Source organism: Lytechinus variegatus, chromosome 2 (assembly GCF_018143015.1).
Source record: "Lytechinus variegatus isolate NC3 chromosome 2, Lvar_3.0, whole genome shotgun sequence".
In the NCBI taxonomy this organism is placed as follows: domain Eukaryota; kingdom Metazoa; phylum Echinodermata; class Echinoidea; order Temnopleuroida; family Toxopneustidae; genus Lytechinus; species Lytechinus variegatus.
Window position 1 is genome coordinate 49,113,244 of NC_054741.1, and position 130,092 is coordinate 49,243,335.

The 130,092-nt window shown below is 36.5% G+C and overlaps 5 protein-coding genes across 6 annotated transcripts; 2 read left to right on the forward strand and 3 right to left on the reverse strand.

The window, feature by feature from the left end:
* Nucleotides 1-6,868: 6,868 nt before the first annotated feature.
* LOC121406843 lies at nucleotides 6,869-17,728 on the reverse strand. The gene is made up of 3 exons (XM_041597714.1): nucleotides 17,440-17,728; nucleotides 14,199-14,513; nucleotides 6,869-7,026 (listed from the first exon to the last, which is right to left on the reverse strand). The coding sequence occupies exons 1-3, from the start codon at nucleotides 17,609-17,611 to the stop codon at nucleotides 6,869-6,871; spliced, it is 645 nt and encodes a 214-aa protein (XP_041453648.1). The 5' UTR covers nucleotides 17,612-17,728.
* Nucleotides 17,620-41,502, reverse strand: LOC121408243 (lactadherin-like). The gene is made up of 6 exons (XM_041599640.1): nucleotides 40,551-41,502; nucleotides 28,595-28,782; nucleotides 28,195-28,347; nucleotides 27,739-27,886; nucleotides 26,270-26,362; nucleotides 17,620-17,783 (listed from the first exon to the last, which is right to left on the reverse strand). The coding sequence occupies exons 1-6, from the start codon at nucleotides 40,639-40,641 to the stop codon at nucleotides 17,731-17,733; spliced, it is 726 nt and encodes a 241-aa protein (XP_041455574.1). The 5' UTR covers nucleotides 40,642-41,502; the 3' UTR covers nucleotides 17,620-17,730.
* Nucleotides 41,503-48,101: 6,599 nt separating this feature from the next.
* LOC121409493 (lactadherin-like) lies at nucleotides 48,102-74,195 on the reverse strand. Its single transcript, XM_041601412.1, has 12 exons — nucleotides 73,975-74,195; nucleotides 65,223-65,401; nucleotides 64,796-64,948; nucleotides 64,362-64,509; nucleotides 63,853-63,930; nucleotides 63,290-63,468; nucleotides 62,860-63,012; nucleotides 62,401-62,548; nucleotides 60,776-60,865; nucleotides 56,730-57,023; nucleotides 52,548-52,687; nucleotides 48,102-48,593 (listed from the first exon to the last, which is right to left on the reverse strand). Exons 1-12 carry the CDS (start codon nucleotides 74,039-74,041, stop codon nucleotides 48,540-48,542), a joined length of 1,683 nt encoding a protein of 560 aa, XP_041457346.1. The 5' UTR covers nucleotides 74,042-74,195; the 3' UTR covers nucleotides 48,102-48,539.
* A 4,116-nt stretch (nucleotides 74,196-78,311) lies between these two features.
* On the forward strand, nucleotides 78,312-85,037 carry LOC121409494. Its single transcript, XM_041601413.1, has 4 exons — nucleotides 78,312-78,602; nucleotides 81,579-81,711; nucleotides 82,396-82,695; nucleotides 83,270-85,037. The coding sequence occupies exons 1-4, from the start codon at nucleotides 78,545-78,547 to the stop codon at nucleotides 83,730-83,732; spliced, it is 954 nt and encodes a 317-aa protein (XP_041457347.1). The 5' UTR covers nucleotides 78,312-78,544; the 3' UTR covers nucleotides 83,733-85,037.
* Nucleotides 85,038-89,728: 4,691 nt separating this feature from the next.
* LOC121408245 (TLC domain-containing protein 2-like) lies at nucleotides 89,729-104,324 on the forward strand. Of its 2 annotated transcripts, none has more exons than XM_041599642.1 (5): nucleotides 89,729-89,828; nucleotides 97,984-98,263; nucleotides 100,308-100,390; nucleotides 102,150-102,232; nucleotides 103,206-104,324. In XM_041599642.1, the coding sequence occupies exons 2-5, from the start codon at nucleotides 98,073-98,075 to the stop codon at nucleotides 103,578-103,580; spliced, it is 732 nt and encodes a 243-aa protein (XP_041455576.1). In that variant the 5' UTR covers nucleotides 89,729-89,828; nucleotides 97,984-98,072; the 3' UTR covers nucleotides 103,581-104,324. The 2 variants fall into 2 exon arrangements, with proteins under 2 accessions (XP_041455576.1, XP_041455575.1); XM_041599641.1 differs by having other exon boundaries at nucleotides 89,735-89,973.
* Nucleotides 104,325-130,092: the final 25,768 nt, after the last annotated feature.

Here is a 130,092-nt window from a genome sequence, read left to right on the forward strand (position 1 = left end):
GTCTGATAATTCACCACTATGCCTTCCCCGTTGGGTTCTTTGGGTTAGGAAACTCGACAGCCATGGGATTAGTTCAGGTGTAAATCCAAGAGAAAAGGGTTTGCAAATACCAATGGTGTGATCTACAAGATCGAATGCTTTTGAATAGTCAGTCAGTACCACTGTTGAGGTACAACCCATCCTCCCATAATTTTCATGGATATGTCACTGGTCTTACCATAACTCCATTTCGAATTGATAAATGCAGAGCACACTCTCTTAATTTCAAGTTTATTTAATGTGCTCGCTTAACCGTGAAAAATGTAAAACGTAAAGCGATTGTTTGTATGGTGATGAATAATGGTAAATAACAGAATTATCATATAATTGAAACGGAATTTGCTTCAAATTTAAATTTTGTAACCCCACGAAAAGAGTCTAGAGAATTTGAAAATGATAATTTCCAGGAGTGTGCTGCTAATTCACCCATGCTTCTTCTATATATTTTGTATTCTGTTACACTACATGAAATATCTTGTCTCTTTAATTTTCCATGTGAAAAAAGGTTAACAACCCCCTGAAACCAGTGGTGGATCGGGGGGGGGGGGGGCGAGGGGTGCACATCAGGCCCGTGCCCCCCTTTTGGGAGCCATATTGTAGTCAATATTTTTAAGGTACATAATATTCCGTTCTAACTTAAGTGTGCACCCCATTTTAAAGTTACATTTGTTTTTAATTGGAATATAACGTCGATACACATTTGAGGACCCTTTCTTTCTTTCTTTCTTTTTTGGCTTGTCAAATTTCCATTTATTTCTCTCATTTCCATTTATGGTAAATTTAATACTGTTTTTTTAAAGAGGTAAGAATGTTCTTCTGTAAAATTGTATCCGATTTGTATGTTTTTTTATATCATGTTTCAGTGGAAATAAAATTAAGAATAGAATTGAATTCCTAGGGAAAATGTGCCCACCTCCCACTTTTTGGAAAATGCTGGATTCGCCCCTGCCCTGAACATTGTGCAATTTCCTTTTCTGTAACCTGTTGGGATTTGACGGAGAATTTTCATATTACATCAGTTATACAAAATCAAAATTCTAAGATTGATGTTATAAAACTTAAAAAAGTGTCTGACATCAACAACCCTCCCATTTACAAATCGCCTGTGTGATGCTATGCTTACGTTGTTTTGTGAACATAAAGCGTAAATGTTTAAACTGTATTATCTATATCTTATTTTGATGAAACTATAAGCGTTATAGTTCACGTTGCTTGATTTTCTCGCGTAACTCGAACAAATTTTTATTGGCGTTGATTTGACTTTTAAATGGCGAAATATTGAGAATGATTTCCCGAACACGAATATGAAAACGAAATCATGCAAGGAAGTTATTTTTGCATTCTAACTTGGAGAAATTGACTAACTCAGTGTCATATTGGCCTGATTGGCTTCATGTGAAAGTGATTCATTTATTTTGTTTTACTACAAGATTGAACAGGGGCCCGTTGCAGAAAGAGTTGTAATCAATCGCAACTCGGAAAATAATGCGCAACTTGATTTTCAACCAATAAAGAGCGAGCATTTTAGACTTGCGATTGATTTTTTGACTTGCGTATAAACGCTACTTTTTCTGTAACGGACCCCTGTTCAGTTTCTAGAAAGTTCTTTCAAAGGCGTCCTGCAGTTCAATAACCATTACTCGATATGAAGATACAAAATACACAAAAATAAGTTTAAATCATGGTAAACAACAAACCATGGGATAGGATGGGTGGTACAATATTTCATTCTTTTTTGTCATTTCATTTCGTTTACTTCCATTCCAACATTTAAATTTGTTTGGTACATTTTGATATACAAATTAATGCAGGAAAACATACTAGCAAATTTCTATGTACAATAATTATGATAGCAGTATCAACGATTGAATTGGGTGTAAAGTCGTTGTATAACACTTGAAATTATCCATATAAATACTTGCACATCTTCCCCAAAGTTTGCAACATTGATTAATAGAATGTAGAATTATAAAGCAAAGTGCAGCTTCTATATGACATCAAATGTTTATTCCTCGGTATTCAACCCCCTTTACAAACATTATCTTAGGAACATTCACACCAAGTCAAACCTGAGTCGAGCATGAAACCGAAATACTTTTCTGAAGTTAAGTTTATATCAATTTATTAATAAACAAAATATCATCCCCATCATATTCTTCAGACAAAAATGGTATGACCTTCGCTTCCAATGTACACGCAGATTATTCAAGTCTAACCTTTGCATATTTATACTGTACACTCTTAAAACAAATCAGTCAAATTGACTACACCAGTAGTCAGCTGGGAGCAACTGATATGGCAATCACTGATGTTCACATTTCTGACATATATTCTAGTCAGAAATAACTCTTTTCTAGTAAAATATGACTAGAAAATAGTCAAATATGACTAAAATAACAGTTGCTCCCAGCTGACCCTATTAACCAGTCATTTTTGACTGATTTGTTTTTAGAGTGTAGCCAAATCTACTTGTCTGGTTTCTTATTGTCCTTCGTTATATACAAATGGCTATACAAACAACACAAAGGTTGATTAATATAAATTTAAATTTCATATGCCATTAGTGAATATAGTAAATACCAAAGGACCTAATATATACCACCGAGGGACGCTTGAATTAATCTTCTTACATTCCCTGAGCCATAGGAGGCGATTTCGTGAGATTTTCTTGCTCATTCTTAAAGAGGGTGTCAACCCTTTCACAAAGGCTCCTATACGAAATTAAAAATCGATGGAGGGGGGGGGGAGATCCTCAAGACTTTGCAAATTTTAAATCGCTAACTGAATAAGTAAATAATGACAAGGGACAAGGAAAACTTTCCCAGATCCATAGGTCATGTACTTATCAGGGATTTTATTAGTGGTTTTCTCCTATCATACCTTTCTCCCCTGGGAGAGTAATCAAAGCCCATAGTATATTGTTTTATGTCCTCATGAAACAATAAAATTTGAAGAAAAACTTTTCAAAACATATATTTTAGCCATTTTATGTATAGGAGTACATGGAAGATTTATAGTCCTTGCCTTACATCACTACAACATATTACATACAACTGATAGCAAATGTAATTGAATATATAATGAACAATAAGGTGTGAAATTATCAATAAATTTTGATAAAGTCAATAGTTCACTGCGTGTACTTTGAGCAAAATTATTTTTCCCACCGCAGGTGTTGACATCAATATGAATATTCATGACTTCCGTCTTCGGAATAAGACTTCGCATGAGCGTGGACTATACAAAATTGTGGCTGTTTGCGTTGCATGTTTTGAATGAATCAGCACCCTCAAATTGCCGGTACCCTATATCCTAAACCTAGACCTTAGATCTATATCTAGATCCAATTCTTAAACACTTATCAAATTGCCATTAATGGCAAGACAAAATGTAAAGCTAGGCTATGGCTATAGCCTAGGCTAGAGCATTAATATTATCTCAAATATGCCTGAAGCCGACTAATGCCATGGTTAGCTTAGAACGGGTTAATTCCGAACTTAACGTTTACTTACGTTATCCAATGAACTTGGTAGCCTTAGTTTAATATGTCTAGTCCGTATAGAGAACTAGTAAAACCATTGCCTATTTCGAGCACGGGAAATTAAAAACTTAGTAGACCTAATTTATGCTTATCGATCAATTACATTTTGTTGATCAAGAGAGTTTACTTGATCGGTGATTGAAATAGCTATGCAGAGCTGCGCGTTAAACATTCACATGCTTGTTTTGCACATTTAAGTTAATTTGTGCTTGACGTTATAGGCCTATAGGCCTACGTGATCAAGAGTGTACATCTGAGTGGTCTAGATCCAGAGTAGAGACTAAACTAGATTTAAACTTTTTTAAAAGATCTAGGACTAAGTTTATATACGGAATAAATTAGACCTATCAAACCAAGACTACCAAGCTAATTGGTCTAACGGAAGTAAATCTAGGCCCAAAATTCAGAATCAACCAGTACGCGGCTGCAGGCATTAGACAGGTCCAGATTTGAGATACAGACAAAGTTAATGCCCTAGCCTATGCTAGCCTAACATTTTGTCTTGTCATTAATGGCAATTCGATAAATGTATAAGAATCAATTGGAGATATAGATCTAAGCCTATATAGGCTATAACAGTGAGGGTATATACCGGCAACTTCAAGATGCTGTTTCATTCATGGCATGCAACGAAACGGCCACGATTTTGTCAAATCCACGCGAATGCGTAGTCTTATTCCGAAGATGAAAGTCCTGAATATTCACATTGATGTCCACAACTGCGGTGAAAAAATAACTTCGCGGACGGACATTCATCTCCTTGTAGTTGACCTAATATATATATATATATATATATACATTAAGTATATACGACTCGGGGTCCTATTTCCGGATAATGGCGTCATGATGTCTGGATGGCATTTTTGCCAATTTAGTGACATTGTTTGGGGCTATCTTTGATCACATGACCGGGTTGATGCTCATCACTTGTTAAGGTTATTATTATGAGGGATATAACTTGCAGATAAATTGGTGATCTATAATAAAGTAATCAGAGATATATAAGTGAATTCTATGTCATACGGTCAGTGTTCTCGTTGTTACTAGATCAGATATTGACCAGTTTATACATCCGCTGTGGCCGCTCCATCACCAGTGGTTCCTAACATAAGACACGGTAGTCAAAGTATGACAGGTTCAGATAAAGAGAGAGAGAAAGGGGGTGGGGGGGAGAGAAAGAGATGAGAATAAAAAATCCAGCAATTTAATATTAAAAGAAAGCTGTCTCTACATTGCTTTCGATCTTTTGCAACCTTGATCACCCCTTTGTTAGACGTTATCTACATAGTAATTCATAATAATTGTAAATTGTAAACTTAAAAATACTACTTTGTGGGGAGGGGCAATTGGCATTAAAACAAGTATTGTAATGATTCTACTGGCTTCCATGTATCCTTGAAAGAATCAACATCTTGCAATGGGCTTGCGACATGATTCGATGTCACCAATGTTTATATATTCACATATAAATCACCAGCGTATATACATGTATATGTGCTCCCCCACACATATATATATATGTGTGTGAGTGCGTGTGTGTGTGTTTGTAAAATAGAAATAGCTAACTTCGGCACTTACAAATGGATTAGTAATTTTTAAAAGGAGCGTAGCTCTCAAAAATGAAAGGTAAAGCCACCCTTTTCGTCAGTGCCCTTGATGTGACAACAAAGGGGGAATTCAAAATCCGTTCCTGAAACAGTCATGAAAAACACGTCTGTTCATGGGCATATGGATTATCAAATTCACCTTTAATGTATGTATATGATTCAATGGCATTGCTCCTGCGTAAATTGCTTCGATGAAAATTTGCACGTTAAGGAACCCTTTACACTAGATGAAAGAGCGTGCTACGCGCGGGCGCGAAATTATTTTTCCCACCGCAGTTCCAGACAAGAAATATAAATACTAGCACGCACACACACACAAATATCATAGAGATGTATATTATTGACACTAGAGGGCGGACTTCATCAAATTGCTGCGAATTCATGTTCGGGGCGGCCGCCATCTTAAAGAGGGCAAAAAATAGGTTGCTGTACGTGCATTACATATAGATCAGGGCTTGGTCTGAAGTTTCCCCTCCTTTCAGATAATTTTGAGGAAATCATGCCGGGATCGTGTGCTGCTTTCGGCTGTACATCCAGAAGGAAAAAAAAGCATGAATAACAAACTAGAATTCATTGTCCATCAAGTAGAAATCATACGGTGAATCACTGATAATCCCATTAAATATAATATTGGAGACTATGCGACGTTAACTTAACTATATTTAACACCACGGGTGTTAAATCTAACATCAGTCCTAGCAATAAAGGACCACACCATCTGGTGTTGGAGTTACACTGCCACTGGTGTTAAGATTACCAACATTTAGGATGTTAAAATATATCAACACCAGTCTTGGTGTTCGATTTGAACACGAGTCGGAGAATGTTATGAAGTTGACACCATTTGGTGTTCATTTGACACCCTCGAACACCTGCAGAAACGAAAATTTAAACGAAAGTTTAAATCACCCATTGGTGTAAAAAAAATACCAACACCAGCTTTGGTGTTGTTTCACGGTTCGGATTCACACCATTTGGTGTCCGATTTCAAGTTCTTCAACACCTGCAGCCTGACGGTGTAACTTAACACTAGGGTATTTTTTTAAATATATAACCCCAACAACAGACAGTGTTGAGTTACTCCAGTGAAGTGTAACTTCAACAATAATTTTTGTTAAAATATTTCTATCCAACACCTGTCACGGTGTTGTTTCAACACTTCTGAGTATTTGGTGTTTATTTTACACTCTAAGTGTTGTTTCAACACAGTATATTGCTTGAACACTGAGTGTCAAATGAGCACCAAATAATGAGAACATATGAACACTCTAAAGTGTTAAGTTGACCTTATCTGACACCCTTGTCACGGTATATGCTATATGATGGCTTATATATTGAATAACTACTACTCAGTCGACCTCGTCGTTTTCCCCCGTTTTCTGGATGTTCAGTCCATCTCCTTTATAAAATATGCATGGTTATCATATATTTTAACATAAAAATGTTTTGCCTTGTGATTTTAACGTTGCTTACAGCATTAAATTGAAAATATAATGTAAAAAAGTAAAATATGTGATATTCTCCCATAGAGCCATCTGTTATAAATCCGCGCTCTTGCCCTCTTTAAGATGGCGGCTGCGCAATACATGAAATCACAGCCGCATTACGCGCGCGTCAATGCGAGCGATTACTCTAGTGTCAATAATATACATCTCTATGACAAATATACGAACACATCATATCAATCGGAAATGCCAGTGTATGCGCGTACCTTTTTAGTCCGCCCAGTACGAAGAAGAGCCGCCATACACAAACAGATGACATACACAACTATGGGGATACCGAATGATAGAAATATAGTATCTTTGTTTTTCAACTCCAGAAGCCATAACCGAAAACCTGCAAAGTAATAAAAAAAAAGGATTTTCAAGCTGACAATACCAACATTCATTTCAAAATTTTACTCTATATGACTTTTTTAGCACAATATATTTTATTTTGAAAAATATCATCTGTCATTATTATCATCATCATCTTCTTTCTACCATATCTTATCTTTTATCAGAGATATGACTAATCGGCATTCTGGTGGATGTCACAAATTTTGTCGCAAAAATCAACATAAATTTTGTCTCTTCTCATTAGCGCGTACCAAAAATACGCGGCTTTAAATGCGCACAATCCTTTTTATACAGGCAATAGAGATGACAAAATTTATCAGGGGATATCAGTCATAAATTTAGTACCAATTATCCCGATACCCTGCCGAATAAATGTCAAGCATATAGGCTAATGATAGTATTTAGATGACATTGTGGTATTAGTTAAACTCATCAGCCATGACAATTTCAAAAATATTTTTTTCATGCTACAATCAGTTAGGCCCTACATATAAATTCCTCCTTTCCCCCTCTGTTTTCCCTCTTCTTCTATTTCTCTTCTAAAATTCTCCACAGCTCCCTGTCTCTTTTGTAATTACGGCGCATCAGGTATCACAGGCCTAATTCATTTTCTTTAGACTCCTGTTTTAAAGTGGCAATTTGAAAAAAAAATCATAAAAATGAGGAAATTCGGGGATTGAATGTTTACTACCAGTGGACAGGATATATGTCTGACATTCCATATCTAACCAGAAAAGGGAACTTGCTCATTTTAAAAATAAATCGGCATTCATCAGTTTATGAAGACTACAACTGACAGAATCAAATTCATCACTAGAGAGAATAAAATGGCCCTAATTTTTCCGCCAGTAAAAACAAATTGTTCAAAGTAGTGATATCTTTCCAATTTGGAAAAAGGAAGTTCAGTAGGTATCCTCCCTAGAATCAGTAATAGATTGTCAATCATATTCATTCATTTTTGTAAATCAGCAATAACAAATTAAAAAAAATTGCTATGGGGTTGGCTCGAATGAATATGTTTGGCCTGCCATCAATAACCATCAATATACGCGTAGTTGCGCGAGGCCAGCAACTATACACTCTTAAAAATATTGGGTAAAAATGCTCCATGGTGGTAATTATGTATCCAACCAACATTGGGCATTTCTTTTGGGCATTATTATTTATCCAGTGTGATGAAAATTTTGCTCATTCTTAAGTAATTTCTGCTTATTTTTCAACCTTACTGGACAATATGCTTCCCGCATTGGGTAAAATACCGCCCAAAATTGGTTGGATACATAACTACCCTCGTGCTGGTTAAAATTTTGCCCAATATTTTTTACAGTGTATGACCGTGTTTACATGTGATCGGCTTTTGGTTCAGAACAGAAAGCCGATGCAGAATCAGCTTTTGGTTTATCTTGCACCGCGTTTACACGCTGTTAGAATCGGCTCGCGTGTCAAAAACCTGAAATGATACGCACACCAAAAATATACGTCATAAAGACAACGCTGGCTCTGTGCGCTCACAAGTACGTGTAAGCACACAGAGCCAGCATTGTCTTTATTTAGGCCCCCATTCCACAGAACGGAGACCATTGAAAGACCACTGAAAGACTTAAAATTGGTGAGGTCTTACAGCGGTCTTCAAGATCAATGAAATTTGTCATCTCTGTGGAATGGCTCAGAAAAACCCCTCAAAGAACTCTGAAAGACTAATGGATATTTCGTATCGTACTGGGGGGGGGGGGCGTTTCATGAAAGGTCTTGTCGGACGTTTTATCCGACAAGTCCCATTTTATCCGACAGTTACCATAGAAACAGCGCCTCCCAGCCAATCAAAATCAAGGAAAGATGTCAGATCTGACATCTTGTCGAATGAAAATATTGATGCAACGCTCCCCTGGTCTTAGACTAGTCCTCTCGAGATCTTTCAATGGTCTTTCAGAGATCTTTTATGCAATAAGTGATCTTTCAGAATTCTTTCCATGGACTTTGCCTGGTCTTTCAATGGTCTTTCAATGATCTTTCAATGATCTCTCATGAGTCTTACAGTGAGCTCCGCAAATTTATTGAGAGACTGCCGAAAGATCAATGAAAGACTTGAAGACATTTGAAAAATCATCGAAAGACCGCTGAAAGACCACTGAAAGACAATTTTCCTGTAAGACCGTTGTAAGACTGTTTAGAACCGTTTCAAAAAGTTTTGGAACCCATGAAGACCACGAAGACCGCTAAAAGATTGGTCAGGACTCATGTAAGACCTCAAAGTCCATTCATTGCAGGTTCATTGAGAGACCCCTGAAAGATCAACCAAAATTCATGGTCTTGAAAGGTCTTTCAGCGGTCTTGTTCTCTGTGGAATGGGGGTTTTACCGTGTTCACACTTAATCGGCTTTTGAATCGGCTTTTTCATAGCGTGTAAACGCGATTAACTTGCATCGGCTCGCGGTTCAGAACCGGCAATTTACACCACCAAAGTAATAGGTTCTGAACCGCGAGCCGATGCAGAATCGACTTTTTTACTACGTGTAAACAGAAAGCCGATTCTGCATTGGCAATTTGTGCGCATTTTATTTACTTAACCATTGTGACGTAACTATAAGCGCACTAATCCAGCGTTGTCTTTATTATGACGTATATTGGTGTGCGTATCATTTCAGGTTTTTGCATCAGCTCACGGTTCTGAACCGCGAGCTGTAACAAGGTGTAAACGCAAACCAAAAGCCGATTCTGCATCGGCTTTTGGTTCTAAACCAAATGCCGATTAAGTGTAAACACGGTAATTATGACCTATATTGTTGGTGTGCGTATCATTTCAGGTTACTAAGCACGTAAACGCAATTAACTTACATCGGCTCGCGGTTCAGAACCGACAATTTTGCACCACCAAAGTAGTAGGTTCATAACCGTACCGCGAGCCGAATCAGAATCGTTTTTTTTTACTACGCGTAAACAGAAAGCCGATTCTGCATCTGCAATTGGTGCGCATTTCATTTATTTTGATTTTACCATTGTGACGTAATTGTAAGTGCACGGATCCAGCGTTGTCTTCATTGTGACGTATATTGTTGGTGTGCGTATCATTTCAGGTTTTAGCATCGGCCTGCGGTTCTGAAGTTTACGCGAGCTGTAACAGCGTGCAAGATAAACCAAAAGCCGATTCTGCATCGGCTTTTGGTTCTGGGGACCGTTTCATCAACATTTTTGTCTGACAAGTTGTCAGATCTGACATCTTTCCTTGATTCTGATTGGCTGAGAGGCACTGGTACTATAGTAACTATCGGATAAAATGGGACTTAAACGTCCGACAAGTCCTTTCATGAAACGCTTCCCTGGACCGGCAATTTTGCACCACCAAAGAAGAAAAAGATAATAGCAATGGTTTCAGGGCTGATGTTTATCAATGATGATCGTTCAAGGTCAGATTTCACATTTTAAATTTCATTTCACGTTTAAAAATCTGAAATAAAGGCGCTGTATCCCCGAAATCCGGATTGAAATTTAAACTCCGAGTCCGAGACCATGGCATGGACAGCGAAAAGAAAAGCCATGCATCTTGCATCTCATGCACTGCACTGGCTGCGCGCTGCAAAGCCAGGCTGCGTCGAAGGTCGATCGAGCAAGTAATCTCCCAACCAAAGACGTTATAATTTATGAACGGCCACCTACCCACATTTTCCCTGGTTCTCCTAAATACTTTTCTGAGAAAAATCAGCCATTGAGGCAAACTGATTGCAATGTTACATCGTTTGGCAGAAAGTGCCCATCACAGTTTGGCGTAAGACCAACTCAGTAGGGTCTAGTAATATTACTAGGGTTGGGGTCGATCAGACCAAGGAGATATCATCTCTAAAAGAAATTGAACTTTGAATTGATTTTTAATACGGCATCCATTTCTTAATTCGACCATTGATTCTCTGCAATAAATATTTTAAAGAGTTTTATATTTCTTTATTATATTGCAAATTGTAAATTTTCCTGGGAATTTTGCTTGGCAGACCAGAACGTGTACAATTTTTCGAGAAATTCGAAAGCGAAAGAGCAAAATGACCGAGTTTTTCGTGATTTTATGCATTTTCTAAATCTAAAGTAAAATTTAAGGATTTCATTCTAGGCCTAACGGTCACTTGTCAACCATTGAAACTTCTAGATCTAGACTCAAGAAATTTACCCTGTATGGACTAAAAAAAATCCTACTTTAGCCTAAGCTTGCCTTAATTCACCAAGCCGAGCCTCGCGGCTTGCATGGGCCAATCCTCAATTATGGTCTAGGTCTATCGGCGTCCAAGTATATAGATTCTCGACAGCTGAAATCCGTCTGTTTTTAGTTTATTATAATTGCTAATTTGCTTTTTGCATATCTCCTACCAAGTAAAACAAGTCGCAGTAGATGCTACTAGGAAGTACTAGATCTAGATTTAGATCTATTTTACTATCCCGTGTGGAACATCGATAAACTGATCGAGACTGTTCGAAGCTTTTTTGTCTAGTTAAACTAATAACATTGGATTTAAGACTGTAGTCTATCGATCTAGATCTAATTTAGATGTAGACTGCACTTATTAATGATTGGATGTATTCTAGATTTAGAAGTTTTGGAAATATGCTGAAAAAATAACATATTTAGACGTGAATATTTTTGTTATACACATTGGCAATGCCGCCGGTTCTTTATATTAAAAAAAATATATATATCTAAAAAATAAATGAGTACAGCCTGCATGGGCTGCGGATAAATGCTGGTCGACGGGTTGGCAGCCACGTCGTGGTCCGCCTAGCACAACAAGTACCGGTGCTTGACTAGAGGTTGAGAGCTAAGCAGACGATGTAACATATAGCTTACGCATGGGTTCAGCGAAAAGCTCAGAGAAAAATAAGGTGGTCGTATTCAATCCCGAAATGCTTTGCGAGTGGTCACAAAATCGTCTCGGCACAAATCATCTAATACAGCCGTCTGGTGAAATCGATGATAACAACAATCACCGATTTAGTAATGATTTTAGTTTCTAAAACTGATTTTTGTATTGTCTGTAATATTTATATACTGTATGTTTTATAAAGTATGTGTAATCCCCTTATGATTTTTTGAATGTTTTATTTGATATCGTTGTAGTCATATCCTTTCATATTGTCTTTTAAATCGCTACTAATTTGTTGTTGTATTTGATCGGCGTTTGATTTCGTTGGCATGAATAATAAATTGTGCGCGCAGCTCAGCTGCATGCGGGTATTGAGTTGACCTTCCTTAGAACAACGCGCTTGTGTTTTGCTGCCCTCTACGTTCGTTGGACAAAGTTCAGAATACCGATTTGTGACCATGATAGCGGAGTCACATCTCGGTAAGAAATGACAAAATTTATGACAAAAGTTATGACAGTATTCCAGTATGCCACCCCAGGTTCATAAAGGTAAGGATTCAAAAAAGGGAAACAGATAATCATAATAATATTATGTGTAATTCTGTAGCACATTAAATTTTTTTTGCCAAGTTGTATAACTCTAATTTATTGAAAGTATCATACATATCTACAATTCAACCATGCTATGATTATGCCTGTTGTGTATGGATATATCTTTCAGATGTGTATAAACAGAAATTGTTGAGAAAATAAAAAAGAATAGCAGTGCGAATAATCACGGAAAATTTCGATGGCGACAATTATATTGGTACTAAGTTATGACTGACCCACCCTGGCTAAGAACAAAACAAATGTGCAATTACATACTTTTTTGCACACATGCAACACAAGTAAAATACATTTTGCCACGCTCCAGGACGATTATACAGTGCGTATGAAAAAAAGTTTACACTTAGAAAAATTCCTGTAAAATTATACATTTGTAATATCCTAAAGGTTTTTTCACATTTTAGCATTAGTACAGATCCATTTAAGCAAATAACGATACAACTGTCGAAAATATTTCCGCTTAAGTGAGTGCCACTTACATGTACTTTTGAAAAGTTAGTGAAAAGTGATTTGCGCAGAACTTTGAAATAGTCATGCGAATGAACATAGACCTTAATCATGAAGAACACGTAGAATTAAGTTTGTAAAATTGATTTGAACATATCCTTAGCCCCTTTTTAGCTTGTTTACTTGCCCAAAACACTTTGAAGAGTGCATTGCGCCTCATCCCACTCCCCCACACACCGAGGCCATCATGACGATATTTGTTTTACACTTAGCTGTGATTTACATAAATGACTTAGGCTTGATTTTCATTTTGTTAATTATTATTATTGTGAAATGTGTGGAGAAACGAGCATTAAATGAAAAATGTAATGTAAACCCACTTTGAATGATAAAAACTTAGTGAAAAAATAAGATTTACAAATATGTACAGTGCTCACCCAAGTGTAACATTCTTTCAAAACTTTTACTTTCATTGGATAAATAAGACCTAATTCCAAGATTATATGTGAAAAAAATTGCCCACATGTTGCATATTTTTTTATTTCCTAGGGCTTTATCGAAGTGTATTTTTTTTGATACGCACTGTACAGGGAAATTGTGATGTAGTATGACCACAGTGGATTAATAAAAAAACACACAAAATGCAAAAATATTAGAATTATTCTAACAAGTATCATCTGGGAGGGAGCTTAAAAAACCTTAAACATATTCACATATTAAAGTAAAAATCGCCATCTTATACCTATTTGTTTGGTATGATTACCCTTTACATTTTTAAACCGATCTGCGGTCCCTGATGACCAATTAATGCACTAAATTGTAGAAATTGTCACCCAGTTATTTATCTATTTTTTCGACATGAGCCAATGGGAGCGTATCATATGAAATCATGGCTGACCTGAATTACACGGTTCTAGGTATACACGATTATTAGACTACCTATAATAATAAAAACAAACAAACACATTCCTACCCGGAGAGGGATGGGTGCAACCGAAAATTATGATGGCGCTTTTTGATCTGACAGAGAAGTGGTTTCAAAAATCAATATGACCTTTCATCGTTTATTCATTTATTATCATTTTTTTAGAGGGGGGGGGGCATGTCAGAAAATATTTGCCCTGATGTCGAGACAAAAATGTCAATGTTTAGAATCCATTTTTATTTCCTTGATCCTTTCAAATAGTTTTGTTATAGGGTTGTTTTGACAAGACTTGTTGGGAAAAAAGCGTTTGCTCATAGAATTAGAATGTATAGTCCGTTAACTTACTTGATACCGTGGATTTACCAGTTGGCGATGATACTGCTTCTGTTTGTGAAAATTGAAGAGGTGTTACCAATTCATCAGGAATCGTCAATTCATCGGGTGTCGACAATCCATCGGGTGTCATCGATCCATCGGGTGTCGCCAATCCACTGGGTGTCGTCAATTCATCACGGGTTGCAAATTCATAAGGTGTCGTCAATTCAACTGAGGTGCTCAAGCTTGCAGTAGTCCTTAGTTCAGGTATCAAGGCTGGGCCCCAGGCAGGGCCCCAGGCCGGGGCCGCAGCGGGTAGAAAGACGTTTACCATGTCTGTCACGTCTGTGAGCAAGTAAAAAATCCTTCATATTACTACTAACAAAATAATGCAATATTTTGTTTTGAAAAAAATATCCGTTTAGTTGGATACGCAGTCTGTTCTTGATTACAAAGTGCTTAGATTGTCCCTTTTTAAAAGTAATTAAAAAACACAAAATGCAAAACTATTTGAGTTAGAATCATTCTAACAAGAATCATCTGGGAGCCTTAAATATATGCACAAATTAAAGTAAAATCGCCATATTTTATTTATTTGTTTTGTATGACCATCTTTACATTTTTCAAACCAATCTGCCAAGTCTGCGTTCCCTGATAACCAATTAATGCAGTAAATTGTAGAAATCTGTCCCATGACAATTAAAAATACCCGAATAATACTTTTTTTCGACATGAGCCAATGAGAGCGTATCATGGCTGATCTGAATTGCACGGTTCTAGGTATACACGATAAGTTATTAGACCACTTATGATACAAAGAAAAAAAAAACAAACGCACATTTATTCGGAAGGGGATGGATGCATCCGAAAATTATGATGGGCCCTTTGATCTCTTGACAGAGAAGACGATTTACCTAGTATTTAGTAACACCTTGGCTTCATGCATTACCGACTCAAATTATGTTTGACAATACCCCCACTTAAAGCAGGTTTCTCATACAAAATTTTCAGGCGTTTTGGTTGATACCAAGCTCTTCTGGAAATTACATATCAAAAATATTTGCAAAACAATCTCTGGAAATATTGGTATCATTAACAGACTAAAATCACATCTTCCACAACGATCTTTGCTTATTCTTTATTATTCTCTTGTTTTACCCTACTTAAATTATGGGCTTTTGCTTGGGGAAACACCCATCAAACTCCGTTAGAAAAAATATGTTGTTACAAAAAAAGTAATTCGTATAATCTGCAATGCTCCGTTTCGTGCCCACTTAGATCCACTTTTCCTTGAACATAATATTCTCAAAGTAAACGACCTCTACTTGTTTCATCTTGGAGAATTTATGTATAAATTCAATTCTGGTGCCCTTCCCTTAGTTTTTCATGAAATGTTTATAAAGATTCAAACTATTCATAAATATCCCACTAGACAGTCTGAAGATTTTTGAGGTCCTAACTTTTGGAATAGATTTGAAAAACTTTCCTTCACTCGCAGTCTTCAAAAGAAAACTTAAGACATTTTTATTGGCTACGTATAAAACCTAGCTCTCCCTGTTGTACTTAGTTTGTCCCTTATTTTATTGTCAATATTATCACTATTATCACTATTATCATGATTATTTTTGTCATGATTGCTATTATTATTGTGAATATCAATATCATCAATATTATCTCTACTATTACTGTCATTGTTATTATTGTGGGTATCCGAAGAACTCGTCACCACTTCTCAACCAGGAATACACCTTGATCCGTTTCCTTTGCACGTTTACTTCATATCACCTGTGAAACATTTTCTTATTTTATTCCACATGCAGATATGTTCTCCTCATCGTCTCTCCTCGTTATTCTTCGTAAATTACTAATTTCATGCATCATGTTATTGTTTATTTCACATTTTTCTTCCCTTTTTTGGCCACTATCATTATTTAATTATGTATATCAATGAATAATTAGTTTTGAGGGGTCCACGATTTACAAGCACAGCTTCACAGTGGACCTCTCCAGGATGTTATTTTCAGCCGCAAATATTTCATGATCCATATTAAGCTTCAAATGTATAATTTACAAAATGATTTAGATGAATATATATATATATCTTTATATATATGTATTGATGGATTTTGTCTACTGTTTTCAGGGCCGTCGCCAGGGGGGGGGTGCGGAGGGTGCGAACGCACCCCCCTTAGAACAAAAAAAAAAAAAAAAAAAAAAAAAAACGGAGGGGGGGGGTAGGGATACTTGAGGGCTATATCCATTCTGGCCGGCGGGCTATATAACTGCATGAAATTGAGTTAATACGTTGTTTTTTGTTTTTTTTTTTCATAAAAAGCACCCCCCCTAGAAAAAAGCTGGTGACGGCCCTGGTTTTGTTGGAAATGAGAAAAAAATAAAACTGAAAACTGTAACTGAAGTGGTTCCAAAGATCATTATGACCTTTCATCGCTTATTTATTTATTTATTGTTGGGGGGGACATGTCAGAAAATATTTGTCCTCCTGTCGAGAAAGAAATTCAAATTCAAATTTATTTATTTCACTTTCATCAAACAGAAACAAATTGTATACCATATATAAACATAAGTATTGTATCCGTTGCAAAGAAACAAAAATAATAATACATATGCTGTGAAAAAAAAAACACTTAGACAATTTGGGCAACACATTGGAGGTTTCAAATAAGTATAATATTTTTCAATAAAAATTAAATTAAGATGGAAATGGAGGGACCCACTAAAAAGCAATGCTTGTACAATGTGGGCCCCTCAAAAAAATAGATAACACAACAAATCACAAAGTACCAATACAGATATATGTAATCAAATGAGAAAAAAAAATAATGAGAGAAATAATACCCACAAAATAAATACGAAGTTATCAAAAATTATAAATTGTATAGGACAAAACAACCTGTCCTAAAATATATCCACCCTTCCCCATCCCCCCCGAAAAAGAAAAGAAAAAGGTGAGAATGCCCTGAGAAGATGGATGGGTGCTGCTGAACGTCGGTAGAACACCTGCAATCGTGGACTCAAGCAAACTGGATTCAATGATGTGTTTAAAAGGAGAAAAAAATATATAAAATGACCTGGAAAGAATATAATGCACGAAAAATGTGATTGAAATGTCATTCTTTGGAATCAATTTATTTACTTCATCAATTTGAATGTTCTTGTTATAGGGTTTATAGAGACTGTTGTTGAAAAAAAATAATTTGCTCATTAAATGTGTAGTCCGTTAGTTTATTTGATAAAGTAATCATGGAATTACCAGTTGGAGATGACACTGCTTCCATTTCTGTAAATTGAAGAGGTGCCACCAATTCATCAGGTGACGTTAATTCAGGTGTCGCAAATTCATCGGGTGTCGTCAATCCATCAGGTGTCGACAATCCATCAGGTGTCGCCAATCTATCGGGTGACGGCAATCCATCGGGTGTCATCAATTCATCGGGTGTCGCCAATCCATCGGGTGCCGTCAATTCATCAGGTGTCCTAAATCCATCAGGTGTTGTCAATTCAACTGACGTGCTCAAGCTTGCAGCAGTCTTTAGTTCAGGTGTCAAGGCACGGCCCCAGGCCGGGTCGCAGCGGGTGTAAAGACGAGTCCCATGTCTGTGATCAAGTATAAAATCTTTCATATTACTATTATCAAATGCAATATTTTGTTTTGAAAGAAATTTAATGTCTGTTTAGTTGGATATGCAAACTGTTCTTGATTACAAAGTGCTTAGAGTGTCCTTTTTAAAAAGTGATTAAGTACTTTCAAAATTCAGCTCGTGCTCCACAACACAAAATTAATTTGATAAGATGCATAAATTGATAATGATTAATTCTTACCAAAAATATCCTAACTTTTCCTTTTGACGTAACTGGGCATATGTCACTAATTTCAGCTGGTGCTTTGCTTCTTGATATGCACACTGGTTCATTTATCAATTCTGTGGCTACATTTTCAATCTGCTAGAAGGCCGAGCCGTCGTCCCCTCCGTGAGGGAATGGTTTTTGTAAGTTCACTAGAAGCTGTATTTAATCTGAAATGGCCCTACTCTCCAGCCCTAACGGATTCACAGCTAGACATAGATAGTTCAGGGGAAAAATGAAGCCGTACAAGTCATCTGGCAGCAACATAAGTGTTAATCAGCGAACGTATAGGTCAGCAACACACAGCACTGTTGCTATTAGGAAGATCTCATCGAGATAATTTATATCATTAGTTTAAATTTCCTTACTAAAATTTTTTTGCTCTTTGATTGGTCGAGAGCCTTTCATGTGACCAATCATGATTTCACTAGAAAAATGAAATTCATTGGGTTCCAAATAGTTCGTGACGTCAGACGTCCGTCTGAAAACCACGCAATCACTCGGCACAGCGCACAACAGACAGTGGTCCAGTCATTTTGCCCAAATTTTGACCAAACTTGGAACAAATTGCAAGAGAATTGTGTTCACCACAATGCATTTCTGTGAGGTCCCTATACAACATCCTAAAAGTCCTAAACTATCCGGACAAGGGAAAGGTATCTAATTTGCATAAATCCAAGATTGCTGGTAAAATTAATTGAAATGGCTTATCCTTAATATTTTTATATAGATAATGGGAAAAACTTGAAATGAATACGCAATTCACTGTGATTAAGGTATTATAAATCGATTGCAGTCGTTTTCGGGACTGTCTGATTAATATTTTTCGAAATCCACGTTTTCAATGAAAAATTTGCATTAGCGTTGATATCTTTCTGTTTTATCATCAGGATCAACAACTGATGCAAAATATCAGCTTTCGACAAGAAAGGGGATATGACAACGAGAAAATCGATATGCTTCATAACATTATCAATGTCTTAACTTGCTCAGATTAAGGGCAAATACATCCGAATGTATTAAGCGATATTGAAAAAAGTGACACCAAAAACCAACCTCCGTGTCTTAATCACTTTGATATCGACTACAACGCGATCGCTGACATGCCTTTAAAGAGATACAATAGATTAAATCGGTCTTGCCTCGCCTTTGTTGGTGTGACTAACACGCAAATACAAGTGTGCGCTTTGTGATAGGAAGGTGCATATTACTTAAATTGATATGTGTGCGAAGGGCATTTTCTACATATTAAAGCAACTTTTATGATAATAAAATCTCTTGGAAAAGTTAGAAGAATCATTGCTCTGCATGCTCCATGCAATTACGCTCAAGAACATTGAAGCATATTCCTGCAATAGCCTGTCGAAGTTACACCCCTTATCCGTATCTGAACTATTAGAATATCGTACTTTTTGGAGCCCTAATGTGACAGAGTGGTGTTTGCTACGGAGAAAAACGACTTTTATTGTTTTGAAATCAATTGGAGGCAAGAGAGTAGGTTTTTCTCTATCAGTAAGAAGTGATGGCACAACAGATCCTATACCCTCAGGGGTCTACCGAAATGACCCAACCCCTTTAACGTATTTTGCCAATTTCTTGGAAAATTCGTCATTTTGGAGCCCCACTGAGGTAAAAGGCGTTTCTTCCTTTGCAGTATACCACTTTTATTGTTTTGTAACCACTTGGGGTAACAAAATTAGTTTTTCCTCTATCAGCTACATACAAAGAAGTGCTGGCACAGCAAACCCTACTTCTCAGGGGTTTGCCAGAGTCCCCCACCCCTTTCCATATTTTGCCTATTCATGGAAAAATCTACCAATTCGGAACCCTCATACATGCAAAAATGTTTTTCTGATATATAGCAAACCACTTTAATTGTTTCGTGACCACTTGGATATAAAAAAGTATATTTTCATCTACCATTTAAAGAAGAACTGGCTCAGAGAAGAGCCTATAACCCCAGGGGTTCCCGAAGTCTCCCCACCTTTTTTGACTATTTCCCTCTTTATTAAAACAAAATCGCAGTTTCTACCGCCCCCCCCCCTTTTCAGGCAAATGGCATTTCTGCTATATTGTAAAGTCACTTATTATTTGAAACCACTTAAAGATGAATGAGTTTCGTCTATCAACTCATCGATCTGGAAACAAATGCAAATCGGCTTAGCTCTAATTTTACTTTAACAAATATACCACGCGTTCCTAGGTTGGTCCGGCTATTGTACTATCCTCGGCTAAAATATTTCCATTACACTTTCTCAAACCGTGTATATTAGTATAACATATCTCTATGGAACATCCGCTCGATACGCGCATACAATATGAAGTGCGCGAATAATTTGGTCGTCATTATAAGGAAACCATGATCCGGTACAATACACTCACTGAGTAATTGCAAAATAAAGGTAAAACTAATATGATAACACTAGATTCAAATAATACAACAAATATATACAAACAATGGAATAATAATGTACGGCTTATTTCGAAAGGGTGGATGCTGTCGCGTTAGGGTGCGTCAACGCGAACGCGAAGATTCGTCCAAAGCCCCCCCCCCCCCGGTTTGGCCGGAAGGGTGCGTTGGGAGCGCCACGTCGCGTCGCGTTCACTGGAACGCGCCCTTTCGTCCAAAGCCCCCCCCCCCCCGGTTTGGACGAAAGGGTGTGTTTAATAATAATGAATAAATAAATACAAATATTTATAAGAAAGCTGAACAAACAAAAAAGACGAGTGATATGTGAAATTTGCATAGGAACATAAATCATCATATGGCACAAACATTCTTTTTAAGGTAAAAAAAAAAAACAATGACGGCATGCTGCATGAGGATTTTTCGGTGGAAATGTTTTATGGTGTAATATTGATACATGTAAAAATTATGACTGATTTCAAGGTTCTTTCAAATAAAAAAAAGTAACTTACCTTCAATTTTATACTTTGCAGGTGTGTATTTATTACAAAGGAAAACATTCGTATACCTGGAGATATTTGGTGTCCCCCAAATTATAAAACTTACGGCAGATGTGTCCTGGAAGGGCAAGGCCAAAATTGATGTCGGGTCAGCATTCACAACGTTTAACTCTTCAGACCCTACCTTACTATATTTTACACTTGAGACCCTGCCTCAGTATATTTTGTGAGATGTATCTGTTGTGTATGTGTGCGTGTTGTGTGTATAATAATAATAATAATATGTGCGTGTTGTTTGTATAATAATCATAATACTTATAATAATAAAAATAATAACAATAATAATATTTTATGTACAGTTTATGTACAATTATAACAATAACAACCCCCCAAATGTATTTCATTCAATGTTTCCAAAAAATCATTCCATTCATAACTATCCAACAAGGCGATTGGGTGAATTCCATTTACCACTTCTAAGAACTTTGCTGCTCAGAACACATTTATATATGAGGGACCGAAGTTATGGAACTCACTTCATAATGATATAAGAACTGCAAAATCTTTGAACTCTTTTAAGACTAAATTCAAATTATCTCTATTAAAATCTTATAATGTATCCTCAAATTAAATCTTATTCATCATCTCTGTCAAGAGGTTAGTCATCATTTTTACTATAAAGACTATAATTAAAACATAAATCATCCCTTTTTTTAATTGAAAAAAAAAATCACACAAGTCCTTCCCAATTGTGCTCGGTTTTTAACCTCATATATTATTTGTGTCTATCCTCTCATCTTTTTTCTCTTTCCTGTCCGCTTATCCGCCTTCCTACCGCTTATTTATTTACGGCATCAATCACATTTTTCGCGCATTTTATTCTTTCCAGGTCATTTTATATATTTTTTTCTCCTTTTATACACATTGAATCCAGTTTGCTTGAGTCCACGATGGCATGTGTTCTACCTACGTTTAGCAGCACCCATCCATCTTCTCAGGGCATTCTCCCCTTTCTCTTTTCTTTTTTTTTGGGGGGGGGGGTGGGAAGGGTGGATATATTTTTGGATATATTTTAGGACGGTTTGTTTTGTCCTATACAAACTATATTTTTTGATATCTTCGTATTTTATATTTTGTGAGTATTATTTCTCTCTCATTTATTTTTTTTCTCATTTGATTACATATGTCTGCATTTGTACTCTGTTAATGGTTTTGTTATCTATTTTTGAGGGCCCACATTGTACAACCATTGCTTTTTAGTGGGTCCCTCCATTTCCATCTTAATTTAATTTCTATTGAAAAATAGTATACTTATTTAAAACCTCCAATGTGTTGCCCAAATCGTGTACGTTTTTTTTTCACAACATATGTATTATTATTTTTGTTTCTTTGCAATGGATACAAATACTTATTTTTATATATATGGTATACAATTTGTTTTTGTTTGATGGAAGTGAAATAAATAAAATTGAATTGAATTGAATAATAATACTTACAATAATGATAATAATAATAATTTTCACCCCAAAGAGTGAATTTATTGAAATGAATTTGGAGTGAAAAATTGGCGCCAAGTGGCTTATTGCAAGGGTGGGTATCTGATTTTATTATCATTATTATTATTATTATTATCATTTTTATTCTTAGTTGAACTTTTCTTTCTTTTCCTCAAATTGTCAATGCTTTAAATGATTGAAAATCCACTATTTTACTTGCAAATTGGCAATGTTTGACAAAATATCTTATATTCAGCTTTCTTATAAATATTTGGATTTATTTATTCATTATTATTAAACGCACCCTTTCGGCCAAACCGGGGGCTTTGGACGAATCTTCGCGTTCGCGTTGACGCACCCTAACGCGACAGCATCCACCCTTTCGACATAAGCCATAATGTACTACATTTAAAGAATATAACTATCACTAAATTATTGACTTACTTTTTTGTAAATCTTCAGTAAGACAGTATTAAATTCTGTCCAATAAATTGGTCTTCTAATTTCACCCGGATTTAGCAAAGTTCATTTTGTGACCACTAAGATCCTTTCTAGAACACTTTTTGAGTAGTTTGTACAGTTGATTTATTTTTCATTATTTTTGCTTAAAAAGTTTTTTCATTATTTTTGCTTAAAAAGTAAATGGATACATTAGAAATCTGATGAATATAAAATGTGTGCCTTTTATTTTTTGTGACCAGAAATATTCAAATAATATTTATAATTATGAAGACCAGGGAAGGGTGAATGGAAAGACTTGTATGTTTCTGACTAAAGGGCGGGACCAGAACATCATTTAATGAAAGAAAAATATCATTATGTTTAATTGTTAGGAAAAATGAATCTTCCATTCAACTTAGCCTACCAAAATTATTATGCATTTACATTTATCTTTCCCTCTTTCTTAGTCTCACTCTATTTTCACTGTACCATCTCTTATTACCCCTCCCCCTCTCTCTCTTTATGTACACACAGAAACACAAACTTTCGATACGCAGGGCCAGAAAAAAAATCCATTCATAAAAGAATGGAATCTACATCTCGTCACTTTGGAAAAGGAATTGCTATCATTTCTTAAAATTAGTCCAAGGCGATATTTTATGCTAACATACCCGAATTATAATAAAGTCTACATGGTCTTTTTCAAGGGTTTTGCGTTTGTTGTGAATAAAACTGTTTATATTAACACGTATTATCATCATAATCCAGACCAGCAGCGCAGCGCATTACGAACAATGTGTTATACAGGTAAATTGGCAACACAATTTTGCTGCCTGTATAGTCAGTGTCAGTCTGACATGCGAGTCTACAATATTTTTTTAACCCAGGGGGCTCCGGCCCGCTTCGAGTCGACCGTGCAAAACAAGGGAGACGATGGGGGTAGATTGTGGTCTCAGTTACCACTAATCACGATTTTATGGATGAAAGTCTATCGTGACACACAAGTCCTGACATCGAGACACAGACCTGAACCTAAAAAAAAACACGAAAAGTTCTGGCGCGATACCTCTCCTTCTTTCAAATTTCAAAACAAAATGGCCGACCGAGACCGAGGCTGTGTGTATATATATATATATATATATATATATATATATATATATATATATATATATACATACATACGTATATATATATATATATATATATATATATATATATATATATATATATATATATATATATATATATATATATATACATATATATATATATATATATTGAGGTTCCGGTCTGTGCCTCGATGTCAGGATTTGTGTGTCACGACAGGCCTTCATCCATATAATCGTGGTAAGTCCATAATTTCTGTTTCAACATTTTATTAAGATTACTATTGAGACCCCAATCTACCCCAACGCCCCCCCCCCCCCCTTTGCACGGTCGACTCCTGGGCTCCGGCCCGCGGGCCGAGCTCCCTGGGTTACCAATTTTCTTGACTGTTCCGGTAAATTTGTGGATATTAGTATGGAATATTAATATATTGCGATGATTTACAACTAAAGGTATGTGACTGACATCCACAGATATCTCCAGTGATACCTTATAGTGGGTGTAAAAATAATAATAATGTTTAATACTGACCAAACTTGGTTCGTGGTTCGACTGTACACTCACATTTTCCCCACTGTGCTATTGCAGAGCGTTTGGCTAAAGCCCCTTTCACAATGACGTACGACCATTTGCAACCTTTTGGTCGTGCGACAGGCTGCAACAGGCATCAATCGCTAGTCATCTCATAAGATCGCACAGAGGCTTTCACAGTTGCAACAGCTGTCGTACAACAAAAACGACCAGTAAACCCCGTTGCACGAGTAAGTCGCATATGCTCTTATTGTGCTCGTGCGATCACACGCGAGTGTTGCACGAGGGATTGCGAGTGGAACGGTCGCATACATGCGAATGAAACGGTAGTGCAATGTTGTAAGCCGTTGCGATCGGTCTTGCAACAGTCTTTTTGGCCCACTTATTATCGCACCCAGTCGCAAGACAGGTCTCTGTACATGTAGGTCGCTAGCACATGTGCAAGTGTTGTACGACATCCAGTCGAGTAAGTGCCACTTCTCGCACCAAGTCGTACAGCGTTGAACAACACTCGCACGATGATCGCCCGACCGATGGTACGACCCTGGTACGGCCTGATGCGAGTGAATCGATCGTATTTGATCGCGTTTGGATTTTGAACATGTTCAAAGTTCAGATGTGACCAGTCACGACCACCTCGAGTTTGTGCGACCGTCTACAACGACTGCGAGTGCTCGCAAGACACCGAGAGATCGATCGTGCAACAACAAGAAAAAAACTGTTGCAGGCGGTCGTAAACTGGTCGGACGTCACTTGCGAAAGGGGCTGAACGGTCGCATACATGCGAATGCAACGGTAGTGGAATGTTGTAAGCCGTAATTTCGTCGGTCTTCCAACAATCTTATATTATCACACCCAGTGGTCTCTGTAGGTCTCTAGCACATGTGCAAGTGTTGTACGACCTCCATTCGATCAAATGCGACTAAACTTAGTGTGCCACCTCTCGCACCAAGTCGTACAACGTTGAGCAACACTCACACGATGATCTCCCGACCGATGGTACGATCTGATGCGAGTGAATCAGTCGTATTTGATCGCGTTTGGATGTTGAACATGTTCAAAGTTCAGATGCGACCAGTCAGGACCACCTCCGACCACCTCGAATTCGTACGGTCGTCTACAACGACTGCGAGTGCTCGCAAGACACCAAGGGATCGATCGTGCAACAACAAGAAAAAACTGTTGCAGGCGGTCGTAAACAGGTCGTACGTCAATTGTGAAAGGGGCTTAAATGTGCGGCTCGTACAATAATTCGACAGCATGATAAGACCGGAGTTCTAGATTACATATTTTGCTCACTGCAGCGAGTTGACTGCGGGGGCAAACCATTTCCAATCAATGTATTTTTCTGACTTTTTTCAATATATCAAAATACGTCAGGTCAACTGAAACAAAAGTTGAAAATCAAAGCACTTATGAACGTTCGGCCCATGGCATAAATGGAAACCAAGTAGGATATGGTTTTGAAGTGGGGAGCTGAGTCAGCTTACCCATGCAATTAATCAAAATCATATATTTACGTTTCTGTACACGGATATGAAAAAGAACGTGGGGCGGGGGCTCAAGTCATCTTGGATTTGGAAGTTTTCGCAACATTTTTCTTTCTCGTAGACCTACAGAATGTTGTTCGCTATACTCTAAATTTGAAAGAAAAAAAAACATGATCTTATTTTGTTTGTGAGGATGGTGGAACAAACTCATTAAATAATTTGTAGATATTGGAATTGCCCCCCCCCCCCGATTAATACGATTTACCTGTGCGTGTTGTCATTGCTTCAGGTTGCAAAGTTGTCGTCGTGGGCTTGGTCGTAATTGTCACTTCCTCCGTTGTTGGATTTGTTGCTGTGACTTTTAAAAACAGGAACGATAAAATTATCTATTTCATGTACTAATAATTGAAAGAGGTCGGATTTACACTATTTTTAACAAGAATCTAGAGAAATATGGCTCCCTTCTTGAATTTCCGACGTATACCTTGCCAATGGTGAACAACCGGTTCTTTATTAGGACGCATGAATCTTCCCAATTTAGTCGACGCAAGATCAAATTAAGTTTATAATTTGACACTCTGGTTATATCTAAATTCTATAGGGCTTGATATTATAACGTGATGAATTAAAAATAGGCGCGATCGAAAGAACCTTTTATTATATAAAACAAATTCAGTTCTTTTACTAAACTATATAATCCAATGAGCCAAATAATGGTAATAACTCTCTGAAATATTCGTCTGGTAAAACATAGTCAGGTGTTATATATAAGTAGTATTGTAAAAGAAATTACATTTATTTTTTAGTTATTTTCTCTTTAAGGATATTCATAGCATATAACAATTACATTTATTTATTAAGTTATTTTCTCTTTAAGGATATTTATAGCACATAATGAATAAGAATATTCCAGAATGTAAAGCTTTGTTAGGCATGACTATTTAATGAGTATTTTTTTTGTTATTTCTGGAATATACAAAGATAAACAATAGAAGTCTGCTACACAATAGAGACTCCTAGTGGTAGGGGAAATAAAGGACAATAGGATTAACCATGTTTATATTGTAAATTTTACTGAAGTCTTTCAAGAGTCTTCTAGAATTGAACTATTCTGGAAAGAAGGAGAATGTTCTTTTTAAAGACAATACTAGAAGCTTCCAGAATAGTGGAAACTTACTACAGTGTATATAAGCTGACAGTTTCTTCATCACATCAGATAAGAACTATGAGTTTAACACCAGACTTTACGGCAGAGCATAGTTTATTTCCAACTGGAATACAACATTTATTTCAGTTGAATTATTTACACGCAATCAATGAACTGCTTGCAGTTACTTTGAGAAACGAATTCTCAGTTCTCAACCCTATATATCATCAGCCTGTTTTTATGAACGCTTTTCAACCCATGGATTGCTGAAATTGACTACCAATCATCATCAACATCGTCTTTACAGACATTTCAACTCGTTACAGTGACTCTTGTTATTCATCGTACTTCAGCATCAATTTCATTATCGCCAGCATTGTGGACATTAATTTAAGGAACCTTTGCCAGCCAACCTTGATATATGTATCATTTGGAATATAATCAGAACTGACACTTCAAAGAAAGATCATAATTATTTTAGTTTTGTTACATGTATGATTGATCTATTTCCTGTAATAAAAGAAAGGGAAATCAAATTTAAAACTAAATTTTCTTTATTTGTTGCAGTATCGTAACAAAAGCAATACCTTCTATCGGTCCTTTTCCATAAAGCTCAATTCGTAAGGCACTTTTACTATACCATGTAACAGGTTGTAGGCGAACGTAACGGCAAATCCTATCTTCAGGTAACAGGTTAAACACTTCAGTGTTTTGGTCATTGTTGGCAGGGAATTTCTGAAAAAAAGAAGATATGGATTAGATAAGACGTTTTCTTCAAAAGCAAAATATAGCATAACGTTAACCAGAATATTATCAAGAACATAATTTCACCCCAATAATGTGCAAAGCAAAACGTAATTCACATTAGATTTTCTTTTTACAAATGTCATGAACTTTAAAATTCTAAGTCAGCCATTACTGTCAATTGCAAATTTACATGTATATCGAAGTGTATAAAAGTAAAAATGCGTATATTCTATATATTTCATTTAATACAGGTAATCATTTGAATTCACCATAAATTTCATCATACTTGTACGTACTTTGTCAGAGTTAGGTTTGACAGGGTCTTTCACTGTATTGAATACGAGACCATCCATGCTACAGGAAACGATGTAGCTAGTTGTCCACTGAGGGTAATCTTGACGACCTTGTGTTGCCACTCCGGTGATGCGGTACGTAGCCAACAGATCAACCTGAGAATTGAAGGTCGTTTATGAAAATAAATTTCAAAATGGTTAATCTTTTAATTTTTAAATATGTTGAATTGGTTGCATGATCTCATAATCTCTTAACAAAACTTGTATCAATATAAACATGAGAAGCCTGCACTCTACGGGCACGATTGACCGATAATCTTTTTTATCATCATACCGACCAAATATGGTAGCTTCATTCGGAACTGAAAATCATAAAGTGATAAAGCTGTATTATCAATCAAACCTGAATCCACTGGCCATGCTGGTCGGCATAACTTGATCTAGGAACCCAGGCTCCGGCCCCATTTGAATCCGCTATTAGGTTTAGCCGCCCCCTCCAAGGGGCCTGGTTTGCCTTATAATTCCCAGAAGCTGTAAAACTTGAATCTGGAATAACCCCACTCTCCAGCCCTAACGGATTGCTGGCGAGACCTGTTGAGACAGAAAAAAAAGAAGTTGTACAACAACTTGTATGGATTTTTCATTTCCTACAGTTATTGGTAGGATTTTGCGAGAGGGCGTCATATTATACTGGCAGCGGTGTATGGGTGTTAAATCCCCACCATCAACATGTTCAATCCAGCTATATACTGAATGGTTACCCGGAAAGGATATGAAAGTCAGGGTCCGCGAAATGGTTTTGAAAGTGGGAAGCTGACAATAGTAATAATTATAATATTCCGCATTTATATAGCGCTTAATACGTCGGAAGACGTCTTTAAGCGCTTTAGAGATATATTATTACCCTGGTCATCGGATCCTTGCATGCCCGCATACTATGTATGCACCTTCTCCACTCCCTGGAGAGCATTCCAACAAGCGTTCCAAGACTCATTTGCTATAGGCATACTACATATAGGCTTTCACCTCCTACCGGGTACCAATTTAACACCTGGGTGGAGAGTGGCAAAGTGTGGATTGACGCCTTGCCAAAGGACGCTAGGCCATGGTGGGATTCGAACACACGACACCACCCTCTGATTACAAGGCGAGAGTCAGAACCGCTACACCACGACGCTTCCAAAAAATGAAAATCAGATGGTAATTTTAACATTTTTGTTACGGAACAGAACGCAAGGGAGGGGCTGAAACCATTTATGATTTGGAAATTTTCAAGCTTCATAAAATAAGTCAAATATTGTGATTTGGCCCTCTTAATGTGATTTACCTGTGCTTGTTGTCATTATTTCAGGTTGTAACATTGTCGTGGTGGGCCTGGTCGGCGTTGTCACTTCCTCTGTTATTTAAGTTATTTCAGGTATTGATAATATAAAGAGGTGGAATTTACAGTGTTTTGTTCTAGGACTGGGAGAAATATAGTTCCCCCTTTGAATTTTCAACGTATACCTTGCCGATGGTGAAACAACCGACTCTTTACTATGACGCATTGAATTAAGGTTCTCCCTGATTTAGTCGACGCAAGATAATTTTTTTTTAATTTGATACACAGATGAGGTTTTTTTTTTTTAATTCTAGGGCTTGCTCGCTTATATCATAATGTGGCGAATATTTCGTTATTAATCCGAATCCGGGCTATCGAAAGACCCTTTCAATTTATAAAACAAACAAATCTCATAAGCCAAATATTTTTTTTTAAAGTTCACACCTAGTTACCAATAATGCACACAGCATTTCCATTTATTTGAAAGCAGGATGAAAGAGCAATGTTGAAGTGCCTTGCTTGCTTGCGGCCGAGGATCGAACCCCGGACTTTGTATGTACAGCCAGGCGCCTTAGACCACTCGTTTTTAGGTTTTAGACCTGTTTCAACGCCAGTCAGGTTGCTTTGTCTTTTTGCTTGCATGTTTTTTGGACACCTATTTTAGTTCTTTCCCCAGACAAAGAATTGGCGGAGGAGCTGTGCTGCACTCAACCCAGGTGAGATGAATGGGTACCCGGTAGGAAGAAATTCCTTGAATGCTTTGAGCGCCTAGGCAGCTCAGCTAAAGCCGGGGTAATAATAATAGTAGGGCCCGCTGGGAGAACAGTTTTCGGAACTGAAGCGGCTTCCCTGGGTAATATTTTGTCTTTTCGCTGAATCATGTAATAAGGATGTTTATTTTTCTTGATATGGGAATATTTTATTTCCAATAAAACCCATTTCGATTAACATTGCTATGACTGCAAAAGTATATCAACTATAAACTTTTGGACCAATATTATAGAATCTTCATCAGACATTAGCTGATTCAAACACGAAAAATTGAACTGCATACAGGAAAGCTGTTGAAAATTGATTTGATATGAAAAATCAGGTTTAATTTCATTGGTCCTGTGAGGTTTAATGACAATTTGCGAACTCACCATCAGTTTATGGTTCTTATTCTTAGAGCACCGATCGATATCGGGTAAACTTATACCACACGCTTTAACCCATAAAGTACTGGGCTATTTAAGAGTTATTGATGACGGGGGAGGGGCATGATGGCCCCCTCCCCTCTGATCTCGGCCGCTGTTCGCACGATCGTGCCGAAATTTGGCGCGCACATTCTTTACTTTTTCTTTACAAGGCCGTATAAAAATCCGAAAATAGTATTTTATTTTTATTCATTATGAATCAAATATGCAAATTTATTCGTGAAAATAAATACACCATAACTTCAAAAATAGCCAATATTTCAACATGCTTTCAATAAGTAATAAGTAGTGTAATATTTTACTATGATACTTAAATTTAATGAAAATTGTGAGTTTTAACCAAAAGTGAAGTCAGGTATATATATATATATTATATATATATATATATATATATATTTTTTTTTTTTTTTTGGGGGGGGGGGAAACAATGGACTTTTCAATTTTCAATAAATTTGCTGATCAAATATTCAAGAACAAAAACTCTGTTTTAAACCGCAATTAGCAAAGTACGAGAAGACTGAAAATATTGCAGGTCATATAGTGGAATAATGTATCACCGATGGTTTCAATTATATATCTTCTTATTTGGCAATGTCCCGTACGACACATGAAGATTCACAAGTTTTTCCTACACTTTTATTGTCGATGATGCAATCTTACAATATCAGTTTCTCTATCTTTCACCAATGGGTTATCGATTTGACCTATGAGGATCTAATTACTGCCCTTCATTTTCAATAATTGTCCTAATAAAAGTTGTTCCGTACGACACAGTGTGTGTCGTACGGACATATCCCGTATGACACAGAATACTGCATTTCATTGCACGATTTGGATTCCTTTTGCATTTTCATGTGTCGTACGGGACATTGCCAGAAATAGGTTCGGAGAAATCAGGGCTGTCCCTATTATGGATCATGAAACAAAAACACTGCTTGAAACCATTATTGGCAAAGCACGAGAAGATTGAAAATATTACAATGAGGTCAATGGAATAATGTATCATCCATGGTTCCAAATAACATCTACATTTTCATGATCCATTATAGAGGCACCCCTGATTTTTCTGAACCTATTTGGCAATGTCGCGTACGACACATGAAAATGCAAAAGCTTTTCCTAACTTTTATTTTTGATGATGCAATCTTAACAGTATCAGTTTCTCTCTGTTTGACCCATGGGTTATAGATTTAACCTTAAGGATCTAATTACTGCCCTCTATTTTTCAATATTTTCCTATTAAAAGTTGACCTCTAAAACACATAATACTGCATTTCATTGCACGATTCGGATTCAGAAACTATAAACAGTAGGCCTATTTTAATTCAAAGGAGAATGAAACCTTTGGAACCAGTTAGCTTGTGTGAAAACAAAAACAAAATTAAAGAAAAAGATCAACGAAAGTTTGAGAAAAATCGGACAAATAATGAAAAAGTTATGAGCATTTGAATATTGCTATCACTAATGCCATGCAGATCCTCAAATTGGCAATGCCACAAAGATGTGTGATGCCACTTGTGAACAACTCTCCCCATTACTTTAGTATATATTTCACTTATCTGTCAGTAGAACATATATTCTTTCTATAGAAGAGCATGTAATACAGATTTCTAAAGAACACATCATGGATAAAGAGTTTGTATCACCATAACAAAAAGCAAAAAGAGACATTTTGGGAGTATTTTTATAGTCCAACAAAGGGAAAGTTGTTGACATGTGACATCACACATCCTTGTCGCATTGCAAATGGGAGGATCTCCATAGCATTAGTGATTGCTATAATTATTCAAATGCTCATAACTTTTCAATCCGATTTTTCTCAAACTTTCTTTGTTCTTATTCTTTGATTTTCCTGTTTCGACACAAGCCCACTTTTTCCAAGGGTTTCATTCCCCTTTAAGTAATTGATTAGACATTCAGTGAACTGAATATGTACTATTTTTAAATCTCCATAGAACATGAAATATGCGATTCTAACCATTTTGATTGACTTCTGGTAGACCTATTCTTTTGTGAATCCCTTCTGCTAAACTGGTGATTTTCACTGGTCAGAGCTGGTTAATTTCTTTGTCCTCGAGCATGAAAAGAAAACCTTTTTAAGTAATTAACCCTAGCATGGAAAGATGATTTTCTCTAGCATGCTTTTGTGAAATTATTATAAGATGTACAAAAAATACATATTAATCATCTGTTAAGACCTCCCTTGATGATCACTATCTTTTTATTTACAGTATTGAAACTCCTCAATTTTCTCAAGCTGTAAAAAAATCTGGAAAAATAAGACAAACCATATGGTTTAATGAAATGCAGAAAAGTAAAAAAAAGTAAGATCGCATTTCTTTAGAAAAAAAAACATTTTGTGGAATTACAATTGACGGTTTTGACATGTATCATGTATATACATTTTGTATAAATAAATAAATAATAATAACGTTTTATTTACCCAGGGTAGCCACTTCAGTTAGAAAACTGCTCTCCCAGCGGGCCCTGCATAACATTATATGTTATTATTACCCTTCTCCATTCTAAATGCTGAGCGCCTAGCAAGCAGGCAGAAGGTCCCATTTTTATAAGTCTTCGGTATGACTTGGCCGAGGATCGAACCCACGACCTCCCGTTCATGAGGCGGACGCTCTACCACTGAGCCACCATGTCCGGTTTTTGTATGAAAAATCATAACAATTTACCCCATTAATTTACACAAATACAGTTTTATTCATTCATTTTTTTAATAGTGTATTAGAAATTATAACTATATTTACTTGAATTAACTTCACACAAAACCTCAAGTTTTTTAGCTCTTAAAAATGCTGTAAACCATTGTGAATATCCCATCATGACAGAATGATGATATATTGATCCCAATTGTAAATATAAAGGATAGAATGATGTTACTTAATCGTATTGCCCTGAATGGCTACTTAAGGCTTTTCTTTAAAACATGAAGAATTTAGGGACAATGCTCCCTTTCCAATGGATAAAAAGTACATTGTTTTATAAAGGCTGTCCAGTACAACACGCATATGCCTGTACAACACACAAGTGTGCCTTACGACACATTATAATGTTTCTGATATATTGACAAATATTCAGCCAATAGCGGTTTTTAACATAATAAATGTCTTTATATTTATATGGCTATCATTATCATCAGCCAAATAAAGTGATTAAAGAAGTCAAAGAGACACAAAGTACGAAAATTTGGCTTCAATTTATAGATGTCTGTACGACACATTTTGAGTGTCCCGTACGCCACAATGTTCTCGAAAATTTAAATTTGCTTTATTTATTCATGAATGTTTATTTTACTTTCTTTCATATATGTGTCTGTTCTTGGGTAATTGAATATCAATTTGAGTTCAGTTTTCATGAAAATTTTCTGTCAAACTCACTGTCAAGCCACCTTTCCTGCGTCTCGTACGACACATTATTATTTTAAATCTGTATTATACAGGATGTGAATTCAAGTTATTTTAAGTCGTGGTTTTCCTAACACTCTGCTAGTACTTGATGATCACCTTTATTTACTAGAATATTTTGGTTTTTCTTGTCCAAAAACTGTAAAATGTTCTCTAAATGTCCCATACGACACTATGGAATCACCATTTGCATATTATGCAAGACCCAATGTCACTTTGATTTTCTCCAGATGTCATCTTTGCAATCCCATTTAAAGGTTTCCACAAAGAAAAAATCGAAAGCCAAATATTTCTTTGTGTATTTCTTGTGTTTAGAGTTTTGTTTTTCATTGTTTTTTTTTTCAAAAGGAAATTATTGCAGACCATTAACCAAATAAATTAAGTCCTAAATTAATTAACCAGACCAATTGAAACGAGAAAAAGTAACACCTTAGTTATGGATTTCATCTTCCATAGAATTTGTTCATAAAAAAAGCTTCCCTCGTGTCCTTTTAGGGTAAAAAAAAATCAAAACAGAGTGACAGGAGAAATATTTACAAGTTATCATTTGGATCATTAGTTACTACAATAGTTATGCAATGAAATGAAGGAAATAGATAAGGTAGATGATACCTTATTAAACAAAAGCGTGACTCGTTGTTTTAAATCAAAATCCGGGAGAACTTACGTTAGTAAAAGGTTATGAAACCAATCATGGGTGGTATTCTGAGATACATTTCATCTCAGATAAAATAAAATATTAGATAGCCAAGACAGATAGCCAAGCGCGATTGGTCCATAAAGGCGGTTTTCCACTAGGGCGCGGACAAGACCAGGAAGGGTTGCGGAAGCTACTTTTGTCATTTCGGCACCCTGTCCGCAACCAAATTGCATACATTGGTGGACATCCCAGGGGGACAGGGGCGACGCGTCCCCTCACTTTTTGGAAGGGGGCATTTGATATCAAATGCCCCCCTCCCCAATATTTGGAACGAGAAAAAAAATAAAAAAATGGAAAGAGAGGGAAAAGAACCAGAAGGGAAAAGAGAAGAGAAAACGAAGAGGAAAAATAAGAGGAGAAAGACGAGTGAATTATATAAGATGGGGGGGGGGGGGGATTTCATGTCACTATGTTAACTTTTCGCTCAGGCTTTGTGCCCGCATTGCCTAATCTATGAGATGTATAACTTGCTCAATAGACTTATATTGAGCTTAAAAGATCAAGTTTTGAAGTAAATATACAAAACATTTCTCGGAAATTAAGTTTTCAATTTGTTTGATTTACAAATAGATTTTATAGTTTTCTATAAGATGACTATATTTTATGGTCTAAATATGAACATTTTCCGCTCGCGCTGCGCGCTAGCGTTATTTGATTTGTCAAAAAACTATTCTCTTCGTGTATTCCATATTTTTTTTTAAATATCCCTTTTTAGGATGGTCTGATTGTGAATAGTCAGCTAAAGCTGCTCGCTTGCATTTTGATTGGGGAGTTATTTATACCTGTATCAATTGTAACAAATTATTTTAAATTCCTCTTTTATGACAGTTTATTAAAATTTTCGGCTCACAGTTTGCGCTCGCATTATTTTTGTTAAAAATATATCAACCCATGTATCCTATTCATGATTACAAAATGTCCAGTTATCTGACCTTAATATAAATTTCGAGCCCTCATTTGATTAATAAGTCATGTAACAATATTTTCATGATTTCCTAATAATCATTGTCCGTTTTTTTTTTCAGAATGGAATATCGACAAGTTTCATATCTCGCTTAGGAAGATAGTCATCATAGTCATTTGAAGACAAAAAATGACCTTAAAATGTCCCGTTTGCTACTCAAAATATATGTAATGATAAAAATATAAACTTGAGCTTCGCACTCGCATCATTTATTAAGCGAGATCAATATCCAATTCGTAACTGCGCTTAAATTCTTTTTTCTTAGATCTGAAAATCAAATATATTTAGCTCGATCATCGCGCTCTTATTATTGATATTATAATAAAGAATGTAATTGGAAGTTCCTGATTCTAGGTCCGGATCTAAACACACGCACGCATGTTTATTTAGATACGAATCTTGTGCCAGTTTCAGATCAAATTACCAAATATTATTATTAATGTAGGAATATTATCCATCTATCCAATTATCCATCCTTTTTCTGATTTACAAAACGTGATATGTCGAATTTCGTTTCGGCTCGCGCTTCGCGCTCACATCAAGTGTATAGTCATACTCCTTTCCTGTTCATGCTTTTAAAAGGTGCTTAGAATGCCCAGTATTTAGGTAGGAATGTAAAAAATGTTCAGCTCGCGCTTCGCGCTCGCATTATTTGATTGAAATGTGGAGGATAAAGGAAAGTGTGTTAGCGGTGTAATGTAGTATTCACTTTTTGAAAGCAGATTTTTTGCATTTTTATACATAACAATAAATTATCTCGGATCTTGATTTTTTTCAACTAAGGTAACTTTAAAAAGACTGCATATGTTCATAGCAAAGTCGGGGCTCTCTTTATAACATTACTTTCTTATAATTTTTTTACAATTTAATACATGATTATATATTACAACAGAGGAAGAAAGCAGGAAGTTAGGATGCAAATTGCATTCGACAGGCACATGCAGATCAAGGGGTGAGGTGGTCTTGCTCCCCCTTTAAAAAATACAAACAGAAGAAAAATAAGTGAAATGGAAATGGAAACTTAAAAAAAAATGATATGATGGAAAAGAAAAAGGGGGTGCCGTGCTGATGCGGCCCTCCTCTCCCTGCTGCTGGCTTACCCCTCCCAGTATTAAATAGATATACAAACAGCACAAAAGTAATAGGAATAAACGAAGGAGATGAATGAAATAAGGTGAAATAGAATCGAGGAAAAAAATCGCGATACTGAACAGAAAATAATTGGTCGAGATTATGAAAGTGTAAGATTAGAAATATCAGTTTTAATTTATAGACGAAAATGTGAATCCAGTGTCTAATCGCCTTTGCCTCCTCTTGTACCAATTGAAATAGACTAAGTAAGAAAATGTAAATGGGCAATTCCAGGAGGCCGAATGCGAACGCTACTATTGACTGCGTAAAAATAGGAAAAATGGAGTAACCAAAGAAGAGGGGGAAAAAGGAAGAAGAGTGAAGAAATTGACAGACCTGCAGACGGGGAGAATATCTGTGTTTCAGCTAGTTCAATTTGTAGAAAATAATGGTCCATTTCACGCTTCATACTTTCAATAGTTTAATCATAAGAAGATTGTGCACGCTGTTCATTTTTTTACGAAAAATACTTAGGTCTTTTCTTTTTCGTCCTTGATGTTTGAAAGAAGTGAGTTCGCGCTTCGCGCTCATATTTCATGTTTATGAGAAAAATGCTCTGTGCACGACTTTTTTTCAGGAAGGCCTATTTTTTGTAAAGAGTCGTGGTGTAGTGGTTCTGACTCCCGCCTTGTAAACGGAGAGTCGTGTGTTCGATTCTCACCGCGGTCTAAACCGTCCTTTGACAAGACGTATTGCATACCTTGCCACTCTCCACCCAGGCGCTAAATGGGTACCCGATTGGAAGCGAAAGTTATTGTATGCTTGAATTTGCCAGAGCAATTTTTAGATCGGGATAAATGCAAGGAATGCTTCCCAGGGTGTGGAAATTGTGCACTTTTCATGCGGGATTGAAATGAATCCTGGGGTAAATCGTTTTGCCCCTGCTGTAAATCGTTTTGAGCCGTTCTGATAAAAGCGATATTTATAAACTTGCTACCATTTATTATTATTTCTTATTAATGACACCTCATTCATGATCAAACAAAGTGCTTAAAATGTAATAGGAATATACACTTGAATTTCAGTTTTGAATCTACACCTGTATTATTAATTTTGTTATGATATTTGTCCTATTTGTAAAGTCAAGCGCTGCCTATAAGGTCCCTTTTTTCAGTCGAGTACATTAAAATAATCTAGTTCATAATCAAACGTTGCATGAAACATCTTTTTATGTTCAGTACAGAATAAAATAATCTGCTCACATCATTGCCAGTTTAACTATTGCAAGAAATATTTTAAAAGTCCACTTTTCAGATCAGTAGAAAATGCTTGAAATATCCTTCTTCAAGTCTGTAACCCCCCCCCAAAAAAAAAAATCAACTCGTGCTTTGCGCTCGCGTAATTATGTTTAAAACACTGCTTGAAATACTAGGTTCTCAGGTTTGTTTAGTATATACTAATTAGGCCCCTTGACCCCGTATTTCTTTACTTTTTGTAATTTTCTTGTCTTGTATTATCCCATTGCCCCATCTAGTGCTTTTGCAAACGGTTTTTGCTACTTGTGTACTCGTTCCATACATATTAGCATTGGATCCACACATTCCTGAATCACTCCGCTTGCCTTCCTATTCCAGTCCGAACGTTCCTGAAACAGTCCGCTTGCCTTCTTATTCCTGTCCGCACGTTCCTGAAACTGTCCGCTTGCCTTCCTATTCCAATCCGCATGTTCCTGATAAAATCCGCATGGCTTCTTCTTTCCTTCTTGAAGCTGACCTGATTGCGGATGGTTTCCGGAAGACGCGGAAGGGTTTAGGAAGGGCAGGACATCATCAGGACATCGTCAGGACAGGGTCCCGAAGGTGTCAGGAATTTATTATCCGCGTCCAAATTTTGGTCTCGACCAAAATTTGGTTGCGGACAAATTTTGATTTCCCGAACACCAGGAAGGGTTTAGGACAGCGTGTGGACACTCCTAGGAATGTCCGGACAGGTTGCGGAAGGGTCGCGGATTGTAATTATTACATTCCGCGCCTTGTCCTGACGCTGTCCTGGCCCTAGTGGAAAAGGGGTTTAACGCGTCACGTACGATCGAAATCAATGTATTTTCCCAGCCGGTCCACCTTCCATGAATAATTATATTGACCAACCGGTCCATGAATATATTTTTCTACGTGTATGGCGCCCTCTTGTGGATGAGATGTTACCATGCATTATCGGCGGGCCTGCCTTGGGTCCTGGACCTGGACAGGGCTCGAACTTAGATTTAAATCTAGGGCTAGGCCTAAACAAAGTTGATTTGAATAGAAAAGGGTCATTCACTGCGCTAGACTAACGTTACTTAGATATTTATAGATCAAGATCCAACGTTATATCTATACCAGTTATACCAATCAATCACTGTGAATATAATAAACATGCTGCACGCATCGTTAGGCCTTACTTTATCTTCATCATTTGGGGCTATCCAATACAACAGATATTGACTGATGGGATGTGTTAAAAAAACATTCTTTGGACCACCTAAAGGATTAACATTTTCCCATCGTGAAAATACAAATCCGGCTGTCCAACTGTCCAAAGAATGTTTATATTACACACCCCGTTAGTCAATATCTGTATAATATTTTATCTCCGTTAAAATTTGTGAGATAAAATACCTTTAAAATATCTCCGAATTGGTATTCTGAAAACAATTTTTTCTTCATTTTATCTCTGTAAGACACACCTACTTTTTAGTCAATATCGAATTAGAAACGCGCTTTTATAGCTCTCTCGTGTCACTCAACCAATTGGAATCCATTCTGCCTGGAGGTGTGGCAAAGGGGAGAGATTGCGTTAATTAAGTGACTTCAAATACGTATGCACTGTACGCTTGCGCGTTTTTTTAACAAACAGGACAATACATTCATCTTTTTTCGAAGTCTATATCGCATCTTTTCAAGCATCATTTGGAGGTGCCATGGCCGGGTGGTCTAAGGCGCCTGGCTATACATGAAAAAGTCCGGGGTTCGATTCCCGGCCGCGGCAGCTATGCCCCTGAGCAAGGCATCGAAAATGCTCTTTTATCCTGCTTTCAAATAAATGGAAATGCTAAATGCATTAATGCTAACTAGGTGTGAACTTGTTTGAATAAAAAAAAATCATTTCAAAGACAATATTAGTCAAGATAAGTCTTATGAAATACTTTCTGATTGTACAGGAATGGCGTTAAGGTGTTATTCTCAATAAATATATAATTTATTTTCATTGTCATTTCAACATTTGGGGTTAATTCACTTAGAAATATTGGTGAAATCAACGTCGCGGAGGTAAAATAGCCGCTACCCTCTTTTAAGTTTATTTTATTTATTTTTTCTTCAAAGTAACTTGGGCGCAAGCACATCATCCGCTTTGCAATACCCAGATACGCGATGGGTATGTCTACGCAGGCACTGCTCTATTGCGCATCATCTATATTTACGCAAGATAAAATTCATAAGCAAGATAAAATTGTAAATTTTATCTGAGAGATTAAATGTAATCTCAGAATACCAATTTCATTTTAATAGATGAAATGAAATATTTTAAAGATAAAATGACCTCAGAATACCACCCCATATCTTCAACCTTAGAGTGCAAGGTGCTAAAGCGAATAGTTATCGAGATGAAGAAAATTAAATTCTAATATATTTTACTATGATATCATTACCTTCATCACCATTACTTTCCGTACAGCATTGCTTCTTCGTCCGGCAAGCAACGAACGCGAAGAAAAAAAGATACATTCCCGCTTTTGCCATTGCAGAGCAAGATATTGATTCGTTTTCAGAATAAAAGGCGAATAATCGTGTCTCGAGCGAGAGGTAGTATTCTAAACTAGTAGCATGAAGCACCACTTGATTTAGTTAATTTCGGAAGTACGAGACAGAGGACATTAAGCCTATTGTGATAATATTTTTTTTCTAAGCAGAATCCTGGAATCATTTGGATCAACCAAGAGTATGTCTGTATGTTGCAAAAGTTGGGTCTCGTTAACTCAAGAGAAAAAAGAACAAACAAATCCATCATATTCGAATATGAGAGTATTTTCTCCTTTCCTTTCTTAATTTGTTTGCTGAAACTAGCTCCTGCTGTCAGAGGGAATCGGTCTTTGTTCAAAGTTCTATCACACATGCATGAATAGCCAGTGAAGGGTCCTATCAAATTGTCAACGATATCTCCACAATGTCTTGAAAGTAAGCAACCCGACGAATGCAAGAAATTTTGAGAAAAGGTTGGTTGATATTCTCCGCTGTGATGATGGTAAGGCATTAATCCCCAGTACCAGGTCTTTCGGAGAGGACCTTAAGCCGTCGGTCCTCTGGTTGCTCGCTTACAAGCATTCATGCTTTCTTAGCAATCAGTTAAAAAAAAATCAGACCAAATGACCATCAATCACGGTGATACCATTTCCTTACTATGTATATCATTGTGGCTAATGGTGAAAACAAATTTATAACCGGTGATCATTTCTTATTCAAGAGCTCAAGATAACTATCCTTCAATAGAAATCCCTATAAATGCCCGCATTGGGCCCGCATCTTGCATCACGGATTATTATGATGAACATTGTAATCGTAAATGTCTTGTAGTGTCATGAAATTTAATGACAGGATATAGAGGGTATTATAAAAGCAAAGTGAGAAGAAATGGGACATAACCCCATCCCAATAAAAGAGAGCGAGGAAACGATACTAAGCCTTTGAAATATATTTTTTATTAATTAATTATTTCACATCTTTATACAGGGTAACCAATTCAGCTACACACGATAAAAAACATAAAAAAATAAAAAGCTGGTTTGCAATTGGGCCCTGTTGATCAAAATACATACAAATTATAAAGTACATAATATGCAAAATATACAAGAAATAAACCTTTAAAAATCCCAACCCTCATCAGAAACACACAAACACACAGAAGCACCCCCCCTCACACACACACCCCATTACACTCTGCAGACTCGTTACTTTACTTGTAACATATATCAAATTGAACATTCTGATTACACATTGACATAAGCGAAAACAAATAAGATACAATTAAGATACAAATGGTGTGGGAATATTATTAAGAATTCAGAAGACGTTTGAATATTGCTAATGATTGAGCAGATTGAGTGTCTTGAGATAAATAGTTCCATTAACTTATGCCTACCGGTATAAATGTGTTCTTGTAATACTGCGTTTTGAATTTCGGGGCTCGTAGCATTAATTTATTTGTTCTTCGTGTTATACATGTTATACGCACTGATACATCATCATTAAAATAAATTTGGTACTTAATAGATGGGGAGCTAATCCATTTACACACTTGTATGCCATACATAATGTAGATTTCCTGTACAATTCTTTTAAAGACCAGAAGCCTTTTGCATAAAACTTTTTACCTGAGAAAACTCTGGTAAAAACTGAAAACTAAGGTTAGTCTGATTTCCGCCATTGACTTTAGCACAGGGCAAAAACTCCGGTAAATACAACCTGAGTTTTCTCAGGTAAAAAGTTTTATGCAACGGGCCGCAGGAGAGAATTTGAAAAATACGCTCTGATGGGGTTTCCCATGTATAAGCGCTCACGATGTAAGCTGCACGTTTATGGAGTTTTTGCACCGTATTATACGGATTCAGATCTATTTTCAATTTCAATTTTCAAATAAACATTTATTTTCCTCCATTTTACAAAATTACTTCATTATTGTTCACAAGAATACACTTCAAATCAATTTCTATAAAGAATATAAATATAAACAACTTATGTGTAAAGAGGAAGGCGTATGTCCCTAGAAGCACATGCTTGTGGCGGGATACGCCTGTGGACAAATAAATACAATACACAAAATACAATACAAATATAAGAAGGGCTAGGAAAGGAGAAGAGAAGTAGAAAAGAAAACGGGAAGAAAACGAGAGAGGGAGAAGTGAGCAGGAAGGCGGGCATGAGTTACCGAGTACCTAGCAAATAGAGCGTACAACAATGTATGATGGAGAGAGAGAGAGATAAAAAAATAATAATGCCGCAACATTTGAACATTATTCATGTTAACTTAAGATCAAAAGGAATATAAGGTATTAGGATATTCAAGCATAGGATGATAAAATCGATTTTTTTAATCTTAAATTTTAAGCTAGTTGCTGACAAGGATTTTTTTATGTAGTCTGGAAGATCATTCCAAATTTTCGGGCCAGAATAACGGATGTTGTGTTGAAAGATAATCTTTTTGTGTTTAGGAATATATATTTGGTTATTTGTTCGGGTATCAAAATGATGTATATTTGATACATGCGTAAAGAAATCACAAAAGTTTTCTGGAATTTGAGAATTTAAACACCTGTACATAAAATTATATTGCTGAAGTTTATTGATGTCGTTAAATTTCAGCAGTTTCTGGGAATGAAATAAAGATTTCGTGTCTGTTGATGGTATGATGTCGTTCACAGCAATTATACGCATAATTTTATTTTGAAGGGAACATAATTTTTTAAGATGGGTTAGCCCAGACCAAATTACAATAATAAAAATATGGCAAGATTAGAGAGCAATATAATGTACGTAGGACCGGTTTTGGAAGATAAAAGCTTAGGCGATATATAATTCCGACATTTTTCGCTACCTTGTTTTCAATTTCATTTATGTGATGTGACCATATTAAATTACTGTCAATGATAATATCAAGAAATTTTGTATTTTCAACTCTGGGAATAATTTAGTTATTAAGCCTAACTTCAACATGATTAAAATCTATATGCCTTGTAGAGTTACGGAAAATAATGTAATTGCATTTTTTGTAATTGATTGTGAGTTTGTTTGTACTGAACCATTTACAGACATTACTCATTTCGGTATTAACAGTTTCACACAAGTGGTAAAGATTTTTATCAGAATCTATACGAATCTATACGACCACACACATTTGAACAATACATTGCACGAGCTGGGAGAACGAACCCTATGTATAATCGTTTAAGTTGTTCCACATTAAATATATGTTTGTTTCTTCTAATTAACCCAAGCTTTTGTTTCATTACTTTTACAATTAAATCAACATGGTTTTGAATGTCAAAGTATCATCAAATAACGCGCCCAAACAATTGTGCTGTGATACACGCTCTAAGATAGTGTTGATTATTACAGATAGTGTTTTGGCCCGCAAGGTTGATAACCGCTGTCGAGAACCAAGAAGCATTACTTTGATTTGTTTTAATCATTTAATATCAACCTGTTTTAACATGTCCACTCATATACTTCTTTCATTGCAGAGTTTAGCTGATTTTCTACAGATTCTATGGTTCTACCACTAACATGACTAACATACAGCGTTGCATCATCAGAAAACATAACAATCTTCCCTGATTTGATACAAGAAGCCAGATCATAGTAGGGGCCCTAAAACTGAGCCTTGTGTGACACCAAAAGAGGTTGAATTTATACTCGGTTTGATCCCTCCTATTTCTGTGTATTGTTTCCTAAAACAAAAATAAGATTCAAACCATGCGATAGCATTACCAGAACATCCTATTGCAACCCAACCAGCTTTTGTAGTAAAACATCATAGTTTATAGAATCAAAAGCCTTTCGCATATTAATAAAAGCAATTCCACAAAACTTACTCTCGTAAACTTCAGTTGCCCAATCGTCGACCATACACAATAAAGCACTTTCACATGAATGCATTGGTCGAAAGCTAAATTGTTTATCACTAAAAAATGTATATCTAATAAATATGCCTGCAAATGCGTTTGTACCCACTTCTCCAAATTCTTGGAAACAATTGATAACAAGGATATTGGACGATAGTTTTCTACACATGATCGATCTCCAGTCTTATCAAATAAATAAAAACAGAAAAAAAACAATACGGAGAATTGGAGTCCCTTCCATGTAGAGTATAGGCATGAAAGGGAGGATGCTGCTAACCTGGGGACGGAGGGGGGGGGGGGTGGGGGGGGAGGTGGAACAACATTTTTCATCTTTTTTTCTCTCTTATCATGTCATATATTTTGTTAATATTTCATTTTGTAATTGCTGAAACGAATTAGTATTAATTTCTAGTATTTTTGAAGTTTGATGTATAATTTGTTAATTATATTGTAATGGATTTATTGTATAGTTTATAATTATGTTTCAAATAGTTTGTACAGATTGTTTATAGAATGTGATTGTGTATTTTGATTTGAGAGAATATAATAAAACATCCTTAAAAAAGGATTGGACGAATTTTGGCAAGACACCAGGCTTCCGGGTAGTACCCTTTAGATAATGAAAGTTTAAAGATATAAATAAGACTATCTATTACAGATGTGGAACATTTCATCATTTTCAAAATTTTAACCGAGATTTCATCAAGCCCTGTGGCCTTTCTTACAGAAGAACCTTCGATTTCTTTTGAAAAAAAATCGTATGATATAAGAGGAATGTCAAAAGTTTCGTTCTGATTATCAGAATTTAGTTCTGATAATGGATTGTCAGTTATTATATTTGTATACGTGGGCACAAAATCGTTTTATTTCACGTCACCTAGCAATTTCGAAACACTACCAATAAAGTAATCATTAAGTTTTTCAGCTACTATTTTAGGCTGGGTGAATTCATTGTCATTAATAATCAATTTTATGGCAAGTCGTCCAGAACTTTGCCACACCTCCTGGCAAAATTGATTTCCATTGGTTGAGTAGCATGTAGCACATCCGACCCTACTAAGATCTTCTTCCCAATCACATACTCCCCACCTACCGCCTCCATCCCCCGAATTCTACACAAACACCTTCCCATTCTACACCAGTCAAATAAGATGAAAAATATAATCCCTCAACCCTCTACAACATCCTTCCGTCGAGGGCGTACTCCTAAAGATTTACTAGTACGGGCACGAGACCGTCATTCCAGCTCACCCAAAAGCCTAAGACACCTTCAACACCGGTTTTTTTTTCAAATACCCATCACCCAGATGTGTCCTCCAAAAACATATCATGGAGACAAAAAAAAATCAGGAGCATAGTCACAGGACAAGAATAATAATAATAATAGGCATTTATATAGCGCCATCTATCTAAAAATATTCTATTCCGAGGTGCATTATTATTATTACCTCGGCTTTAGCTCGAGCCGCCTCTCACCTTCACTCGACGAAGGAAAATGTAAGTGGTATAGTGTCGAAAATCTGTCTATCTGACGGTCAATCGGATCTGGCTCGCCCTAGCCACTAACCCGTCTCTGTGGTCTAGTGGTTAAGGCACCGGCGTTCAAAGCTGGGGGCCCGGGTTCGATTCCCGGCAGAGACATTTTTTCTGCATCACCAATTTTTCCAAAGGGTAGATAGCTCTGGGGAACCTTGATTTAAGCTACGCCTACCATTGTTCTCTTCATCCATTTCTTTACAATATTTAAATAAAAAAGAGTTGCCAAAAAGCTGTTGTACATGTAAAGCTTTACACATTTGTATTTCTTCTCTCATACGTGTACTGTATCAAAGCAATAGCTTTGATCCAGCTGAGGCATGGCGGCTTGTCATTGTTCAAAACTCACCTTCACCCGACAAAGGAAAATATAATTGGTATAGTGTCGAAAATATGTCTATCTGACGGTCAATCGGATCGGGCTCACCCTAGCCACTAACCCGTCTCTGTGGTCTAGTGGTTAAGGCACCGGCGTTCAAAGCTGGGGGCCCGGGTTCGATTCCCGGCAGAGACATTTTTTCGGCATCACCAATTTTTCCAAAGGGTAGATAGCTCTGGGGAACCTTGATTTAAGCTACGCCTACCATTGTTCTCTTCATCCATTTCTTAACTATACATGTATATATATATATATATATATATATATATATATATACATATATATGTATATATATAGATATATAGGTGTGTGCATATATATATGCATGTGTATGTATATATATATATATATGTGTATGTAGATGAAGATGAATATTCATGTATGTGTGTGTGTATGTGTGCATATATTATATGCACACATACATATATTATATACGACTTTACGATTTTTGACCAAATTAATACTATATATTCGCTAAAATTTATAAATGACTCTTCATGTACCAGAGTGACAGATTCATCTTGTACGCTTGTTGACCACATGTTAACTAAAAACATGGATAAAGTGAAAGCTCACGGTGTGTTAGGCGTCTTGTCAAAGGTGTGCGTGCGTCTTTACCTTTATATTCCACGGCGAACCCGCTCAACGTTCCATTGTCCATTTTTCTTTCCTACAGGTCAGTGCTCTTGCCATTCAAGACGCCACCGTTCCCTTTTGCAGCGAAAACGGAAGCGTGCGCTTTGATCTTTTCTTTTGACACCACCCAGTTGGCTCTCCGATAAGATGTTTCTGCATGAGCGCCCTCTATGTAATATGTAATGGGATGAGTGATCATTGCATTAGTTATCTTATATGGAAATCCCAACAAACATTCTCATCTGGTGAAACTTATATAAGGTAAAGAAAATCCAAAAATGTTGATTTAGAGTCTTTTAGAAATGACCTTCGTAATCAAAACTGGAGGATAATAAAAGATTTTGATGATATCAATGACGCTGTCAATAAGTGGGAAATAATGCTATTAGAAGTTGTTAATAAACATATGCCTTGAAAATCTAAGCGCATTCGTAAAAAATCTTCTCCTTGGATGAATAATGAGATCTTGTCTTTAATGAAAGAAAAAAGATAAAGCTAAAAGAAAGGCCAAAACTAAAAACGATAATGATTTATGGAAATTGTATAAAACTCTGAAAAATAAGGTCACTTTTGTCATCCGGAAATCTAAACGTAGATATTATTGTGACAAATTATCAAATGTAACAAATAGAAATGACTCTTGGAAAATGTTAAAATCCGTTATGGGCAAAAACAACTCATCTAATAGCACTTTTCCAAAAGTAATGTCAGAGGAAGTGGCTAATGGTTTTAACAATCACTTTGCTAATGTGGCGTTAGAAATTGCTGGTGAGTCAACTGTACACCACGATCATGTAGCGTCCACTCTCCATGAAAACTTTCGATTATCGCCTGTCTCTGTAAGCGAAGGTTCATAATTTGAAGAATACAAAGTCTGTTGGTGTAGATGGTATTTCAGTATATATATATATATTTTTAAAACAAGTTCACACCTAGTTATCATTAATGCATATTAGCATTTCCATTTATTTGAAAGCAAGATAAAAGAGCATTGTAGATTAAATGCCTTGCTCACGGGCATAGGTGCCGTGGCCGGGGATCGAACCCCGGACTTGCCATGTATAGCCAGGCGCCTTAGACCACTCAGCCACGGCACCGCCATATATAATCACAGATATATATAATCAAAAATCGATTTAAGTTTTAGTTGAACCTGTTACTTTCTTGATAAATAAATCTTTATATGATGGTGTTTTACCTGAGAAATGGAAAGTAGCCAAAATTGTTCCTATTCACAAGAAAGGTGATAAGTTTGAATATAACAACTATAGACCGATATCGATTCTACCCTGTGTGTCTAAATTAATGGACAAAATTGTGCAGAAGCAATTGCTTCGTTATATTCACAGTCATTCTTTACTTTCTGCCTTTCAATCTGGATTCCGTCCGCAACTCTCAACAATTACTGCTCTCGCTAAGGTAACGGATGACTGGTTTCATTGTATCTGGTAAGTGTTCTCTTTGTCATTAGATTAGATATTGACCAGTTCATACATCCGCTGTGGCCGCTCCATCACCGGTGGTTCCTAATGTAAGACACGGTAGTCAAAGGATGACACGTTCAGATAAGGAGAGAGAGAGAGGGGGGGGGGGGGAAGATAAAAAGAGAGAATATTTAAAAAAATCAGCAATTTACTATTATAAAGAAATCTCTCTATATTGCTATATTGCTATTTTCATAGCCAATAACTGTAAATTGTGAGCTTAAGCATACTACTTTGTGGGGGAGGGGCGGTTGGTATTACAGCAGTATATGATTCTGCTGACTTTCATGTATCTTTGAAAAAATCAACATCTTGCAATGGGCTTGCGACATGATTCGATGTCATCAATGTTTATACATGCAAATACTATTTACCAGCGTACATTGTGAATACATGTATGTGCATACACACTCACACACACACACATACATATATATATATATTATGTAGATATATATAAATTATATATACAAGCATCTTGGATTTTCACGTATTGGCAAAAATAAGACATCAGGAATGCGAAACAAATTCACGAGTAATGCAGTTTTTGCAACAAAAAAAAGTAAGTCCCCGTAAACAAACATCAATAATTTCCGTGTTTTTAATATATTTTTACATGAGCGTGTAAGTGATTTTATAAGCTATCCTCTGAGTAAATGTTATGAACGTATTTTACGTCATGCCTCAGTGAGCACCGTCAGAAGGCAAAATTGTCATTTTCCAAAGTCACAAGCCAAATATAATTACTTTAATTCCATTTTATTGGAACTGATTCCACATTCTCATCATGAAAAAATAGTCAGAAGGCTTGTAAAAGGTATTTTCTAAAATACGATACAACTTTTTGGCTAAATTTCACGGTTGAATAGCTACAAGTCCACATTTGCTATAATTAGATTTTTTTTACACATTTCTATCAATAATAATGATAGAATATGATGACAGTTATTTTTGGGAAGAGTATCTTCAATAATATTCATCGTTGCACGGTTCAATGAACATTTATTGAAAACAAAAAATATTATTTCAAAATATCATAGGCATGTATTGTTTCATTTTGGTAACTGAAAATAATTTTTTCTCGACTTTTTCGTTATGTTCATGACCAATAAATATGTTTCAATGATTCAAAGGCGTATAATTAAACATTCACGTTTGAATAAAAATGTGGAATGTGACTAGCTCTTTTTTACGTTATTAGAAAAAAATACAATTTGTTGAACTATGGATATCTGTCACAAACCTCCTTGCATAGTTCATTTAATTTGATTTTTATGAAAATTCCGATGTTTAATGCATCATTGTTCAAACAATATTAAAAAGATATGCAAATGAGAAGTTCAAAGCCTTGGCCCCACTCTGTGCCGTATCGAATGGTTATTTTGGTGCGCCCGCATTTTTGGATAGTCTTACTCTGAATCCGATTGACCGTCAGATAGACAGATTTTCCAAAGGGTAGATAGCTCTGGGGAACCTTGATTTAAGCACGCCTACCATTGTTCTCTTCATCCATTTCTTTACAATATTTAAATAAAAAGAGTTGCCAAAAGCTGTTGTACATGTATAACTTTACACATTTGTATTTCTTCTCCCATACATGTACTGTATCGAAGCAATAGCTTTGATCCAGCTGAGGCATGGCGGCTTGTCATTGTTCTAAACCCACCTTCACCCGACAAAGGAAATTATAATTGGTATAGTGTCGAAAATCTGTCTATCTGACGGTCAATCGGATTGGGTTCGCCCTAGCCATTAACCCGTCTCTGTGGTCTAGTGGTTAAGGCACCGGCGTTCAAAGCTGGGGGCCCGGGTTCGATTCCCGGCAGAGACATTTTTTCGGCATCACCAATTTTTCCAAAGGGTAGATAGCTCTGGGGAACCTTGATTTAAGCTACGCCTACCATTGTTCTCTTCATCCATTTCTTTACAATATATATATATATATATATACTGTGCGTATCAAAAAAAATTTACACTTAAAAAAAATCCTGTAAAATTATATATTTTTAATATCCTGAAGATTTTTCCACATTTTAACATTGGTACAGATCCATTTAAGCAAATGACGACATAACTGTCGAAAAATATTTCCGCTTGAGCGAGCACCACTTACTTTTGAAAAGTTAGTGAAAAATGATTTGAAGACATATTTTACCTTTTTTTAACTTGTTTCCTTGCCCAAAACACTAATTTCGAAGACTGCATTGTGCTCCATCCCACTCCCCCATACACCGAGGCCATCGTGACGATATTTTCTCTACACTGAGCTGTGATTTACATGAAATGGGTAGGCTTGATTTTCATTTAGTTAATGATTCTCAAGCTTGGGAAAAGTGTGTATAAACAAGTATTAAATGAAAAATGAAATGTAAACCCACTTCAAATGATAAAAACTTATCGAAGAAATGCTGGAGATGTCTGATATAAACTTTTGTTCAGATTCAGGTATGTCCTCAGATCCAGCTGGCACAAAATGGGTAAAGGTTGCGCTTACTAAGTGTTGAAATTTCAATTTGGGTGGGAAAATTGTTACCAAATGCTTGAATGTATCCGTAAAGTGCTAGAGAAAATATATGAGAAATGTTTCGCAGGGTAAGTTTGATTTCGCCCTTTCCCCTTATTAAACACATCGTGAAAACGAGCATTTCTGCGCAAACAGATTTCTGCGAGCTTTACAAAAATGGACAGTGCTCACTCAAGTGTAACATTCTGTCAGAACTTTTACTTCCATTGGATAGATCAGACCCAAACCCAAGATTATATGTGAAAAAATTACCCACATGTTGTATATTTTTTAATTCCCAGGGCTTTTTCAAAGTGTAAACTTTTTTTTGATACGCACTGTATATATATATTTGTTTGTATCTTTTATATGTTAATTGAAATTGTGAGCGCTTTGGGCCATTTGGGAAAAGCGCGTTATAAATATTGAGTATTGTTGTTATTATCATATATATATATATACATATATTGCCTCCGACGAAGATTCTGCTAGGATCGATAGCATTGGCCCTTTCTTACTCTATGAATATAAAAATACACACACACATATATGTCAATTAGCAGTAATGTTTATCAACCTATGGTCAGAATTCTGTGTAATATATATATATATATATATATATATATATATATATATATATATATATATATATGTGTGTGTGTGTGTGTTTGTGTGTGTGTATGTGTGTGTATGTGAAATAGAAATATTGTGCTTCGGCATATGGAATAAAAAATCACAAGTGGATTAGTAATTGCCGTATAAATAAAATTGTAGATCTTAGAAGTAGCCTACATTGTAGCTCTCAAAAATGAAAGGTAAAGTCACACTCTTCGTCAGTGCCCAGGATGTGACAAAAAAAGGAAAGAGAATTCAAAATCCGTTTCTGAAACAGTCGTGAAAAACACGTCTGTTCATGGGCATAAGGATTATCAAATTCACCTTACATGTATGTATATGATTCAATGGCATTGCTCCTGCGAAAATTGCTTCGATGAAAAATTTGCACGTTAAAGAACCCTTTACACCAGACGAAAAAAGCGTGCTACGCGCGGGGCGCGAAATTATTTTTCCCACCGCAGTTCTGGACACCAAATATAAATATTAACACACACACACGCCATATACACACACAAATATACAAATAATAATAAACAGTTCTTGTATAGCGCATATCACAATTATGAATAATGTCTCTATACGCTTCCAAAGGACTTGGATATTATTACCCAAGCTGTAGCTCGGCACCCGTAATTACTAAGATTACAGCGCACACGCATTTCAAGGAATAAATTCCTGCCAGGTACCCATTCATCTCACCTGGTTTGAGTGCAGCACAATATGGATGAATTTCTTGCTGAAGGAAATTACGCCATGGCTGGGATTCGAACCCACGACCCCCTGTTTCAAAGTCCGGAGACTTATCCACTGAGCCACAACGCTCCACACAAACACATCATCATATCATTTGGAAATGCCAGTGAATGAGCCTATACCTTTTTACTCCTTCTTAGAAGGAAAATAGTACGAAGAAGAAGAGCCATACACAAACAGATGAAATACACCACTATTGGGATACCAAATGAAAGAAAAATAGTATCTTCGTTGTTCATCTCCAGAAGCCATTCCCGTACACCTGCAAAGTAAAACAAAATAAGTATTTTTAAGTTGGCAACACTAATATTAATTTCAAAATGTTACTGTGTGTGGCTTTGACAACATTTAAGCACAATGTATTTTAGTCACAAAATATAATTTTTAACTGTGATTGTTTTCATCATCACCTTCTTCTTCATCATTACTATTATTCGGACAAAACCCTTGGGCGGTATTCTGAACATTGTCTTTTCTCCATATTTTTTTCAATTTTTTCTCAGAGATATGACAAAACCGGTATTATGGTGGATGTCATAATTGTTGTCACAAAAATTGTCATAAATTTTGTCTCTTCTCTTTAGCGCGCATCAAAAATTCGCGGCTTTAAATGCGCATAATCCTTTTATACAAGCAAAAGATATGACAAAATTTATAACAAGGGGATAGCATTCATAATTTTTTGTTATATCTTTTAGTACCAAATACCCCGATACCCTGCCGACTAATGTCAAGCATATCATAATATTATTTGATAAGATCGGGGAATAAGTTTCACTCATCCATGACAACTTAAAAAAAATTGTTTTTTATTCTACATTTAGTTAGGCCCTACATATTGATTCCTCCTCTTCCCCCTGTTTCCCTTCTTTTTTTATTTCTCTTCTAAAATCATTCACAGCTCCTCTTTGTAATTAGGCGTATCAATACACGTGTAGTTGCGCGATGCCAGCAACTGTTACCCTGTTTACACTTAATCGGCTTTTGCATCGGCTTTTTCATAGCGTGTAAACGCGATTTACTTGCATCGGCTCGCGGTTCAGAACCGGCAATTATTCATACCACCAAAATAGTAGGTTCAGATCCGCTAGCCGATGCAGAATCGGCTTTTTTTACTACGTGTAATACAGAAAGCCGATTCTGCATCGGCAATTGGTGCGCATTTCATTTACTTTACCATTGTGACGTAATTGCAAGCGCACGGAACCATGCAGCGTTGTCTTTATTATGACGTATATTGTTGGTGCGCGTATCATTTTGGGTTTTTGCATCGGCTTGCGGTTCTGAACCACGAGCTGTAACAGCGTGTAAACGCAGTGAGAGATGAACCAAAATCCGATTCTGCATCGGCTTTTGGTTCTGAGCCAAAAGCCGATCAAGTGTAAACACGGTAATAATTCGGTCTTCGCGCGGTCATAACGCGTACTATTGCAAGTGCAGCAACGTAACCCTGCAAAATAAGGAAAAGGGCACATAAGTGATTTTTCAGAATACCAAAATGCTAATTGAGCACTAATCGGCCGCTAATTGAGCTTTCAGAATACCGCCCCAGGCCTGGATGCGGTGAATCTGGCCAGGGCGCGTAGCTGGGTAGTGACGTCGATGCCCTGGGACTCCAGGCGACTGAAGTAACATTTACCGGGATTGCATGTGATCGGCTTTTGGTTCAGAACCAAAAGCCGATGCAGAATCGGCTTTTGGTTTATCTTGCATCGTGTTTACATGCTATTGCAGAATCGGCTCGCGTGGCAAAAACCTGAAATGATACGTACACCAACAATATATTAAAAACAACATGGATCCGTTTGCTTTGAAATACGTCATATACCGTGTTTACATGTGATCGGCTTTTGGTTGAGAGCCGCAAGCCGATGCAGAATTGGCTTTTGAGTTTATGTTGCAGAGCGTTTACACGCTGCATAGGCTCACGGTTCAGAATCGGCTTTCGGGGCAAAAACCTGAAATGATCTCCTCACCAACAATATACGTCATAATGAAGACAACGCTGGATCCAAGCGCTTTGAAGTACGTCACAATGGTAAATTAAATGAAATGCGCGCCAATTGCCAATGCAGAATCGGCTTTCTGTTTACACGTAGTAATAAAGCCGATTCTGCATCGGCTCGCAGTTCTAAACTTACTAAATTTGGTGGTGCAAAATTGCCGATTCTTAACCGAGAGCCGATGCAAGTTAATCGCGTTTACACGCAACAAATAAGCCGATTCTGCATCGGCTCGCAGATCAGAATCGGCAATTTTGCACCATGTTCACTCTAAATGCGAGGGAGATGGTCTGTTCCTATGGTCGCACTCCTCTTGGAGGGATTCGGGGCGGTCATTTTGGGGTGGGCTTTGTATCTTTGGGGTGCATTGTGGTTCCTTCTGGAGTGAAAATAAAAAATAAATAAATAAAAAATAAATATAATGCTGTTCGCCCCAGAGGGAGCTATGGCGCGCTCTCGGGGATATGGATTTCCCGCTTCTGGGGTGACTAGTCTCTTATCTCTCTCTGGGAGGGGTGTGTTTGGGGGCCGGGGTGGCTCTTTTGCATTTGGAGTGATGATTCATCTGCACAAGTTAGATCATGCTTGTGGCTCAGAATGTAGACTGAAATGGAGGGTAGCTAGGGTTGAGGGGAGGGAAGCAGGCCGCGCTTCCTGGGCTTGGATGGGATGTAGGGGGGGGGGGGGGCAGTTGGGATGGGAGGGCTTTTTACTTCGTTTACTCATTCAATTCATTTGCGTCGCTATAAATTCTTTTGTTATATGTATTTTGTTCTTAATGACTCGAATGTTATATTCTGTACTTTTTTGTGCGTACAATTCCTTTTTATATTATGAATAATTATTTATTTGACTTTGTGAACAGTGTTTTGTTAATATAATATTGTATGTATGATTTTGAACTGAATGACTTAATAAATACCACTTCAAACAAAAAAATGTATGTTAATGATGATTGTTCAAGGTTATAGATTTCACGTTTTAAATTTCATTGGACTAAAAATCTGAAATAAAGGCGCTGTATCCCCGAAATCCGGGTAGAAACTTCAACTCCGATGCCGAGACAATGGCATAGAAGGCAGAAAAAAAATGCATTGCATTGGCTGCGCGCAGCACAACCAGGCTGCGTCGAAGGTCGATCGAGTGGTCACAAAATCGTCTCGGCGCAAATCTCTAGTACAGCAGTCTGGTGAAATCGCCGATAACAAGTATCATCGATTTGGTAATGGTATGGTTTTAAATATTAATGTATATTTTCAAAAGTATGTGTAATCACATATATAATTTTCAATGTTTTCTTTGATATAGTTGTAGTCATATCCCTTTGTTTACAGTCCTTTTTCTGAAGAAATAGAATGCTCATAATACTATTCTGTGTAATTCTGTATCACAATCATTTTTTTTTGCTAAGTTGTTAACTCTAATGTATTGACAGTATTATACATATCTACAATTCAACCACGCTATGATTATGCCTGTTCTGTATTGGGATATATCTTCCAGATGTGTGTTTGAAATAAATTGTTGAGAACATAACAAATAGCAGTGCGTACCAGAAAATTCGGATAGCGAGAATTATATTGGTACTATACTTTTGACTGACCAACCTGGCTAAGAACAAATCAAAGGTGCAATTATTATATACTTTCTTTTGCATACTTGCAACACGAGTAAAAGGTGCCACAGCTCTAGGACGAGTATTAGGGACATTGCGATGTAATATGACCGCAGTAAAAAACCCACAAATTGCAAAATTATTTGAATAGAACTATTCTAACAAGTATCATCTTGGAGGGAGCTTAAAAACCTTGAATATATGCACAAAATTAATAAAAGTAAACTCGCCATCTTATATTTATTTGTTTTGTATGATCATCCTCGCATTTTCAAATCTCTGCGGTTCCTGATGACCAATTAATGCACTGAATTGTAGAAATCTGTTCCATGACAGTTAGAATGTTACCCAATTATTTTTTATATCCATGAGTCAATGACAGCGTATCATGAAATCATGGCTTGCCTAAATTACACGGCTCTAGGTATACACTATACGCGGAGGGGGATGGGTACATCCAAAAATTATGATGGCGCCCTTTTACTTATTTTTTGAGGGGGGGGGGGCATGTTAGAAAATATTTGCCCTCCTGTCGAGACGGAAATGTCATTGTTTGGAATCCATATTTTCCGTTGACCAATTCAAATGGTTTTGTTATAGGGTTGTTTTGACTGTTGTCGAAAAAAGGGTTTGCTCATGAAATGAATAGTCCATTAGTTTATTTGATAAAGTAATCATGGATTTACCAGTTGGAGATGACACTGCTTTCGTTTCTGTAAATTGAAAAGGTGTCGCCAATTCACCAGGTGCCGTCAATTCATCGGGTATAGCCAATCCATCGGGTGTCGTCAGTTCATTGTGTGTCGACAATCCATCGGGTGTAGCCAGTTCATCGGGTGACGTCAATTCATCACGTGTTGCAAATCCATCTGGTGTCGTCAATTCAACTGGCGTGCTCAAGCTTGCAGCAGTCCTTAGTTCAGGTGCCAAGGCACGGCCCCAGGCAGGGTTCGCAGCGGGTGTAAAGACGGGTCCCATGTCTGTGAGCAAGTAGAAAATCCTTCATATTAATATTATCAAATGCAATATTTTGTTTTGAAAAAAAAACCCAGACCTATAAGAAACCTAACTTAAAGCTAATTGGTCTAACCTAATTAAGCGTAAAGTTTTCAATTAACCAATTCGAAGCGGAAGCGGGGGGGGGGGGGGGGGAGGGGCGTGTCCCCCCACCCCCCAAAAAATAAGTTGGGAGGGACAACCCCGCAAATTTTTTTTTAGTAGATATTTTTTTTCTTTTGCTAGCCCTATATAGCCTAGCATTTTGTCTTGTCATTAATGGTAGTTTGATAAGTGTTTAAGACTTGGATCTAGATATAGATCTAAGCCTATAAGGCCCAATGGAAGGGTACCGTTAATTTGAGGGTGCTAGCTGATTCATTCGTGCCTTTCGTGGCAACATGAACGCTAGCGACGACCACTGACAACTCATTTTGTAAAGATGCAGCCGGCCCGTGCGCCCCCCTTTGAGACTCATAATAAAAAAACGGGGGCCTTGGAGCGGGCTTATTGTAAAAAGGAGGGTCCTCGGAACGGGTTTTGGAACGACAATGTTTGTGAAAACGGGGGTCCTTGGAACGGATTGCCAGCGTGTGAGTGCGTATATATGCATCCCTATGTAACGATCATGCGTGCATGATGCAGCTAGCGCGGCCTCCGCCGGGGGAGCTCTGCGGCCGCTTTCCACCAAAATTGCAGCTCATTCAATGCGATCGGAGCGGCGTAACGAAAAATATGTGAAGCTTTGGAGCGGATTTCTCTCTTCTTTTTTCTCGATAAGAAGAAAATGCTATGCCTTGGAGCGGCTTTCTTTGTTTTTTTTTCTCAACAAGTCAAAAATGCTATGCCTTGGAACGGAAATTTGAGTGTGAAAATGGGGGTCCCCTCCGCGGCACATACCCACTATGCATTATATACTGAGTGCCCCCCCCCCCCCCTCCCCCGGGGTTGAGTCGCGTCGAGATTATCCTGCCAGTGCAGTGTGTCCAGCATAAATTATCATTCGCGCAGTACGCCAGACCAGAAAAACACGGTCTTGGCAGAAGAACAGTAACACAAATGTTTTAAGTCTATGTATTTTGATTACTACGCAAATTACAAGAATCATGATTACATTTTGTCCCTTTTACATTTTTTTTTAAATTCAAAGATCCTTAAATAATGATATTATTTTATGTATTTTCTCGGAGGTTTCATTATCCATAAAATATAGAAAAATTGAACAAACGATTAAAAAACACTTTACAATCTTAAAAAAATGTGCTCTGAGAGAAAACGGTAACAACATCTGTGCGAAGTGGTCCTTCCTAATAGCAACACTGCAGTGTGTTGCTGCCCTGTACCTTAAAGTATGTTAATAATCCAACTGCTGAATGGTCCCTCTCCACATGGAATGCTACCCATGTTGTCAAACAACCCAAGAAATGCACCCTCAATGGCGTAAGTACATTAACTAAATTTGCAACCCTAAATGGCGCAACCCTTGAGAAAAGCCACCCTTAGTGGCGTGAACAGGGAAATCCCCTTAATTGATACCCTAAGTGGCGTAAATATCGAAATCGATTGATTTGATACCATACTGATGACTAATGTTAAATACAACAGGTATGAATTCCATTTTGTTTTAAGTTACTGAAAGTAAGGCCAACATTTACTTTCAAGAACACCTCTCTCGGCCACTTTGAATAGCCATTTTGTAGCATAAATTAATGAATGTAAGTGAAAAATGTTGCTTGCTTTGGCTGACTGATGCATCACCATTCGTTTTACTAATTTTATCAAAACTTGAAAGAGTGGAATCCATACCAGTTAATTTGTTTGATTTTTTCTTTCATGGAAAGATTTTATTCATAATCAAACACGAAAGCAATTCAATTTACAGAAAACTGAGAACCCAATCAATTTCACAATAGCGTTTCAATACGTTCTTAAAAGAACTAAAACACAACCGATCTCCCTTATAAAGTGTCGAAGAAATTAAATATTTAGCGTAAAGAATATAACGGTTTACAGTAGAGTATTGAGCGTCAGGGCAACCAAACAAAAATAAATTCTTATTCAAATACACGTCATTGTTGAAATAAGAGGTTTTGGAAATTTTGAATGAATTGTTGAGTTACAGGCAGTCCCAAAACAGATGTGAAATGCTTTAAACAGAGGAAGAACAAAATGTACATGAATTAGATTCAGACAAGCCAATATCGTAAAGATGTTTGTTTACCCCCTTTATCCGATTGAAAAGTTTATATTGACAGTGGCAGAGTTTTGTTGAATAGACAGCATCTAAAGGGAATCATATACAATCTATTCCAATTATAAACCAGTGCATTTTAAATGGATGCGTATTTTGTTTGCGAAGAAGGGGACTTTAACATTTTATCAACAGAAATTCTATAGAAAAACTTGCATACCTTAAAAAATTAATTTGTTGACAAAATACATGCATTAATCATATTTTTTTGTTTGCATCCTTGCAAGCCAAGCATAGTCGCTTCAAACAGGCCCGGATGTATCACAGTCCTTAATGATTTTTCATAGACTCGTGTGTTAAGGTGATACTTAAAAAAATAATGAAAAAATAAGGAGGAAAATCGAGGGTTGAAAGTTTACTACCAGTGGATAAGAAATATGTCTGACATTCCATATCTGACCAGAAAAGGGTACCTCGACCGGCTCATTTTAAAAATAAACTGGCATTTATGAAGACTACACCTGGCAGAATCAAATTCATCACTTGAGAGAGTAAAATGGCCCTAATTCTTTCGCCTGTAAAAAAATAGTTCCAAAGTGGTGATATATCCTGATAATTTGGAAAAGTTCAGTATGGTACCCTCCCTAGACATGCTAGAGTCAGTGTTAGATTGTCAGTCATATTCATTCATTTTTGCCAATCAGCAATATGAAATTTAGATTTGAGAATGGCTCGAATGAATATCTTTTGCCTGCCAGTTGTATTTAGGCCCGTGTAATCCGGAACATAATTACATATCCTCTGCGACCTGTGGCCGTGTGGTATAGGTAACGCGTGCTGCCTAGAATAGAGTATAGACCACTAAGAGACTAGCTAGGACTGTACGGGGTAACTCTCATAAGTACTGCACAAGCGGGCGTGTGCGAGGATTATTGTTTATCCCTTAAAATCACGCCCTTATGTTTATGGCTTAGGTTTGCTCCCGGGTCTCCTCAAATTTACCCAAATGTGCAACCCTAAATCGCATAATCTTCATAACCAAATTAGCAACCCCAAATGGCATGAAGAGAGAAAAAAGGCTACCCAATAGGCGATTTAACAGCGAATGGTGTTTAAATGCAACCCTTTTTGCTACAGACGTCGACGACGTCTGGGTTCCTGAAACGGGACCATTTTCGACGCTTTTTCTTGACGCGGATGCGTAGCAGGCCATGTGGAGAGTGACCCCCCTCCCCGGGTGGTTACCAAGTAGGATAGAGTTTCGAAAGCGGGGAGCTGAGTCAGCTGACCCATGCAATTAATCAAAATAAGATATTTACGTTTCTGCACGCATATATAAAAAAAGGCGATGGAAGGGGGCTCAAGTCATCTTTCATTCGGAAGTTTTTGCAACATTTTTTTTGGTAGACCTATAGAATGATGTTCGCTTTACTATCAACTTGAAAGAAAAAAAACGGTTTTATTTGTTTGTCAGGATTGTGGAACGAACTCAATAGACAATTTGTAGATACTGGAATCCCCCCCCCCCCGATTAATATGATTTACCTGTCCGTGTTGTCATTGCTTCAGGTTGCAAAGTTGTCGTGGGCTTGGTCGTAATAGTCACTTCCTCCGTTGTTGGATTTGTTGCTGTGACTTATAAAAACAGTAACAATAAATATATTTTTATGTACTAATAATTGAAAGAGGTCGGATTTACACTATTTTTAACGAGAATTGAAAGAAATATGCCTCCGAAATTTTGGTGAACAACCAGTTCTTTATTAGGACGCATTGAATAAAGAGTCTTCCTAATTTAGTCGATGCAAGATAAAATATCAAGTTAATAATTTGACACTCTAGTAATATCTAAATTATATCTAAATTCTAGGGCTTGCTCGTTTATAGTAAACAAGTGGAATGCCTCTGGCCGTCTCACCTGCATCACGCGATTCAACATAGCAGCAGTGCTGACTTTGAAAACTACTATAACTCGCACAAGATGTTCAGTGATACTTGGTTACTCTTATTTCCACCTTTTATGAACTAGACCAATACACTTACAGAGATACACTGTAGGATGGTAATTCAACAAATACCCCCAATGTGGCCAAAGTTCATTGACCTCACATGACCTTTGACCTTGATCATGTGACCCGAAACTTGCACAGGATATTCAATGATACTTGATTACTCTTATGTCCAAGTTTCAAAAGTCAGATCAATAAACTTGCGAAGTTATGATGGTAATTCAACAGATACCCCCATTATGGCCAAAGTTCATTGACCTTTGATCTTGGTCATGTGACCTAAAATGCGCACAGGATGTTCAGTGATACTTGATTACTCTTATGTCCAAGTTTTATGAACTAGACCAACATACTTTTAAAGTTATGATGGTAATTCAACAAATACCCCAAATTCGGCCAAAGTTCATTGACCCTAAATGACCTTTGACCTTGATCATGTGACCTGAAACTTGCACAGGGTGTTCAGTGATACTTGATTACTATTATGTCCAAGTTTCATGAATCAGATCCAAAAACTTTTAAAGTTTTGATTATAATTCAACAGATACCCCCAAATCGGCCAAAGTTCATTGACCCTAAATGACCTTTGACCTTGGTCATGTGACGTGAAACTCATGCAGGATGTTTGGTGATACTTGATTAACCTTATGTCCAAGTTTAATGAACTAGGTCCATATATTTTCGAAGTTATGATGACATTTCAAAAACTTAACCTCAGGTTAAGATTTTGATGTTGATTCCCCCAACATGGTCTAAGTTCATTGACCCTAAATGACCTTTGACTTTGGTCTTATGACATGAAACTCTAATAGGATGCTCAGTAATACTTGATTAACCTTATGGCCAAGTTTCATGAACTAGGTCCATATACTTTCTAAGTTATGATGTCATTTCAAAAACTTAACCTCAGGTTAAGATTTGATGTTGACGCCGCCGCCGTCGGAAAAGTGGCGCCTATAGTCTCACTCTGCTATATGCAGGTGAGACAAAAAAACCTAACATAATGTGATCAATTTAAAATCCGGGCGCCACGAAAGAGCCTTTCAGAATATAAAACAAATTCAGTTCTTTTACTAAATTATATAATCTGATTAACTAAAGAATGATAATACATGTCTGAAATATTCATCTGGAAACATGAAACACATAATTAGGCAATACCTTCGATCGGTCCTTCTCCATAAAACTCCATTCGTAAGGCAATGTTGCCATGCCATGTAACAGGTTGTAGGCGAACGTAACGGCAAACCTTATCTTCAGGCAACGGGTTAAAAACTTCAGTGTTTTGGTCATTGTTGGCAGGGAATGTCTGAATAAATAAATGAACCAAGAAAAATAAAACAATTTTTTTATGAGCAAAATGTAGCGGAACGTTTATCAGTTTACCATGGAATGTCTAATTCTACCTAAATAATGTGCAAAGCAAACCGTAATTCGTATTACATTTTTACAAATGTCATGAACGTTTTTAAGTCGGATATTACTGTCAATTGCAGATTTGTATGTACATCGAAGTGTATAAATGTCGAGTATTAATGCGTATATCTTTCAGTTTAATACAGGAAATCAGTATTTTGAATGCACCATAAATGTCTCCAATAACATCATACTTGTACGTACTTTGTCAGAGCCAGGGTTGACAGGGTCTTTCACTGTATTGAATACGAGACCATCCATGCTACAGGAAACGATGTAGCTAGTTGTCCACTGAGCGTAATCTTGACGACCTTGTGTTGCCACTCCGGTGATGCGGTACGTAGCTAACAGATCAACCTGAGAATTGAAGTTTGTTTTATGAAAATGAATGAGAGAAAAATTGTTAATCTTTTCCTTTGAAGCAACATTTGTAAGTATGTTGAATTGATGATCTCGCAATCTCTTAACCAAAATTGTATTAGGGTAAAATAACAATACTGCACTCGACTGGCACGAATGACCGATAACTTTTTTGTATTCAATCATACCATGGACCTATGATCATATACCGATAAAATATGGTAGTTTCAATCACAACCAAAAAACAGTGATAAAGCTCAATTATCAGACAAACCTGAATCCACTGGTCAGCATTACTTGCTCGTGCAACCCAGGCTCCGGCTCCGTTTGAATCCGCTATAAGGTTTAACCGCCCCCTCCAAGGGGCATGGTTTGCGTTGTATTCACTAGAAGCTGTAAAGCTTGAATCTGGAATGACCCCACTCTCCAGCCCTAACGGATTCCCAGCAAGACCTGTTGAGACAAAAATAAGGAAGCTGTAGCCTACAACATGTCTTGTGTTGATTTTTTATTTCCTAAAATTTTTGGTAGAATTTTGCGAGAGGGCATATATTATGATAGCGGCAACGGCGTAGGAGTCAAATCAACACTCTCAACATGTTTAATCCAGCTACTGAATGGTTACCTGGTAGGATACGAAAGTCATGGTCCGCGAAACGGTTTCGAAAGTGTGAAACTGACCAGGCAAAAACAAATTAAAATCAGATGATAATGTTTCCTTTTTTTCATGGAAGAGAACGCAGGGAGGGGGCTGAAACCAAATTCAATTTGGAAATGTTCAAGCTTCATTAAATAAGCCAAATATTGGGGGTTAGCCCTCTGATTAATGTGACTTACCTACACTTGTCATTGCTTCAGGTTGTAAGGTTATCGTCGTGGGCCTGGTCGTCGTTATTGCTTCCTCTGTTGTTGTGACTTATAAAAACAGTAACAATAGATCACGTCATTTCAGGTATTGATATTTCAACGAGGTGGAGTTTACACTGTTTTGTTTTAGGACTGGGAGAAATATAGTTTCCCTCTTAAATTTTCAACGTATCCCTTGCGGATGATGAAACAACTGGTTCTTTGTAAGGATGCACTGAATAAATGTTCTCCCTAATTTAGTTGACGCAAGATAAAATTTCGTTTCTAATTTGACACAAAGGTGAGGTAATTCAAAGGATTGCTCGCTTAAATCATAATGTGACAAATATCATTACGATCCAAATCCGGGCGATCGAAAGATCCTTTAAATATACAAAAAAAATAAATGCAGTTCTATCTATAAACTATATGGTCTCATTAGCCAAAAATTAACGTCTCTGAAATATTCGTCTGGTAACATGACAGACAATAGGCCATACCTTCTATCGGTCCTTCTCCATAAAGCTCCATTCGTAAGGCAACGTTGCCACGCCATGTAACAGGTTGTAGGCGAACGTAACGGCAAGCCTTATCTTCAGGCAACGGGTTAAACACTTCAGTGTTTTGGTCATTGTTGGCAGGGAATGTCTGCAAAAAAAGAGAAATGGACAATGAAAAATATTAAAGACAAAGTGTTTTTTATGAGCAAAATATAGCGGAACGTTGCAGTTTACTATAGACTGTCTTAAATTCTACCTCAATAATAAATGTAATGAACGTTTTTAAGTCGGATATTACTATCAATTGCAGATTTGTATGTACATCGAAGTGTATAAATGTCGAGTATTAATGCGTACATCTTTCAGTTTAATACAGGAAATCAGTATTTTGAATGCACCATAAATGTCTCCAATAACATCATACTTGTACGTACTTTGTCAGAGCCAGGGTTGACAGGGTCTTTCACTGTATTGAATACGAGACCATCCATGCTACAGGAAACGATGTAGCTAGTTGTCCACTGAGGGTAATCTTGACGACCTTGCGTTGCCACTCCGGTGATGCGGTACGTAGCTAACAGATCAACCTGAGAATTGAAGTTTGTTTTATGAAAATGAATGAGAGAAAAATTGTTAATCTTTTCCTTTGAAGCAACATTTGTAAGTATGTTGAATTGATGATCTCGCAATCTCTTAACCAAAATTGTATTAGGGTAAAATAACAATACTGCACTCGACTGGCACGATTGACCGATAACTTTTTTTATTCAATCATACCATGGACCTATAATCATACCGATAAAAAATGGTAGTTTCAATCACAACCGAAAAACAGTGATAAAGCTCAATTATCAGACAAACCTGAATCCACTGGTCGGCATTACTTGCTCGTGCAACCCAGGCTCCGGCTCCGTTTGAATCCGCTATAAGGTTTAACCGCCCCCTCCAAGGGGCATGGTTTGCGTTGTATTCACTAGAAGCTGTAAAGCTTGAATCTGGAATGACCCCACTCTCCAGCCCTAACGGATTCCCAGCGAGACCTGTTCAGACGAAAAAAAATGAAGCTGTACAGCATATCTTGTGTGGGTTTTGGATTTCCTACAGTTTTTGGTAGGATTTAGTGAAAGGGTATATATGATAGTATACAGGCAACGGGATAAATCCATAGGCCTACTCTTATCATGTTCAATCCAGCTACTGATTCTTTTCCCCAACAAAAGTTTTTCCCCCTCAGCTGACATTGAAACCAATCAACATAATACATATCCCAATATTTTTGTTTCTTTTTATCGGCCATTCTATTTTTTCCTTATATAGCATTATCCCCTTGATTATATTTCTGTAATGTGTAGAATCTCGAGTGCAATATTTAATCTTCCTATTATGTTCTTATTATATTTTGTTAATTCGCAGGTATATAACTTAATTATTTTTTCCCTTTTCTGTTAACTTTAGATTTGTCAGTCTTGGGACTGTTTTACAATGTCTTTCATGATAAACCGAATTATTTGAATTGAGCTTTTTAGCCCTCCAAAGCAGAGGTGTCGATCATGGGGGGAGGGGTGGGGGTGGGGGCGATCGCCGCACCAATGAAAATATTGGGGGGGGGGAATGTTTCGTCACCCCCAATAATTCCGCACGTGGAAAATAAAGTAAGATTGTAATGTTAAACAGAAATCTGCAAGCGCGATTGCAATACACAAGTCGTTCTTTTTTAAAATCGTGCACAAAATGTCCGCTTTTCAGATTGGAATATAAAAATTTTCATCTCGCGCTTCGCGCTCGCATCATTTCTGTAGCAAAAACCCATACTTTTCATGATTAAATATGTGAATAGAATGTCCCGTTTTTAGTTCTAAACCTAAAAAGAATTCCCGCTTCGATTTTAAATAATCTTTTGTTGGATATATACCTTGTTCTTTATTAAAAACATCCATTTAATTGTAATTTTTTTTCAGATCGAAATATCAAAATTTTCAGCTCGCGCTTCGCGCTCGCATCTATTGTTCTTAGACACCCATCTTAATCATTGGTACAAAAAATGCTTAGAACATTAAACTTTCAGGTCATAATATAAAGAAATTTCAGCTCGCTGAGGAAACATATCTGTCGTTGGGTGGTCAGATCCCCACCGCCCCTTTCAAAACCATTTCGCGGCCGCTTACGTTTATATCCTACCGGGTAACCATTTAGTAGCTGTATTGAAAAATATGAAAAACTTGCATTGAAAAGTAGGAAAACAATAAGGCTCCAGGACAAGATGGAAAATTTGCCTGTGCATTGATATCTTTCTTTTTTGTAGTAAATAATCAACATCTAAGGCCCCAAATGAGGGGGGATGCGTTTCTGCTATGCAGTAAAGCCACTTTTATTATTTTGAAATCATTATTTGCCGAGGAAAGAATAGACTTTCTCGATCAGCTACATATAAAGATGTGCTGGCACATCGGAGTCCACCCCCCTCAGGACGCTGCCGAATTCACCCACCCATTTTACGTGTTTTGCCTTTTTGTGGGAAAATCTGCCAATTTGGAGCCCACATTTAGGTGAAGAGGTGTTTCTACAATATAGCAAACCACTTTCTGTTCATCATGTGCATTGTCTTAAAACCACTTGGAGACGAAAGAGTAGGTTTGTCTCTATCAGCTATAAAGAAGTGCTGGCACAACAAAGTCTACCCCGTCAGGCGGCTGCCGAAGTAACCAACCTTATTCCGTATATTGCCTGTTTATGGGAAAATTTACCAGTTTGGAGCCCCCATTGAGGCAGAAAGGCAATTTTGCTTTTTAGTAATGCCACTTATTTTCTCTCCTATAAGGGGTGGAATGTGCCAGAAAATATTTCAAAATCAGGTTGTCTAAAACTACACTATAGATTATTTTCTCACGCCTCAAAATGTGCAAAATCATTGCAGGTGTAATGCTCTCAAAGATGTCGAATGTCCAAAATGTTGCCAACTAAGACAATACATTTATACTGGTTTATTTTTTTAAATTTTTATATGTTTTTCTTTCGTTTTTTTCTGTATTTAAATGGATATTAAAATCTGTATATTTTAGGTCATAAATTTGTTCTTGAAGCTTTTACCTTATATCTCGACTGATCTTTTCTTTTTATTATGTTGTTGTGCGCTTCTCAGTTGTTTTTAATTGAAATGTCAGTCAAATGTCAATGAGAAATATGAAAATAAATTAAAATGAAATGATATGCCTCAGTATTGTTTGTAATCCGCCATTTGTGAACGATTTGTTCAATTTTTTTGTTTCATATTGGGCATGGGATTTTACCCCTGTCATGAGTATCAAAGTTATAGTAAAGACACATGTAATGATTAAGAAATCTATCTCTGAAAACGGGCTTCCTATTTTGGGGGACGCATTATATATCGGCTGATTCATACGCATACACACCCACACACTTCCAACACATTTTCGCCTCCTGTTTTTCCCATCTCTTCTATCTGTGTGTCTATTATCTCACCCATTAATATAATGTTTCAATATGACAGACAATTCTAAAAGTACATACACAGATTGAAGTACAGAATAGTACATTTAGCTGGTTAAGTGTTGAATTTAAGTATCAACCGTTTTCACTGTATTAGACCACTTTTCAGGTACAGCATATTCAAAATGTCTTCGTACCTGCTGGGCGTCTATGACGATTTTTTTTTCAAAAGTAAGTAGATGTACATAAGGGATACCTTCTAAAATCAGATAATCTTCGTATATTATTGAACTGACGTGAATATATTATATTATGCAAATTAGCCATGAAAAATTAGAAAAAGAAGGGAACAAGATTACAAATTAAATGTCCAAAACAATCTAATTTGAATGTAAATTCATTATAAATAACTGAATTCGATGTTTTCAATCAAAAGTGCAAAAATTTATACCTTATTTGCATATTTTGCAGATAAGCATCCTTATATGGGAAAAAAGTCAAAATATTGTGATTTTTCTCACATAGACTGCTTGAAAACATGTCATTAATGTTGATATTAGTATGCGACTATATCACTAAGCATGAGAATTCATCCCAATGCCTGAAAGTTAATTTACATATTATGCAAAATAGCCATTAAAAAAAATAGAAAATTAGGAAAATTATCCAAAGATTACAAATAAAATGTCAACAGCAAGTAATTTTGAACAAATGTTCATGATGAATAAAAAAATTTAATGTCTTATGTAAAAAAAGCTAGCAAATCTGTCTCATTTGCATATTATGCAAATAACTATCCTTAAATGGAAAATGTCAAGAAATTTTGATTTTTATCACATTGACTGCAGTGAAAATATTTCAGTTTTTCAAATGAATATGCTGCTATCACTAAGCATTCAAATCTATCCTAATATGATTTACATTCAATGAAAAATACTGGAAATATGTTCTTCGCTTCCTAAGCCGCGTTGTTAGTCTGACAAGATGATGAGATTGGCAAGAACAAAGCATGGTATTTGAATAGGTGTGTAGTTTTTTTTAGAGCTGACAAGGATGGGAACGACTCAGACTCTCTTGACATTTCACCGTATAAACATGATAAAGGCAGGCCAGGAAAAGCAAACTTATGGCAGGAAAGATCTGATGAGTAGTCTCATTAAGAAGTGTAGCAGAGATTCCGTCTGGCCTAGTAGCATCATGCAAATTGTTTTCCTTAACAGTTTCTTCAGTAGTCTGGCTACACCTGCTAGACTACTCAATATGTTATCTGGCAATATCTGGGTCAGGGCTGGGTCCCAGGACTTGTAGATCGGCGTCATCATCATCATGATCAGTGGTGAATACTAAGACTAAAAATCTTTGCCTTCCTTTATTAATGCTATTCCAATGTAATCATATATGTCAGCATGTAGCTATTGATATTAAGGGCTCCCAACATGCACCTGCCAGCATGCTGATTGATACAGCCTGGATCACTCTCAATACGGTCAAACAAAATTATGTATTATAGGCTTGTCTATATACAAACCTGTTATGGTCCTCTTTAATGCATCGTAGCAATTCTGAACTTCACCTTATTTCACCTTATTGATGCTTTTGGAGCTCTAAAATGTGCAAGCCTTCCTAGCCTTTCTCTAAAACTCTTGACATCTTCCGACACAACTTATGTCCATTGTCTCATTGAGGCAACTTGTGTCAGAAGAAGACATGGTTAACGGTGTGTTCTTGTTAAAGTCCTCTTGATTGGCAATCAGTCCTCTATGCTCGACTTGTCGGATTTCAGTACAGAGAGTTGTATGATTGTCCAAAATACATATGCATGACACTATTAAAGTCAGCATTCCTCGCTGGTATAGGCAAATGTCCATTGTTACTCTATTAACCATGGCCAGAGATCTTGTGATCCAAGCAAGTGCTCATATTCACCACCATGACAAGACAGTGATTATGATGCTGATGATGGTGATGACGATGATGGGTTCATGTAAAGCGTTGGTATCCTCCTCAGCTGGGCGCTTGCTCAAAAATAGGAAATATCTCACAAATGCCAATGTCTCCAAACAGTGCTTAGGATCATCATTCAGTTCAAGTACTGTCCTAGTAATGCTACAATTGAGTTATTCTTGGGATAATGTTTGAGTTGGGAACAGAAATGTGTTGAGGTAAGACTCAAAAGTTGATTGGGTCTCTGCTTTCCTGGTAAATTGTGGAAGGCTACTCCACAGCTTTGGTCCAGATATGTAGAAGGCTCTGTCATCCCAGTTTGTGTGGATGAGAGATTCCTTGCAGCATTGCATGATCTGCTGATCTGAGACTCTGTGTGCTGAGATACGGGCTCTCATAAGTACGGCGGAGATTTATCGTTGAGCGCTTTAACTACACGGACCCCAAGTATATAAGCTTAGTGGTGTGCTACAAGGACCAAATACGCAAATCTAATGGGCTTTTATTTGTACTGGGTGTGACATTTTGTGCTGATCACCTGGCAATCTAGGAGCTTGGTAGCGTGGACTATACTCGTAAGAAACGCAAAGTCTCTACAAAGGCAAAAAGAGAACAAGACTTGGGTGGAAATAAGAAGCATTCAAGCAGTGGGATCTGTGTAGAATGGACTGATCATTGTACAATTTGGGTGGGGTAACTGCCAACCAAGCAATAAGTGTAGGGAAGGTCATCATGTAAAGTATTGCCATATTCCAATTTCAATAGATAATCTACTTGTAATTTTTGAGGGATGTATCACGAGTGTGTATTCTTGAATATTTATAACATTTTTGATACTTTCATTTGCATAATATGCAGACTAAACTACAGACACAAAGCTGAATACAAATTTATTCAACGTCCTTAGTGATAGCAGCATGTAAATTTCAACATTAATGAAATTTTCAAGCAGTTAGTGAGAGAAAAATCACAATACCTTGACATTTTTCCATATAAGGATGCTTATTTGCATATTATGCAAATGAGGTAGATTTTTTTGCACTTTAGACCAAAAAAAATCTATCATGAATTTTCGATCAAACTAAATTGTTTGGAAATTCAATTTGTAAACATTGGGCAATTTTCCTTATTTTTCTAACTTTTTATGGCTAATTTGCATATGCAAATTTCATACATTTCCACTGCTTGGATTTCTTGGGACTTTTAGTATGTTGTTTAGGGGACCTTCTTTGAAAGCATTAGGGGAAGGCGGGGTAAGTTGAGCATAGGGGCAAGTTGAGCCACCACACCCAGGCCAATAATGAACGAGTCAGACATTGTGGTGGTGTCATGTATTGATGACCCATAGCATAACCCCTAACCCCACCACATTGTTTCCAACTTTGAAACAAAAAGTAGTTTTTTAGAGGGAAAAATATGAATTTCAGCCAAAAAAGTAAAAAAGAGTGTGAAATAGATAAGTGCTTCATAAACACACACGTCTTTAGATATAATAAAGACATGATAACAACATTATTAGTCCAGGTATGGATCTTCATTCCTGTCATAGTCTTTTATATGATGGATGCATAATAAATGTGTGGATACAAAATTATCACACTAAGTTCGGACTGGGGTAAGTTGAGCCAAACAGCATGGGGCAAGTTGAGCCATGGTAATTCCTATGGTAGTGTATCTTAAAAAACAAACAAACCATAAAAATCGATTGAAATGCAGGCTGAAAGGAGCAAATTTATATGACTGCTCTCTTCCTTTTACAGGATGTTAGTATTTATAGAGAATTAGCAAGTGAAAAGACTTTAAACAAAAATTTGACATGCTGGTTCTCCCCTCATACATTTTGTACATAGTTTTTGTGGCTCAACTTACCCCAGAAGGTGGCTCAAACTTACCCCATATATGGGGCAAGTTGAGCCATTTGACATCGTTTTTTTCAAAGGTCACGATGACTTTCACTGTGGGGATAGAAAGTTATATATAGGTGGAAAATATTTCAGAAGAAATAAATTTCAAGGCAAGGTACTTATGTCGACAAGATTATTAATCATATCAATTCTAACATGCAAAAAGCAAAAACTGTCACAACTTACCCCGCCTTCCCCTACAGTGGAATATCTCGTGTTGCAATTGGTGGTGGGTCAAACCCTATATTGATTGGACTATATATAGGTCAACGATGCACTTGCGGATGACTTGAAATATATTCTCGTTAGGATCCTCATGTAGACCGTAGAAGAGCAAGTTGGAATGGCGGTTGTAGATCTCCATCGAAATGAGCTGATTTGTAGGTCAGCAATACGGGATTCCAGGTTGGCAGTAATTTTCGGGATAATATCCTTTTCGATCTCTTTGACTTTTCCCGAATTGAACTCAACAGCTCCTTCAATATGCAACTTGGTTTCGATAGCTGCAATATTAGCTGTAAGATAGTCCAGCTTTTCAAACATGTCAAAGAAGATTGCAAAAGACGATTCCGTGTTTTTGTTTACGTCCAGAAGTGAAAGCGAACCATTTGATGGAGCTGTGAGCTGTTCGCCGCGTGTTACAGAAGACTCAATAGCACTGGGGCCAGAGGCGTGACTTCGGTCATTGGTCTTAGGGTTCGTCGCAAGGCATTTTACCTTGTGTTATTCACTCAAAATGTTATAAAAAAACAGGAAATGAATGCAAGGTATACTTCTAAAAAATAGTTCCAGTGTATACTGTAAGCCCCAAAGCAAAGTTTGTAGACTGTAATAATTCGGAAAATGACGAAAGTGCAGGTGAAATTAGAGGTAAATAGAGCAAATCAGCCCTAACCTGTCTGAGCAATCTATTCATGGTCTCAACTGAATATAATTAAGCAAGATTTGATGATTTTCTAACACCGGAAACTAATAAAAGAAAATACAAAATACTTTTTGGTATATAACCTTAAACCGTGAAACCTTATAACGATCACTTGATTGTTTGGTTTAGTTTTATTTACCATATTAAAACAAATCAATATATGGGTAAATTGTACAAATAGAACTACGGATGATATCAGGATTTGGATGAATCACTCTACCCAGAGTCATTGACATAATGGCTCTATTCTTCCTTAAGGTTCAGAAAGGTTCAATGAATGTACAGGCTAAATAACAAATGTATAAAATTAATGGCATAATGCCAACATCAGGATTTGATTACGTTTAATCAATGGAACATTATACCAGCAGAAACTGTATAAGGATACAGTGCAACATGAAAGAGCTCATTAAAGGGTGAGGGATAAACTTTATCCCTCAACCTTTAAGGGTAATATAAAAGTACAATGGAAAAAAAACACCGTGTAAAAAGGGCCCCCCCCCAAAAAAAAATAATAATAATAAAAATAAGATAGAGGGGGCATGGAGAGTGAGAATGGGGGGAGGAAGAAATAGAGAATGAGATCAGAGAGTGGGAAGATAATGAGAAGAGACAGAGAGAGGGAGGAGAACGATGGAAAAATTTCTTTCGAAACTCGACCTCTAATGTACCATACATTTTTTTCTACATTTGCTTTTGTGTGACATTATCTTGTCATTAATTTTGTCAATATGTCAATGACGCAATACACACACATTGCATAGAAATAAAAAAAAAAGAATTGGTACGGATAAGGGTGATTTGTTTGTTATTGACCAGCATCTTACATGTATACATCAATATTGAAGTGTTTGTTCTCAGTGAAGTGTAAGTTGAAATCAATAAAAACAAAACACTTTTGCCATAAAATTATTCAATAATCGAGGTAAAAAATATTCTCTCAGCATGGTCAGTAGTAAATGTAAATTTGAGAAATATACCCAAATTTGATGAAACCCCCTACAAAAGAAAATCTGCATGAGCAGGATCCAGAATTGATAGTTGGACTAGGTGAGCCTACCTTTTCTTAAAATGTGGTGACAATCACCCCTGCTCTTTTAAAAAGGACAAAATAATAATAGTATAGTCGTAGTAGTAGTAGTAGTAGAAGTAGAAGTAGTAATAACAACTGATAATAATAAATAAATAATAAATAAATGAAAATAAAAGGAAAGGCAATCTGGTATCACCAAAAGTCTATGAAATGCAAACATTTTTAAAAAGTCATCTGGCCACACATCTGTCGACAGAGAGGGGGCAAATTTTAAACCAGGTTTTCCAGTTATCCCAATCTTAACGTCTTGTTATCCAAGAGATAGGACTCATCCCCATGGTTACTGTTCTTCATACTCACCACATACTCCTCTCACCCAACAGAGTTCGACGGTTATCAAGAGTAGAAATGTTGAGTGCAACTCCATTGAAACAACTTCTTCTAAGACATACGCAATGCGAGCCTAAACGGTAATGTCACGAGATAAATGTATCGTAGATAATTTATGAATGTGCATGTCTAGGAACCAATACATATTCAGACAGTAGCCGGTTTTCATGTCTTTAGAGATGCAGATTATATAATATACAGTAGGCGAAACATCTGTATGTTATATAATCAGATTTATTAAAATACATGGTATCGTCGATCGGAGTTCATGGGGAGGGCGGTCAGCTGCTCAAGCCAAGCGCCAACTGAATTGTTGATGTACCAGCTTTATAAATGGGTCAGTAGTTTCAAGGATCTCTGTCGGTTTTCCTGGTTCCTTTTCTTGGCTCATAACAGAGTTGGCGTTCGCTTGTGGGGGAACGTGTATCCCCCCCAAAAAAAACAAAAAAACAAACAAAAACGGGGGAGGAGGAAAGGAGAGAGAAAGACAGAGGAACGTAGTGTGGAAAGTATAATAATTATATTTATTATATTACATTACATTTTCTGTTTAATGAGATAAATAAGCCAGTTCAAGTGGATTTAAGGATGTTCCACAGTTATGTCTGTGCGCATCATGATCTGCGCATATCTTACACTCTGCGCTTAAGTCACAATGGGGCCCGTTGCATAAACCTTTTACCTGAGAAAATGCAGTATCTCGCATGGCTCAGGTTGTTTTTACCGGAGTTTTTGCCCTGTGTTAAAGTCAATGGCGGAAATCAGACTAACCTTAGTTTTAGTTTTTACCAGAGTTTTCTAAGGTAAAAAGTTTTATGCAACAGGTCCCAGGTAAGTAATCAGCCGTATTTATGAGCTGACTTTTCTCTTTATCTGCAGTAACTGCAGATCCGATGTTTTATTTTATTACGGTAATAAACTGGAATTATTCCATGGACAAATTTTTAAAATTCCTTTACAATAAATCATTCACTCTGTAGTGCTGCAATATTACCCCGAGTTTAAATAATTGGTATAATGGTTTGGCATTTTTCCTCACATACATACAAAGCTTTGGGCGCGTTTTGGGGTGTTTTAAAAAGCACATTTGCTCTGATAAATGTGCTGATATTTTGAAAACAAGCACATGAACCTATATTAATTTAATGTTTGCACCGCTTGGGTAAACCTTATTCTAAAAATTTGCAAAGTTTGGTAAAAATGTTTTTTTTTATTGAAATTTCATATTTTTGAGGTTGAGTTTTTTTTTATCTTTTGCGCATTTTTTTAGAACTGAGAGTGCTGTTAGAGCAAACAATTAATAGTAATATAAATAAACTATCCCATTTAAGGACACAATCGCAACACTTTGGACACTGGTAGTCTGAAAACGAGTACATGGACCCCATAGTTTAACTTCCCTGCATTTTTTGCAATGCATTTCTGTACAATATTGCCGAATTTGATGAAAGTGACATGGATTTTGAATAAAGTGCAGCTTAGACTATATATTTCTTTAATCTTGAGTAGATTCACGTCTTCTGAAGTTTTGTAGGTTTTGGGGAAGTTTATGCACCATTCTTGTCAAATGAGGGCGCTGACTCCAAACAGATATTAAAAGATATTCTACTTTGGTACCGACTTAGTCACATATCCTGAAAGTTTTCCGAGGTTTGATGCGATATCGACTGAATATAGATGATTTGAATTCATTTGGTGAATTCATGAGGTCCAAGAAAGGCATAATTCTCTTGAGTGCGCAGCATTTCATATTATCATTGAAATACGGCAGATTTGAAGTCCCGTAGAAAAAAAGCACAAGTCAAGAACCTATGTTATTTTTTTCCATTTTCATAATGCATATATACCAATGTAACTCGCTGCAAAATTTTGTGAAAATGACATGGACTTCATTTAATGTGGGACGTCCTTAAATGGTACTGAAAGGCAATATCCACCAAATATATTTCCTCGCACTTCGAAGGTTTTATTATTTTTATTTTTCATGCCTACTTAAAGTGATTGCCCGCTTTAAGGTCTGAATATAAAACATTTTCAGTCCGTGCCTAGGTTCGCATTAGCAGACTGGTGAGTAATGTCTGCTCTTCATGAATTTCTATACACAATCCTTAAAAAATCCCTTTTTCTGGTCTGAGTATCACACATTTTCAGCTCACGCTTCGCGCTCGCATCGTTTGGTGAGTGTAATACGTAGAGTCTTCATGAATTTCTACAAACAAGCCTTAGAAGCCCCCCTTCAGGTGTGAATATAACAAATTTTCAGCTGAATTAAGCTTCGCGCTTCAATATTATACAAATAATGCACGTAAGCGCGTGCATACAGGGCCAAATAATGAACGATGTGCGAGAAGAGCCAATGGAGATACCACACCGAGGTCCGCATAACCGAGTGCGGTATATCCATTTGGCGAGTCGAGCATAATTCAGGTCCTCTATGCACAAGAATGCGTGGATTCTTTGTTTTATACACCCCCCCCCCTTCCCCCTGTTAATGAGTTGCCCTGAATGCTATATTTGATCTATATTCTAGATAATTCCAGACCTCGCACTTTCCTGCAATCTGACGTCAAAGTGCAGAATAGTGCATTTGATATGACGTCAGAGTCCAGGATAGTACATTTGGTATGACGTCAGAGTGCAGGATAGTGCATTTTCGATGCCATATTGCAATTCGCTGAATATCATGTGATCCGAATGGACCAATTAGATTACAGAACATTTTGGGAGTTGTATAAATGATTATTTTAATGAGATACGTATTGCGGTTCTTTCGAACCTCTCACACTTGATAAGACAGAATTTTACTACGAGTTAACTGGTGCGTATCGAGGTTGTGCAAACCTCGTTCGTTGCGCTTTCGATAACGGTCGGTTCGGTGATATATGATTACCAAATGTGGCAAAAGAGTCTAAATATTGGTATTTATCTGATCTGTGTCGTTTAAGCTGGCAGCATAGACAATAAAAATCAATCTTAATCCTACCAATGTTCATAAACGAGTTTTGCGAGTTATTTTGGCTAATGCCAGCGCTTATACCGATAGGTAAATCACATGCAGGCTATACTCGCCTGACGAGTCGACCGCCAGCCACGGTTGCCACCCTTACCGATATCTGCTGGGGAAACAAAAGCTTTTTTGATTGTTTTAATTTTTATTTCTGCGGTCACAACTCACAAAACACTATAAAAAAATATTTACATTGTTTGTAATATACAAACTAATTCATAATGTATACAATATAAACATACATAATTAGAAAAAAAAATGGTGTGGGCATATACTTCACATTTTAATAATTAAAAAATAGAACTTTAACAAAATTCAATGAACGCAGGAGACCGCCATCGTGAGCGGTTAATAGTTAAGCTTGTAATTGATGAGCGGTTAAGCTTGTAAACTGAGGCTAGAATGGAGATTTTAGAACTTTCACCCAAATTCTCATTATCTAAGAAACGATTAAAAAAAATGATCGCAACATGGTAATTAATTTATATGTTTGGTATATTTTCAAACCTCAGTAAAAAAAAAGTTATATAATGCAAGAAATAGAAAAACAAAATAGACTTCGTATATCGATAGTTGTGTCCAGTGTAAGAACGAAATACACTCACGTTGCCGGAATCGAGGAAATTCCCCAAATTCCCGGCGTCAATAAAAACAAATGTAACAAAATATTTTTTTTATTTTGTACTTGTTAATTCCGTCTCTTTGTAACACAGTTTTACACACCCTCACCACAATATTTTACACAGACACACATAAAAACGACTGATACTGCCTTTCCTCAAAGCCCCCCCCTCCGCGCACTTTTAACGCATATGTAGCAGGGGGCCCAAAACTCTATTTTTGGGCTTTTCTTCATATTTTAGAAACAGAAAAACAAGACTACATTTGCATTGCAATTGAAACGAAAGTCATTTTATTTTCCGTTAAGGCATTTGGCTTATTCCGTTCTCATCCTTGTTCATTGCTTAAACCTTTGACACCTTATACACCACCCATTTTTGCTTATTGTTCGAGAGACAAAGAAAATACAGTATCACATCCGACTTTGCTATTGTCAATGGCAGAGAATCGGGTTATACACCCCATTTTCACTTGCTACCAAGAAAGTTCAGTGAGGATTGTCATATTTCCGAGTCTCCCACTTTAATACAGCACCAACCAGCGCGTACATTTGATATTCAGTTCGGGATAAAGAAAACCCGAGTCAACAAGGCGACCGGATTGCAAATAGAACTGTCTTAAACAAGTGTTGTCATTAAGGTTTAGTGTATAGTGGAAAGTGTTTACCTCGATCTTGAGAAATCAAACGGACCTGTATAGGAGTAATGGGTGGTAAATAAGGGCAGGGTGCATAATATATACAGTTAGAGACAGTGGCAAATTGTATTACCCTTCTTGTTGTGAGAAAGAGGTACATGGAGCTGTAGTAAGAAGAACTCTAGTCTGAGCGATTATTTTTGGTACAGCACCGTGGAGTGGTGTTGGTGGAAATAAATTTTAGTTTCACATCTTGTAGTATGTGATAGCCTTTCTATGGTCATGAGCCAGACAGAAGAACCTCAAGGTAGTTCACCAAGATCCCCAGAACCAAGTGAGTTATTTTTGTTCAAGTGTTCATTTTAACACAATATATTCAGTAAAACTATTCAATAATTAAGTGATGAACTCATTAGGAGAAATGAGAGAAAAAAATATATGATTACACAGTCAAAATTACGTTTTAATTTCTTTATATAGATTATGAATGACTACGTTGAAGGATAAGATAATTGATACGTTGTGGGGGTGCGAGGTCTTGTATATTCTTACTGTAGTAGAATCAAGTAAGATGATTTATGAACTTCTTATTTTGATTTGATTTTATTTATTTCTGCATTGAAGATAATATATGCAACATAACAATAAGGTGATACAATTCAGTTTTACAAAGTAATAAAGCAATAGTCATAATAAAGCAATGAAAAATAAATATCGACAAGAAGCAATATTCAATCGAAAGAAAATAACAGTTTAAATGTATGCACTTATATGTTACGTCATTTGAATTTCTTCTTATATGTTACGTCATTTGAATTTATTTATTTATAATTATATGAAGATATTAGTTCCCAGAAAAAAAATCGTTTTTATTCTCACGTATTGCTATATTCTTCTGAGAAACCAAATTGTCATGATGTACTATCCTATTATGTGAACATAAAATTGGGTATGTCTTGAATTTTTTTAAATATATTTTTTAAAGAATGTGGACCTAACTCGTTTTGTAAGCAAACTGAAATGAATCCAATCTCTTTTGAGTAAAAAAGTGATTTTGCTTTGCCACTTTCATTCACATTTTCATTTGAATGTCAAAATTTCTTTGGTATCATCAGAGCGACTAAAAATTTAGAGGTTTAGAGACAGATAACAATAAAATTTAGGAAAAATTGACCTAATCCCTTTTGACAAATGAGTTCTTCAGAAGAGTTTGGTTGGAAAAGGGGTTAGGTTCACTCCAAGAAAATATCTTTTTAAATTCTTCCATATTGCAATATATGCGAAACTGAATTTACATGATGCCCTACCATGAGAACATAAAATTTGGTATAAAAGAAATCTACCTGTCTTTATATTTTTTAAGATATTCTTTCCAAAAAAATTGTGTGGACCTAACCCCTTTTGCAACTAAACTGAAATGGACCTGACCCCTTAAAAAAGTTATTTTTCTTTGCCAGTTTAGATCAATTTTTAATGTGAATTTCACCGTTTCTTTGGTATCATCTTATAGAGCTCCTAAAATATATATACATTGAGACATAAAAATCAAATTTGATGAAAATGGACCTGATCCCTTTTGCAAGTGAGCTCTTCATATGGGGAATTTATACAGATTTTTCAAAAGAAAAAAAAGAAGGAAGAAAGCATCTGATTTATAGGGGAGGGTTCGGGTTTCGTGGGGATGGTGGACTCACTCCACCTGTTATATCTTCATCTTGTTTTTTTTCTCTTTTCATTTCAGTTTTACCTCCTTTCTCGATGAAAATTTGTGCAAAATGTATAATTCTGTGACAATACATGTTTCAGTTATTGTATATTTGCTTATAAGACTTAAATATTCTTCTTGCATATTTTTATTTGAAATAATACAATAAAAACATGTTATAAAACAAAAATATATAGCAATACTATTTAATCATACCATCGTAAATTTCAAAAATCCAAGTTAGTCTTCTAGCGCAATATAACAAAATGAATAAATTCACAACCTGCCAAGTGAATTGAATTTCCATGAATTGATCACTTTGGGAAGATAATCACACGAATTGTTCCCTTTCAATGACTTTTTTATAGCTTACGATGAATCTTTGTCTTGATAGGTTACAAATAGGATTGATCATCTTCACCATTTCACCGTCATCTTCATCCTTATCATCTCCATCTTCAATGCTCAAATTAGATTACTGCTGTTTTTCATAAAATGTACTGTGTATCGATTCTGCTGTATTAATGTATTATATTAATCAATGAGTTTTAACCTGGGGTTGTCATTTTTTCAAGCAATCTGCTTATGATGACAATCCTTCTCCTGCAAATTGTAAATGTTAACTAATTTGGTATGAGATCAATTTTGTTTGTAATGATAATTTTAGTACATTTAGTTATGATTCATGCCAAAAAAATTATCAATATACTATGTTTGTTATGTTATGGAAAATGTATTCTATACGAATGATGTAATTGCAGAAGTAAACAATAAAATCAAATCAAATCAAATAATTAGGATACATTGCGCTATTTATCGCAAAGCAAGCCAAAGACTGGACAGTATTAAAAAAAGAGAAGCATTTAGATGCGTAAGAAGTTTTATCTTTGAAATGAGAGAAGGGGTAACATGGGAATTATCGGTCAGGGATTTAATGCAATATATATGAAGTTGAGAAACAATGAATTATTTGGGGTTTTCATATAATGTCAAGGAGATAGGGGTGGCACCCGAGCACTGATGTTATGAAAGTGCGATCGAAAATAATTGTGAGAAGCTCAATGCCAACTAGGCACCTGTTCTGTTCAAGATTTAATCCAATAATTACTGCTCAGGCTGAGAGACAAATATTGAAATGACCCACCCCCGCCCCCTAGTGTTTTCACTTTGAAGGAATTATCCGAATTCCAGGTAATACGGATCATTTTAAGGTAATTTTCGGGTAATTAAAACATTCCTTGTAGTTCCGGGTAATCCGAACATTACAATTAAACAACGTTGAAAGTTTTGATATTCACGTTATATTTTCAAATATTTTTTTTACCTCGATACGTAGCTTAGAATTTTCCGCTCGCATTTCGTGATTTTGTTCCCATTTTGAAAGAGGGTGTGAACAAAAAAAGTTAGATTATCCTTGATTTTGGTAATTTGGACCAAATTTGGGCTCGCTGTATCATTTCTCGATTTTTGTCAAAATTCAATGAATTTCGGGAAATTTGTTTTTGGATCTGTGGAAACACTGCCACCCCCCCTTATACATGTTATAATTAACCGTGGTTCTACCTATCAAAGACCAACCTACATTTTCAATATATTTTATTTCAGGTAATGACAATACGGAAATTTATCAGTGGATGGTGGGCATTGTTTGTGTACTCATCGCCTTCACTCTCATCACCATCATCGGTCTTCTCTTCAGATTATTCTTTCATTATGTTCAAGAAAGAAGGCTGAAAAGGTGAGACACTCTTCGGTATTATCTCCTGTTACCAAAAACAGATAAAATACAGCAAGAGAGAGAGGATAAAGAGGGGGTAAGAAAGTAGGTGAGAGCTTGAGAGGGGAAGAAATTTGTTAAATGAATATTTGAATTAAATAAATAAATTTGAATTAAAGAAAATAAATGATTATTTGAATTAAATTTAAAATGATATACTAGCGAGATGGGGTGGTTTATTGGAACATAGGCCCTACTAGTGATCATGATGATGGGAGGAAGTTGTGTGTGCGTGTTTCACAGACAGAATCCAGTGCTAGTGAGAGAGAGAAAGGGAGGAATATAGAGCGGAAGTGTGTTTGTGGGTGTTACTTTCTGTACGAGCGGAGGTGTGTGGGTGGTTGTGTATGAGCGAATGTATGAAAGTCAATGAGCAATGCAAAATATAACAATATGTGAAATATTTGGATGAAGCAGGTGAGAGGAGTGAAATACATGCAGGACACATGAAAGAGTGTGAAATTGTGGTTGGTGTTGTTTTACAGCATATGATTATTCAAACGACTATTCTTTTCTTTTTCCGATTCTTCTAATGACTTTATCATATCACTAATTTCCTTCAGTAATAACTTATCCAACACCTCTAAAGTTGATGGTGATAAAATGTTTATTGATCTGCATTTATGTCTTTTTTTCCTCTCTAAGGTTTGGTTATATTCGAACAAAACTCAAAAGAAGAAAGCGTCGAGATCGCTCTCATCGTGCTTACGTGGTAGCATCCAAACGATTACCTCCCGTCCCCACCCTTTCCCAACGGGTTCATGTCGATGAATACGGACATCCCGTGGTCGATGGTTATGGATATATACCTCCTCCACCTTCCCATCCTCCTCCTGCTCCTCCGATTAACTATCATCCTGGCGTGGTACAGAGTTCCAGGGTGTTTGTTCCTATTCTAGAATCCGAGCCTCCATCCGAAGGATTACTCATTGGTTCGCCGCAGCCGTGAGTTTCTCTGTCTCTCCCTAGTATTGTCTCTATCCATTCATATATTTTAACCCCTAAATATTTCTGTTAACTATATCTAATACTTCACAATCTAATTTTCGCTATTTATTCACCATCCTCGTTTGAGGTTCAATGCTACTGCCATGGCGTAAGTTCCTTCAGCAAGAAATTTATCCACATTGTGCTGCACTCGACCCAGGTGAGGTGAATGGGTACCCGGCAGGATTAATTCCTTGAATGCAAGAGCGCTGAAAGGCAGCTCGAGCTAATAACTAACAACGCGTCTCGGAATAGAATATTTCTAGATAGATGGCGCTATATAAATGCCTATTATTATTATTATTAATCCTTTTAATTAAGGTGAATTTGATTAACATTTGTATTTGTGTCAAGAAAATAAACTATTTTTTTTTGTTTCGTACGCCGTTTAGGTTGTATTTACAAAAGCTTGGTTTTTAATGCACCATGCAAACATTATTTCAGTAGATAAAAACACGAACTCGTCAAGTTAATGGAAAACTTTTATTTAATTTACTTATTTAAAAAAAAACATATATTTTTCTTTGTTTAGATACATAGAGCAACAAGTTCCTCACCAGCTTACCAATCATGAGCAGGATTTGCATGTGACCCGTCCATCACGCTTCCAGCATGGCCCTTCTCATCCCCCAACCATCCCAGAGGAGGAAGGCTCGCATCAAAACACGACACAAGATGCGTTACCAGGGCAACAAGAACATCCGCCACCGAAACAAGATGACGATCATTCACCCGAGTACGATCAAGGTCCAACTACCGGTAGTGCATCCGTTGAAGATTACGGCGGATGGCAGCGCTCTGCTCCAGAGGATTTCGTCTTCGGAAGACGGAGTTCCAGTCGACGTTTAGGCCCTCGACCGCATAGTCATCATTCAGGGAATCGTCGAGATCGAGAGGATCGGGATCTTCTGTATCAGTCAGTACCACCATCCATGGTCGACCGGGCAGTCGTAAGGAACCCGATGTTTTCCCGTGAACATGATAATAGGGTTTAGGAACGTTAGGGATTTCTGATATACCATATTTTTGTACTCAACCTCTTTACGCAAAATCGATATACATCAGACGTATTTGTGTGTGTGCGTGGGTGTGTGTGTATGGGAGGGTGCATAATTTCGATTGTATCGATGGTGATAATGTTTAAGGTACAGCATACAATTATGCAATGTGTAAGCAGAGGCTGTCATTCGCTTCCAAAATGTATTTTATCACAAAAACCTATTAAATCCGCAGTGACTTTGTAAATTTCATTTGACACAATGGATCTTCAGCATGCTCAACAAAATGGTCGTCTGAATCCTTTATTCACTGATACTGATTTCTTTTTTTAAGGCAGAGTATAATTTTTTAAATATATATCTTGTTAAATAGCAACATTTCAAACCCCTACCCGTAGGCCTACTTGGTACAGTGTTTCTTTGTTTGCTTCTACCTATATCTTACGAAATCTGCACTATAGTATATATATTGCCATTAATTATGATAAAAAATCCCAATATCAATCTTGGAATTAAAATCGTAATTTAAAGCTCATATGAATTTTGCAACAAATAATACTGGTTATATTCTACAGTTCATCTTCCAGCTGCGATTTGTAATTGCTATCTATATTCATTTTGAAATTAAATTTAACTTTATTTCCATATATATATATATTCACTGCATATAATGTCTATCGCAATCATTTTATAGCCTCAGAAAACAGATGAGAACTAAAAGGGTTGAATGAGTTTTACTCGTTCTCATTCGCATCATGGCAGCATTTTCAGTTCAGTGCATGATTATTATCCTTATTATTATTGTTATTATCACCAACATTATTATTATTATCATTATTATTATCATTATGATTATCACTATTATAATTATTTTGTTGTTTTTGTTGTAACAAATACGGTTTTATGATATCAGAGGGAGGAAAATTTTTCACTAAGGAGAGATAAATTATTACTCCTAAATATTGATCCTGCTATTTTCTCTACAAAAAAGTTGGCAAGCCTACTAACACGTGTCTCACGCTTCCAAAATAGAGCACGTGAAATGTATTTTATACACCTTTTGAACCAATTAGGGCCAAGAGGCATGCCCCCCCTGCAAGCTTCTGTCCGGATGCGTGCATAATTTATACAGATATCGAATAAAAAAAAACCGATGTCGAAAATGCTTGACCATGCATACTTAAAAAAATATAATCAAACTCTTTTGTGTTTGGCTTTCATGTATTCTGTACCATTTACCATTACACAGTGCGTATAAAAAAAACGGGACAGATTTGAAAAGTCTATAAATTTTCTGTTTCAAATTATGATGTCTATATTTTGGTGTTAATAGGTGCTCTGAACTCTTATCTTTCAAATGCCATTAACAAATTTAGTTTTGTCCATTCTCGAGCGAACACAGAATGTTTTTGTCTGGGGTTAAAATGGAAGCTTGCGCCAAAATGGCAGAAAATGATAAATACGATGATCGGACTTCTTGCTAATCAACAGACTTCCTCTTAACTTTTTCATTATCTTTGCCATAATTTTCAAATTATGCGGTCAAAATTCATTTAAAATCTATTTATCTGCTTGAATTGTTCTGTTGTAATATTTTTAAATGTTCCCTTTTAGCTTTGAATATTCCTTCTTTAAGCAAAAACATTTTTTTTCTCAACCGAAGTACGGGAGAGCGTGTATTTTTTTTTACAAATCCTTTCATTGTGCGCTACAAAGGTTATGGTACCTTTGCCTGTACAGATAGGCAGGGGCTCGGGATGCCCCCCCCCCCCACACACACAAAAAAAAATTATGACCAAGAAAAAAAGTGCAAAGGAAATGAAAGGAAAGATAGAAAGTGAAATATGAAATTATTTTTTGATTTGTCAAAATCTATCACAAAATTGGATGTTGCAATAAAAAATTGGAAAATTTTGCTTGCTCGCTTCGCTCGCTCACAACTCTTTAATACATTTTACCCGATCTGCCATATCTAGCCCCTTCAAAATTGATTCAATACACCATTGCCATTGAAATACATGAACCATTTCCTGTTGTTCTGTCAAGCACATAATTAAACTCGGTCAAGGAATCAACAACCCCTTGAAAAATTGATTCATGTCTTTTAAAGTTAATTTGTTTTACATAATAAAATCTCCCAATTAATAGTGCAAATATTCTTGCTTGGGTTGACAAAAAGTCTTATTTTCTTACTTATGGAGGAAAATTCAAAGATAAAAAAGTTTGAATAAAAAGTAAATAAATAAATTTGTAAATAAATTTTGACAGCATAATTCGAAAATTATGGCAAAGAATGAAAAGTATGTGAAGAGGAAGTCTGCTGATAAGAAAGAAGTCTGATTATCATATTACTCATATTCTGCCATTTTGGCGCAAGCCTCTTTTTTTACCCCCCTCCCCCCACAAAAACGTCCCGTGTTCGCTCAAGCATTAAAAAATTCATTCTATTAAATGGCATTTCAAAGATAAGTAAAGAGATAAGAGCCTTTATTAGCATAAGATTATACATATCATAATTTGAAAAAAAAATATTTACTTTTCAAAACTGTAACGTTTTTTTTTTTTTGATACGCACTGTATAGACCCCTACTCATTTTTCATGACCTTCTTTACACTCAACTATTTTCTGAATAGGATGGTCCATGATTAATATCGGGAAATCAGATCAAAGTTTATTACCTTCACGCTGGGTAGGTTTTATTAATTAAAACACTCGTCATTCCATAATAGAATCCTCTAAATCTCGCATTTTGTAAATAAAAACTTTTGTGAATGGTTTGAGACGCGATGAGTACGATGAGAGAGAGAGAGAGAGAACGGGAAAGGGGAGAGAGAAAGAGGGCAGCTCCTCCTGCCATGTGCTTTCTGTTATTATTCTTTTTCTTTAGAGTCTCATTATATTTCCATCTGATCAGTACGTGTGACATCAAAACGACCCCCCCCCCCTCTACCGGCCATGTAAAAACGCCTATTAGTGGTTTGACACACGTTTATCTATCAAATAGTATTATTTACGTCTGGACGACATTTGACGTCACCATCCGAAAGACGTGACCAACCTGCATCAACTGTAACTGCTCAATTTAGTTTTAATTACATGTGCACGCCACCACGCCCAATGCCTCTTAGTCTAGGATAGAAGAGGCATAACCTTTTTTTTTATATATATACAATATTTTTTGATGGTTTCTTGTCAATTCGAGGGTACTGATTACGAATCTGAATGATGCCACTCTCATGACTCTTGTAACCTTGAGCATTTTCCGCAAATTGGCAAAATCCAATATGGCGGCCAAACTATGCAAATTGCCCATAAAAATCATAAAATTGTCCGCACATTGGCTATTCAGAATTGTCAAATTGGCAGCCATTTTGTTCATGCAAATCATGCGGTAAAAAATGAGAAATGATAGTTAGTACATATGAATTGTGTAAAGTAAACCGGTGTCCAATTTTTACCCCAAGATGACTCTTGAAGTTTATAGAGACCTCTTTTTTCCAGAATGGCTCTATGGTCTAGCACGAAGACCTTTTTTGGACGCATCGAACAGGACGATGGACGTAGAGCACTGTGTAATCTGCTGTGCAAACCCTTGACTCGAGTTAAGGGTCTGAATGTGCAACCTACTCATGCCTTGTGTACTGGGCCGAATTGAAACAGCTAGGTTTGTACATTGCGTGGACACACACTAATACCTTGGTCACATTTGTTCTACGGCGGCCGTACGGCGAGTCGAAAACAATCGTTTTATTCATTTTTATTCAAACCACCTATATGTAGCTAGTACAAAAACGTTAAAACGATAACCTTGCTGATGAAAGTATCAATCATGGTCTGTGCCTGCAGACTGAGCACTGTATGACTGAGGGTGCTTTTTTGAAATGCCCTGGACACGCATGAAACACACTTGTCAATAGATTTGACCGCGTGTTTTGTTATTGGTCAATTACGGTGTAGTCATTCATAAATTCTGCTTTAGAAATAAAGGTCACTTTTTTGTGTCTCAAAGTAAAAGAGCAAGGATTAACTTAGCTAACGATAAGATCACATGTATTACACTGGGAACAAAATCTCATAGGGGGTCTATTTAAGGAGTTCATACAACCCACACCACAGAAAAGGTTTGACGTAGTGTTGACTGTTCATCACTGTTGGGGCAAAAAGTACATCCTTCATAAAAAAAAAATGTATTTTTTTTGCCTCGAAAATTTTACCCTAAACACGTAGCTTTCCTAGCGAAATAGATACCCTTTTTTCATTATTTTAGTGTTTTTGACACCCTTATTACGCAACGTGCCCTATCTTGAAAAATTCCATGTTAGTGCCCCCCCCCCCCCGGAAGCCTGTTGCATAAAACTTTTTACCTGAGAAAACTGTGGTAAAAACTGAAAACTAAGGTTAGTCTGATTTCCGCCATTGACTTTAGCACAGGGCAAAAACTCCGGTAAAAACAACCCGAGTTTTCTCAGGTAAAAAGTTTTATACAACGGGCCCCGGGAGTCTGTTAGCATGGACCCTCTAAATCACTGCTAAGTAGGTTGTATTCTCAAATTATGGTATCACTTTTCTACAGTCGAATTTTGGTGGCTATCTTTAGTTTTTACGATCATCAATCATTTTCATATTTTTTAGCAGAGACAATGAAAAAGTTTGAAATGAATACGCTTTTCACTATGTTGAAGTCACCCGGCCTCTTTTTTCGTATTTTGCCTTTTTCTTGGAAAAATTTGCCATTTTGGAGCCCCATTGAGACGTTTTTTGCAATTTGATATTTTCTTAAAACTTTGAAATAAAAGAGTAGGTTTTTCCCCTATCAGCTATACATAAAGAATTGCTGGGAAATCGAAGCATATCCCACACCGGGGGCTAGCTGCTGAAGTCACCCCCTTTTCCGTATTTTGCCCATTTATGGAAAAATCTGCCAGTTTGGAGCCCCTGTTGAAGCAAAAATAAGTTTCTGCTATATAAAAAAGTACCTAAATCGTCTTTAAAATACTTGGGGATGAAAGAGTAGGCTTTTATGATATCTATCAGCTATATTTAACAAGAGTGTCGCTAAGGCGAGCACATAATACGCCCGCCCGCCAGTAACCCGGAAAATATAGTTATTGTTTAAGCAAGAAAAGTGGAAGGTGGCGACTTCACCTTTGACCTTCTGACCGTGAAATCAATAAAATTCCTGGGATCTATGCTAGTATCATACACACCAAATTATATAAGGCTAGGTTAAATCAAACTAAGGTTATCGCGTTAACAGGGACTTCAGAATTAAGGCTAAGATGGAAACATGTCACTGTGACCTTTGACCTTTTGACCTCAGTATCAAGAGGTTTCATGGGATATATGTAGGTATCATACCCACCAAATTATATGAGCCTAGGTAAAGTTAAACTGAAGTTATCGCGTTTACAATGACTCCAGAAGGGTAAGGTGAAAACATGGCAATATGACTTTGACCTTTCACCTTTTGACCTAAAAATCAATGCGCTTCTTTGGATCTGTAATAGTATCAAACACACCAAATTACATGAGGCTTGGTAAATCAAACTGAAGTTATCACGTTTACAAGGATTGCAGAAGGGTAAGATGTCACATGTCGGCGACCAATTCTATGTTTTTCCTGGGGCGCCAAAGTCATGTTTATTGGGGGGGGGGGCGCCAAACTTTAATAGGGCCGACCACTCTGATGAGAAGTTAAATCCCAAGTGCTTGAAATTCTATGCTTTCTGGTCGCGTTTATTCTTTTTCAAAAAGTGGTATTATTACATATTAATCTATACTCTTTTCATTAACACATTAAAAAGGTGGTCTTCGAAATAAGATAATTCAACGTGCATTTAAGGCACTTAAGATTGCCCGGCGGATGGGGGGGGGGTGCAGTTTCCGAAAAGTTCACAGGGGCGCCATATCGGACCCCCAGGGGTGCAAAATCCTTGATACGCGCCTGGTGTCAAACCTGTTCATGGTCTGATGGTTGTACGAACTCATTTTCACAGGTCCTTGCTTCTGGTCTATTATGATAAACCTTGCAAGGATCTCTGGCTTACTGGATTCTATTCACCCGTTTTTTACAATGACATGTGAAGCACAAGGTGAGCTATTCTCGTACTGGTATATGGCATTTCGTTGCAATTCCATGGTAGGCTATATAAAACACCGTTGGGTAACAAGATTTAAGGCAGAGGCCAGGTGAATAAAGTGGCAGAATAACAAAACCAAGGGACACCAGCATTTCACGTAAGTTTTAAGTAGAAGTGCGTATTATAAAAATTCCGCTGAATCAATGCCACATTTCTATAACGTAACGACAATTATTTGTTTAACAAATTTTCGGCATTACTCCTATTTGTTTAAGATCAGTATGCTCCATCTGTAATGAAAATCATAAGATCAGTATGCTCGATCTGTATGAAAATCATAAATCATAAGTCAGAAAAAATGGAACCAGCGGGATTCGAACCTGCCATCTACTGCTTTCCGGGCAGCGACTCAACCACCAGGCTATTCTGGTTCACGGCTAAGCCACGATGAACTGGAATTCAAATACCCTCGATCCTCTTCTTTCTGACTCATTATGAGATTAAATTATGAGATTGCGATGCTCAGAATAAATTCATACATATACATGTATCAACAATTTGTATACATCAACCAATTTGTATACAGTTCATCAACAATTGTTGGTGGAACACTGGAAATGATTTGCTTTATATTTTCTCTTATCACAAATCATGTTTAATGTTTTCTTGATTACTTGATCATAACAGAATAATCATATCTAATATTCTAACTAGAAAACTTGGCTGTTTATACTTATACTTCTGTTGATTTTGGTGGTTGATCGTTTTATTAGTTTTGTTTCTTCATATCCCAAATAATAATTTAATTGTTTAATCATTATGATTAGTGATGGATGTAAATAATGTTTGATTGGCCAGTGTTTTGCTACTTGATTGATTGTATTTTTATTCGTTTTTATATTTGTTTATTTACATATATTTGTATAAATTTCGTTTGTGTTAGTTAATTAATAATAATGACGATAATAAGAGGAATAACGTAATATTCACACAGGGTAGTCTTTCACTGCTGAAATTATTCAGAGATTATTGCTTAAGGTACCGGTTTTAAAACTCAAATATAAGTTGCAATTGTTATACTTATATATATGTATATATATATAATTCAACAATTTTTACTATCACTTCTCCATGCATCAATTTACCTTACCCGTACATGAGTGTCGGATACTCACGTCAATCGAGAGAGATTAGCCCATTCATTTTCTTATTGTCTACGCTGCGAGACCATTCATGTATAAAGGACTGTTGCTCGAGCGATCTTCTGCAAAAAAAGGACACGAGTTCTGAATGGACTACCTTTTCTTTTTCTTTGATTGTTACTTTGTTATTGGACTATGATACTTGGGTCATTTCTATCGCCCGATTGAAAGATTGGTTGAACACGGCCAATATTCCAGGCATCGGGGAATTAACGTTTCAATTGATGAATTCAAAATGTGTACAAGGAATTAATCAAAACCTGTATTTTACACACACATTTAAAGAGTCTAGCAGATATGTGATCATGCCCTGTGTTCTTTTTTTTAAACTCCAGATTGGTTTATTTCGAAAATCACAAATCCAGAAGAAATCAACGGTATCTCAAAAACGTCGCTATCATGTAGTGTTTCATTAGTTGCATCCACGTCATGCTAATGAGGTGCCAAATTGTCACTATTAAACAGAATTTGTTCGTAGTTTCGGATTCCGACAATTTTACATTTTAACAGACTCAACAAAGTAACCATTTAAGTATCTTGCAACTTCAGCTGCATCAGATATAATACTTTGATTTACTTCAACAAATACTTTGTTATACTTTTAAGTACTGTCCATGCAGATTGCACCAGAATTCTCAGCGTTATTCTGTAACTGTGTAAACTCGCTTTTTGCTTCTTTGATTATATAAGTAATAATATTTCACAGACGCCTATATGCAGTCCACATCGCTTGACTGTTCAAAGTTGTAGCTTTTTTTGTGCAAAAGGTCACGAGTATGGACATGGATTAATACAAATGCCTTTTCTCTATAAACGAAGCATAATCGTTTACCGCATTTATGAACGTACTATACAAAGAATAATTCTGATTCCAAATCACTTTGGGTGGAAATTAAGGTAAACAATATTAAAACTTAATAAATGCAGAATGGACAGGAAAGAAATGCATGAAAAAGTAACAATAGGAAGACAAATAGTGTCGAAAGTGCATTGACTCACAAAACGTTAGGCCTTATTCCTTTCAGCATTAAAACAGGGGTCGTGAATTTCCCCGCAACGCTTTGAATCTGGAAGTCGAAAAACCCTCGATCCCCCCTCCCAGACAAATTAATATAGTTCGGAGGGAAATGGAAAAGAGAAAGAATGAAAATTGTATTGAGAGAGAGAGAGAGAGGGAGAAAACAGAAGGGTTAAGGGAGATCGGTTTCGATGAAAGCTATGTAGATCAAACAGAGAAATAGGGTGAAGGGTCAGTGCCCCTAAGAAGGATCATGAAAAAAAAATTTGAAATATGTCAGATCTTTGGATACTTAGTTTAAGCATACATTTTATCATAATAATATTAGCTTGCCCCATGAATTTCATGCACATTGATCACAAATATCGAATTGTCAGATTAAGAGGGAAAGCCATTTTGGCCGCCACCAGCTAAGAAGAGTCATGTAATCATATTTTTACGTTCTCCCCCCCGCGAAATTTGCGGTTTAAAAATTATTATGTCTACGATACAAATTCCAATTAACAATAATTATGAAATAATTTATTTATTAAAACGTCGTGAACAAAGATAAAATATAGGTAAATTTGTATTTTAAATTGCTTTTGAAACCCCTTTAAGAGGTACTCAATGGCACCACTCTCTCACCCCGATTCGATACTAGACCCAGACCCCGGCTTGCCTACCCCAAACACATACGTTAGCTTTAACCAAATACTGAGTGAAAACATATATCTTATCTGTGTCTAGAGTCCTGAAGCCAGTGGCGTACCGTGGGTCACGGAATTTGGGGGGGGGGGGGCACCAGCAAAAATTTTGAGTCACTTAGTGAGCGCGCGAAGCGCGCCCAGTTGCCATGTAATTATACTGACCTAATAGTCAAGAGACATTTTAAGGACAGTGTCATTAAACGGATATGGATCTCACTCGTCAAATAATGCGAGCACGAAGCGCGAGCTTAAAATTTTTGATATTCAGACCTAAAAAGGGACATTATAATCAATCTTTTGTAATCATGATAGGTACCCGTCTCGCTAAAGAATGCGAGCGCGAAGCGCGAGCTGAAATTTTTGTAAATATTGACCCCCAAACATGAAGATTTTAAGGACTATATTTTAGAAATCCATTAAGAGTATACACATCTCACCATAGTCATCTAATGCGAGTGCCAATAAGCGCTTGCTGATTTTGTTAGAATTACATCTAAACATGTACAAAAAGCATTTGTAATCATGATTAACATACCCGTCTCACTAATCAAATCTTGCGAGCGCGAAGCGCGAGCTGAAAATTAAGGAAATTCAGAACTGAAGAGGAGCATTTTAACGGGCTTGTTTGTAAGAATTTACGAAGACCATACGTATTTCACTAATCAAATGATGCGAGCGCGAAGCGCGAGCTGAAAATTTTTGATATTCAGATCAGAAAAAGGGACATTTTAAGGACTGATTCTAGGAATTCATGGAGAGCAGACATATTTGTTTTATATTAAGACCTTAAAATGGGACAATCACTTTGAGAAGTCATAAAAAAGAAGCATACTATTGTACATAAAACAATAACTCGAATTACGAGGAATATATTTGGCAGTTTGGTGTATATTGAATTGAAAGCGGAAGGTTTTAGTATAACAGGATTATATATCTCGGTTAACAGACAATGCGAGCACCAGGAACAATGAAGACATAGGCCCTGAGCAAATCATGTTTCATAAAGTTATGAAAAAAATGTTTCTTATGTTATATAAATAACATAATTATTATACAGTATAACATTATAATGAACAATAATGGCTTCTTTCCCACTTAGTTTCTCTTCCTTTCTCCCTCTTTTTCTCTTTTTCCCCGTTTTTTTTTTTTTTGGTCAGCCGATTGGGGGGGGGGGGGCGTGCCCCCCATGCCCCCCGTAGTTACGCCACTGCCTGAAGCAAATACTGCTGTGACATTTTGCGTTGCGACGAGTGACGTTATGCGTTAGAAAAGTTACGTCATCATGCGTTGACAGCGACGTTGATGTGTTGGACGCTCTTCGCAATCTGAGACATTATCGGTTGTAACATGCCTCGCCATAGTCCAGGATAGAAGAGGCATAACCTTGTTTTTTTATATATACAATATTTTTTTGATGGTTTCTTGTCAATTCGAGGGTGCTGATTCCGAATCTGAATGATGCCACTCGTGTAACCTTGAGCATTTTCCGCAAATTGTCAAAATCCAATATGGCCGCCAAAATATGCAAATTACCCATGAAAATCCTAAAACTGTCCACACATTGGCTATGAAATGCATAAAATTGTGTGGCAGGAGTGAAATACTCTCTGAAAAAAAAACTTTTGACAAAATATTTATTTTTCTGATATTCAAAATGGCCGCCAAAGGCCCTTGTATACTTTATTATGTACAATATGAATAGGGAAAACTAATTTTCAAAAAAATTAGCACTAAAGTGCAAAAAATCGCGATGTATAAACGAAGTAATACATGCAAATCATCATTACTTACGAGATATATTATTTATTATGTCATATTTGGGAACATTTCTGTTTTTTTGATATCTAAAATAGCCGCTACTGGCCCAAACAGTATTGCATACAATGGCAATGGGGGCCAAAAAAGTCACAAGAGTGATCAATAAAATGCATATTATTAAGATTGAACGAGTGGAATACTGACTAAAAACATAATTGTTAACGAAATATATTATTAATATGCCATGTATGTGATGAATGTTTTATTTTGATATTCAAAATGGCTGCCAAAGGCCCTAAAAGTATTATGCACAATGAGAAAGAGTAGCAAAGAAATCAAAAGAGAGAGCACTGAAATGCATATAAATGTGATAAATTAATGGGATACTGTCTAAAACATATTTTCTAACGAAATTCATCATTCAGGTTTCAAGTTTGTGTTAAATACTGTACTTTGACTTTCAAAATGGCCGCCATAGACATTAACAGTATTATGTATAATGCAAAGTGGGAAACCAATATTCACAGGAGTGAGCACCATAAATGGTGATCTATGAGTAAAATATTGTCTGAAAGCAAAATTTCTATAAAGATATATCATTTATTCTGCCAGTTAGGTGATAAATACTGTTATTGCAGAGTCAAAATGGCCGCTACAGGCCCTTATGGTATTATGCACAATGTGAATGGGAACAAATTATATCAACAGAATTTGGCTTTGCTTGGCCATATGGTGATGTATGAGTGGAATATTGTCTGAAAACATGATTTCTAACAGAATATATCATATCTTAAGTAATCAAGGTGATAAAAACTATATTTCAACATTCGAAATGGCTGCCATATGCCCATTTTGTGAACATTGTTTATCTCCACTCAAATTGTATATTCTACATGTACGATAAGGGCCTATGGTGGCTATTTTCAATTTAAAAATGCAGCGTTTATCAACTTAATTACACATGATATAATATTTCTCGGTAGAAAACATGGTTTTAGACAATATTTCACCCTTTCACAATTCACAATTCACAATTATATATAATATTTAGAGTCAAGAAAAGCCAAATTATGTCAAAATTTGTCCCATGTTACAATGTACACAATACCTTTAGGACCTATGGCAGCCATTTTGGATTTCAAAGTACAGCATTCATTACCTCCACGACCAATATGTGATGTATTTAGTTAGAAATAATTTTTTTACAATATTTTTAATCGTATATCACAGTTATATGCATTTATGATTCTCACTCTTGTGAAAATTAGTTCGTCCATTCGCATTGTACATGATAAATATAGGGCCTATATGGGTGGCGGTCATTTTGAATGTCAAAATACAGCATTTATCACATAAATGGCATATTAATGGCAATGATGGCAATGATGCTTTTAGTCAGCATTCCACTTGTTTATCTTAATAATATGCATTTTAGTCCTCACTCTTGTCATTTTTGGCCCCAGCCATTGCCATTTTACATCTCTTTGGGCCAGTGTCGGCTATTTTAGACATCAAAATACAGCAATATCCCCATATATGAGATAATAAGTGATATATCTCGTTAGTAATGATGATTTGCATATATTACTTCGTTCATACATCGCGATTTTTTGCGGTTTAGTGCTAATTTTTGTGAAAATTAGTTTTCCCTATACATGTACATAATAGAGTATACAATGGCCTATGGCGGCCATTTTGAATATCAGGAAAATAAATATTTTGTCAAAAATTATTTTTTTCAGAGAGTATTTCACCCCTGCAACACGATTTCATGCATGTCATAGCCAATGTGCGGACAATTTTAGGATTTTCATGGGTAATTTGCATATTTTGGCGGCCATATTGGATTTTGCCAATTTGCGGAAAATGCTCAAGGTTACACGAGTGGCATCATCCAGATTCGGAATCAGCACCCTCGAATTGACAAGAAACCATCAAAAAATATTGTATATATAAAAAAAACAAGGTTTGGTCAAGTTTCTATGGGGCCTATCCTGGACTACCAGGCATGACGCCTCGGATATGTTGGATGATGTTCATGGCCAGGGGCGGAAATCTCTCCCAAAAGGTAGGGGGGACAAGGGTCTGGAAAATTTGACAAGCAAAAAAAAAAGGCTATTACCTAAAATTTAAGGTCATTTCGACGAAAATATATTTGACAAGCAAAAAAAAGGTCATCTCGTCCGAAAACGCAAGTTTTATTCCCATTTTGAGTGATATATTTCTTAGCATCACCAAAGGCCCAAAATAGTAGGGGGACATTTTATATTGTGTCCCCCCTACTATTTTGAGTAGGGGGACACGTCCCCCCTTGGATTTCCGCCCATGTTCACGGCTAAAACCGCGCTCCGCTTTTATTCAGATGTATGTCATCTCTCGTCAGGAGTGTCGAGTCGATGTTCCCATTGTCGAGGTATGACCAATTGCTCTGATTGGCCAGTAGTTCAGCGAACTGTTGACGTCATCAACCTTCTTTCGAGTTTCCGAGCTCTCATTGCGCTGATGAATGATTGATGAGATAGAGACAAACTCGAAATCATGGCGTTTCTTTCATTCTCCGATCAGTGAGGTGTGCTTGGCAACAATTTCACTGCATATTTTCTCAAAATTTACCAAATATATGCACAAAATCCAACAGTTTCACTTAGTTTAAAATCCAAAAGCGCCTCAATGATAAGCTAGGTCGTTTCGCTCCATCGCTTTCGATTATTTTCCCCCAAAATACTGCATGATGCTCCCAGCGAAAATTTTCAGCATACGTCCATGTTTAAGATATATTCCCTGTGTCCCCCACTTTCATCTTCGCTACGCCACCCCTGCTGCCCCCCATCCCTTGCATCCACGCCTGTCCCACGACGAAACACTTGAACAAATTACTGAGTAAAACCTATCTTATCTCATGACTGGGACAAAATACCCTCACTTCACTGCCTGTGCCTTTAATTGTAGCATGTCTAAAACCGCAGATACTTACGTGTGCGTCCAAAATCCGCACATATTAATCATGTTAATACGCAAGAATACTTTTTTCGCTGACTCAAATAGTTTCGAAATATAAAATGGTCCCAGATATTTGCTTCTTTGTCAAAGTTAGCAGGAATACTATTACTCCAAGCAAAACAAGACAACAAAGACAATATTATAGGTAATGGGGCCTGGAATACTACTTACTTCTACATAATTATGTCGAATCTCTTTCAATTCATAACTTTCACTACAATCTGCCTAAATAGCGCGTTTGTGATATAAAAGGGGCACGCATCATAGACGCCAAGGAATGTAAGCAACCTATTGTTGCGTCACAATGAATGACAAATAAGAAACAAAACAAAACAAACTTAATCAGGGAGGAGGTTTTTTAAGGCATATTTTTTAAGCGTTTTTGCAACTCTTTCAAAGTTATTATGTCCGGCCTCATCTAAATATCCCACAGGTCTATTTAATAATGACAATTTGATGCTAGTTCATATCAACATTTTGTAAATTACAACTTATAACAGGAATACGAATCGGATTCTAATTTTGCTGGGAGCAACACATAAAATTTGATGGTCTATGGTCCGAGCTCAGCATCTTGGTCGATCCCCAGATGGAAATCACACCGGGCATTGGTTTCTCTGTCACAGCGATATCTATGGTGTCATGTTTCCTACTGAACGTCCTTGTCGACAACCTACCCATACCATCGAAGTATGCAGATAGATCCCAGCGACATAAATGGAGAAATGTAGTCGTTTCAACTATCCACGCAGTATCAGGCACCATTGGTGGATTCGTGAGGTATGCTATATCCTTCCATTCTTTTTTTCTTAAAGGGGTAGTTCACCCTGACAAAACGTTCATTGTAAAAATATCAGAATAATAATGATAATGAAAAACATTGCCGGAGGTTTGCGAAAAATCCATCAAAGAATTCAAAAGTTATAAGAATCTTTATTATTTGATTTGTGAAGTCATTTGCGGGCAGCATTCCTAAATGGTAAACAAATCAATAAAATGTAATTTTCTCTGAAAATTGAAAACGTTTTTTTATAGTGCAAATTCAGTAAATCAATGATTGACACCTGTCCCTAAAAAGAAAACAAAAATAAGTCATCACGAACCATAAAAAAAAATGAAATTTATGCATTTTATGGGGCAGCTGCTCGTTTATGACGTCACAAATCAAAAACTTAAAATTCTGATAACTTCCGTAATCTGAATGGATTTTCCTCAAACGTTCACCAATATTTTTTTTTTACTTTTATTTTTGTTTTGCTATTTTGCACCAAGCACTTCTCTTTAAGGTCCCCCCCCCCTTGGCATGCAGATCCTCTATATTGCACTGTCGTTCAGATGTGGGCTCTTTGGGGATCTTGCCCCCCCCAAAAAAAAAAAAAAATGCACGAAACAAAAGAGAAAAAGAAACGGATAAGGATGTAATGTGGTTTTATTCAATGAATGCTATATCAAAATCTCTCACGAATTTTTTTTTTTTGATGTCAACATTTTACTCGCTCACTTCGCTCGCAACTTAGTTTGAATTAAGTTTTACATGATGCACCGTATCGAGCCCCTTCAAAATATTTGGCTTATTACGCCACTACTATATTGTAATGTTATAATGTGCGTTTAGATCGTATTTTTTCTATACAATTCATACAACAATAATTGAATGCCTCGCTGCTCGGCCTTGTCCCTCAGACGCCTTTATTTTGTCAACTCGTTATCCTTGGACTTTCATACGCAGGCCTTAGCTTTATCATTTGAAGCCTTGCATACAAACATATATACATATTTTTTTAGATTGAATATAAATAATATATACATCATGTAAAAGGCTTCAAATATTGAAAATAAAAACAATCATGAGACTACATCCATTCCAAGCATATTGCAAGTTACTGTGTAAGTTAAATAAGTAACAGTAGTGAAATATGTCTACATATCATAATTTATTTAGCCTACTCATAATCTTGACCATATTCAGAACTCAGGGGGCGGCGGAGCATATTTTTGTTAAGGGGGTAGGGCAAAGCTAAAAAAATGCACACATATGTCAAAGGGGGCAGTTTGGTGCAAATTGATTTTTTTTAACGTGAGATTATCATCTGCGTGAAGAAGTTGAGTGTTTTGTTGTAATTAAATTAAGCAAGCCTTTTTGAAGTGATTTTTATTGATAATCATTATATGTAGGCTTTATTTTTTGAGAGAGAGCGTCGCGAGTTCGGAGCGGTTTGGAAAATGCTTCGATTCTGAAGTTGTAAAACTCGTTTTTTGGTCAATATTATGACCCTAATTTACTGTTAAAAGTGAATCCTTGCGAGATGTTGGATATTTAATGCAATAAGATTTAAAAATGAAAAATTCCGAGCATTTTTTTGTAATTATGAAAAAGATGTGTATCTAACTAAAGAATTTACATTTAGTTATCTTTTTATTATTCAATTGATCTTTTCATTTGAATAATGCGATCTCGAAGCGCGAGCTAAAACATTGTGATATTTAAAGCTGAAAACAAGAAATTCAAAGCATTTTTGTAACCATGAACAGGATGAGTACCTTCCTAAACGATATTTGATACGAGCGTGAAGCACGTGTCAAAAATGTTGTGAATTTCCTCACCTAAAATGTACTAAAAAGAGGACTATTTCATTTTGAAAAAGTTCACATTTATTTCGATAAAAAGTGCATTATCCATTTTGAAGAAAATAAAAGGGCAGTGTTTCCTATGGGGAATCGGAAGAGGGAAGAGCATCCACCCCCCCCCCCCCTTCTCCCAGTTCCGCCGCTTCTGTAACAACTTTAAATGATCACGATCGACTTTCCGATTTTATTTTTTCAGTATATACTTTGCCCCAGAGTTACTAGAGGATCATATGAATGTTCCTTCATCCATTATGCTGCTGTCTATGGCAATCAGTAATGGTGAGTATTTATACGCCTTTAAAGGGGTACTTTGGGCTAAAAAATATATTTATTGTGATAAATAGGTTAAGATTCACTGAGTCAGAAAACTCCCATCAAAAACTGATGATAACAAAGTTATTGACTTACACAAAAAAAATCATCATTTTTTGTGAAAATAGTAAAATTGTCATGAAACCGTCATGTACCTGCTTTCCGTTTTTTATGTAATTAGATGAAAACATAATTATTTCATATTTTCCTTCATGTGTGTATGATATGTCTCCCTTATAATAGAGATAATTGCAGCAATTGATAAATAATGTATTGAATATGTTCTCTATCTAATTTTTTTTTTTTAATCTTGGAATACAATATATAATAGAATAAAATTAGTGGGGAGTGACATTCTAATTTTTAACGTTTAGAATATTCAAGAGGACTTGCTACCGTTGCGCCGAAATAAAGCACATCTCTGAAATGTCATAACTTTGTATTTTCTTGTCCAATTTCGATCAATTTTTTTCTGCGTTTCGTTTGTTTGATTTTTCAGTTTAAGCCATATTATTTTCTGCCTGCTGGAGTAGCCGTTAAAGTGACATTCTTAATGGATTTATACGCACACACCCATATGTAGCCTATATATTTCATGAAATACAAGATGTCATCACAACTGTAGTGGCTGTTGGCATATGACCAGGCGCGTAGCCGGGGGGGGGGCGGTGGGGGCGGTCGCCCCCCCCCCCCCAAAACAACAAAAAAAACGTCCCCAAAAAGAAAAAAAAGAAGGGAAAAAAAGAGAAGAAAATGAAAAGGGAAAGGAGGAAAGGGAAGAAAGGTAGCTTTGTGTTTTTTTTCTTCTTTTCATTCTTTATTTTTTTTCTCGAAAGTGAAACTCCTTCACTCTTGCTCTAAATTTATATATGAATTTTGCTTCCGCGCTGCCCGCGGTTAAATGACAGTATTGAAGATCTCCATTGTTTCCCCCACCCTTTCTCTAAACTCTGTTTTTCCATCTCAGCTATACTAGTATATGTGTTTCTTGACAGTTAAAGTTCAAATGTATGCATTACGGCAGGGAATTAGAGTAAGGTTAGGCCGAAGTATATGAAGTAATCTTTTTCTTATTGATCGCGCAACTTCTGGTCGGGTTGGCTCTGGGCGGGTAGTCTTTTTATCAATTTCTGCCGTCACCTCCATAAAGTCAACTTCTCCGCTTTTCAGCTCATTACTAAACAACCATAATTTTGGGGCAAACAGGTTCTTAATTTAAAGAGAGGAAGGTATAAAATTCTTGTCGTATTAAATAATAAAGTACAATCTAGTCAACTGAATTGGAGCTGATATACTAGAGACAAGAGAGACGGCTCCTTTTCATTTTAATGTATGAAACCTCGAAAGCTTCGCGCTTCGCGCGGGAGGGCGAAACTACCCCTCCCTGCACCCACCCCCTAGAGAGCGCGCTTCGCGCGCTCTGTACCGCCCCCTCCAAAATGAAATCCTGGCTACGCGGTTGCATATGACGTCATGAAGTAAAACCTGGTCGATTTACATACATGCATATTCATGCTATTTTACTGACCTATTGACATTGGTTCTTTGATGGTTGCAAAATGATTAAAGCTGTTATCAATGCCTCTTTTCAATAATTCAGATTCGATTCAATTATTTTCCACTTTAAGTCTGTCTATCCGTAATCATAATCAAGGTAACAAAATCAAAAGAATAACGACATGTTGCACTCCCCCCCCCCCTCTTTATTTTCATACCCCTGATACAGGATACTATATTTATGACTTCATCGATCTTGCAAGGAACACGAAGCTGAACAATTTTCTTCCATTAATGATGCATCATACAGCGGTAAGTACACTGACAAAAAACCGGTGGTGGTTTATTGGAACCAGTCTCATGTCGACACACAAACACATGCCAGAGAAGTGTTGAAATATGTATGAATACATATTAGAACACAATAGACTTCCTTTTATTCATTCAGACAGACAGTGAAATAAATGACTTTACGCGTCCATATAAAACTTAGGCTTCACTTGGTGCTTTTGTGTAACCATGGTGACCACACTGTTAGAAAAATAAAAGAAGTTCCTGCAGCAGAGTCTCGAGAACACCTGTAATCTTACCGAATTGCGTAATAATCATTCTGTAAATTCATAAAACAAGAATTTTTCTGCAATTTAACAGAACAGGTCTGTTTAAAAAGGGGAAAAGGGTGTTTTATTCAAGGAAATTTGTAAGATTCCATACATCAAATACCAATTTCCTGTAAGATTACGCAATTCGGTAAGATTACAGGTGTTCTCGAGACTCTGCTGCAGGAACTTCTTCTATTTTTTCTAACAGTGCACGAATATAAGTTATCATTGTCAAGTCATAATCAAAATGCTTTTATTATGATTCCCTCCATATTATTTATATATTTACACTCCTTAAACGAATGAATGATAAGTCATTTTTCATTTCTTTTTATGAAACAGTGATTTCATGTTCAAGTCAATTCAGCTCTTTAGCGCATGATTCAGATTAATCGCTGGAAGCATGGACCTACCAGTAGGTCCATGATTTCAGCGATTAAAATGTATGAAATACATGATGCTTATGATCGGACCAAAGCAATACATCATATTATTTCTGATTTGTATTTTGCTGCTTGCAGCGTTCATCTTAAATTTCTAAATATTACCCCAAATTATACAAAGTTGAATGAACTTTAATATTGATTGCTTATAAAATAAGCGATATCATGTATTGATAAATTGTCTTTTAACACCTTTTGTTAATCCCTTGCAACTATTTACCTTTTTTGCCCATTCTGCAGTCCATTAGTTTTGTAAGTTGGGTGTTAGTGAGGAGGAAGCTCATTGGTCTCATTGCCATCTCGTCATGCATGGAGCTCAACGGCATCTTCCTCCATCTTCGCCACATCCTCCTCATGTGTGGCTACAAGAAAGACGACATCGTCTTCCGAGTCAACAACGTTTTCAACGTCGTCACATATTTCGTGCTTCGCCTGGGTATATTTGCGTACGACACGTTGTGGTTGTGCTGGAATTGGAATGATGTCGGTTTGTTTCTTCCTGCAATGGCTGCGACGTTGCTCGGTTTGAACATTGCTCTATTTATTCGACTCATCAGAAGTGATTATGTGAAGAAATCTGCCAAGCCGACGCCACACGATATCATGGCCGGTTGATAGAAGTGGCTTCCATGCAGGAAATAGTTTACGATATGGTCAATAATAAAGTACTATTTTTGTCATTATAACCATTGGGATTTGCATTATGATCGTATACGGAAATAATGCAAAAAGTGTGTGATTTATTTTTTGTAAGTAGAATATCATGGACAAAAAAGTACGGATCCCCGATGTAAGGATGTATACATAAACACTGAGATAGATTATTACTCACAGAAAGACCCTGTTTTTCTTCTCTACAAAAGAAATGACAAGCCTACTGGTGCCTCACGAAGGGAGTCCTCTTTCCATCCTCGCTTCCAAAAGAGGGCACACTTGTAAGTGGCATTTGTATACAACTTTGGACGAAGGGGCGCGTCCCCCTGCCCCCCTAATATATTTTTTTTCTAAGTAGAAAGCACTGATATGGGTCTATATTACTGATCTGCTCTTTGTCAGTAGTTTTAAAATATTGGAGAAACTCGTGCAATTTTCATTTTATCAAGAGGTTAATGATAAATTGAATATATGACATAAAGATTCGCTAATTAAATCAGTTCATGTTGGCTGACCGGATAAAACAAGAAGATGTCGAATTTGTTTCAGATAGATAAGTTCTGAAATCTGTATTATTTTGAGGAGTGATAATAGCTAAATTTGGGCCTATTTCAATGAATTGTTATAAGTATTTGCTATATATTTGGAACGGGTCTGACGATAGACCTTCGTCACAAACAATGGTGTTGGAGGTTAATTTTTTTTTTTTTAAATCTAATATTGATTTGATAATTTGCCACGTACGGTTTATATAAATTTACTATTCTTCTAATCTAGATTTATGATATGTTTTAGCCTGCCGTTTCAAACATTTGACGTGTTTAACAGAATCTTTGTATTTAATTTCGTTTCTAACTCTTGGTTTACGAATATATTTTGTAAAGATTGTTTTTATGTCGAATAGATTGAAGAAAGCCATCGGTCATCCAGCACTTGAACAGATTAATTTTCTCACTGGGTGTTTTTTTTTTTATTGTGGAGAACACCTGTAATCTTACCAGATTGCGTAATCTTACAGGAAATTGGTATTTGGTGTGTGTAATCTTCCAAATTTCCTTAAATAAAACACTCTTTTCCCCTTTTTCTAACAGACCTGTTCTGTTAAATTGCAGAAAAATTCCTGTTTCATGAATTTAAAGAATGATTCTGGTATTGCTTTCTGCAAAATCTTCTTTTATTTTTCTGTAAAATCAGGGTTTTTTTAACAGTGTGGCATCCTGAATATTAGATACTACATCCCAATTTCGTTTTTAAATTTCGCAATATGTTGTGCTGTAAAAGACTATACGGTATACAGTGTGATTTGTCGATTTAATTTTAACTACCATTCATGTAGATTTACATTAAATACTGGTAAGTGATCTGACACGTCAGAGTATTATGTGTAATAATTACACTCTACATTTAGTATCTAAGTCAAATTGATTTGTCAGAAAATTGTCTAATACCCCTTTCATAAACCCAATTACTATGAATTAGGCGGCTAATAGCAGCATAATTTGGTCGTAAAATTGGAGGAGGACAAGAGTTATCCGCATTACTCTGATGCTGCTATTATCCGCATAATAGCGGCATCGGGATAAGATTTTGAGTTTATGAACGCATTTCCAAATAATGCGGATAATTGCCATGGTGCGGTCACAAGGTCACCATTTTCCAACACAACCGCATCGGAGGGGGCGTGTCCAGTTGTCATGGCGATTATTTATCCGCCTTTTTCAGGACGGGCGCTCGTAAAAATAATGCGGCTTATTTTCGGAGTTTATGAACGCAATTTTTATTGAATTATCCGCATTACTCTTAGGCGGCTAATTGGAGGATAGGTTTATGAAAAGGGTATCAAAGGATAGCACCTGTCTATATGGTTTGGGAGATGATGAGCATGATTAGCGAGGGATAGGGTGAGAATGGGGCGGATGGTGGAGCTGAGTCAGGTGGTATCGCATGCATAGAGAAACCGAGATTAAGAAGTAAGGGGAAAAAACATTTTTCGAAATATTAGTCTGCTAGTCATGGATACGTGTATGCTTACAAGAGCATATTTCAGAGAGGGAGAGAGAGAGAGAGATGAGGGAATAGGAAGGAAGGGAGAGGAAGAGGAAAAGACTAGGGTAAGAAATACTAGGAAATTGAGCTATATATATAGGAAGTGGGCTAATATTATCTAGATTTTAACAATCTAATTAACGACAATAAATAATTACAAACCCATGGGATTTCATAATGCATTATGACCGTCAGAGGACAAGAGCGACATAGACTGATAGAAGGGGAGAGAGAGATGGGATGGATTTAAAGGGATGGTCCGGGCTGAACATATTTATCTTAATACAAAGAGTAGAATTCACCGAGCAAAATGCCGAAAATTTCATCAAAATCGGTTAACAAATAATAAAGTTATTGAAGTTAAAAGTTTAGCAATATTTTGTGAAAACAGTCATCATGAATATTCATTAGGTTAGCCGATGATGTCACATCTCAACTTTCCGTTTCTTATGTTATTACATAAAATCATATTTTTTCATTATTTCATACTTGTGTAAATAATATGTTTCAGTTTAGTTTATTTCCATACTTCTTATACAGACATTAACATGCTTGACACGAGTATAACATAATTATCCTTAGTTGAAATAAATGGTTCTTGAGACAGAAATTATACACAATAAGAATTTAATTCAGTGAAAAATGGAGGGGCCTAAGTTGAAAGCAGAGCTTGTGAGTTATATGCCCCAATAGTCAGGGGCCTTAGGCCTTAAATTTGAAGTTTTGGGGACAGAGTTTACAAAAGCACCAAACTTTCCCTATGTTACTATTAGGTCAACAGCTTCATTTTTTCCCACTGAACATGGTGTTGAAAATTGCATCTTCATGCAAAAATATGCTAATTTATGCATATCGGCAGTAATTTATGCATGAAGCCATATGCCATTAGGAAATAATTAATAAAAGTTAATAAAAAAGATACCAAACTTTAAGAAAGTCTCTATCAGGTCGATAGCTTTAATTTTTCCCACAGGACATGGTGTTGAAAATTGCATCTTCATGCAAAATATGCTAATCTATGTAAATTAGCAGTAATTTATGCATGAAGCCATATGCCAATAGGAATTAATTGATAAAAGTAAATAAAGAGATGCCAAACTTTAAGAAAGTCTCTTTTAGGTCAATAGCTTTAAATTTCCTTATCAAACATGATATTGAAAATCATGTCTTTATGCAAAAATGTGTTAATTTATGTAAATTAGCAGTTAATTTATGCATGAATAGTAAAAATTAGTAACAAGGAATAAAAAGAAACTACACTGAAAGAAAGTCTCTATCAGATCGATAGATTTAATTTTCCCTATCAAACGTGCTATTGAAAATCCCGTCTTCATGCAAAATATGCTAATGTAAATTAGCAATTATTTTTATATGTATAGATTAGTCCCATTCCAGTGGGTATTAACAGTGGAAAATGGGCCAAACTTTGAAGTACCTCTATCACTCAGTTAAAAAGCTTCAATTGTACCAGCAAAACATGCTATTGAAAATCCCGTTTCCATGCAAAAGTGTGTTATATTATGTAAATTAACAATAATTTATGTATGAAGCTGTATTCCATTGACTTATCATATAATAAATAAAGCATAAAGCCGTATGCCAACCAGAACAGTGGCAAAAATCGAGCTAAACGGCCAGAATCGAGTCGATTTTAGCCCGAATCCGATTATCGCCAAATGACGACCTGAATAACGACTAGAACCGAACGATTATGCCCGAATTTGCAGAGTACGTACGTACGCCACAGAATTTCCCGAAAATGTGCCAGATTCTTTCGAAATGGGCTATACATTATTTACCGATTCGGCAGCTTTTTGGATGCCATTTTTCTAATTTCTGGCCAATTCGTCTCACTCAGATTCGTACGATATGGTGGGGGGGGGGGGGCAAGAGTCGGACCTTTCATTATTCTACGACTGATACGAATAGGTCTTAATCTTCCCAGAATACCCCCCAAAATGCCTCCCAAAATCCAACCGATTTCCATCGGAATACATCCCGAATGTGGCCCCAATGGAATTTGTTGTGGTCACATTCGGGAATTTTCTCGAGGGTATTCGGCTGGTTTGAACATTTCAAAATCAGTTGAATTTTTCAGCGAATGTTCCCGAACTTTCTTTCATTTACGAAGGCAAAGCAGAAAATTCCTTAAACCACCAGAATACGTGTATATGGATGGATTCGCAGCTGATTCGGTTCCGTTCTATCCCTTGTTTTAAGCATTTTAAAATAGGGCGCCCTTCACCGATTTCGGAGCACCCTATCTAGAATTAATGCTTTTGATACCAGGGACCCACATGCAAAAATGGCGCTTTTGTAAATCCTGTCCCCAAAATTTTGCTAAGGCCCCTGACTACAATGGAAGAAGGAGATAGGATATAAGGCTATATAGTTATTAAAAATAACAAGGGAAAAGAAACGCAAAAGTTTATAAAGGTATAGTGACCCAATTGGTTTAATCACATCTGTTGCACGCCCTGGAATGAAAGTAATGGTTTAAAGGGAGGTAAGGTGATAAAATGGAGCTGCTGAAAGGTTTAGCTGAGACTGCATAATCATTCAGAAAAGTATATCTCCTTTTAATGAAATAAGCTGCAGCAATACATATCTAACGCACTATATCAGTTGTCAATCCAATTTTTCTAGTTCTTGGAGGAAAAAAAACGACTAAACCTAATTTCATATAATAAAATACAAAAGAACAAGTGGAGATGTGACATCATCAGCCCACCTAATGAATATCCATGACAATTGTTTTCACAAAATTTGGCTAAACTTTAAATTCATCATGTTCATATCCAATTTTGATGAAATTTTCAGCATTTTGCCCAGTGAATTCTACTCTGTTTATTAAACTATAAATACTTTTATCCCAGACCATCCCTTTAAGAAAGAGAGGGGAGCAATTAAGGAAAAGAGTGCCATATTATGGCGCGCCATTATTTTGTCACATAAAGGCGATTAACTCAGTTTTTCGAGTGATAAACTAAGTTTTTCGCTCTAATAACTCAGTTTCTAGCCGATAAAATAAGTTTATCACTAAGAAAAAATAAGTTTATCACTAAAAAAAGGTTGGTTTATAAAGAAAACCCAGTTTATCGCCGAAAAAAATAAATTTTCATTTGATAAATTTAGATTTATTTTAAGTTTTTCGAATTCGATAAACTGAGCTTTTAGTTTTTAAAACAGTTTATCAATGAAAAACACAGTTTATCACTCGATAAACTATGTTTTCATATTTTCAATTGAAAAACTAAGTTTAACACTCAAAACCCCTAGTTTTTCACCGATAAACTGAGTTTTCGGCAAAAAGATGAACGGAAAACTTAGCTTATCGATCGAAAAACTCATGTTTATCCTCTTTATTTGGTACTAATGGCGAGTCATAGCCATACAACCGCGTAGCCAGGATTTCATTTTGGAGGGGGCGGTAAATGCACGCGAAGCGTGCCAACACTTACAGAGCGCGCGAAGCGCTCCCTAGGGGGTGGGTACAGGGAGGGGGAGTTTCCCCTTTCCGCGCGAAGCTTTTAGTATTTCATAAATTGAAATGAAAAGGAGCCGTTTCTCTTGTCTCTAGTACCTCCAATTCGGTTGACTATATTGCGATTTTGAACCTTGTTTTCAAAAGTGATTGTGAACGCACAAAAGAGGTATACAATGGAGGAAATTAAAATGATAATAACTCCGCGCGAAGCGCGGAAGCTAAAGCGTTCTATCAATTTTTCTTGCCATAAAAAGGGTCCCGAGAAAAGGGTATTCTCAAAGATATATTAAATACTTTCCTTGGAAAGATCAGCATATTTTTAACTCGCAAAACAGAGGAGAAGAAGTGTAGAGGAAGATATTCCTCCCCGCGCAGAGCAATGAAACTCTGAAATTTCAAAGGGCGGACGTTTCATCAAATGTAGATATCTCTAATACCCAATCGGCTCCAATTCAATTGATTTTCTAAGATTATTGAACTTAATTACAAGGAAAATAGTGCGCAAACAGTTGAAACTTCTGTGATTTATTGAAATTATCTTTCTATATAAAAAAAGAAAGGATGCCTAATTTCTTTGACTTATCCTGAAGCGCTTCATTTTGAATATAAAGAAACTTAAGTGTCATTCAAAATTTCAAACTGAGGGCGCAAAACAGGACAGGAGATAAATGTATACAGGAAAATGACATGAAGTTTAATACAATTTGATGAAAATATTGTACTTTTTTTTATTTAATACGACACGAATTTCTTACCTTCCTCTTTTTATATTAGGAACCTAATTGCTCCAAACTTATGATTGTTTAGTAATGAGCTGAAAAGCGGGAGAAGTTGACTTTATGGAGGTGACGGCAGAAACTGATATAAAGATTTTACCCGCTCGGAGCCGACCAGACCAGAAGTTGCGCGATCAATTGAAAAAAAAAGATAACTTCATATATTTACTTCGGCCTAACATTACTCAAATTCATGCCCTAATGTATACAATTTTAACTCTAACTGGCAAGAAACACATAGCTGAGGTGGAAAAACAGGGTTAGAGCAAAGGTGGGGGAAACAATGGCGAACTTCAATATTGTCATTTAACCGCGCGCAACGCGGAAGCCAAATTCATATATAAATTTAGATCAAGAAGAGTGAAGGAGTTTCTCTTTAGAGAAAAAAATAAAGAATAAAAAGAAAAAAAACACAAAGCTACCTTTCTTCCCTTTCCTCCCTTCCCTTTTCCTTTTCTCCTCTCTTTCCCTTCTTTTTTTTTCTTTTTGGGGGCGCTTGGGGGGGCGACCGCCCCCCTGGCTACGCGTCTGTAGCCATATGCTTCTGTTTTCCATAATTTCGTCATTCGGTACATTTGACAAACGTGTCAAAACGACAACCCCTCCCCTTCTTCCCGGCCCCGCATGGTTATCATAAAAAAGGCGCATCCATGATTAAAATCTAACACCTCGCCTGGTCACACCCTACTGGTCAAAGAGGTCCATGACCTGACGATAATTAAACCAATGAAAATGGGTACATTGACCATGAAACATGGCACGTACTCGGCGGATTCGGAAATTCCCTTTACCATTGCCAATGAGCACGATGAGAAAGTACCCAGTCTCTAGTGTCGCAAAAATGACATGTAGATTTGCAGGGACCATGGGCGGAAATCCCAGGGGGACGTGTCCTCCCCTACCAAAAAATAGTAGGGGGGGAACAATATCAAATTTCCTCCCAACTATCTCTGTTCACATCATTCACAATCGAAATAATATATGTATTTGGACTACATGACCTTACATGTTTGATGATACCCCCCTTTTTTCCTTGTATTTTTTTTGTTTTTTTGGGGGGGGGGGTAAAATGACATTAATCTCTAGAACCACACCGGTTTATAAGGGTAAAGGTGACACCAACGATATTTCTAATTATAGGCCAATTTCTGTTGTATGTCATATTGCTAAATTAGTGGAAAAGGAAGTTCAATCCCAATTTTTATCTTATTTACAGACCAAAGATCTCATTAATATTGACCAATATGCCTTTTTGCCAAATCACTCAACTAATACTTGCTTACATATAATTATTGATGACTGGTACGAATCTTTTAATGAAAAGGAAAAAGTTGGTGCATATTTCCTTGATATTTCTAAATGTTTTGATTGTATTGACCATGAATTATTACTTTTTAAACTGAATAATTATGGCATTTCTGACACTGAACTTCTTTGGTTTCAAAGTTTTCTCTCAGACAGAAAACAAGCAGTTTTTTCTCAAGGTAAACAATCTAAAACAAAACATATATCTATAGGAATTCCTCAAGGTAGTATTTTAGGTCCTTCCCTTTTTCTAATCTTTATAAATGACATTACAGATTGTTTAAAGAATTGTACATGTAATATTTACGCTGATGATGTGGTAATATATGTGTCCGATAAAGATATTAATGTTATAACATCCAAGCTTCAAGAAGATTTAAATTCTATTAATGAATGGTATAATTATAACAGATTAAGGATTAATGCGAAGAAAAGCAATGTTATGATTTTGGCCAATAACTTAAGGAATAATAATGATCTTAAATTGAAAGTGTATAAATGTTATCATTTAACAAGTACAAAGCATAAGATACCTAGGCATCATGTTAGATTGTAAACTATGCTGGGATGCTCCAATAAAATATTTAATTAAATCTTTAAGTTACAAAATATTCACACTAATGAAAATTAGTAAATTTTTAAGCAAGGATGTTTTGAATAAAATATATAAATGCACCATACAACCAACCTTTGATTATTCTTGTTCCGTATGGGGGAACTGTTCTTTATATAATAGAAATACACTTTTACGATTACAGAAAAGGGCTGCACGCATAGTAACAGGCAATTTTGATTATAATGTAAATGGCCTTGATATAATTAATTCTCTTAAATGGCAAACTCTTGATATCAGACGTGATTACTTTTTAGCTTGTATAATGTATAAAGGCCCCAGTCCGAATGTGCAATGAAGTGGAAATCTAATATTCAAAATGCAAATTCTCTTGAAGTTTTTAAACGTATGTATAAATGCCAATATTTTAAAGCTGTCGTTCAATGAAATGATATGTATTGTTTTCTAATTGACCGACCTTCTTTTATTTCCTTCTCCCACCTCCCCCCCTCTTTCTCTTACCTTCCTCTCTCGTCTCTCTTCTTTCTTTTATCCTGTTCTTCGTCTAGGTCATACCACTTATAAATCTTTTTATATTGTGAGCCATTGTAGTTTACTACTTTTTAGAAATAATTTTTATGCATTATATATATTTTGTGTGTGTTGTCAGGACCATGATGTAAAACAGCCTCGGCTGATCATGTTTTATCTTTATCCTGATTAAATATGTTACAATAAAAAAAAAAATAATAAAATAAACGACCTTACATTTTGGGTGATAACCTTTTTTTCAATTACTTGTCAAATTTCCAAGCCCCTGGTCCCCCTACCTTTGGGGAAGATTTCCGCCCATGGCTAGGACTGTTACATTACTTGCTAATTGTAACAATTATTTCTTACCCAGTAGCTGCTCTGTAGGTTTCATGCTACTTTTGTTGAGGGTATGTATGAAAGGCGATGTTCCAAAATATCCCAAATCGGACCCCTGATCAGGGCTATAAAGACACTATCAGGAGTTCTGGGGGTTATTTTTGGAACACATCGCATTCCAAGGGTGATTTTTTAAATATCATGGACACGCATTTTACGTGATCGAAACATGGTGAATCGCCTGGATCGAAATGTGCAACCATTCACAAATTCGGATAGAAATACGATTATGTAAATAAAGCTCGGGCTTGGACAATTTTTTTATTCAACTGCATATTATCGTATATGGCATATCTTTAGGCCCTGCATTTCAATGTTAGGCTATAGAGCATACAAACACCGTCGCGATGGATAACAGGATTGAAACAAAGGGTAAAGGTTGTAGAATAACAGGACAAAAGAGTTTTAATAAGAATTGCTCTGCTTATTACAAGAATTACGTGAAAATTAATGCCACAATATTAAATCAATTTCAAACGTGACAGCCATTAAATTACCAAAGTACAAAGCTCAAATGAAATCATCGTCATTTTTTTTTATGTGAGAGGTCTCATTTAGAATTTGTTCGTCAAACACTGAAATATAATTTGTTCTATTTCTTTTTATCATCGTTATTGTGACCCCCCCCCTCCCTCCTAAAAGAAAATATTTCTGTTTGAATCTGTTTCAACATAGTCCGGACAAATTCAATAATATTTTCAAGCAACGCCGTGTACCAATTTCAGTATTTGCTTCAGGGCGAATACTTATTTATTTATTCATTTATTTTAATTATTTTATACTGCAGGCAGTGCAGGGTATAGCCTGTTCAGTTATGCAAAAGCGCTTTACAAAGGCGCACTGCAGTTTAACAAGACTAGTAATTTAACATCGCAGCAATTTAATGTTTGTAGCATATGATTAAGTAAAACAGAATACCTTATACGGTTACACTTCGTATTTCCGAAGCTTCGTAATTCCGAAGGTTCTTTATTCCGAAGGTTCGTAATTCCGAAACACGTAAATTGCCTATACCTCGATGTTCGTTAATCCGAAAACGAAAAAGGGTTCGTTAATCCGAACATTTGTGGCGTAATTCCGACGATTCGTTATTCCGAAGGTTCGATAATCCGAAAACGAAATAAGGTTCGTTGTTCCGAAGGTTCGTTAATCCGAAAACGAAATAAGGTTCGTTGTTCCGAAGGTTCGTTGATCCGAAAACGAAATAAGGTTCGTTTTTCCGAAGGTTCGTTAATCCGAAAACGAAATAAGGTTCGTTAATCCGAAAACAAAATAAGGTTCGTTTTTCCGAAGGTTCGTTAATCCGAAAACGAAATAAGGTTCGTTAATCCGAAAACAAAATAAGGTTCGTTAATCCGAAAGATGAAAACCGGGAAAGCAGAGGCAGAGGCAAGGGGAGGGGGGTTTGGGACACTGTTGCCGTTCAATTATCATATGAGGATGGGAAGGCAAGGGCGGCCGAACGAATTTTCGTTGGGGGTAAAGCCAAAAAATGAAACTCATACGTCAAAATTGGGACTGTGGTGATATTTTCACCTTAAGATTATCATCTGCTTGAAGTCATTGTCTGTTTGATAGTGATTAAGTAGAGAATAACTTTTTTGAAGTGACTTCTTATTATGGCAAAATGTATATTTAGGCTTTATTTTTCGGGAGAGAGTATAATGAGCGAGCGGCTTTGTAAAACAAATTCAAAGGTGAAGTTGTATAACGTTTTTTGTGGTCAGTTATTCTTAAAATGGCATTATTGCGAGGTGTTGCGAGCGTGAATCACAAGCTAAACTTTAGGTTATTTCAATAAAAAATTAAAATTAGTTTTTAAAAATCCGAGCAGATTTCTGCTGTCATTAAAAAGATGTGCATCTAACTAAAGAATTAACACGAGCGCAAAACGCGAGCTTAAACATACTGACCAGAAAAGGAACCTGTTAAAGAAAGCATTTAGTGACCTCTTTAGGATGCATATTTCACCAATCGAATGAGAGTGCGAAGCGCAAGCTGAAATTTTTCAATATTCCAGCCTGAAAACTTAACTTAACTTGTATACTTTAAAAAGAGTATTTTATTTCGAAAAAACATGAAAAACGGCATATTTATTTTTGAAAAAGGAACTTTCCCATTTTGAAAAATATTAATTCCCCTGTTTTTTATTCCATTTTTGATGCCCCCTGCCTCCCTCCCGGCGGATCCAACTTTGGTCAAATAGAGGGGGGGGGGGATTTTTTTTTTAGCCATATATTCCTTGATCGGCAGTTTAAAGTTGATTTTTGTTTGTTTCTTTGAAAGGGTAGTCCTAACAGTCAATAATTAGCTTTATCCTTATAAAATAAAGTAAATATGTAATAACATGATAAACCCTTTTTAAATAATCTGAGCGCGAGCTATATTTTTGTTAATATGGGCAATATGTTTGTGATCTTCAAAGCGAGATGCCTATGTAACTAAATTTAGATAATAACTGCTAGCAAGAAGCGCGAACAGAATTTTTAAATATATAAGCTCTGATCTGATCTAAAGGGGACATTTTAAGAACTTTTTGCAGTTAGCCATGAAGACGATGCGTGTTTTAGCCAATGGCGGCGGAACGTATTTTTTTTGGGGGGGGGGGCAAAGTAAAAAAAAAGGGGCCAATAGGGGCAATTTGGTGCAAACGGATATTTTCACCATTAGATTATCATCTGTGTAAAGAGGTTGTGTGTTTTTGTAGTAACTAAATTGAGCACAATTTTTTAAGTGATCACTAAACATGCTAAAGTTATATATTTACGTTTCATTTCTGCGAGCGTAGAGAGCAAGCGGTTTGGGGGAAAAAGTCAAATCTGAAGATGTAAAATTCACCTTTTTGGTCATTACTGTGAAAATGGCATCCTTGTGAGATGTTGCGAGCGAATCACGTGCTCAACTTTTGGAAATTTCATGTGGGCCTAGAATGATGATATTGATATAGATATCATTTACCCAGGGAAGCCACTTCAGTTCTGAAAACTATTCTCCCAGCTATTATTTTTTTTACAAGAATGCTATAGAATGTCCAGTTTTCAGGTTGGAAAATCGGAAAAATTTGGCTCACGTTTCTCGCTCGCATCAAGTATTGTTTATTGAGGAACTCATTCTATTCCTGGTTACAAAAAAGAAGTATGAAATGTAAAAACAACCTGAGTTTTCTCAGGTAAAAAGTTTCATGCAACGGGCCCCAGGTCAGTATATAAACAAATTACAACTCGCCCTCGCATTAATTCTTTAGAAAGATACACATCTTTCTCACGATTACAAAAAATGCTCCGAATGCTCACTTCACGTCTTGTTACATGAAATGTCTACTAGTTTCAGCTTGCGATTCGCGCTTTCAACATCTCACAAGGATCATTATTAGTATTATTTTTATTACCAGCAGAAGCTGTTATTAAAAATGACATCCCCTCCAATACAAATCCTATTATCTAGAGGTTGCTCGCACGCTTCCAACACACTTGATCCCCTGCATCTTTCATTAAACCATTTGCTTATAGGCAGCAATTGCTCAGATAAAATCGAAATTAGCCTATGCTTGATCAGGGCGCCATTCTTAATGAAATACATGCTTTGGCCCGAACACACATCATCGATCGTTATTACTATCATTGCATAATATCGTGTAATCTTGTAATGACAACATCGTTTTTGTTACCAAAATGAATTATTTTCATTTTCGGAAATACGAACCTTATTTAATTTTCGGATTAACGAACCTTATTTCGTTTTCGGATTAACGAACCTTCGGAATTACGAACCTTATTTCGTTTTCGGATTAACGAACCTTCGGAATTACGAACCTTATTTCGTTTTCGGATTAACGAACCTTCGGAATTACGAACCTTATTTTGTTTTCGGATTAACGAACCTTGGCGGAATTACGAACCTTATTTCGTTTTCGGATTAAAGAACCTTCGGAATTACGAACCTTATTTTGTTTTCGGATTAACGAACCTTCGGAATTACGAACCTTATTTCGTTTGGTTACACTTCGTAATTCCGAAGCTTCGTAATTCCGAAGGTTCTTTATTCCGAAGGTTCGTAATTCCGAAACACGTAAATTGCCCATACCTCGATGTTCGTTAATCCGAAAACGAAAAAGGGTTCGTTAATCCGAACATTTGTGGCGTAATTCCGACGGTTCGTTATTCCGAAGGTTCGATAATCCGAAAACGGAATAAGGTTCGTTGTTCCGAAGGTTCGTTAATCCGAAAACGAAATAAGGTTCGTTGTTCCGAAGGTTCGTTAATCCGAAAACGAAATAAGGTTCGTTGTTCCGAAGGTTCGTTGATCCGAAAACGAAATAAGGTTCGTTTTTCCGAAGGTTCGTTAATCCGAAAACGAAATAAGGTTCGTTGATCCGAAAACGAAATAAGGTTCGTTTTTCCGAAGGTTCGTTAATCCGAAAACGAAATAAGGTTCGTTAATCCGAAAACAAAATAAGGTTCGTTAATCCGAAAACGAAATAAGGTTCGTTAATCCGAAAACAAAATAAGGTTCGTTAATCCGAAAAATTAAAACCGGGAAAGCAGAGGCAAGGGGAGGGGGGCTGGGGACACTGTTGCCGTTCAATTATTATGAGGATGGGAAGGCAAGGGCGGCCGAACGAATTTTCGTTGGGGGGTAAAGCCAAAAATGAAACTCATACGTCAAAATGGGCACTTTGGTGATATTTTCACCTTAAGATTATCATCTGCTTGAAGTCATTGTGTGTTTGATAGTGATTAAGTAGAGAAAAACTTTTTTTAAGTGACTTCTTATTATGGCAAAATGTATATTTAGGATTTATTTTTTCGGGAGAGAGTATAATGAGCGAGCGGCTTGGTAAAACAAATTCAAAGGTGAAGTTGTAAAACGTTTTTGGGGGTCAATTATTCTTAAAATGGCATTATTGCGAGGTGTTGCGAGCGTGAATCACAAGCTAAAACTTTAGGGTATTTCAATAAAAAATGAAAATAAGTTTTTAAAAATCCGATCAGATTTCTGCTGTCATTAAAAAATGTGCATCTAACTAAAGAATTAACACGAGCGCAAAACGCGAGCTTAAACATACTGACCAGAAAAGGAACCTGTTGAAGAAAGTATTTAATGACCTCTTTAGGATGCATATTTCACCAAGCGAATGAGAGTGCGAAGCGCAAGCTGAAAATTTGCAATATTCCAGCCTGAAAACTTAACTTAACTTGTATACTTTAAAAAGAGTATTTCAATTCGAAAAAACATGAAAAACGGCATATTTATTTTTGAAAAAGGAACTTTCCCATTTTGGAAAATATTAATTTCCCTGTATTTTATTTCATTTTTGGGGTGCAAGTGCCCCCTGCCTCCCTCCCGGCGGATCCAACTTTCGTCAAATAGGGGGGGGGGGCAATTTTTTTTCAGTCATATTTTCCTCGATCGGCAGCTTAAAGTTGATTTTTGTTTGTTTCTTTGAAAGGGTAGTCCTAACAGTCAATAATTAGCTTTATACTTATAAAATAAAGTAAATATGTAATAACATGATAAACCCTTTTTAAATAATGCGAGCGCGAGCTATATATTTTTTTTAATATGATGGGCAATAAGTTTGTGATCTTTGAAACGAGATGCCTAATGTAACTAAATTTAGATAATAACTGCGAGCAAGAAGCGCGAACAGAAATTTTAAATATATAAGCTCTGACCTGATCTAAAGGGGACATTTTAAGAACTTTTTGCAGTTAGTCATGAAGACGATGCGTGTTTCAACCAATGGCGGCGGAACGTATTTTCCTTTTTTCGGGGGGGGGGGGGCAGCAAAGCAAAAAAAGGGCCAATAGGGGCAATTTGGTGCAAACGGATATTTTCACCATGAGATTATCATCTGTGTAAAGAGGTTGTGTGTTTTGTAGTAATTAAATTGAGGAATTTTTTTAAGTGATCACTAGAGTTATATATTTACGTTTCATTTCTGCGAGCGTAGCGAGCAAGCGGTTTGGGGGAAAAATCAAATCTGAAGATGTAAAATTCGCCTTTTTGGTCAATTACTGTTAAAAGGGCATCCTTGTGAGATGTTGCGAGCGAATCACGTGCTCAAACTTTTGGAAATTTCATGTAGGCCTAGAATGAATATTGATATAGATATTATTTACCCAGAGAAGCCACTTCAGTTCTGAAAACCGTTCTCCCAGCTATTATTATTATTTTTTTTACAAGAATGCTTAGAATGTCCAGTTTTCAGGTTGGAAAATCGGAAAAATTTGGCTCACGTTTCTCGCTCGCATCAAGTATTGTTTATTGGAGAAGTCATTCTATTCCTGGTTACAAATAAAAAAAAGTATAAAATGTCCAGTTTTCAGGTTGGAATATATTATCTAGAGGTTACTCGCACGCGACCAACACACTTGATCCCCTGCATCTTTAAACCATTTGCTTAGGCAGCAATTGCTCAGATAAAATCGAAATCAGCCTATGCTTGATCAGGGCGCCTATATTCTTAATGAAATACATGCTTTTGGCCACAACACATGCATGTATCATCGATCGTTATTACTATCATTGCATAATATCATGTATTGTAATGACAACATCGTTTTTGTTACCAAAATGAATTATTTTTATTTTCGGAAATACGAACCTTATTTAATTTTCGGATTAACGAACCTTATTTCGTTTTCGGATTAACGAACCTTCGGAATTACGAACCTTATTTCGTTTTCGGATTAACGAACCTTCGGAATTACGAACCTTATTTCGTTTTCGGATTAACGAACCTTCGGAATTACGAACCTTATTTCGTTTTCGGATTAACGAACCTTCGGAATTACGAACCTTTTTTCGTTTTCGGATTAACGAACCTTCGGAATTACGAACCTTATTTCGTTTTCGGATTGACGAACCTTCGGAATTACGAACCTTCGGAATTACGAACCTTCGGAAATACGAACCTTCGGAATAACCGAACCTTCGGAATTACGAAGCTTCGGAATTACGAATGTATGCGATCGCGAACGCGTAACACAACTCACAAGCGACGTGTATTTCTTGCGACCAACGAACGTAGAGGGCAGCAACACACAAGCGTGTTGCTCTAAGGAAGGTCAACTCGATACGCGCATGCAACTGAGCTGCGCGCATATTTTATTGTTCATGACAACGAAATCAAATGCCGATCAAATACAACAACAAATTAGTAGTGATCAAAAAACGAATATGAAAGAATATGACTACAACGATATCAAAGATAACATTAAAAAATATGTTGAGGGATATACATAAATATGAAAACATACTTTGATATTTAAAACTTTACAAATGCAAGTTTCAGGAAACTAAAATCATTACCAAATCGGTGATTGTTGTTATCAGCGATTTCACCAGACGGCTGAATTAGGTGATTTGCGCCGAGACGATTTTGTGACCACTCGCAAAGCATTTCGGGATTGAATATGTCCCCCTTATTTTCTCTGGGCTCTTCGCTGAACCCATCATCATTCTATGCTTAAGCTACATTATGCTCCGTCGTCTGCTTAGATTTCAACCCCCTAGTCTAGCACTGGTACTTGTTCTGCTAGGCGTCGATCAGCATTAATTTTATCTGCAGTCCATATAGGCCGTGACTCATTTATTTATTTATTTATTTATTAGAGCAGGCAGCAATGCCAATGGGTATCAGAGATGCCAAGTTCAAAGACCAGCTATGCGTGAGATTTTCTGTGAATCTGAGGGAGATCACAGACATTGTGTACAATGTATATGGGGACTAGGCTGTGATAGTTCGTGAGACAGAGATTTGAGGGGATGAACTAGAGTCCAAAATGCTTGAGACTCACGCATTATGCGTGAGACTTGGTAGCTCTGGGGTATTAAAAAAATAATTCACGTATCTATCAGTAGTATGTTATTATTTCTTTTCACCATTTTCCCCAAAACTTATAAATTTAGAAATACATTCCAGTCAGTAATAAGTGAAGTCCACATCTAACCTAGATCTTGATCATGTTGATCGATAGACCAAAAGCTTCAGTCTCTGTATTTTGGTTGCTCTGCTGAACTGCGCTGGCTCACTCACCGATGGAGATTATAGTAAAATGTCAGAAATTGTTGAATAAATCCCCAGAAACGACGGTTATTCCTGTCTAGTTGATCGATAGACCCAAGTCTAAAGATCTAACTTTATTTGTCTAACTAGACAAATGCTCTGACCAGTCTCGATCTGTTTGTTGAAGATGTTGTTCCACACTGGACATCTAAGTAGATCTAGAATATATATAGATCTAGCACGACTTGTTGGTATGAGATAGTCTATACAACAATAAAAAAATACTAAAATAATAATAAACTCAAAACAGATGAATTCCACATTGTCTTTATAGTATAGGACGCCTAAATCTAGACCATTTGAGGGTTGGTCCATGCAAGCTAAGTTTGGTTCAATTAAGGCCAGCCTGCATGGGCTAGCCGCTAGGAGGTTATTATTTTTTTAGTCCGTACGTTAAATGCCTACAGGGTAAAATCTAGATCTAGAACTAGAAGATTTAATGCATTAAATCCGTTAGGCCTTACCGTTAGGCATGAAATCTTTAAAATTCAGTTAGAAAATGCATAAAAATAAAATCACGACGAGCTTAGTCACTTTGCTCTTTCACTTTCGAAATTTCTCCAAAAAAAATACGCGTTCTGCCAGCCAAGCCCAGGCCATCATGCAGGCCCAGGAAAATTTACCAATTCTTGCAATATGGCAAACAAATTATGTAAAAGTCTTTGATTGCACAGAATCAATGGTCAAATTAAGATATGGATGCTGTCTATCAAATCTACTTTCTGCCCAAAATCATAAATTAAGATGGTGTAAAATCTATCTAGCTCCCATTTCTTCTAGTCTAGGCCTAGATCTAAGTATAACTAAGGTTAAGTCTAACGCAAAACGATGATGGCACTCTGCAAACGATGTAACATTGCAATCAATTTCCCAGAATTGGCTGATTTTTCTTAGAAATTATTGAAGAAAACCAGGGAAAATGTGAATAGGTGGCCGTTTATTCAAGCTTTAATTTGGCTTTGGAAGTTTGGTTGCTCAATGATTATCGACCTTCGACGCGACGCAGCGCCTGGCTGTGCAGCTCAGCTATTACTGCAATGCATCCGATGCATGGGGGGGTTTTTTCCGTCCATAGTCTCGGACTCGAAGTTGAAATTTATACCCGGATTTCGGGGTTTCGGCGCCTTGTATTAAGATTTATAGACTTAAAAGTCAAATGCAAATTAAAATTTGAAATCTGACCTTGAACAATCATCGTTGATAAACTTCAGCCCTGAAGCAATTGCACTTCAAATCAGACCAGGCAAATTAGACGTCATTGTGTATGTTGCTAGAAGATCTATGACGAGTCGACTGAAGCCCCAGCGCATCATCAACGTTACTAGTAGCTACGCGACCGGCCCAGACTCGGCGCACCCAGGCCAGAAAAATGACCTCGATTATTACGGTGGTTGTCTATGCATTTATTAGTGGTGCAGCGAAATTCAGCAGAGGAAAATAAGAGATAAGAGGTATCCTCGTCATAGACTTAATATTCCAAAATGAGAAAAAATGTCAATATCATGATTATTTAAGCGAAATAATTTCTTTAAAAATAAAAGTAATATTTTTAATATTTTTACCTAGAATAACCGACCTAATGATTGTTCATTAAAAATATTTAAAATTAACAAATGAAAAAAATCAACTCGAAAAAATTTCCGAAAAGTCCCCCTTATTTTTTTAGAGTGGTCACAAAATTCGAGCGGAGTTGACCTTCCTTAGAGCAACACGCTTGTGTTGCTGCCCTCTACGTTCGTTGCTTGCGACGGTACATGTTGCAAAACTTCATCACAGAGGTTTTATCTCGCGATTTCTTTGACATACAAACAATATTCTCACTTCACTGTCACCTGCTTGCTGATCAGGTGAGAATGAAGTGAGAATATTATTTATAGGCCTAGAATCTATGTCAACATCAGCATGATCAGTGAAATCGGGAGATAAAACCTTCATGACGAATCTTTGAGAAGGTTACCTTTTCTTGATAATTAGGCCCGGGGGGGGGGGCACTTCCATTCACGAGTGGATACCATGCGCGACCATGGGGTCTCGAAAAGCAACCTAAACACGTAATTTCCATATTCTGAAAATGCACCCCTTAACAAGTATTGGTGTGTGAAACCCTACCCTTAACAAGTATTGGAAACAAAACGATACTCTTGGCAAATATTCCGAACCCCTAAACAAGTACAGGAACGTTTTATTGTTACGGGTCCTTCGGTCGTCGGCTTTACCTTATTTGGTTCAGTACGACCCCACCTTCTACACCTCGCCCAAATTCGACCCTAAACACGTAATTTTCCTAGCGAAATAGATACCATTTTTTCCTTATTTTGTGATTTTGACACCCTTATCACGTTACGTACGTAACGTGCCCTATCGTGAAAAGGACCAGTGGCGTAGCTAGGATTTTTTCCCGGGGGGCACTGGGGGTCCTTGCTTTTTCAGGGGGGGGGCACCGGCCATTTTTCCGGTGTGTGTGTATGTGTCCACAAGGGCGGATCCGACTTTCGCCAATAGGGGACGGGGCCCGAAATTATCTTCACCTATATCAGTCACTTCTTAGTTTTATTCTTATAAAACAACATAAACATAAAATAATCTCATAAGCCTTATAAAAAGTGCGAGCGCGAAGCGCGAGCGATTTTTTTTTTACTTTAATGTATTTTTTCCTGAAAATTTAATTTTCTGGGCAATGTTATGTGTGATCCTGAACAAGATTCGTATGTACCCCAAGCGCGAACAGAAATTTTTATCAACTGTTCTAGCATTATCGAAAAGGGACCTGTTAAGGACTGCTTACAGTTACCCACGAAGACGGTATATATTTCAATAATGCGAGCGCGAAGCGCAAGCAAATTTTTTGACATTCCGACCTTAAAAAAAATGGTCATTCTAAGCACTTTTTGTATTAATCAATGGGACAGATATGAAACTAAACAATTGATGCGAGCGCGAAGCGCGAGAGGACGAAAATTGAGATTTTAGACGTAAAAGCGGGACACTCTATTCATATTTTTGTAAGGCATAAATATAGGATATAGTCCATTGAATATCATTAATAATGCGATCATGAAGCGTGAGCAGACAATTATTGATATTCTGATGTGAAACTGGAAGTACATTTTAAATAAAGAACATGCAGGCTATCGCGCATGTTTAATATTTAGACCTAAAATCTGGGCATTCTGAATACATTTGTTTAATGGAACATTATGGAATACACGTAGACAATATGAACTTGGCAAATCAAACAATGTGCAGCGTGAGCTTAAAATGCTGATATGTAGACCATAAAACGGACATTTTACAGAGCACTTAAATTTGTAAATGAAAAAAAAATAATAATAATAATTCCTCCGCATTTAATACCATCCAGCCATATAAGTTAGTAGAAAAATTAAGCTTCTTGGATGTGAAACCGTCACTGGTTCTCTGGATCTATGACTTCTTACACGGTAGAACCCAGAGGGTTAAGGTTAATGATGTACTCTCCAACGTACTCACAACGAACACAGGGTCTCCTCAGGGGTGTGTTCTCTCACCTGTTCTCTATATATTATATACTAATGACTGTATTTCCAATATTCCGTCGGTTCGTATTTTGAAATATGCCGATGATACTGTCATTGTAGGCCTGATAAAAGAGAGTGAGTTAGAATATAGGGAGAGTATATCCTCTTTTGGTAGGTGGTGCACTGAAAACCATCTGGTGTTGAATTCTAACAAAACTAAAGAAATCATCTTTGACTTCAGGAAGAAGAAATCTTTTGATCCTGTAGAATTCCCTATTCACATCGATGGTCATCCAATTGAAATTGTCCATAGTTATAGGTATCTAGGCACTATTGTTGATGACAAACTTGATTGGTCCGAGCAGACTAAAGCTACCACACTCAAGTGCAACCACAGATTGTTTTTTCTTCGGAAGATGAAACAATTTCATGTAAACGAGAAAATATTGTATTTGTTTTATACATCAGTTATTCAGAGTATCATCACCCATGACTGTGTTGCCTGGTATCACAGTGCCAGACAGAAGGATAAGGATAAATTGTATAGAGTCGTGAAACGGGCTAGTAGGATTACGAAGTGTGTTGTAGATTTGGATAGGATATGTCAAGGAAAGGTAGTTGACAAAGCCCAAGCAATAGTCAGTGATCACTCCCATCCATTAAATAAGAAATACAAACTACTTCGTAGTGGAAGAAGGTGGGAATCAGTTAAGGCCAGAACGAGCCGTTACGGAAATTCTTTTATTCCTTTCTCAATTCGTCTTCTCAACCATTAAATAGAAAACAAGTCACCTTATTGCAGAATTACTCTTACCCTTCAATACTGCCATCTATGTCTCCTCTTTAATACAATACAAAACTGCCACAAATGTAAAGAGTAATGATAGTAGTACTAATAGTAATAATAGTAATGATAATAATGATAATAATAATAATAATAATAATAACTGCAACTATAATGATTACAATAATAGTATCGACATCATGGTCAATGTAGAGTTGTGGATTTTTTATATGTGAATTATGCTTCAAGTAATAAATAAATAAAATAAAATGACCCGATACTTTTACTTATTTAACAGTTTTAGAATGATGGTAATGATAATTACACAGAATATGCCTTCTTGTTGTTCGTATTTCAGCAATGATCTTGTTATACTCTTTTAATCGTCTTATGTATAAGAACGAATGTATTACGTGCATGCCAGTATTTTGTATTAATTTTGTCTCTCCTTGATTATGTATATTTGTAATTTGTATGTTTGCATGTAAACAAAATGAATTTCCATTAAGTTGGACAATAAAACATTATATATTATAATGAAAGCTCGATGTCCGAGCTAAAATATGTTTTGCATATTGACTTCAAAACTTGCTCCACATCAGCCTATTGAGCAAAATGTGAATCCCATTTTTTTCCTTCTTCTTTCTCCCTCTTTTCTTTTTTTTTTTTTTTGCTCTGCCAATTTTTCTGGGGGGCACACCAAATCTCAGGGGGACACGTGCCCCCCCAGGCCCCCCGTAGCTACGCCACTGAAAAGGACATCCTTTTTACGTGTTTTTTGGTCGCGCATGGTATCCACTCGTCAATGTAAGCGGCCCCCCGGGTAATTAGGTCAATCCAATGACCTACCTACCCAGTTTCATTAAAACATCCTTAATCCTGTATTTTAACAGATTCAGCTACCTGCTACTCAACGCTCCAAAATCAAACTGTGCCAGTGCTCTGTTGTACACAGTTCAGTGCATGGTTAGTATTTTGACGTAAAATGTAATATTTATATTGAATGATTGCATGATGCCGCAGTAAATCTAAATTCCAACATATGATGAAGTTGTTTAGCTGAGTCAGATAATCACCTCAGTGCTAAGTTCCAAAACCCAAAATCAAAATTGCCTTAAATAGATTTCCTATTAACCCTTTTATTTAAAGGCAAATTTGATCAGATTTTCTTCTGCAAATTGGCAACACTGGCATTTTTTCTTTTTTGCTACACACATTCAATAAAATTAATGTCTCTAAAATTCATTTACAAATAAAACAACTATATTTAAACATTATGTTTGCCAATTCATTTGTAAGACTTTATTTCTGTGTGATTAACAAAATACAATTCTTTCTATTAAACATAAAAACCTGTGTGGTAAAGTAAGAGTTTGAACACTTTATATATACACTATTACAACTACTACTTTGAATAAAAATAACAATAATACTATTACTACTACTTTTTTTTCATTCATTTCATTTACTTTCCATTTCCAACAATATTTACAATAGTTTTGTTACATACATCTTGATCTAATTATAATCAATAAAACAAAGAAACTTATTATGTATAATAATCAAGATAACAGGTCGGAAACGGAGGAGGCTGCTAAAAAGCGAAGCTTGTAGGATGCAGCCTCCTATAACACACGTATGAAGAATATAAACAAAACACAAACCCAACATAGTAGACATTTGAACTTAAATTTATCTGAATGAATAATTTAAAAGAAATAAAAAGAAAGAATTTTTTTTTTTTTTGGGGGGGGGGGGCTGGCGAAAATATGTTTTGCCCCCCTCCCCCCACTTTTTTGTTTTGGGGGGCGACTGCATTCCCAGCCCCCCCCCCCCCACACACACACACTTCCGGCGCCTATATGCTGGGGGGTCTAGATATAATGTTTCTGCCCAGTTTCATTAAAACATCCTTTATATTTAATCCTGTATTTTAACAGATTCAGCTACTTGCCACTCAATGCTCCAAGGCCAAGCTGTGCCAGTGCTCTGTTGCACACAGTTCAGTGCATGGTTAGTATTTTGACGTAAGACATAATATTTATATTGAATGATTTGAATGATTAATGCCGCAGTAAATCTAAATTCCAACATGTGATGAAGTTGTTTGGTTGAGTCTGATAATCAACTCAGTGCTAAGTTCCAAAACCCAAAATTAAAAATTTCTTAATAGATTTGCTATTAACCCTTTTATTTAAGGACAAATTTGATCAGATTTTCTTCGAAACATTGGTAACACTGTGTCAGGAAAGAAATTTAATACAATTGGAATGTTTTATTTGAGTTCAAACATGTGTTTGAAATATTTACTTGGTCCAAGTTAGGGTAGACCAATAGACGATTGTATGTACGTATGTTTTGAATGTTTTAAAAGCAAGTGTACCAGGTTTATGTCATATTTTATACAGGTGTTATAAATATTTTTTATGAGTAGAAGCATTTTAATACAGGCGTCATAAATAGCCAATAAAGTGCTCAAGCATTGATGAATGTAGATTTACAGATACACAGGAAGTGTCTTTTATTAATAAGAATGTCTTGCTTTATGCACTCATCTGGTATTAAAATTCTTTGGATTACTTTATAGAAATTGCACAGTTATTCCTAGTAACGGTAGTGTATATTAGGAGGTAAATTTTAGTAATTCAGGGAGAACCACCTAGCCAGAATAGACTATAGATGTTCGTGTTGGCAGTCTAAGTTTAAACTGAGGGACTACATCGGTGACGAGATAACGAGCCCAGCTGCCGCCGGTTCTCCTCCGACATGACTGGTCAAAATTCATGTCATCATTGGGGGCTCGATCTCGTCCATTGATTCGTTGATGAAGCCACATCTCTCTTATCTGGGGGCTACTCATCGAGGGGTAACACAGTCTGCGGAGGCCGAGTGGAAGAGACATCGCAACCTGCGGAGGCCAGAAACTGGACCGACCACAAAGGCCAAGTGGGGCATGTCAGACCAGATAGGATGATGGGGGCTCACATCAACGATTACCGTTAAGTTAAGTTATATTTTGTTATCCATAATCTACATCTATATATATACATCTATATATATTTTCTTGTACAATCATTGCCAAAGAAATCAAAGGAGACCACATAATGATTTAAGAGCTTTGATTAAATCTTTCATAACCGTAATTCTCAGTTTTTACGTATTCCTTATTTGGTGTCAAGCAGCAGTATATAGATAATTTTTTAAAAAGTCACTGCCCACGTGACAAGCTGGCATTTTCTTTCTTTGCTACACACATTCAACAAAATTAATGTCTCTAAAATTCATTTACAAATAAACAAGCATTGGTAAAATGATTTTACAGACTGTCTCATTCATTTTATCACCCCCCCCCCACTTTCTCTCGCACTTCTTTTCGACATCCTGCCATACTTATATATGATTGAGCAACCTTTAATTTAAAAAGTACAAACAACCGCAGTCTAATGTACATTGTAAGGTACATGTGCAATGTACTTACATATTTATTTCTGACCCAATACATGTAATCATAACATTTCTATATCACAATAATTGCCTCTTGACTGCTTGCTGAATACACCGTGTTCTAATACATTTTTCCATTTTATACTTAGATTTGGATTTCACTCTGTAATCATTATTGAAGTTCTTCCTCCAGTTCAACCCAAGATGCTTAACTTAATTGAACCTCCTATCTATATTGAAAGAGAAGCCTGCTATGAATCAGTTGTCTAAATATATTTCATCAATAAACTGCTTGGCTTTCAGTGTGAATAGGCAGTCTAGCTGTACATACAAGATTGTCACCCCCTCCCCCCCCCCACACACTTTGATAAATAAAAATGACTCCTACCCCCTGTGCTGCCACGGGTAATTGCTGCTAGTATTGTATAATTCAAACAATAAAAAAAAACAAAAGAAATAGTGAGTGATGGACATCATCGACTGAATCAATGTCACCTAGTTATGCATATCACTACTTTGTGAAAAATAAGCATAACTTTCTTTACATCCAAACTTGATGAAATGGTCAGCGTTATGCTAGTTTGATTTTTCTCTATTTATTAAAATCAACATTTTTCTGGGGTGGACTTGAATCTTTAAAAACAGGCATTTTAAGCACCTGTTTTTAATCGTGAATGCAATACACATGCCACGTAAGGAATAGCCCACCTGAAAGGATTTTTCACATCATATTTACATATTCATAAACAATTAAGTTACGTATCTCAATAACAACAAAAACGAAGCGCGAGCTATAAAACTTTCATCATCTTCAGAACTGAAAACGGGACATATAAAACATTTTTTTTGTAATCATGAACAAGGTGCGTATTGAAAAACAAACAAACTACTATTTCTATATTGAATTCCTTGAAAACAAGAAACTTCAAACGCCATGTAATCCTCGTAAGATATGCCTCTCATTACATTTACACGCAAAATGGAGAGCGCAGCGCGAAATGAATTTTTATTCTGATTATTTGCCAATCATATTCCTAATCTCATTTTCTTCACTTTTTCTACGTCTTCTCTCCTTTATCCCTCCCTTCTTGCTTTGTCTTCGATTTTCTGCCCTCTCCAATAAGGGCCTCTGCCGCTTCTGCCCCTTTGACCCGCTATACATGTTTTTTTTTTTTGGGGGGGGTAGTTTCCCTTCATAAAGGAGGCAAGGGCTTTCAGGGGAGCGTTTCATCAATATTTTCATCCGACAAGTTGTCAGATCTGACATCTTTCCATGAATTTGATTGGCTGAGAGGCACTGTTCCTATGGTAACTGTCGGATAAAATGGGACTTGTCGGAAAAAAAACGTCCGACAAGTCCTTTCATGAAACGCTCCCCAGGTTTCTAGATTCACAATTTTGTGAAGAAAAAAATGAACGAATTATCAATAACGTAAACTTTAGAAGAAAGGGATTAAACAGTCCAGGGGCCCGAAACACAAAGCTTAGCAATGATTGTATAACACTTTTCTACGATTGATTCCATTGGCTACAATGTACAATCAATCGTAGAAATCAAGCGTATGATTAATCGCTCTCCT

What these genes read in the sequence shown, in the direction of transcription:
- LOC121408245 (XM_041599642.1), top strand. Translation starts at nt 98,073, where the DNA reads ATGGAAATCACACCGGGCATTGGTTTCTCTGTCACAGCGATATCTATG. An exon ending in GTCTATGGCAATCAGTAATG is followed by an intron (nt 100,391 to 102,149) that starts GTGAGTATTTAT and finishes CCCCTGATACAG; the next exon opens with GATACTATATTTATGACTTC. An exon ending in TAATGATGCATCATACAGCG is followed by an intron (nt 102,233 to 103,205) that starts GTAAGTACACTG and finishes CCCATTCTGCAG; the next exon opens with TCCATTAGTTTTGTAAGTTG.
- LOC121409493 (XM_041601412.1), bottom strand. Translation starts at nt 74,041, where the DNA reads ATGGAGTTGCACTCAACATTTCTACTCTTGATAACCGTCGAACTCTGT. An exon ending in TCAACCCTGGCTCTGACAAA is followed by an intron (nt 62,549 to 62,859) that starts GTACGTACAAGT and finishes TTATTTATTCAG; the next exon opens with ACATTCCCTGCCAACAATGA. An exon ending in TTCTAAGAAGGAGTAAAAAG is followed by an intron (nt 48,594 to 52,547) that starts GTATAGGCTCAT and finishes GTCTTACATTAG; the next exon opens with GAACCACCGGTGATGGAGCG.
- LOC121406843 (XM_041597714.1), bottom strand. Translation starts at nt 17,611, where the DNA reads ATGACACCCGATGGATTGCCGTCACCCGATAGATTGGCGACACCTGAT. An exon ending in AGCAGTGTCATCTCCAACTG is followed by an intron (nt 14,514 to 17,439) that starts GTAATTCCATGA and finishes ACTTGCTCACAG; the next exon opens with ACGTGACAGACATGGTAAAC. An exon ending in TGGTAAATCCACGGTATCAA is followed by an intron (nt 7,027 to 14,198) that starts GTAAGTTAACGG and finishes ATTACTTTGCAG; the next exon opens with GTTTTCGGTTATGGCTTCTG.
- LOC121409494 (XM_041601413.1), top strand. Translation starts at nt 78,545, where the DNA reads ATGGTCATGAGCCAGACAGAAGAACCTCAAGGTAGTTCACCAAGATCC. An exon ending in ACCAAGATCCCCAGAACCAA is followed by an intron (nt 78,603 to 81,578) that starts GTGAGTTATTTT and finishes ATTTTATTTCAG; the next exon opens with GTAATGACAATACGGAAATT. An exon ending in CTCATTGGTTCGCCGCAGCC is followed by an intron (nt 82,696 to 83,269) that starts GTGAGTTTCTCT and finishes TTCTTTGTTTAG; the next exon opens with ATACATAGAGCAACAAGTTC.
- LOC121408243 (XM_041599640.1), bottom strand. Translation starts at nt 40,641, where the DNA reads ATGGCAAAAGCGGGAATGTATCTTTTTTTCTTCGCGTTCGTTGCTTGC. An exon ending in TGGAAAAGGACCGATAGAAG is followed by an intron (nt 26,363 to 27,738) that starts GTATTGCTTTTG and finishes TGTTTTTAAAAG; the next exon opens with TCACAGCAACAAATCCAACA. An exon ending in AGCAATGACAACACGCACAG is followed by an intron (nt 17,784 to 26,269) that starts GTAAATCGTATT and finishes ACTTGATCACAG; the next exon opens with ACATGGGACTCGTCTTTACA.